Source organism: Gorilla gorilla, chromosome 12 (genome assembly GCF_029281585.2).
Source record: "Gorilla gorilla gorilla isolate KB3781 chromosome 12, NHGRI_mGorGor1-v2.1_pri, whole genome shotgun sequence".
In the NCBI taxonomy this organism is placed as follows: Eukaryota; Metazoa; Chordata; class Mammalia; order Primates; family Hominidae; genus Gorilla; species Gorilla gorilla.
The window spans coordinates 75,300,564-75,444,742 of NC_073236.2; the positions used below are offsets into that span (position 1 = coordinate 75,300,564).

At 43.6% G+C, this 144,179-nt stretch overlaps 2 protein-coding genes and 3 long non-coding RNA genes across 7 annotated transcripts; 4 read left to right on the plus strand and 1 right to left on the minus strand.

The window, feature by feature from the left end:
• Window positions 1-8,030: 8,030 nt before the first annotated feature.
• LGALSL (galectin like) lies at window positions 8,031-15,391 on the minus strand. The gene is made up of 5 exons (XM_004029319.5): window positions 14,893-15,391; window positions 14,059-14,130; window positions 13,801-13,889; window positions 13,016-13,193; window positions 8,031-11,196 (listed from the first exon to the last, which is right to left on the minus strand). The coding sequence occupies exons 1-5, from the start codon at window positions 14,926-14,928 to the stop codon at window positions 11,053-11,055; spliced, it is 519 nt and encodes a 172-aa protein (XP_004029368.1). The 5' UTR covers window positions 14,929-15,391; the 3' UTR covers window positions 8,031-11,052.
• Window positions 15,392-23,973: 8,582 nt separating this feature from the next.
• On the plus strand, window positions 23,974-79,024 carry LOC129531622 (uncharacterized). Of its 3 annotated transcripts, none has more exons than XR_008676913.2 (5): window positions 23,974-24,071; window positions 49,144-49,216; window positions 71,159-71,257; window positions 73,872-74,741; window positions 75,533-79,024. It is a non-coding gene; the product is annotated as an uncharacterized lncRNA (long non-coding RNA). The 3 variants fall into 3 exon arrangements; XR_008676912.2 differs by lacking the exon at window positions 75,533-79,024 and adding an exon at window positions 75,066-75,390; XR_008676911.2 differs by lacking the exon at window positions 75,533-79,024 and having other exon boundaries at window positions 73,872-75,112.
• Window positions 79,025-121,305: 42,281 nt separating this feature from the next.
• On the plus strand, window positions 121,306-121,790 carry LOC101141087 (large ribosomal subunit protein uL23-like). Its single transcript, XM_055378020.2, has one exon. The coding sequence runs from the start codon at window positions 121,311-121,313 to the stop codon at window positions 121,782-121,784; it is 474 nt and encodes a 157-aa protein (XP_055233995.2). The 5' UTR covers window positions 121,306-121,310; the 3' UTR covers window positions 121,785-121,790.
• Window positions 121,791-127,373: 5,583 nt separating this feature from the next.
• On the plus strand, window positions 127,374-133,635 carry LOC109025689 (uncharacterized). Its single transcript, XR_002004614.3, has 3 exons — window positions 127,374-127,548; window positions 130,724-131,024; window positions 131,174-133,635. It is a non-coding gene; the product is annotated as an uncharacterized lncRNA (long non-coding RNA).
• A 2,654-nt stretch (window positions 133,636-136,289) lies between these two features.
• On the plus strand, window positions 136,290-138,597 carry LOC134756711 (uncharacterized). The gene is made up of 3 exons (XR_010129803.1): window positions 136,290-136,436; window positions 136,850-137,044; window positions 138,411-138,597. It is a non-coding gene; the product is annotated as an uncharacterized lncRNA (long non-coding RNA).
• The last annotated feature ends 5,582 nt before the right edge of the window (window positions 138,598-144,179 follow it).

The following is a 144,179-nucleotide window of genomic DNA, read 5'->3' on the forward strand; positions in this document are numbered from 1 at the left end:
AGAGGGTGGGGGGTGTAATACTAGGGAAACATAATAGCCATGAACAGCATTTCTCTGGCTCCACTGTCATTTACCTTCTAGGAATTCTACAACCACTCAAATAATTCTGAGAATCTGCAAGAATTAGCCATCTGTGTAGCTGGTCTCCAAGATGTCTCCCAACAGTTTCACTTCCTGGTATATTCATACCTTGTGTAGTTCCTGCTCACATTGGATAGGGCTAACCTATGTAAGAAATGGGATATTGTGGAAGGGTGGCCTCTGAGGCTAGGGCATCAAAGACATTGCAGCTTCTACCTTGTTCACTCTTGTATCAGTCCCTAAAGGGAACACAGCTGCCACGTTGTGACTACACTCAAGCAGTTCTGTGGAGAATTTCGTGCAGCTAACAGCTATGTGAATGAGCCACGTTGAAAAGTGAATCCGCTAGCCCCAATTAAGGCTTCAAGTGACTGCAGCTCTGGCTGATAGCTTAACTGTATATAACCTGAGAGACCCTGAGTTAGAACTACCTAGCTAAGCTGTTCCCAGTTTCCTGACAGAAACTCTGTGAGATCTAAACTGTTTGTTATCATTTTAAACCTCTAAATTTTGGAATAATTTTTTGCGCAGTGATATATAATGAATACCTCATCTTGGCTACCATTCATTCATTCAACAAACATTTATTTTTTTTTTTTGTAGGTGGTGGAAGGGACTGTGTTTTGCTATATTGCCCAGGCTGGTCTTGAACTCCTGGCCTCAAGTGATCCTCCCATTTCCACCTCCCAAAGTGTTGGGATTACAGGCATGAGCCACCGTGTCTGGCTTATTTGTTATGTATTATGTGTTAAACATCATGCTAGGTGCTCAGGATGCAGTAGAATAAGACTAGTATGGTACCTGCCCTGGTGGAAATTATTATCTAATGGGAGAGATGGATATTAAGCAAGCATACAGAGAAGACAACATTGAGAGGAAAGGGGAACTCTTTAGGATAAAAGTGGGGAAGTTGAAGAGGAGACATTAAACCTGAGTTCTGAGACTAGAAAGCACCAGGAGGTGCCTGGCCTTTTTCCTTCTCACCTGTCTTGGTGTTTTCACTTTTTGCTGCCTTGAGTTCCTCTGGACTTGGGGCCGGGTGTTAAAGAAACTAACAAATGAAATGATAGAGAAATCCTACTTTTCTTAGGGGCAAATCTCCCCTGTGGTGGAAAATGGCCCATGCAGGATGAATGCTTTAAAAAGCCCCCAGGAGAGCGTGTAGTGGCCAAACAGCTCTGCATAAGGAAAGGAGCCAGGGGATATTTAGAAGCTGCCTAAAAGAGGGTCCTGAGACGGAATAGAAGCTAACAGGGATTTTTATGCCCTAGTTTTTTGGGTGGTATGTGATAAAATGCACTTCTTCCCACAAAATAGTAAAATTCCTTGCTCCCTAATGCTTTCTGGAGTAGATTTGCTTCTTGAGGATTCAGCAAAGCGCCACATCCTTCTTCTGGGTTGGCTTCAGGTGAACCCAAGGCTTGTTCATAGGAGACCAGCCACCTATGGTTTGGACATAAAAATGGAAATAAATGCTCCTGATCGTCACTAGAATTCCAAAATAGACAGCTATACTCCTGATGCTCGATGATGGCATCGCTGTCACTGCTGACAGCTGTACAGAGGTTGTTAAAAGCAGGCCTGAGTAGGTACTGCTGCAGCTGCCAACACCACTGCCCAGCACTATGCCGAGCATTTACACACTGCTTGGGAAATGCAGGCTGGCTGCAAGACTGAATGAGGAAAGCTGCCCATCTGCCACTACCTTCCCCTTTTGTGCTCCAGGGAGTGGGGTTCATGAGGAAGCAGGGGGTTTATGGCCACATCCTTGTTCTAGCACTCAAGTGTGACTCCACTGAGCGGGGCCTGGGACCACAGAGTTGCCGCTTCCTTCTCAACTTGCTTGTCTTCCTGCATCGAACTGCCTGAGCACTTCCCTTAGGATGACTTCTTTACCAGGAGCACCTGTGTGTTGTATACAACTAGGCCTCCACTAGCCTTTAGAAAGCACCTAGCGTTTCCTGAACTTGAGGGCGAACGTGACTTGGGTTTAAATAAGGAACTTCTGCAGCCCCTGGTGTTCTCTGAGTGTCCAGACCAAACATAAGCCCAGCAGCTCCTGATGTTCCACACCCACACTTCCAGTACAGTAGACGCTAGCCCCGTGTGGCCACTTATAGTTAAACTGATTAAAATGACATACAATGGAAAATTCAGTTCCTTAGTCACTCTAATGCTCAATTAAATATGGCTAGTAGCCATTGTACTGGACAGTGGAGATTATAGTACAATTCCAACACCACAGAAAGTTTTAGTGGATAATGCTGTGTCTAGAGCCAGAGCTCATAGAATGAATTCTGCTATCAAGGAGCTGGCTACCATGATTAAACAAGAAAACCGTCCACTCAGGATAAACAGTGGAAGCCCGTCTCACCCACGGGCTAGAAACAAAAGTCAACAGATCTTTGTTTCTTTGGCTGAGGAAAGATTTGGCTTGTGGTTAGTGGCTGTGCATAAGAAATACTGACGGTATCTTTGTACACTGGCGTAACACTGCAGGGAGCTAGAAGGCTTAACTATGAGAGACCCAGGAAGCAGAACCAACTGAAGGCACATTTGAATCACATCCCCATTCTTAGGCTCCTTTTTCTTTCAATGGGATGACAGATGGAATTGTCCCTGTGGTATTTATTTATTGATTTATTTGAAACAGAGTCTTGCTCTGTCACCCAGGCTGGAGTACAGGAATGCTGTCAGCTCACTGCAGCCTCAAACTCCTGGGCTCAATCAATTCTCCTGTCTCAGCTTCCCAAGTAGCTGGGATTACAGGCACGTGCCACCACATCTAGATAATTTAATTTTTTTTTTTTTTTTTAAAGACAGGGTCCTGCTATGTTGGCCAGGCTGGTCTCCAATTCCTGGCCTCAAGTGATCCTCCTGCCTTGGGCCCCCAAAGCTCTGGGATTACAGCATGAGCCATGGCACCCATGTATAGTGTTTAAACAGTTTTTTGCTTTGTTCTATATTTTGGTGATAAATGCATGGAGCTGAAGTTTGAGTACATTCAATGCACGTATGCTGTGATTCCTTGTAGACAGTCCACAAAGCAGGCCTTTCTTTGCTCCAGGCTTCGTTTAAGGAAGGGTCTGCTCTCTACCACAGACCCATGTGTTTTGTAATTAAAGAACATAAATTTCCTCCTTGAACTCTTTTCTTGGGAGGCTAGAATTTCAACGACATCACTGAGCATTAGGAAACACAACCCTGGCCCCATAGATCAAACCCGAAATTAGTATATACTGATGAGTTTTGTGCCTGTAAACATGCAAAGGGGATTTAGGTCCTTAGAAACATGGCTAAAGTCCTTTAGACCAGGGGTCTCCAACCCCCAGCCATGGACTGGTACTAGTTGGTGGCCTGATAGGAACCAGGCCACACAGTAGGAGGTGAATGGTGAACGAATGAGCGAAGCTTCATCTGTATTTACAGCTGCTCCCCATTGCTTGCATTACCGCCTGAGATACCTCCAGTCAGACCAGCAGTGGCAATAGATTCTCATAGGTGCGTGGACCCTATTGTGAACTGCTCATGTGAGGGATCTAGGTTGTATGCTCCATATGAGAATCTAATGTCTGGTGATCTTTCACTGTCTCCCATCACCCCCAGATGGGACTGTCTGGTTGCAGGAAAACAAGTGCAGGGCTCCCACTGATTCTACATTATGTTGAGTTGTATAATTATTTCATAATATATTACAATGTAATAATAATAGAAATAAAGTGCACAATAAATGTGATGTGCTTGAATCATCCCAAAACAATCCCCCCTCCTCCCTGTCTGTGGAAAAATTGCCTTCCACAAAATCAGTCTCTGGTGCCAAAAAGGTTGGAGACCGTTGCTTTAGACCCTCCCCACCTACCCCCATCACCCAAGACATGGCAAGCTCTGTCCTCCCCAACCTTCTGTAGCTTGCTATGTTCTGCCTTCTCAGGCTGACTCTAATTATCTACCGACATTCATGTTTACATGTATTTTGTATGTACACATCTTGTCTTTCCAGCTAAATCATAAATTCTTTAAGAGTAAATGGTAGGTGTCTTTTCCCTGTTTGGTACCCCACAGTGTCTAATATGCCTTCAGATACAGTGCTTCTTTCACATCTAGCTGCATTGGCACCAGTTATGAGTAATTCTCTCATAGGAGAGAGAAACGATGGCTATGAATTAACCAGACCAGATATGTTTTTAAAGCACAACCTATATAAAAAGGCCAGTATTTGCCCTTTCAAGTTAGGAGGTTGAATTTTTTAAAAATTATATACTTAATTCTGAAGGATTGAAGGGGACTCTCAAGTCAAGGATTTACATCATTTACAAAACCAAAAAGAAAGTTAGTTGCCTTAAAACAAACCAACCTGTGAGGTAACCTCTGTGTCGACTTTAATCAGAGACTTATGAGAGCAGATCTATTTCCAACCTCTTCTAATAAAAGACTGTGGTCTTGTGCTCCATAGTGTGTATGATTTTTTAAATCTGAGGATTTAAAAAATGTGTGATACATGGTTAATTAGAATCGTAGAGTAACAGACCACACTACTCCATGAAGATTCTCATTTAAATAAATGTTTTCAGCAGTTTCTCATCATTTGGGGCATCTCTTCCTTATTCACTTTTTATTATAACACTAAACACCATTTTACGCTGGGCTAAAGGTCGCTGTTATTGCATTAGGAGAAATCTGTGCTCTCTAATATTGGAACAGCTGCAATAATTTAGGGTAAAAAAATCCCTAAGTATATTTTACAAATGCTATTCTAAATATTGCCTAATACACTGCTAATTTTGGCTAGATTTTAAATAAAATGATAATTCAGTGAAATTATATGTAAGGCACATTCTGGTGAATTAGAGCATAGTCTTAAGGATTAGCAGTTTTTACAGTTTCTTTATAAAACTGTGGAGGATTATTATAGAAATTGGTGTCATGATTATTTTAAACTCTGGCTTTATTAGCTGTAAGAAATGCTTTACTCCTGCATGACCTGCTGTCACCTCTGGCTCTCCAAGCTCACCATAACAAGTGGCATTGCAGTCCTTATTTCCCACAGGAGGTCAGTTTAGGCTGGAGGTTTAAAGCACCAACCTGAGCACACATCACAAATCCAGGAGGCATGGGTGCCCCCTTCCCAACTCCTCATTGTCACCAGAGACTCACCACTTTGCTTCCTCCTGTTCCCATCCCAACTGTCTAGGTAAGCTTTGATAATTTGCATCTGTCTTTTTAGAATTAATAATAGAATACTGACAGAAAGGGATGTGTTGGGGTTATTAGCAAACATTTGTTATTGTTCTGACTCATGAAAGCTTGGAAGGCCCCCAAAACCCCACATCATCCCCAAGGCCTGTGGTTGGCTTGCAGCTTCCCAGGGCCTATTATTTAGGGACTGTCTGTGTTGTCCTATCAAACAATGATGCCTCCTCACCCTGTGTTTGCTCATCCAGTCACCATCTTTCCCTGGGAGATGGAAGGGCGTATCAAAGCAAGAGAGTCAGTGGCTATTTCTTCCTCTGCTCTCTAGGTTGGGTATTGTTTCTGTACCTTAGATACACCCATTTTAATTAATTATGAAGTCTATGCTTTGCAAGGCAGGTCTCTGCCTTATGCAGAATTTTTTTTTTTTTTTTTTTTTTAGTGAAAAATCATTGTGAAATTAACCTGGTGATTTGGAAGCAAGTGGCTCGAGGCAACCATGCAGCATTATGTACACACTCAGTTGCATTTTCCCGTGAAAGGAAGCCTTTAAATTCATTTCTACAGTGCCATGAAAGCTCACTTGGGCCACTGCTACTTGCCCTTTGCCTCTTTACAAGCTGTAAGCCACCATGTGGATTTGCATCAGAGAAAACTGAGTTCCACCTTGACAATTCTTCAGTGACTAACTAATTGAAATGCTTACCAAGAAGGAAGACAGGCCTCCCCCAGAACTTTAACCTTTCTAGGAGCAATTGCTATTTAAAATAGGTGTCAGAGTGTCACCTAGGTCCCAAACCAACCCAAAGAAGGAGGATTTTTACAAGACTCATTTGAAAGGCAAACTTTCTTTTACACGGTGTTTTATTTTTGAGGTAGAGGCAGAAGTGAGCAAATGAAATGATAGAGAAATCCTAGAGAAGAGAAAGTGAAGTCGGGGACAATGACACATAGTTGTAATGTTGTAATGATAGTTGCAGGATCTTGGCACAGAAGGATGTGCCTGTGTTGAAATGCAGTTTTCACAGAATGATATCCATAGATTGGAATCTAGAGGGCTGTACAACCCAACAGTTAGGAGTTCCCAAAGGCAGGTTACTTAATCTAAGATTCAAGAGACCCAGGACCACCCAGGGTGCTTCTTGTTTGTTTTTTTGTTTTTGTTTTGTTTTTGTTTTTGTTTTGAGACAGAGTCTTGCTCTGTCACTGCAGGCTGGAGTGCAGTGGCATGATCATGGCCCACTGCACCTCAACTTTTCTAGCTCCATCGATTTTCCCTGATCAGCCTCTTGAGTAGCTGGGACTGTAGGCATGTGTTGCCACACCTTTTTTTTTTAATTGAGATGGGGTCCCCCTAAGTTGCTAAGGCTGGTCTCAAATTCCTGGTCTCACATGATCCTCTGGCCTTGGCCTCCCAAAGTACTGGGATTACAGGCATGAGCCACCACACCTGGCCCAGGGTGGTTTTGAAAATACAAACCTCTGGGCCCTACTCCAGACCTGGTGAAACAGAAATCTCCTGGGGGCTGGGGGAACGGGGGAGCTATCTGCCTGTTAATCACACTGAAGTTTAAAGCCACCAGAGACCTTTGTCTTTTATACTCCAAGTGACACAGCTCAATAAATACCTGTTGAATGAATGAAGGCCTTAAGGAATCGTGGCACTCAAAGCTCCAATTATGGATGTATTTTTCAGGCCATCTAATCCAAAATGCTGTCATAAGTAAAATGTCACATCCCCTAAGGGGCATTCCTAGCCAGGCTAGCGAGCAAGGGAAGCTCTCCTATCTTCTGTCCAACAGCCTCAGCAATTTGTCCCTACCTTAACAGGCCTCGTCTGCCAGTACTTAACTGCAAAAGCTGTGACAGAGGAAGCAGCAAACCAGCCTCACAATGCTGCACCCTAAAAAAAATGGGATCAATAAAATTAAGGTATAAATAGGGCCCTAGATCTAGCATGTGAGTAAATCTGTCACCCAGCAATGATTGAAGTTGGGCAAACTTCTATAAGCCATGCAGTTTTATCTGTAGGCTGAATAGCCAAGAGATTAAATTTCTTCCCTAATCATTCAAACCACAGGAAAGAGAAGGCAAGAGAAATGCAATCTTGTTTTTGTATCTACATTGTGCTAAGATTATATTTGCTGATTAAAAACCCACTGCATCCTTCAACATCCGAATGGATTAACTGTAGTATATCTATACAATGGAATGCAATAAAAACTATTGATATGCACATGAATGACTCTCAAATGCAATATGCAAATTGAGAAGCCAGCTCTAAAAGATTACATGTTATACGATTGTTTTTATGACATTCAGAAAAATGCAAAACTATGGGGAGGGAGAATGGATCTGTGGACGCCTAATTAGGGTTAGGATTGGGGGACAAATTTATCTGCAAAGGAGTAGCACAAAGGAATTTTTTGAGATGATGAAATGATCCCGTATTCTGATTAAGATGGTAGTTACATGACTATATGTATATGTTAAAACTCAGAACTTTATACCAAAAGAGTGAATTTGCTGTATGAAAATTATATTTTAAAAGAACCCACTGCATTTACCATTCACAATGTAAGTGATTCGGTCTCTGAAGGCCCCAAGAGACTTTTCTTCTGTTTATCAGTGTGGGGAGTGCAGGAAAAAGTTATCTTGAGGCACAAGTGTGAAAGTGAGGAATCACTGCTATGCCACGTGGTCTATGCTAAGTACTCTATACCTGGCGCTAAATGTAGCATGTTATAAACTGGAAACTGTTTTGTAGAAAATTCCTTTATTATAGTGCAAATTACTTTCAGCAGTGACATAATGTAACAACACATTTAGCAACACTTTACACCACGCAGTAAATAAGAAAGTGTTTCTTTGAAAATACGCCATCATAGGAACATTATTTCTACATTAATGCCAGAAAATGCCAAGGCCGTTTATCTCAAGGCAAACAGGGCTCCCTCCTTCCTTTTGGGTATTTTCTTTTTAACACAAATGAAATGACTTGCCATTTTAACAAATCCTCAATTCTAAAAGTGATCTCTCAGGGGGCTTTGAACTAAGGTCGGCAAGATTTGAAATGGGGCTTCAAAATTTTAAATAATAATTTTAAAATACTTCTGGAATAGCCCAAAAAGTAGAAGTCACTTCTATTAAGTTTTAAGTAGATATACACACTCACTCCAATTTTACTGTAGAAATGGACAGATTGTCTAAAGCCTGCTTTCTATTCCCCCAGAGCCTGATTGTTATTTACACTCCTTGGTTTTAGTTATTGCAGAACTAGGGCTCTGGTCAGAAATAACACCTTACGTACCCAAATACTTTCCTGTGGAAGCTTTAAATTGCACTTTCCATCCTGAAATTCTCACCTTAGACCTTACAGGCCCAGGAGAGGGTGTGAATATTGTTTCCAGTTTACAGCTAAAGCCCCTTACTAATTTGGGCTATACTTGAATCAAATCATCACATCATTTAGATTAATCCCAATAGGCTTATCCAAGAGGTTCCCACTAACCTCACAGAGAAACAAACAGTTAACATTGTATTTTCACACTAAGCTGCCTAAGGGCTTGGCTGCTAATGAGTTAGCTGATAGGTAGACAGAATAAGCGTGTCAATTCCAATCAGTTACATGCCCTGCTCCTCTAGTTTCTGCTGAATTATGCAGTGGGTGGGAATGGTTGGCTACTCAAAAGAGTCTTCCTATGGGGCTCTTCCACCATAAGTTGGATCAAAACTCCACAAATGTATTTCAAGGTGCCCTTTAAGTCTCTCTACAAACACATCTCAAAATTTAGGGACTTTTAAGTGACAAGCCATGCCAAGTTAATCACAGGTTTGAAAATACCTGGAACCACAGAACAGCCCCCACGGAACAGGCTGAATATGGTTAAATAAGTTGGCTGGTACATAAAGCTTTTCAATGTACAGCCAGTCTTGTTGGATACAGTGTCTTCTTATATAATACAATGGAACTGTGCTAAACAGTTTCAAAGTTGAGAAGAATCCAAATGTATCACCTATAAAAAATTCATAATTTTAGTTTATTTTAGACTTTGGTACTGAAACACTGTCTACATTCTCGACACTTGAAAATGACATGGTCACTTCAGTGCCTCTGCATGTTGTGTAAAAAAAAAAAAAAACAAAAAACTCAAAAAAGCAAAGCAGGACAAGGATGTGTCATTACAAGACACAGTATGCTGTACAAACAAAACCTAAATTATATATAAATACACCCCCACCCCAGAACCCTGTCTTCCCTCACTACCTGATCAAAGCAATGCCAAGGGTCCCTCCCTCCAGGGCCAATGTAGCTTTTAAAGTCCAGAACCCAGGACTTTAAGCATCCCTTGCCTTGCGGTGACGTTTACAGTACTGCAACCTCCTGTTGGAGTCACCCAGTTTGATCAGTTCCGTAAGTGCAGGGAAACGCCTACAGCTTAATTGGAAGCATTCACTCTACTGGCTGGATTCAAAGACCTGGAGTCCTGGGAGTTAACCTTTCAGATAAACTAACTGGATCATTTCCTAATCTGGATCCTATCTAATCCTACTATCTCCTCAGAGCCAACACAGTAGGAAGCATCTTCTACTCTGAAGCTTCCAAAGGCATTACTTAGGGATATTGGTGAGGGTCACATAAGAAAAGTTATACAATGAGCTAACAGCTTAAGTTGATATAAATTACTTCCAAGTAAGTTATTCCGGGCCGTTTGCTTCTGCTTTACACTGCATTCCACAGTCATTTTCATATTATTCTTTTAACAGTTTATACTACAGTCACTTTAAAAATTGTCTAAGCAATCACCTCTTTGTGTTTTTGATTAATAACAACTTAATGAGCTATTATATAAATCAAGAGAGAAATAATTAGTCTTAAGGAAGCCAATAATGTGCTAATTCCCAGTAAGGAGAAAAAGCAATGTAAATAGAATTTTACATAACCAACAATAACTTGGAAAGCAGTTTTATCAAAATGGTTTTGCAAAGGTTTCCCAAAAGCACTTACAGCAGTTTATATCAAGAGATCCTAAGTTTAGGGGTATGGAGAATCTCAATTCTTTAAAGCAGAAATTCACCTGTTTCATAATTGTAATATGTAATTTTCTCCCCTTGGACCTAAGATATTTATACATTCAAAAGTTTACAACTTGCTGTTCTTGAGACATTGTTCATTCTCTAATACATACATTGAGTATAAATAAATAACTACAAGAAAGCTTCAACAATCTGAATTAACATTATGCTGTGCAAAACAAAAGAAAAACAAAAACAAAAACAAAAACCACAAAAAAAAGTCAAACCTTGAACAACCTACATTCTATGTAAATACCCTGACTAAAATATTGGTTGTGCTACACAATTCCACTTTAGTGCAGAAATGCATTGATTTTACTGTACCGTTGTTGTTGGCTTTTTAAGTGTCTTTAGCACTTCTGTTTCTAAGCATTGCCTTGCTTTGAAAAGATGAATAATTTGCTACCAAATCACAAATCATCACAAATCCATTTTAGTTTGGTCTGAATAAAATCCAGCATAAATGTATTATTTTATTCTGGGTATAATGGCTCGGTGTCTTTGTCCCAACAGCTTTCTTCTTAAGGGCAAACCACAGTTGAAGTTGTCATTTTGGGTTTAAACTGCACGAAAGAAGAGACAGTGAAACTTGCCATTTGTTTTTGTTTTCTTTTTAAGTCTCCAGATCTTGCTAGGACACTTCTTCCAGACCAACAGTCAGAGAGTTGTGGCATGTGATCCTATTTGAAATAGAGGTGGTTTAAATCAGCCAAGCTTGGTGATCTGGAGGTCTCCATTTATCTTTATGGTGTCAATTGCAGATAACGTTTGAATGCGATGGTAAAAATCAAAAAGTTGGTGTCCATCCACAAACACTCGGAAACGTGGGTGCTCACAAAGAATTTCCACCTGGAAGAAACAAAATAATAACCCACAATTTCAATGAACGCTACTGGGGAAAACAAACAATACTTCATTTTAGAGAAAGAAAGGCAGTATCTTCAGTGGTTCACAAACATCAGAATGCATTGAGACCTGCAGAGGGCTTGTTAGAACACAGATTGTTGGGCTCTACCTCCAAAATTTCTGATTCCTGTGTAGAATGTAAGTGTAAAAGCTTTTTCCTCAAGTAATTTACCATAAAGTTTAATTACTGGTAGTGTGCTACGATGGATTTATTAAAAGCATTGGTATTCACCATGTAAGGAGGCTCCATATGTGATACTAGTCACATTTATTTTATATTACTAAATTTTATCACCAAGAAGGGCCTATTTCACTTCAGTTTTGCTGTTGGGAGCATTATATTCCTCCTGGCAGTCAGAAGCTGTGGTTACTCACATTCATGAGCTATGCATTAAGGTTCATCACTAAGAAACTATCCTAGCCAAGAGGAGCCCAAGGGGACATCACCATTCTAGAGAAGGGGGTGAGGAGAGATAATGGGTCAAGGGTGCCTTCCAGAGACTATAACTAGAAGTGCAACTATCTCAATTCTACCACCGATGCAAAAATCATGGATTCTTATTTTCCCCAGAATGTAAGAAGAGAAGTGAAAGAATTACTTCTTCATGAGGCACTTGAAAATTTCTAGATGAAGGGTAACCAGTTAAGTGTAGTTGTGTTTTATTGGGCTCATATGTAACATGGAGCTTTTAACTGAGTTGTCATTATTGTGATGTAATGTTAAGGTGTAATGACAATTCATCACTAGGTCTGACCCCTTTTTAACACCATTACTACTTGCATTTCCCTTTATTATTTCTTTTGACAGAGCCTTGCTCTGTCACCCAGGCTGGAGTGCAGTGATGCAACCATAGCTCACTGCAGCCTTGAATTCCTGGGCTCAAGCAATCCTCCCGTCTCAGCCTCCCAAGTAGCTAGGACTACAGGTATGTGACACCATGGCAGGCTAATTTTTTTTTTTTTTTTTAAAGGCAGGGTTTTTGCTGTGTTTCCTAGGCTGGTCTTGAACTCCTTTGCTCAAGCAATCCTCTTGCCTCAGCCTCCCAAAGTGGTGGGATTACAGGCACAAGCCACTGTGCCACTACCTGCATCTCTTATTTGGCATTGCCTTTCACAGAGGAAGGGGCTGCTAATGCTGCTTGATTGGATGAAAAGTTTGGATTGTGCTTCCTGCCCAGAAGATAGCGGGGAGCAAATCTTTATTCATCCAGCCCCAAGGGAAGGAATTTGTCAGCCACACAGCCTGTAACCATGAAATAGACTGAGGCTAATTAATCCAGAGGGGGAAACAAGGACACGAACATGGCCTCATTAGCAAAGGGAACAAGAGAAAATGAAATGATCATCATCATATTCTTTAAAATGTCATACAAATAAAAGAGCTACTTATTAGCTCTCAACCTTATTAATATTAATATTTAATAAGTGGGTACTTAGTATTGATTAATCAATCAGATATTTGGGGGTAGGTATCTACTATATGTTGGGTACTACATAGAAAAGTTACTTATTCTTAACAATTTGGACATGTAAATATGGGTCTATTTAAATGTATGAGCTGAATAGAACTAAGAAGTTACTACGGCAAGTGTTAATTTACATCAGCAAACAGAGCTCTTTTGATCTTTTTTTTCACCATTGGGTGACAAATTTCCTGGACATGCAGAAATTCTGGCTGCTTCAAGTGTTCTTGGCACACACTAGGTAAGTCGAACATTATCAGCCTGCCAGTGGCTGGAGCCGAGGCACTCGAGGTACTCACCCTGAATGGCTGGTCTGGAATGAATGGAAAGTAAGGGATTGCTGACTGTTCTTCACCCCTCTCCCCAGATATACAAGAATTTCTGAGTAGCTGCCGATCTGTGAACACAGCTTTGAGTTCGATTGCCACATCGGCAGGAGGGTCTTCTGAGTCCCCACAGGTCAAGCTGATGGCAAAGCTGAAAAGAAAATCATCCCACTGATTAAGGGTTGGATATAAAAACATTTCAAAATGACCCAAGTGCTTATATTTCTTCTTCCTCCTCTGGGTTTGTCCGTTTTTAAGAGGCCACTACTCTTCAAGAGAGGTTAGATTATGGAGAAGTAAGTCAAACCAGTTTATTTTGTTACCTAAAGCAAGCTCTGGTGAAAACTTTGGTGTTGAAAATGACTAAAATTAGAGAATTCCACTTCGGAATTCTCAAAAATAGCCACAGAAATTGACCAGGGGAAATAATGTTAAGTTGGGTTCTTATTCATCTTGATAGTTCTTGCTCCTGGCACCATGTTTCAAAACCATTAAAAAAAAAAAAAATCCTCTGGCCTCCCTAAGGGTCAAAGAGAAAATGTGGGCCTATATTTATAATCTCTGATATAAATAGCTGTCTGGAGAAATGATGGCTCGGATTCATACACATTCTTTTCATGGGAACATGGTACTTTCTTGGCACTGGCAACTAGCAACACTGTCCACAAGGAGAGGAAGAGGAGTGCTAAACCACAACAGAAGTGGGCAGGGCTCAGCCACGGCCTGATAGTTCTGTCCTGACAAAGACTCTGCCTTACCTCTCTGGGTTGAGGTCTACGATGCCCATCACTAACACCTTCTTGCCTGGTCTCATGCCACCTTTAATGTGCCCACAAAATGGAACTATCTGAAAAGGGTGGGAGAAGAAAAATGAATTTTACAGCCTGTTAGGGAAAAGCCAAGACCTCAGACCCTGAAGGCCTGACCCACTGGAAAATGCAATAAACGAATAAAATTTTAAAAAGCAATGAGAAAGGAGGAAGGTACAGGCAGAGACACAGAGCAAAATCATTTACCAGTCGTGGGAAGTACACGTCCGCTTGAACTGGAGAGCTCAAAGAGTTGTTTAAATGGCCATCATCTAGTTTCTAAAAATAGAAGTACACAGATTGGCTTTCCATGGGCTCTTTTTTGGGGGGCTGGAGGAAGAACCCACACAGATGTGGTGGAATCCAGCAGCCTTCCACATGCACACAGTGTCTGCAGATGATGCCTCTTCACCGTCTCTTAGATAATCTCATAACCCCCGAACAAAACCCATCCTTTCCACCCGGTAGTTAAGCCTCTGAAGATCCGCAGACCCTTCAGATCCAGATCAAAATCAAGGTCGAGGTCCACCGAAGAGCCAGAGCCCCACGCCGGAGGAGGGCAGGCCCCTCTCCAACCGCAAACGCTTCTGGAAGCGCGGTGGGCCAGGCCTGTCCTTCGGGACGTGACTGAAGTGCAGCGGCCGTGCTCAACTTCTCTCGGGAGCCCCGGGCGCCGACCCATTTCGAAGGGGGAATCCCCGGGACGTCGGGGGCGGTGGCGGGGCGCGCGCCCCGGACACACTCACCCACGCGCACACCTGGCTGGCGGTTGCACGGCACAGAGGGGGCTGTCGGGCGCCCCTACCCGCCATCCTCCCCAAACTCCCTCCCCAGCCTAGAGCCCCGCAGCCCGGGAGCCTCTCCAGCCCCTAACACCGGCCGCGCGCAGCGGGCGGCTGCTAACAGGTACCGGGCGCCTTCCCACGCGCCGGGCGCCGGCCGGGCCTGCGGCTTCTCAGCACCCCAGCACTGCTGGAGCAGGCGGCGGCGGAGTGCGGGACGGCGGGGAGGGGCGCCTCGCGCGCGCCCTGCCACACTCACCACCACGGCATCGCTGTCGGCCACTGATCCCGCCATCTTCTTGCCCGGCGCGGCGGGGTACGTGGGACGCAGCGAGCGGGCGGGGATCCCGGGGCTGTCCTGCGCGGGGCGGGGGCGGGGGCGCGGGTCCGAGCTGGCGCGGGCGCGCGCACACACGAGGGGGCGCGCGCGCGCGCGCCCGGGGCCCGGCGTCGACCTGGCAGGCAGAGCCTGGGAGGAGGGGAGGGGAGGGAGGCAGCGCGGGCCGGGAGGGCGAAGGTGCTTGCCGCGGCCCAGAACGGCCCCGGACCCGGACCGACGCTGCTACTTGCTGCCGCTGCCGCTGCCCGACCAAGAAAGGTGGCGAGGGCCGTGCCGCGTCCGCCCTGGGCAGCATTTAAAGGCCTCCGGGGCCCGGCTCGGGAACCGGGAACAGGGCGGGGACCCGGCGGGGCTGCCGCGGCTTGCTCAGCGGGCCCTGCCCCTCGGCCATTGGACGGTGGCGGAGGCCGGGGCGGGAGGGACGGGCCTGTCCGGGTCCGGGAGGGCGGGGGCCCTGTCGGCGCTCACCGGCCAGAGGGTGGGCAGGGCCGGGGCTGGAGAAGTGAGGGCCCGAGCCGGTCAGGTGACAGGTGCTCGTGCCACCCGCGCCCCTCCCTCCAGCCTCCTTCCTCCTGCCACGTCCTGGGCGCTGGTGGGGCGATGGGAGGCGAGGTCGAGGGAAGATTGGGTGCTGGGGGTGGTATTCCAGAGTGGGAGACTCGGCAGGATTTCTTTCAGAGAATTCCAACAAAATCGGGGGAAGGATTCATTCTGCTCTCTAGGGCAGAAAGAGAATGGAAGGTCTGAAGGCTTGCAGAAATAAATGTGACCTGAAAGAACGAAGCAGAGAGGACTCAAGGTAGGGACCTTTCTATCCCAGGAGGCTAGATACAGAAAGGTCTCTCTTCCCTGTGGAAGGACAGGTAGGTCTAGGGGTCCCTGGACTCTCTCGAGCAGGAGTCAAAGCCTTACCAAATCAAAGTGGGCGCAGTCACTGTCCTCAGAGAGCCTCCATTGAGCCCTGTTTTTAACAAGTCACTTGCCCAGTCTGGGGTAGTCAGCTTCTCGCTGAAAATCTCCTCATACCCTTTGTGGAGTACTTCCCAGGGGATACACACCTCTTTTATTCAAGCCAGAAATTCCTTTATGGCATTTCCACACTAGGACGATTATGTAACTTCTCAGATAAAGCTGTATCAACATATCCTCTATTAGGTGACATCCTTGGCTGAAACATTCCATTGCATGAATCACCGGGGCGTTCTATGCTAATAAGCAGGGAGCATGTGTGACCTACTGCAGTCCCAGAGGGCCCCTCAGAGGCTCCTTTTTTTTTTTTTTAATTGAGACGGAGTCTCCCTCTGTGGCCCAGGTTGGAGTGCAGTGGCGCGATCGCAGCTCACTGCAACCTTCGCCGCCCGGGGAGGCTTCTTTCTAGTCACTGCAATTGGCTGTGTGGCCTAGAACATCAATGTGGCTTTTGTGTCTTAGTTTTCCCTTTATGGACCAGAGCTAATGATGGTAATCTCAGTTGAGCAGGGAGAATTACCTGCACACGCCTGTAAGCCTCACTCATATCCTCTGGAAGTGGTTCTTGAACTAGATAGAGGCTGAAGTGCAGTACGCTTGTGGCTGCAGCACACTTTGTTTACCAGTCTTAGCTCAAAATCACACTTTATTACTTTAAAATGTTAGGCACTTATAGGAAATGATTGATATTTGAAAGCATACTTTAGTATGTATCAATTTCTGAGAGTCTGGTATAGAGAAGAAGCATTAAAGTGCAGTAGTTCTTTGTCATTAACTGAGTGACACAATAAGGGTGACACAATATGTGATGGTGGTTAAAGAGCCGGTGTCTCGGGTTCAAATCCTGGCTCTACTATTCACTAGCTGTGTGATCTTGGAAAAATTACTAAACTTCTCTGTGCCTTAGTTTCTTCGTCTGTGACTCAGAGATGACAATGATGATAATAATGCCTATCTCAGGTTATTGGGAAGATTAAATACTTTCCTTAAAACAGTATTGGGGACATAGTAAGCACTTATTATACCAAAATACTGAGTGCCTGCTGTATACCAGGCACTGGGGATCCAGCAGGCGACTTTTTTGCTGAGCTTACATTCTAGTGGGCAAAGGAAATCAATAAACAAAATATGTTGGGTGACAAAAGTGTTAGGAAAAAGTAATAAGGCCAGGTGCGGTGGCTCATGCCTATAATCCCAGCAATATAGGAGGCTGAGGCAAGAGGATCACTTGAGGCCAAGAGTTTGAGACAGGCCTGGGCAACATAGAGAGACTCTGTCTCTACAAAAATAAAAAAAAATTAGCTGGGTGTGGTGGTGTGCACCTGTAGTCCCAGCTACTTGGAAGGCTGAGGTGGGAGGATCACTTGAAGCCAGGAGGTCAAGGCTGCAGTGAGCTATGATCTCACCACTGTACTGCAGCCTGGGTGACAGAGTGAGAACCTGTCTCAATAATAATAAAAATAATTAAAAAGCCAGTAGAGAGAGAGATAGGAGGTAGGGTGATGCTATTTATACAGGATGGTCAGGGAAGCCACCTCTGGTAAAGTGACATTTGAGAAGACCCCTGAAGGAGGGGGGTGAGTCATGTGGACATCTGGAGGAAGAGTTTGCTGGCAGAGGGAACTGCAAGGGCAAAGTCCCCAAGTACTGGGGCTGGGGGCAGTGACTGAGGAGATGTGTAGCTAGAAATGGATAGCCCTTCTACACTGTGGTTGAGGATTGGCTTTTACATGGGGAAATAGGAAGATATTAAAAGTTTCTGAGCAAAGGAGGGACATAGTTTGCCTTCTATTGTAGATTCATCCACATGCTGCTGTATGGAGTGGCCTTTGGAGAGAGGGTGGATGGTAGGAGGGAGGATAAAAATGGGACCTAGGAGACTCCTATAGCATTCCAAACAAGACGTGATGGTGGCCTTGACATGGTGGAAGTGGTGAAGATGTGAGAAGCCCTGGGCCCTTGATAAGTCCCAGCTGTTATCCTGCAGCTTGGAGAGTTCATATGGTCTTCTGAGCCTCAGTTTCCTCACTTGCAGAATTAAGGGGCTGAGCTCATTCATCATTCCCTCTTAGCTCTTAGAAAGCTCTGGTTCATGAAAAGCTGTGTAAATACTATCTAAATTGAAATGGGTTTGAGAGTAGGTGCTGCTGAATGAAAATAATCTTGGGTTGAATCTTTTGATAAGTGCTTTTGTAGGGTGAAGAATAACCCTTTGATTTGTTTTGTAAGTGGAGTTTAAGATATTTGGATTGCTGGAGATGAGTTTCTTACATTTTAGGAATGTAAAGAATAGGAAGGTACTAAACGTGCTCAGAATATTTTATCATGGAAAATTGCCTTTTATTCCAAAAGTGCTTGATTCCTTCTCAGTCTATAGAATGGTTTATTTTGAATATGAAGAGCAGAGAGAAAGCCTGAATGAGTTTTTTTGCTGTAACTAAAAGTTGAGCAGGGTCAAACTGTCTCTTATGGGGAAAAGCCATTAGCAAACTAATGAATTATAGAGCTTAAAAAATTCTTTTTTGAGTTGTATAGCAAAGAATAGGCAAAATTTGCTCCATGCTTTGATTATAGGTATTTGTGTGTAAAAACATTAACCAAATTGGGACCCATTTATGAAATGCAGTAGTGAAATTTCAAGATGAACCATGTTACCACTGGAAACTACTAAAAACGTTAAAGAAGTGGGGAAGGCAGTCAAACAGATTATTAGCTTTGAAAAAAAGTACAAACAGGTCTTTGAAGATGGGCTTTGCTAAATGATTTTTCCAGAAGAAAATAGTAGATTACTTCCTTTTTACCTTAACATTTTATATGTTTTGTTCAAATGTATGCACATAGAATTTCTAATATTGGGAGGAAGAATAAATATTGATGACAATTCAGCAACTATTTTATCAGTATTGCTACATGCCGTGGTACTATGGAGATAGGTGAAAATGCATGAGTGTCATCCTCAGGAAACTTACCGTCTACTCTGGGACATAATGGCAGGATGTATTAGTGGGTAAGATAATAAAGGCCTCAGACCCAGAGCCTGAGCACTGATGTGGGGAGATTCACTCCCATTTGGAGGATTAAGGCCACTTTCTGAAGGAGGTGGCATATCCCTAAGCATATGCATAGCAGCAACTGCTGCAGAACTACAAAAACAAGTCTTCGAAGACCACATTGCAGCTCTGTTTGTGGCCTGAATCTAACCCCACTCTTCTCTCTGGTGTGGCAACCAGCTGAACTGAACCCCTGCTCCCAGAGGCTGCCTTTCGTCCGTGCCTTGGTCCAGAGAGGCACGTGCCTCCATCCCTTCCACCATGCCTGCCATCTGAGGCCTCCTATGGGCCATGATCCCAAGGCCCAACTTGAACTTACAGACCACTCATTTTCTATCGGTGTGTATATACACATTTTCTAAAGCAGGGTTTCTCCTCACACTAGTGACATTTTAGGCTAGGAAACCCTTTTTTGTGGGGGGCTGTCTGATGTGTTAGAAGATGTTGAGCACTAGATGCAAATAGCACTTCCCCCTCCTAGTGTGACAACCAAAAATGTCTTTAGATATTGACAAATGCCCCTCTTGGAAGGGAGGGCACAAATTGTCCCCAGTTGAGGCTCAGGATACACTACCCCAAAATGTAACTGTAGGAGACTAGAATATGGCACCCCAAAATATACTTCTTTGGCATATTTTGAGCTGATTATTCTAAGAAACTGCAGCTGGAAAAGCTGTCCTTTTGTAAAAGAAATGTATATCTATAAAGGAAATCTAATACAGTATCTGCATCATGAAGAGGGCTGCTCCAGACAACTTTTATTATCTGGGTGACTTTATCTACATAACAAGATGACCTTTATTCACCATACGTTCGTACTTTCACCCTCCCACAACTTATGTTGCCACCATCCCCTTGAAGCCCTAAGCCCTATTCCTTTCCATAGCTCAGGATACTATATGAGCTCCAACCATCTGACCCTTTGGAGTCTCATAATGTGTGGGACTCCCGTGTGTATGTATGTAATTAAAATGTTTTCCTCCTGTTAACCTGTCTTATGTCAAATTAATTCATAGTCCAGCCAAGGAACCTACAAGGGTAGAGGGAAGCCAGTTTTCACCCTGTAGCAACCAATGATCTAGAAGGTTCCTTAAGATTCCTATTATCCATATTTATGTATATGATATGAAATTTTTTCCAATCAAATCTAGATTTGATACATGCACATCAGAAACACCTTCCTTTTTATTTGGCAAGTCATTGCTTCCTGATTACCTAGGAGCACTTTGCAAATGATTCCACAAAGAACCTCTAAACTGAAGGATGACCCATGAGGGACCCTGTGGGTGTAGCTGCCAGATCAAAATGTCTTTGTAATATTGAGAGATTTGTGTGCATTGTGCATTCTGTTCCATAATATTGCCATGTTTATTTTGATGTAGCCATAATGTGCTCCCCACGCCTATACCTATAGTACAGCATCCCAAATGTTTATCTTGTTTACCCTGCAGCTTTGACTCCCTCCTCACCCCAGCTCTCAAAGGATAGTGGTAGCCCACTTTGAGGAATAAGACACTGCACAGTGTTACAGGTCCATTCAAGCTTTCAGTTCTGCATAATTGCTTTTTCAGGCCAGTCCGCTCATGATCAATATTCATGTAGGCAGCAAAATACACAAACTCAGCATCCTTTTGTTTACCTACTTAGGTAGGAGGGCAAACATTTATCAGGCTGTATTTCTATATTTCACAATGTGATTATAGTTCTTAATTATTTTAGGAACTATGGTCATGGTTATCAAATAATTATTTTAGACACACACAAATGTGTGTTGTACCAAAGTAATTAGGGGACAGCCATAAAACTTGGCAGTCAATGCCAGTTCCAACATTTCACTTATTTTTGGTTTATTTATGAGGAGACTAGAATGAGCCTTCTGCTTGTGTTTTAATTACTTAGTGCAGAAAGGATTGATTTCAGAAAACCTCCAGCTTAAGAAGAGAATAATGAACGCATTCCCAGGAGGAGCTCAAGGCTTCAAAGGTATGCTCTGCTTCAAGCCCCGGGGAATGTCACCGTGGACCCTTTACGTGTCTGAGAAGTCCTCCCTAGAACAGAAAGCCTGGCCAATGGAGAAGTGGAATGCGCGCTGTCCAGGGAAACAGAACCCTTGCTTCCAGCATTTGGAACTGACAGTGTGAATGAGATATTTTAACACTCTTTCCAGTGGAGCTTTTTGTGTATAAAGAGTCAACCATGTGCTTCTGAGCCTTCTCTCCAGCCTCACCTTTGGCAATTCCAACAGGCGGGTCTGTGGTCAGCCAATCTTTTACCCATCAGGAATGTGACAGGCCTGTGTGGCGGTGCTCCAGGCCTAATTATGCTCTCTCATTATGCTTGTCATTTCTGTTTTCATTTGCTCGTTTATAGTTCTCCTCTTTACCGCCTCTGTGATTTTATTTTCTTGTTGTCAAGTGGCATAAAGGGCTTCTTAGTTTTGTAGTTTCATGGAAACTTGCCTGGCTTGACTGGGTGGAAGAAGACCAAGATTTGGATTTAGCAGTCATTTGGAAATCCTGACTAATGGGGAGGAAAACCCAGGAGGCATGTTGCCAGGTGGTCATTTGATTTTTGGAGGAAGCATATTTGGATGACACAGATTTCTGGATTTTTTCAAAGGTGAACTACACAGAGTATGGGTTAACAGCACAGCTTCTGAGCAAACCACCAACCAGAAGAGACCTGGGAATTTAAACCTGGCATCCAAATTTGATTACCCAAGGTGACTGAGAGAAAGCATACTTCATTTATTTATTCACGAACAATTTATTGAGCTATGCTCTGTTTTAGTTGCCATTATGATAATTTTTAGTTTCTTTAAAAGAGCAAAAATGACCACATGCATTACTTGCACTTAAAATACTTGCCCTCCTCTTAGATACATATTTCCTAAGGATATCTCTGCTAGCCTCATATCATAGATTCCTCCCCTGCACACTGCCTCTTCCATGTGACAGTATTCAGAGTGGATGTAAGAGCTCCCTTGCCAACATGGCAACAGAGCCCAGAAAATCAAAATGAAATGCTTTCAATTCAGGGGCTCGTTGCATCCCACCTCCATTTAGGTAATATGATTTCCATCTAAATCCAGTTTTTCTGGTACATGTTGATTTCAGGCCTGAATTGTTCAAATGATTATCCCATAGAGAAAGATTAAGAGTTGAAGAAAATGTTTTAAACCGAAGAAGAAATTCACATTGACAGTCTACATTGATTCAACTCATCACATTTCATTCATTCACATTATTGGCCTTTGTTGGTTCAGTGCTTCTCTGAAACCTGATAATTAGTTCAAACTATAAATTCCGGAGGCTTTGGGCTGGCACGACTTTTTAAAAGATTGCCGTGTGTGTGTGTGTGTGTGTGTGTGTGTGTGTGTGTGTGTGAAGGTGGGGTAAAGTGGAGAGGGGAAATTTCAGCTTTTTAAATTTTAATTTTAATTGTTATGTATTATTTGCACATTTTTATGGGGGTGCATGTGATATTTTGTTACATGCATAGAATGTGTAATGATCAAGTCAAGGTCTTTAGGGTATCCATCACCTCGAGTGTTTATCATTTCTGTGTGTTGGGAACATCTCAAGTTCTCTTTTTTCGCTATTTTGAAATATAGAATACGTTATTGCTAACTATAGTCACCCAACTCTACTATTGAACATTAGAACTTATTCCTTCTATCTAACTGTATGTTCGTACCTGTTAACCAATCCCTCTTCATCCCCTGCCTCCCTCACACCCTTCTCAGCCTCTGGTAACAATCCTTCTACTTTCTACCTCCATGAAATCAACTCTTTTAGCTCCCACATATGAGTGAAAATATGTGATATTTGTCTTTCTGTGCCTGTCTTATTTCACTTAACATAACGATCTCCAGTTCCATTTATGTTGCTGGAAATGATATGATTCAACTGTTTTTTGTGGCCAAGTAGTATTTCATTGTGTTTATATACCACATTTTCTTTATCCATTCATCCATCAATGGACACTTAGGTTGCTTCATGTCTTTGCTATTGTGAATAGTGCAGCAATAAGCATAGGCGTGCAGGTATCTCTTTGATATACTGATTTCCTTTCCTTTGGATAAATACCTAGAAGTGGGATTACTGGATTTTATGGTAGTTCTATTTGCAGAGTTTTTTTTTTTTTTTTTGAGAACTCTCCATACTGTTTTCCATAATGTCTGTACTAACTTACATTCCCACCAACAGTGTATAAGAATTCCCTTTTCTCCAAAACCTTGCCAGCATTTGTCATTTTTTTCTTTTTAATAATAGCTATTCTAACTGGGGTAAGATGATACCTCCTTGTGGTTTTGATTTGCATTTTCCTGATGATGAGTGATGTTGAACATTTTTTCATATACCTGTTGGCCATTCATATGTCTTCTTTTGAGAAATGTCTATTCATGTCCTTTGCCCACTTTTTAATGGGATTTGTATTTTTTGTTTGTTTATTTTGTTCTGTTTTGTTTTGTTTTTGCTGAGGTTTCAGCTTTTCCTAAAAGCCAATCCTCATTTTAATTACCAGGAATAAACAAAAGTAACTTGGGGAGAGAACACAAAGCAGCTGTCTGGGCTTGGTTTTGATCCCATCAGTGTAATACCAGGGAAAACTCCATCGTGAGGAAGAGAAGAACCTCATATCTTTTTTCTTTTTTTGAGATGACTCAGGCAGAGATACAAATATTAAATTTCTACCCTGTGGTGCTTTCTCACTTTCTCTGCTAACAGGTGTTCTCATTGACAGTGAGGTGGAATCTTCCCACATGCAACAGATCCCAGCCAGTTCTGCCCACCTAGTGCATCTATCACTTAATAATACAAAATGGCTTGTTTCCATAGTAACCCGCTCTTCTCACCTGAACAGGTTGGCCCTTGTCATTCCTGGCCCTTCAGACACCTCCCCACTCCTTCCAGTAGATCTGGGCTTCCTCCATCCTCCTGAGCAGGTTCTTCCTCTATAGCCTGTCTTTTGTAGGCTAGATTTACTGAGTAGATCCTCACCCAGCCTGAAAGAGAAAATTAAGATCCAATAAACACATACCATTTCTATATGATCCTTCTTTGGAAGCAGGAGTAGGTAAGTTCCTGTCTTTCAGGAGGCCACTGTGCCTCCTTTTCTCTTTTAGTTATTGTTGACTGACTGGTGCTATAGCGAGGACGGACAGAAAAATGAGTGTCATCTCATTTCAAGCCAAGGTGATATAGCTAACAATTATTCTGGATAAGGGTTGGCACTAGATGATTTATATAGATTATCCAATGCCAGGTGATATATTAATAGAAACGAGAAGGAATAAGCTTAAGAGAAAAGAGGATGGGCAGAATTGCTGATTATGAGCAGGATGTGTGTTTTTTCAGGTCTAACAATGATTTTAGTCCACAATGTTGTTTATTCTCAATGTTCTAATAGAAGATCATAAAACAGCCACAGGCTCACCCCAAAGCCATTAGTAATTATTACACAATGCTAAAATAGAGCATCACCCAGGAATCAGAGAGTATCTACACCTTATAGTAAGTAAATTGTAATTCAGTTTCCTTCTGCAATATTGAGCTTGTGTTTGGTCAATGTGGTCTTTTTTTCTTTTTCTTTTGAGACAGAGTCTTGCTCTGTTACCCAGGCTAGAATGCAGTGCACAATCTTGGCTCACTGCAACCTCCATTTCCCTGGCTCAAACGATTCTCCTTCCTCAGCCTCTGGGATTGGGCTGGGACTACAGTCATGTGCCACCACGCCTGGTTAATTTTTGTATTTTTTTAGTAAAGATGGAGTTTCACCATGTTGACCAGGCTGGTCTCGAACTCCTGACCTCAAGTGATCTGCCTGCCTTGGCCTTCCAGAGTGCTGGGATTATAGGCATGAGCCACTGCGCCCAGGCGGCATGGTCTTTTAAAAACATAAATTGTGTAATGTCAACCCTCCTTAAAATCACTTGTTGGATTCTCTTGGTATTTAGAATGAAATCCTAATTCCTTTTCCATGACCTTCAAGGCCCTGTAGGAGCTGGACCTGCCTCTCCAACTTTACCTGGGGGCCATGCTCTCTCCTGCTCCCCACTCTTGAGTGAAAACTGGCCTCCCTGGTGTTCTTCCAGCAGCCAAGCGTGCTCATGCTTTAGGGCCTTTGCATTTGCTGTTCCCCCTACCTGGAATGTGCTTCCCCAGACACCTGTCAGGTTCTTCATCCTTAAATCCTTAGCTCAGATGTCACCTCCTGGGAGAAGCCTTCCCTAATGCAGCCCTAACCAGGGCCTTTTACTGCATCCTCATCTGCACAGTATTTATCTCCATCTCAAGTTGTCTTGTTTATTACCTGGTGTGGCCTTTCCACCCCAGAAGGTAAGATCCCTGAGCACAGAATCTTGTCTTTTTCATGACTGTGAGAATTAGGCATGAAGATTTGTTGTTTGAATGAATGAGTGAATAGATGAGTTGATGAATAATGCATGGCCACAGATCTGCAGATGATATATAACCTCATAGCTGTTGAGGACTCCAGGGTCCCAAGGCTGGAGTTCACTTACTGACCTCCTGTTTCACGGTCTCAGAACAATTCCCCTTAGGTGTCCTTCCCACCATCGAGAAGGCTCAAGTCTAGACAGCATATAGATTTTATGTAAGTTCATGTTAAATATTAGCCAAAATTGTTGAACCTAAATTTAAAATGTCAGAAAATACCCTTGTAAGCAATAAAAAATGGAATTTGTAAGGTCAAGCACAGAAAAGATAATAGTGAAAAAAATCCTAAAGCACAAGCATAGCAATATAATGTCTATATTAGTGGTATTATTGTTTCCTCATCTTGATTAGGTCAACTCTCAGGCTCTTTAGAGTAGCCTAATATCCCTAATGCTGAACATTAACTCTGACATCTTCTGTAAGAGGGATGAGCAATGAAAGTGCTACCTTTTCCAGATTACTTACTTAATTTTACTTAACAAGCACTGTGTAGTGTTCACTATGTGCTAGGTACTTTTCTAAGTACTTGACAAATACCGCCACAGATTGGGTTCTCTGGAAGCAGTAGTTGAAACAGTGTTCAGGGTGTGAGATGCTTATTAGGGATTAACACCTTTGAAGGGAACGGAGAGAAAGCAGGAAGAAGTCGAACTGCAACGTAGGCTCAGCAAAACCTCAGCCAATCTGGCAGAGTGTCCTGCATCAGGCCCCCACCTCACTCAGTCACCAAATGTGCCCCGCACCCCCGCCCCCAGCAAGGAAGAGCACAGCTTGAGGCAAGGCGGCTCTTCTGCACCTGAGCCAAACTGGAGTTGCTGAGAGCTGGGGGGAGGGTGTCTGCTGACCATAGTCGCTGCAGTTGAGCAGTGAGTTCTTCCTTGAAGTGGAGTGTGGGGATTGCATCTCTGTATCTGCTCAAATGTTAATTTATTTGACCCTTGTAACAACCCTATGAGGTAGGTCCTTTTATTACTCCCATTTTACAGATGAAAAAACTGAGGTACAGAGAAATTAGGTAACTTCCCAAACTAGGTCAGATAGCAGAGCTGGGATTTAACCCAGGCAGTGTGGCTCTAGAATCAGAGCTGTTAACTACTCAGCTATGCTGTCTTATTACTTCGTAAAGAAGGTTAAGGGTAGCCTAATAATAATAATGACAGCAATATTGGCACTACACTTTGACGTTGTAAAGTGCACTCACATCAGTGCTTCAGTTTTTTATTTAGTTCTTTGTAAGGTGGTGTGTGCGTGTGTGTGTGTTTGCCTGATCTGGTGCATGTATTAAGAATGACACCAAAAGGTGATAATTTGGGGTTGTCTATGGCACTTAAATATTAAATCCTGCCTGCAAAAATCTAGGAATCAGAACTAGAGGCTGAGGTGCAATGACTGGGCTTGAATTCCAGGACCAGACCATATGTGCTGGGGTTCTTATGATGACCTGGGAAGAGGAAAGGTCCTCTTTAGTGTTTAGGACAAGAGAGTGAATAGGTGGAAGAAAGGTTGTAAAATGTAGGGTGGGGCTGGCCACCTCTGAGCTCTGCCAGGCAAGTGAAGTGTTAGTAGAGAAAAGGACCTGAGGGAAAATTAGGAAGCACCATGAGAAAGAGGGTGAAGAAGGGAGAGGAAGGCGTTCTGCAGGCATGAGCAGTGTGGGCTGTGGGCGCTCTTCAGTAGGGTCTGTAAGACAATGCAACACTGTGCATGACCAAGAGGGCGGGAGAGGGCTCAGTGTGGGTATATGGCTGTTCCTCAGAATGGCAATGTGTGGACTCAGACTGAAGTGGGGGGACAGAGGAAATCTAGAGGCAGTAGAACATTTCCCGTCACCTTTGTGGAATTATAGCTACACATACTCTTTTTTTTTTTTTTTTTGAGACAGAGTCTTGCTCTGTTGCCCAGGCTGGAGTGCAGTGGCACGATCTCAGCTTACTGCAACCTCCACCTCCCAGGTTCAAGCGATTCTCCTGCCTCAGCCTCCCAAGTAGCTGGGATTACAGGCACGCGCCACCACGCCTGGCTAATTTTTTGTATTTTTAGTAGGGACGGGTTTCGCCATGTTGGTCAGGCTGGCCTCGAACTCCTGACTTCAGGTGATCCACCCGCCTTAGCCTCCCAAAGTGCTGGGATTACAGGCATGAGCCACCGTGCCCAGCCTAGCTACACATAATCTTTTAAAGATATTTATTTATTTATTTATTTTTGAGACAGTGTCTTGCTGTATTCCCAGGCTGGAGCACAGTAGTTTGATTTTGGCTCAATGCAGCCTTGACCTCCTGGGTTCAAGCGATCCTCCCATCTCAGCCTCCTGAGTAGCTGGGACTACATGCATGGGCCACCACACATGTTACTTTTAAAATTTTCTTTATTTTTTGTAGAGATGTGGTCTCACTGTGTTGCCCAGGCTGGTCTTCAACTCCTGGACTCAAGCAATCCTCCTGCCTTGGCCTCTCAAAGTGCTAGGATTACAAGTGTAAGCCACTGCACCCGGGCTTTCAAAGATATTTTAAAATAGTTTCCTACATTGTGAAATTATACTTCTTGTTCTGAAGACTGGGCTTAGGCAAGGAAGAAATCCAAGGATGGCAAATTTTATTTTGGATGATGCAGAATACACATTTCCCCCTAACTTACAATTCTATTTTTGTCTAGAAGAGTTCATGTAATAAAAGTTATTATCCTTAAGACTTTTAGCTCCAGTGGGATTAACTGGCTTCAAATTCTTTTTCCAGAGTTGGTGAAGTGTCCTCTCTGAGCCCAATAGAAGAATTCTGTTTTAATCCCTTGTTACTTTTATTTGTATATCAAGCATAGTCCAAAAGGCTGGAACAAAATCTTGGTAGTAAGCACTCTGCAAAAATAGGCAGCCGGGATAAAATTCAGCAACGTGACATATAAACTTCCCAACAGACCAAATGTGTCCTCTGAGCCAGGGGGATTAAAGGATTCTACTTGGGATCTGAATGAAGGTTATTCTTGTTACTGAGCTGATTATGTCACCATCGTTGACCCTTATGTTAACAGGTTCTTTCCCTTGTGACATATTCTATTCCATTCTCTTGTGGATATTTTAACATGATTTATTCATTTGCCCATTTTCGTAACACATAAAGCCATTTTAGAAACTTGCCCTATAGCCCACAGCATAACAATACTATAAATAATTCACAAAGGAAAGCAAGTACAGAGGTGTTTAAAAAGTAATGTACAGCAACTACAAGAGAACTCATGAGGCCAACAACAGATCTTGCTTAGAGTAGATACCCAAGCTCATTTATTACACTAAGCCAAATTAAGAGAATGTGAAGAGACATAGTGTATCCGGAGCATAACATATTTCTAGTACCATCCTCTGGAAAATGAGCATGGTTTCAGAGGAACACAGCTTTTCCTGGAGTAAACCGTTTGTGTTTGGGGAGGGAGTAAATAACTTATTTCTGAAATCTAGCATTTTATTGAAGAATGTTTTCTCAAACCTGACAAACCTTATGAAGGCAGAGGCAGGAATAAGTGTGGAGGGTCATTGTCTAGCTGTGGGGATGGCAGCAATGGTGGAGTGAGAGGAGTCTTGGAATCCTGCACATTCCCCACTGACCCCTTGGTGATTCTGAACTGCCTTCCTGTAGTCACTTCTCAGCTGGGCACAGTTCGTGGAACCCAGTGAAAATAAGCCATATTCCAGGGAGAACAAAAAAGGTGGAGCATATGGTAGTTCTATTGCTAGTTTTTTGAGAAACCTCCAGACCGTTCTCCATAGTGGTTGCACTAATTTACATTCTTACCAACACTGTATAAGTTCCCTTCTCTCTGCATCCTCATCAGCATTTGTTATTTCTTTGCCTTTTTTGATAATAGCCATTCCAACTGGCATGAGATGATATCTCATTGTGGTTTTGATTTGCATTTCCCTGATCAAAATGTCACTCTATATTCCATAAATATCTACAATTATTACGTGTCAATAAAAGATAAAAGGAAAAAAGCCTATTTCTGGACTTTGAAATGCTTATATTTAATCCTCAGACACTGCATTTGGGAGCCACCTCTGCTTCCAGAACACTTGTCTCTTCCAAGAGCTGGATTCAGTATCAAAAGGTGAGCTCTTTCATAGAATGCTATACTCAACAAAGAGTCAGGACACATTCTTATAAAAATCAAAGCATTTGACCACTAAGAGGTGAAATTGCTGGAACATAGGGTATACACATCTAATAGTTTTATACTGCTAGGTTTTTGTCCAGTGGGGCTGGACCAACTAAATTCATTTTCTACTCCCATGTGTGATGCATTTCCACTCACCTGTACCAACCTTGGTACACATTCATTTTCCCTTTCTAAAAAACAAAGACAAAAACACAATAGCCAGCTCACTAAAATTCAGCCTCTAAAATATATCCGGTCATAGAGAGATCTAAAATGAATTTGATGGGCATCAATATGAACCTTCACCCTCTGCTTCTACCCTGAAATGCAGGCCACACACATACTCTTCAGCCTGATGTTGTTCTAGAATTAAGTGTGCACTTCTTTCATGAGATGACATTCAAGCCACACAAAGACAGCAAGGTCAATGAGGGCTAGAAGGGAAAGTAAGCGTGGCTCATAAAACCAAGAGGTACTTAAGATTTAACAAGATTAACAAGTGCTATTGAAAAGAGCTACCTGGCCTGAGTCACAGGCAGGGAGAAAGATGCCAGCTCAATTCTCCTGGCCTCACTAAAATCTTGCATGAAATTGCAATAAAGCTTTTTGGAAAGTGACGATGTCTTTAATGATTATTTCTCTTGAACCTTTGCAGAAAGAATGAGGTGTTCGTTTTCACTGGCCCATTTATTTGCTGTTAACATTTCTTTCGTCTGCCTTGTTTGAGAAGGTTATGTCTGAAGCTCGCCCAGCTTCTTAAGTTCAAGTCATTTAGTACACAGTAAACTCACAGTGGACTCTTTTGCAACAATTCCCCCTGAAAAATTATAGTTTCAGTGGGATTCAGCAACAGCGAGCTAAGGGAGACAATCCTTCTACTTTTCAGGGAGTGTGCAAATGCATGAATGAGTGAAACTCACTAAATTATAGACAAAACTTGTCATTCAGATGTCTCCCAATCTTTTTGCTCTGGGCAAAAGCAGTTTTTCCAGATCAGTATATTCAGATTTTATGAGAATTGAGATTTTCAGAATACACTGTGCTTTATATTTTATATGCCGAAAGTTGGCTTTAAATGCTCAATAACTAGATGATCTCAGGAATGTTGAGTAATCCCTGTATAAGCAATTTGCTTAGTGCTATATATAGAAGCAACTCTGGAAGCTATACTAGTTACATATATGCATTTCAATACAGGTGGGTAGACAGAGCACAGATGTTCGTATAGATGCCTGATCTTTTTGGATATGTCCATATGGAAGATACAAGTGCTCTGCCTGTCAGGGTAGGTAGCTTGGTGCTTTCATTCTGGTGATACTTCCAGCTGACTCCTTCATATTAATTCTCCCCTTCTTCCTTGCAAACAGGACCAATTTTGGGGTGGGTGGCAGTTTGTCCCCTAAAAGGCTCTATTCTCTAAACTTCCTTGCTGTTCAGGGTAGTAATGTAATGTCATTCTGGCCAATGAGATTTACATCTCATTGGTCTAATTTATGGGGATCTCAGAAAAGCCATTTTTTCCCTCATAAAAAGTAGGCATTTGCCTTTTCCTCTTTATTCTTCCTCTTTCTTTCTTACTGGAACACAACAGACATAAGGAGGGCAAACAGAAAGGTAAGAGGGGTCTGATCCTTGGATGGCCAATCCTGGAGAGCCGACATCCAGATTTCTTATTCAAGGGAATAAACCACTTGTTTCAGCCACCATAGTCAGGTTTCTGTTTTGTGCAGCAGAAACCATGATACACGTAACCTAACTTGGAGCAGGATGCTTACCTAAGGAGCCCTTGTTCTAAACAAGAGTGGTTCAATTGCCCCAAGAAGTAACTGCACTTGGGGTTTGAAGGAGACCGATTTTCAAACATCCAGTTGGTTTGGTTAACCAAAAGAAAACAAAAAAGCTCTGAAATTCCTCTCTTAATCATTGAGTTGCTTTAATGGTAACTATGATCCAAAAGCAAGAAGATATTTGTCTGTCGGTCTCAGATTTAGTGGAAGAAAGCTTGATGGAGTCTGTCTGTATACTCCTGGCCATATTTATTTCTTGTTTTGGAGACAGGGTCTTGCTCTGACACCCAGGCTGGAGTGCAGTGGTGCAATCACAGCTCACTGCAACCTCAACCTCCCAGGCTCAAGCAATCCTCCCCTCCCATCTCAGCCTCCCAAGTAGCTGGGATTACAGGCACATACCACCACACCTGGCTAATTTTTAAATTTTTTTTGTAGAGACAGCATCTCGCTATGTTGCCCAGGCTGGCCTTGAACTCGTGGGCTCAAGTGATCCTCCCACCTCGGCCTCCCAAATTGGTGGGATTATAGGCATGAGCCATGGCGCCCAGTCCATATGTATTCCTTAGGTTCTCTCTTCCTCTCCTCCCCCCAGCAATCCAATCTTGTAAGTTTCTTTAGTAAACAAATAAGAGCATCAAAAACAAAAATCAGTTTCTTACCCTGTAACACCAAATAATCAAGCTTACTTAGTGTGCACACATCTGTGAATGTGCAGTGAATATGTGGGCACATTATTGATACCATTCTTTAGCATAGAGGGAGAACCTAGACTGTTTTTTTCAGTTAAGGCTCTAGTCTAAATCATGTAAACATACATTTTAGTTGGTAAATAGAAATGGGCCTGTGAATTGAGAGGAAAAGTATCCAGAGTGGTGGATTTCCGTTTGACTTTCGCCATAATGCTTTGTCCACCTCAACTGAGAGTGAACAGTAAGTATTGGTAGAACAGCAAATAGCTTCATCTGAGTAGGGTGTTTGGGACTCATGCACATGACAAGATTGGAAAGGCAGATTGGGTATAGGGTACCTTGGGGCCAGGTTTAGGAGTTTGGAATTTATCTTATAGGCTACCCTTTCCTGGAAGCTTCCTCAGAACCTCAGGGCAATGAGATGTTTCACAAGAGAACGTTCCAGGGTCAGGTAAGTTTGAGAACTACACATGCTATATCCCTCCCTCTTGAAAATTCACACCATATAATTGCATAATAAAAACTGAGGAGTTCTGTATTAAAAAAAACTGGTTAAACTTAATGCAGGACTCCTCCCTGGATTATACCTGTTAGGAGGTATACACTTCAGAAGGTGCTTTAGGGGGAGCCAGTGGAGGTCTGTGAAAAGAGTTATGTAAGCATATGTTTTCTAAAGGTTTATCTGAAAACAATGTACAATCTAGATTAAAATTTGGAAAGGAGGGTTTTTTGAAAAAAAGAACTAGCGGCAAGGAACCATAGGTCAGGGTCTCCTCAACCTGGCTTTATATCAGAATCACTTGGAGATTTAAAAAAATTCCCTGACTTCATAGTACTTTTAAAGGTTCTGATTCAGTAGGTGCGAGTTGGGCCTGGGAGTAGGTGTGTGTGCATGCATGTGCACGTGTGTGTGTGTGTGCATATGTGTGTGATTGCAAGGCAAAAGCTAATGTGGGGTTATTTATGAGTCCAAACTAATTTCTGAGGATTATGATAGTCCAGTTGAAAGTTAATGAGCCTGAACTTGGATTGAGGCAGTGGGAATGACAAAGATGAGAAGGATGCATAGACAAAGTGAAGCAAGAATCTGTTAAATACATGCCTTGGCAAGTGACAGAATGTGAGGATAGAAAAGAACAGGGAGAAATTCAAAGAGGTTTTTGCCTGGGTTACTGGGGAGAATGATCATATCACTAAGGGATGTTGAAGGTTAGGAGGCAAGGCAGCATTGTGAGGGAAGTGGGCGCTTGGTCTTGGACATGTTTAGATTGAAATGCAAACATATAAGAACCCCTACCAAGTGGTTGAAAATACAGATTTTAAATACAGGAGAATGAAGGGGTCTAGATCCACAGAGAAATCATAGTTATAGCTGAACTTTCTGAGGGATGAGGTAGAAAGAGGGAAAAGCCAAGAATTGAGACATGGGGATGCCTGCATTCCGGCAGTCAGGATCTTGAGATTCAGTGGGGATGGTCAGAGGAACAGAACAGTCAAGAATTTTCCTCCCCTGTTATGACAATCGGGGAGGAAAGCCTCCGGAAGGGTGCACTGATTTAGGGTCCAGTCCTTTCAGCCAGATCTTACAGCAGACAGCTATGTGCTGCAGGCTTTGGGTTTGACTCTGTGCTCTACTTCTTATTTCCACTGTGTTCTTGAGCAAGTTTGTTTAATTCTCAGAGCCTCAGTTTCCTCATGTCTAAAATGAGGATTACACTGCCTCATGCAGTAGCCTTCTAACATACGTAAATGCTGTATGATGGTGTATAATATGGTACATACATGGTAGTGATTATTGTCTTAGTGAAGTGTCCTTTAACCCCCATTTAAAAATTAGCTGTACAGACAAAATAAGTGAAAAGAGATAATAATCAACCATAATCCTATCATCTTAAAAAAATCAACTGTGTCCAGGTACAGTGGCTCACACTTGTAATCCCAACACTTCAGGAGGCTGAGGCTGGAGTTTGAGCCCAGGAGTTTGAGACCACTTGGGCAATATAGGGAGACTCCATCTCTACAAAAACAAAAAAAAATTATCCAGGTGTGGAGAGGATGAGACAGCTATTTGGGAGGCTGAGGTAGGAGGATTGTTTGAGCCCAGGAGATTGAGGCTGCAGTGAGCTGAGATTGTGCCACAGCAACCCAGCTTGGGCAATAGAATAAGACCCTGTCTCAAAAAAAAAATTATCTTTATTTTACATGTTTGATTTTCGTTTTTGACCACATGCATATATCATTTTACATAGATATAGCATCACTACAATTTTGTAGTATGCTTTTCAGTTTAGCATTACATAATAAGAATGTTCTCTTATTGTTACTTTACTTTCTTATTTTATTTGCTCAGCAATTTTTCAGTAAGTGGATATTTGAGTTGCTTCCAGTGTTGTTTTCTGTTTTATTTTAAATAATGATTAAATTAACTTAAACACTAATATAGCCCTTTAATTTTATTTACCTATTTTCTCCTAAGCCATTTAATTTTATTTATTTATCTATTTCTTCCCAAGCCATTTGACTTTTTAAAATTACTTTATTTTGGATGAACTATTCAGCAGCGGAATTATTGGATCAAAAGTATAGTGAATGATTTTCAAAATATATTGCTGAATGGCTTTTCAAAGGTTATACCAATTAACATAGTTTTCAAGGATTATACCTCTTGAAGTAAGAATATACTTCAAGTATATGTACCAGCTTTACCATCTCCTCACCAACTAGTAATGTCATTTTTTATGTTTTTGCCAGTATAATGGGAACTGACTGGCAATGTACTAAGTTCATTGTTGCTTAATTTGTGTTGTTTTTTAAAATAACAGTTTAGGCTAAATATTGAATATTTGTTTTACTGATTGCATCTCAGAGTATTATTGATATTAGTACAAAGGTTAACTTGTTGATGAAACATTTGTTTACTTTGAAAAATGAAAGACTTATGGGAGTTGCCCTTGGAGAGTTGAAAGAAAATGGAAGAATTGGATAGGATATTCTGTCAGTTAAGATGTTAGTCTTGAACATGGTGAGGCGTGTTCAACAAAGGGAGCGTTTACAAAGGTGTGGTCATGTTAAGGAAAACTAACAAGGGATGGTGCAGTATTCCAGGGTTGGCAACAATGGTATCACTTCTAGGCCTGAATAGGTCATAGGAGGACGCAAGGTAATGGACTCAGACAGATAGTTGTATGAAAGGGCTGACAGACAGGAGCTGTGGCCTTTGAATGGGAGACAGTTAATGCATGATGACCTAGTAGAGAAGGAAGGAAATGAGTATCCTGGCCTTGATGATTTCCACTCACCCTCTTGTGTCTTGGCATGGCATCCAATTAATTGAGCCCAACTGCCAGAAGGCAGTTAATGCAATCCACAAAGGTCAGCCACCTGAAGCCCTAAGTGGAATGAAAAAGAAAGGTAAGTGGATCTGGAAAAAAACATGGAAAATATTCAGTGCAAATATTCTGGCATTAAGATACTTTAGAGTGGCTGATGATATGAGATTTTACAAATAGATGCAAGATTGTTAATCAGAGGTCTCACTTCATTCAGCTTTTGAATGTTATTGAAAACTATTGAATTTAAATAGCTTAACTTTCAAATAGAAACAAAACAGTAGGTAATGCCATTATTTGATCCCATTCAGGTATGTGGATAGTAGAATTTATTCCTTGCTTGAAGGAAGTTTTACTACGCCAGAATCTCAGAAGCAAATAAGAAAGTAGCATTTCAAATCTCAGAAGTCAGTAAGAAAGCAAAAGAAGAAGCAAATGGGAGCAGTCAAGGAATGTTAAGAAGGGACGAGATGGCCGGGCGAGGTGGCTCACACCTGTAATCCCAGCACTTTCGGAGGCCAAGGCAGGCGGATCACGAGGTCAAGAGATCAAGACCATCCTGGCCAACATGGTGAACCCTGTCTCTACTAAAAATACAAAAATTAGCCGGGCATGGTGGCACACACCTGTAGTCCCAGCTACTCAAGAGGCTGAGGCAGGAGAATCGCTTGAACCTGGCAGGCAGAGGTTGCAGTGAGCCGAGATCATGCCACTGCACTCCAGCCTGATAACAGAGTGAAACTCCGTCTCAAAAAAAAATTAAAAAAAAGGTGGTCATATTTCATCACTCTAGTTGAATTACTTTTCTCATCTCTCTGTAACTCTCCAGTCTTTGGATATATATATACAAATATTTGTATGTAGTTATAATCACAGCTCACAGCATTTTGATGGTGTAGTTAATACCTTGGGCTTTGGAGACTAAGATGCCTGGGCCTGAATTCCAACTTCATGACTCACTAACTTTGTGACCTTGATTAAACACTTCTATCCCCACCTGGCAGTAATGAGGTACCTCTCCCCATCTTTGCTGGGATGGTATCAGAGGGGGCCTAGTGAATGGTAAGGACTTTCACCATCACTCAGCAGCAATGGGCCATCTCCACCACTGTGTCTAATGGCCATGTGAGGAGCTAGAATTCCCACCCTGCCCAGCAGCAATAAAGATACCCTCCATGCTCAACTATTTGTTAGCTAAGTGGGGAACCAGGACTTCTACCCCCACCTAGGAAGAATAAGGCAGCATTCCTCTCTTTCACCTACCAGAACTGTATCAGAAAAAGTCAGTAGAACCAAGTTTAGATAAGATCCAGTCTCATAATATGAACATATCCAGGACCACTTATCATACCAAGAACCAGAAAGCTCTCAAACTGAATGAAAAAGGCAATTCATAGAACCCAACAATGAGATGACAGTGATGTTAGAATTATCTGACAAATTTTAAGCAGCCATGATAAAAGCAGCAATAGCAATCATGCACACACTTGAAACAAATGAAAAAATCGAAAACCTCAGCAAAGAAACAGAAAGTCACAGGAAAGAAATAGAAGAAATAGAAGCATACAAAGAAGAACTAAATGAACTGAATAATACAGAATGAAAACAAGAAACTTAGTGAAAAGCAGAATGAAGGAGACAGCAGAATGGAGGAGACAGAAGAAATAATCAGTGAAGTAGAAGAAAGAATAACAGAAATTACTGTTTGAAAAACTGAGAGAAAAATATGCTGGAAGAAAAAGAAACAGTCTCAGAGGCCCGTGGGACTAAAACAAGAGCTTTAACATTTGTGTCATCAGAGCTCCGGAAGGAGATAAGACGAGGACAGAGCTAAAAATGTACTTGAAAAAATAATGGCTGAAAACTTTCTGAATTTGGCAAGAGATATAATCCTACAGATTCAAGAAGCTGAGTGAACCCCAAACAGAATATATCTGAAGAAATTCACACCAACTCACAATTATAATTAAGCTTCTGAAAACTAAAGACAATGAAAAAATCTTGAAGGCCGAGAAAATGGACATGTTACCTAGAGGAGAAAGCAGTTAAAATGACAGCAGATTTCTGGTCAGGAATCAGGGGAACCAGAAGGAAGTGGTACAACATTTTTCAAGTGCTGAAAGAAAAGAACCGTCCACCCAGCATCTTGCAAAACTACCTTTCAGGAGTGAAATGAAAATCAAGATATTCTCAGATGAATGAAAATTAAGAGAATTTGTCACCAGCAAACCTACCATAAAAAAATGGCTAAAGAAAGTTTTTTAAATAGAGAGGAAACAACAAAAGAAGGAAACTTGTAATATCAGGAAGGAAGGAAGGAAGGAAGAACACTATAAACAAACATATGGGTAAATATAATAGGCTTTCCTTCTCATCTTGAGTTTTCCAAATTACATTCTATGGTTGAAGCAAAAATAATAACACGGTATAATATAGTTCTAAAATGTATGAATATTTAAGATGATCATATTGTAAATGTGGGAGAGTAAAGAAATCTAAACCAAGCATGGTGGCTCACACCTGTAATCCCAGCACTTTGGGAGGCCAAGGTGGGCGGATCATTTGAGGTCAGGAGTTTGAGACCAGCCTGGCCAACATGGTGAAACCCCGTCTCTACTAATAATACAAAAATTAGCCGGGTGTGGTAGCATATGCCTGTAATCCCAGCTACTTGGGAGGCTGAGGCAGGAGAATCGCTTGAACCTGGGAGGCGGAGGTTGCAGTGAGCCAAGATCGTGCCATTTTACTCCAGCCTGGGTGACAAGAGCAAAACTCCATCTCAAAAGAGAAAAAAAAAAAAGAAATCTAGAGGAAGGTAAAGTTTTTATCCTTTATTTGAACTATTAAAATTATGATACTAGTAGACTATAATAAGTTATATGTATATGATGTAACACTTAGAGCAACCACCATAAAAGCTATATAAAGAGATATACTAAAAATACTATAGATAAATCAAAATAGAATTCTAAAGAATATTCAAGTAAGCCAAAAGAAGGGAGGGGAAAAAACAGAGAGATGAAAAACAGAGAGAAAAAATAAAATGGCAGACATAAACCCTAAAACATCCATAATTACATTAAATGTAAGTTTTCTAAATACACTAATTAAAAGGCAGAGATTGCCAGAGTGAATTAAAAACATGACCCAACTATATGCTGTCTAGAAGAAACTTACTTCGAATAAAATGATATAGGGTGAACCTGAAAGGATGGAAAAAAAAATCACATAAATATTAAATAAAGAAAAGAAGGATTAACTATATTAATATCAAATACAGTACTCTTCAGAAGAAAGAAAATTACCAGAGACAGGGAATATTGATAATAACAAAAGAGTCAATCCACCAAGAAGACATAGCATCCTAAATGTGTATGCAACAAACAACAGAGCTGAAAAATATGTGAAACAAAAACTGATAGAACTGAACAGAGAAATAGACAATTCCACAATTATAGTTGGAGACTTCAATATCTTTATTTCAACAATTGATACAACTACCAGAGAGTAAATCAGCAAGGATGTAAAAGAACTCAACAAGGCTGGGCACGGTGGCTTATGCTGTAATCCCAGCACTTTGGGAGGCTGAGGCAGGTGGATCACGAGGTCAGGAGTTCGAGACCAGCTTGGCCAACATGGTGAAACCGTTTCCACTAAAAATACAAAAAATTAGCTGGGTGTGGTAGTGCATGCCTGTAGTCCCAGCTACTCAGAAGGCTGAGGCAGGAGGATCACTTAAACCCAGGAGGCAGAGGTTGCAGTGAGCCAAGATTGTGCCATTGCGCTTCAGCCTGGTGACAGAGTGAGACTCAGTCTCAAAAAAAAAAAAAAAAAAAAATCAACAATACAATCAACTAACAGAATTTAGTCAACATTTGAAGAACACTTCACCCAAACGCAGCTGAAAATTCATTCCTTTCAAGTGCATGTGGATCATATGCCAATATAGATCATATCCTGGGCCATAAAACAAACCTCAACAATTTAAAATAATTAAATCATACAGTGTGTTGTCTGAACACAATGGAATAACATTAAAAATAAATAACAGAAAGGAAAACTTTCTGTTATTTTGGAAATAACATTTCTGTTAAACTTGGAGATGAAAGAGCCCTTCTAAAGAATCCATGGGTCAAAGAGGAAGTCTCAAGGGGAAACAAGAATACATTGAACTACATGAAGATGAAAATACAACATGTCAAAATTTGTGGGACATAGCTAGAGAAATGCTGAGAGGGAAACTTAATGCATACATTAGAAAGAGGAAAAGTCTCAGATACATAATCTAAGCTCCCATGACCAAACTTAAAAAAAGAGGAGCAGAATAAACCCAAAACAAGACAAAGAAATGAACTAGTAAAGATAAGAGCAGAAATCAATAAAAACAAAAACAGAAAGGCAATAGAGAAAATCAATGAAACAAAAAGCTGTTTCTTTAAAAGAATCAATAAGATTGACAAGCCTCTATCAAGACTTACAAAGAAAAAAGAGAGAAGGCACATATTATCAATATCAGGAATAAAATGGCATATCTCTGAAGACCTCAGGGAAGACCCTGAAGGCATCAAAAGGATAATAAGGGAATACCATGAACAACTCTACATATATAAATTTGACAACTGAAGTGAAACGGACTGACACTTTGAAAAAAAAATATAACTCACTCAGTATGAAATAGATCATTTAAATAGCCCTATAACTTTAAGGACATTAAATTAGAAATGTTTAAAACTCTCCCCAAAGAAATCTCCAGTCCCAAATGTTTTCATCACAGAATTCCACCAGATGTTTAAAGAAGAATTAATACAAATTCTGTACAATCTCTCCCAGAATATGCAAAAGGAGGAAATATATCTCCATTAATTTTATGAAGTTACTCTTACCTTATACCCAAACAAGACAAAACAGTGAAAAAAAATAAAACTACAGAACAATGTCTCCTATGATAGATACAAAAATCCCTTAAAAACTGGCAAATAGAATTCAGCAACATAAAAATGATTATACATCATGACCAGATGGGGATTATTCCAGGGATGTAAGCCTGGTTCAATATCCAAAAATCAGTTTAATATATCATATTAACAGACAGAAATAAAAAATCACATGATTATATCAATTGCTGCAGAAACAGTATTTGAGAGTATTTAACATCTTTTAATGGTTAAGAAAACCCCAAAAATATAAATAAAGGGGAACTTTTTCAACATGATAAAGAACATCTACCAAAATAATTCTATTGCAATTATATTTAATGGTGAGAGACTGGATGCTTTCTTCCTAAGACTGGGAATAAGATAAGGATGTCCACACTCAATATTCTTATTCAACATAGTAGTGGAAGTTCTATTCAATTAATAATGCAAGAAATAAAAGGTATATGGATCAGTAAAAGAGAAATAAAAATATTTCTATATGCAGATAATGTGATTGACTATGCAGAAAATTTCAAGGAATCTACAAAAAAAAATCCTAGAAGTAATAAGTTCAACAAGGTCATAGGATGGAAGATACAAAATAACATGCATTATATTTCTATATACTAGAGATGAACACGTGTACACTGAAATTAAAAATAAAATGCCATTTATAATTGCTCAACAAAAGAGAAATATTTAGGTATAAATCTAATATGACACATACAGGACTTTATGGTGAAAACTATACAACATTGATGAAAGACATCAAAGATCTAAATAAAGACATCCAAGGGCCATATCATGTTCATGGATTGGAGGACAACATAGTGAAAATGTCGGTTATCCCTAAACTGATGTACAGGGTTAACTCAATTTCTATTAAAATCACAGAAGAATTTTGTAGGTATAGATAAGAGTATTCTAAATTTTATATAAGAAAGCAAAGGAAGTAGAATAGATTAACAATTTTGAAAAAGGACGCCAGGCGCCGTGGCTCACGCCTGTAATCCCAGCACTTTGGGAGGCTGAGGCGGGCAGATCACCAGGTCAGGAGATCGAGACCATCCTGGCTAACATGGTGAAACCCCGTCTCTACTAAAAAATACAAAAAATTAGCCGGGCGTGGTGGCACGCGCCTGTAGTCCCAGCTACTCAGGAGGCTGAGGCAGGAGAATGGCGTGAATCCAGGAGGCGGAGCTTGCAGTGAGCGGAGATGGCGCTACTGCACTCCAGCCTGAGCGACAGAGTGAGACTCCGTCTCAAAAAAAAAAAAAAAAAATTTTTTTTGAAAAAGGAAAATTAAGTAGTAGAAATTGGTCTACTGGATTTCAAGATGTATTATATAATGATAATAATTAAGAGAACTCAAAAATAAACTTACACAAATATGCCCAACTGATTTTTGACAAGATGCAAAAGCAGTTCAGTGATGGTACATAGATTTCAATAAATAGTGCTGTAGCAATTGGACATCTGTAAGCAAACAAAACAAAACAAAAACCTCAAACTAAGTTGTACGTATTATACAAAAATTAACTAAAAATTGGGTTATAGACCTAAATATAAAATTATGAAACTTTTAGAAAGAAACAAGAAAAAATCTTCAGGACCTGGGGTTAGGCAGAGAGTTCTTAGTCTTGACAACAAAAGCTTATCCATAAAAGTAAAAATTAATAAATTGGATTTCATCAAAATTAAAAATTTTTGCTGGGCATGGTGGCTCACCCATATAATCCCAACACTTTGGGAGGCTGAGGCCAGCAGATCACTTGAGCTCTGGAGTTTGAGACCAGCCTGGGCAACATGGTAAAACTCTGTCTCTACATAAAGACAAAAAATTATCTGGGAGTGGTGGTGCACGCCGGTAGTTCCAGATACTCTGGAGGCTGAGTGAACTAAGGTCCTGCCACTGCACTCCAGCCTGGGTGACAGAGTGAGACCCTGTCTCAAAAAATATATATACAATAATAATAATAATATAAAAATTTTTGTTCTGCAAAAGGCCCTGTTAAGAGGACAAAAAGACAAATTATGGAGTGGGAGAAAAAATATTTGCAAACCACATATCTGACAAAGACTAGTATCTAGAATATATAAAGAACTCTTGAAACTCAATAGTAAAACCCCCAAAAATCCAATTATAAAATGAGTACAGGACATAAAGGGACATTTCACCAAAGAAGACATACAAATGGAAAATAAGACCTGAAAAGATGTTCAACACCGTTAGCCACTAGAGAAATGCAAATTAAAAGTCACAACAGGATATTACTACACACCTATCAGAACAGCTAAAATTAAAAATAGTATCATCATCACCAAATGCTGTGAGGAGAAATGCAGCGAAACTGGATCCCACTGGTGGGAATGTCAAGTGATACAGTCATTCTGCAAAAATGTTTGGCAATTTCTGATAAAATGAAACATGCAACTGCCATACAACCCAGCAGTTCTACTCCTGGGCATTTATTATCCCAGAGAAATCAAGACTTATGTTCCCACAAAAACCTGCATATGAATATTTATAGCAGCTGTGTTTTATGTAAATGCAACTTCAAGTCTCAAGCCTCTTTTTAATCCAATTGAAACCTTCTATATAGAGATTCTGGAGCCATCACTTCCACCTTTGTGAACTGAAAGAAAAAAAAAAATATGAACATAAAATCAAGTACTTGATTTGAAGACTGATAGTAAGGCCTCCAGGGAAAAGGGGAAAGTTACACACTATATACACTATGTAAACAAGGAATTACCGTGCTGCTTTTGTAATAATTAATCTGAACCTAGGCATTACTGGGCATAATTCAGATTCCTGCAAAAATAAAGTGTTTTAAAGTTTAGTGGATATTTATTGAACATCCACTATGTGCAAGCTATGAAATTTCCACATGAAATTAACCTCTGTACCTAACAGTTATCTACATTTTGCAGATGATAAAAATGAAGTTCAGAGAGGTTTAGATTCTACTCTGTGTCAGGCACTGTGGTGTTTATCATGATCAGATTTCATTCTCACAGTTGGCCCTGGTCAAGTTTCCTACCTCCTGGTTTCTCAAGTTACTGGTCATCGTTGAGAAGAGCATACAGGGGTACTCTGAGATTGGACCCCAAAATTAGGGCAATGAATCTCTGAAGAGCTCTACATTAAAATGTGCAAAGAAAGGACATCTTGAAATATTAATCTTTGTGCTGTTCTTTTCTTCCCTTGCATTCTGGTTCCTTCCTTCAGTGAGCTTCTTTTAGTAGGAATACAAAGAGAAAAAAATGTAAATATGGAGCTGTTTTAAAAACTTCCAAACCAGGTGTCTTAGTCTGTTTTGCGTTGCTGTAAAATAATACCTGGGCTGGGTGCGGTGGCTCACGCCTGTAATCCCAGCACTTTGGGAGGCCAAGGCGGGCAGATCATGAGGTCAGGAGATCAAGACCATCCCGGCTAATGCAGTGAAACCCTGTCTCTACTAAAAATACAAAAAATTAGCCGGATGTGGTGGCAGGCGCCTGTAGTCCCAGCTACTCAGGAGGCTGAGGCAGGAGAGTGGCGTGAACCTGGGAGGTGGAGGTTGCAGTGAGCTGAGATCACGCCACTGCACTCCAGCCTGGGCGACAGAGCAAGACTCCATCTCAAAAAATAATAATCATAATCGTAATCATAATCATAATAATACCTGAGGGTGGGTAATTTATAAAGAAAAGTTTATTTGGCTCACAGTTCTGCAGGCTGTACAAGAAGCATGACATCAGTGTCTGCTTCTGGTGAGTACCTCAGGAAGCTTTCATTCATGGCAGAAGGCAAAGAGGAACTGGCATGTTGCATGGTGAGAGAAAGGGAGCAATAGGGAGAGTGGAGGGCAGTGCCAGGCTCTTTTAAGCAATCAGATCTTGTAGGAACTCATAGAGCAAGAACTCCCTCATTACCACGAAGAGGGTACCAAGCCATTCAGAAGGGATTTGCCCCCCAGAACCCAAACCTCCCTCTATGCCCCACCTCCAACATTGGGGATCAACATCACATAAGATTTGGGGGGGACAAATATCCAAACTATATCACCAGGTTCTTGCAAATCAGAAGACAGGGCTTTAAGGGCCATGGGGCACAGAGTTTATGCCATTCAAAGAAAGGAAAGTAATGAGAGAGGGATGCCATCTTGCCTGTCCTCTGTACTCCAGGGAGCATACTCAGGAGTCTCCTGTACTGGAGGGGAGGGAGCTAGGGGGAGCTTCCTATGAGGAGACCCCACCATCTGGCACCAGCTGAGTGAGAACACCATTTGCTGCCAGGCATAGGAGCCACGAGGCAGTCCTTCTCTCTCCATCAACCACAGCAGACACCGTCCCATGCCCAGTGACTACTGAGCTCCAGTCACACCACACTGTACAGACTCCTCAACCCCCAGCAAGAGCCTAGGGCACGTTTAATCCCCTCTACAGCAAAGAGGTCCTTGGCCCCCAGAGGGGCAGGGATGGTGAAGGGAAGAGCCAGCAGAGGAACTTGGGTGGGGCTGGACTGTGGGGAAACCCTTCCTGGTTACAGTGGGCAGAGTGCATCTCTGTAGATGATGATTAACTGACTTGAAGCAGCCTGAGGCCCTGGAAGATGAAGATGAGGGGAAATGAGTTATTTTCTCTCACTGGGCTCCAGGATGCCAAAGCTCTCTCAATTGAGTAGGCAGGTTCATGCCCTGTCCAACCAAGCTCAGGGGGGACTAGTAAGGGGAGAATGTCTGTCACCTGGAGAAGCCAGTTACAACATGGCAAGTGACTAGCATGACTCCTGGGCAGCAGCCTTGTATGGCAAGATCTGTGGGTTTGCATTCCTGAGGAGTCCCAAGGAGCCTGTGGAGAAGATCCTGGGAAAAGCCAGCCTCCTGGAGTCTGTGGTGCAAGGACTGTGTCTTTTGGGCACCAAAAGGAAGGTTGACCTCTGAGTGTGGGAAAGTGAGGGACATCTGGCTGACAAGAGAACTTGATTGTGTCCATTTTCTCACCTTGCTCTGATCTGAATGCAACAATTTTTTTCATGTTATTTTTCTAGAGTTAAGTTAAAACAGTAGTTGCACAGGTGAGGAAGGAAGTGTGTGTGTGTGTGTGTGTGTGTGTGTGTGTGTATAACCAGTGCTGAAGTATTAATTCACATGTATATTTCTAAAACTAGTAGAGGCACAGTGGGGCCTCCCTAGGACCAAGATCTGAGAAAATAACTCCAGTACAGGAATGAGAACACATGCTCCCACTTTCAGCTAAACCCCCACTTCTTTGCCTTTAAAATGGAGAGCTTGGATCGAATGATTGAAAAACATTATAATCCTAGGATGTGTAGTTTTCCTTAGATCCTCACAAGTGTTTAAGTCAAACCATTCCTAATACTAGGTTTCTCTTCCTTAAGGTCAGTTGGCTATATATGCATGTGCAGTGTGTATCTGTTGTACCCATAGTATATATGACATACATGTAATGTACTGTGCAGTGTGTGAATGTGTTGTGTGTATACTATGTGTCTGCATGGTGTGTCATACACTATTTGTTCTTGCTGTCCCAAGCAACCCCTCATATTGCCCAATCAATGCTAGATTTCTGGATCCTTCAGAAATCCTCTCTCTCATACCCAGGCAAATAAGCAAGAACACATATGTGAAGACTTTTGCACTCCAGTGACTCTTGAGCTGCAGCCAAATAGCTGGAATTACATGCTTTGTAGAGAACCAGGGACGTGGCATGGCAATGGGAAATTCAGCATGTATTTGAAAGCCAGATTCCTTTTTCCAGAACCTGAAAGAGCAAGAGAGGTAGAGGCTAGCCTGTCTGTTGCTGGCAGCCAGGGGTGTGTGTGTGTGTGTCTAGTGGGCAGCGTTTATTAAAATCTCTGTTGTCTCTAACATGCCCCCATTCACATGCATATTTGCATTTCAGACTGCAATTTTCAAGCCAGCATTTCTTTACTCTGCATCTCTTCCTCTGATTCTGTTGCTCTTCATTCGTCTCCTCAGCCCCTTTGCTTTCTCATTTTCCTTGGAATAGTGAGTCAAGCTCCTTCTGAACAGTAGTTTAGGGTTCTTAATCCACTGCATGGACGAGGCCCCCAGACTAAAGCAGGGGAGAATAGAATGCTGTACAGTTGCTGGAATGCTGGGCCTCAAAGTCTTTTGACTACTTTCACCTTCCTGGTTATGGGAGGAGGGCTTCCCCTTGATTCTGGGGAAATACAGAGATGCCAGTGTCCAGCTTGCCATTCCACATCTGTTCCAGTCATGTTCTGTCCAAGTCCAAACTAAGTAGTTTAAAGTGATAATCATTTATTTGTTCATGAATCTGCAATTTGGTCAGGGCTAAAAGGGATAGCTCATCCCTTCTTCCACGTGGAACTTACTGGGGTGGCTTAAAGGCTGGAGTGGCTTGAAGGTGACTCAATAGCTGGTGCTGGAGTCATCTGAAGTTCATTCACTCACACATCTGGTGTTTGATGCTGGCTGTTGGCTGGGACCTTAATGGGGACTGTCAGCTGGAGCACCTACATGTGGCTTTTCTATGTTCTGGACTGGTGTTCTCACAGCAGGGTGGCAGGGTTCCAAGAGTGAGTGTTTCAAGAGACAAAATGGAAGTGCATATTATTTTTATGACTTAGTCTCAGAAGTCATTTAGTGTCACTTCTGCTTTTCTATTGGCCAAGGCAGTTACAAAGTTCTGTCCAAGTCTAAGAGGGGGTAACACAGACCCACCACTCAATGCGAGGAGGGTTCAGTGTCACATAGGAGGAACAGCATGTATTGTGTGTGTCTCTGTGTGTGTAGTGTGCAATGCACTATCTTGTACCAATGTAGTATACATGTATGGAGTATGGTGAACACACACTACATTGAAAATTCAGTCTGCCACATCTCTTTCCATATTCACTGTTCCTTTCTCTACCTCTTATAGTCCTGCTGGTTTAAATTTATTGACAGAGATGGGATTCGCAGTAAGGACTGTCATCCCATGGGTGCCAAAGTTTACACTTGGCTTGAATCACGTGGTAGGCAGGATGGCCCCAAGATTCCTACCTGGTATAGACACCCTGTGTAATCCCCTCCTCTTGAATGTCAGGGACCTGTGAGTATGATGGAATTTTACTGGAGTGATTAGGTTACATGATCTGGCACAGGTGGGGGAATTTTGCTGATGTAATTAATGTCTCTCCTGTTACTTTGGGTCAAACAAAAGGGAGATTACCCTGGGCAGGCTTGACATAATCAGGCAAGTCCTTTAAAGGAGGGTTCAGGCCTTCCCCAAAGAGAAGATTCTCCTGCTGACTTTGAGGGAGTGAGCTGCTGTGTAGTAAGAGGGCCCCACAGCTAAGATATGAGGGTAGCCTCAAGTTGCTGAGAGCAACCCCTGGCCAACAGCCAGCAAGAAATTAAGGAGCACCATCCTACAACTGTAAGGAAATAAATTCTGTCAACAACCTGAATGGACTTGGAGAACTCCAGGTGAGAATACACCTGGCTGACGTCTAGATTTCAACTGTGTGAAACCCTGAGCAGAGAACCCAGCTACTCCGTGTCTAGGTTCCTGACCCCCAGAAACTATGAGATAATGAATGTGTGTGTTTTGAGCTACCAAGTTTGTGGTAATGTGTTACATAGCAAAAGAAAACTACCATAAGTCAAAACCATGAGCTCCATTGGCAAGCAAGCTTTATTGGATGGGTAATTGGAGAAACACATGGCAGATCCAGTAGCAAGACTACACACATGCTGAAGGACCCAGCTCAAATGTCACCCCACTGCCATCTTCATGGATTCCCTTCTGCTAGAAGTAATCTCTTGCATCTGAAATCCTATAGCTTTGTTTGTCCCTGTTTTGTGATACTTCTCGTATTCTACTTATATTTATCAGCGTTCACGTCTTGTCTGATTGTAAGGTCCTCCCAGTGGAAACAGTGTCCCATTTATTTTTGTGGTGCCAAGGTACTTTGCATAATTCTCTGCATATCAACAAAGATGTATTGATAATTTATTAAATGTTTTTTTTGAATGACAGGACTTCAACTTTTATTTATTGAGGAAGTTTGAGAACACATTTTGCTATGATGATAATCAAGAGATGGTCATCACTATTGTTTTAAAGGTGTTAGTTGAAAATATCAAAACCAGCCAAACATTCTGTCCTCATTTGCAGTCAGTGAGAATGTTTCTGTCATTTGAGATTCTGAAATTAAGCCTACAAATGTTCATCCAATAGATTCTGGTTCCCAGGCACTGAAACTCTCTGCCAAGGGAGAATCACAGATCTGTCTGAGTAATCTTTATTTTTATCCTGAAAATGGAGAAAAGAATTTCCTACACCAATAGGGACAAGCTGCTATTTAGCTATTACCTCTAGAATTAGGGACACTGTGCTAATGGGAGGTAGGAATAAAATTTCTTCTTGGAGCACTAAATACAAGTCTATTTAGAGAAATGAGTAGCCTTTAGCTCCTCTTTTGAATTCCATTTTGAGACATTGAACATAGAGGAAGCAGAAAGGTCAGAGAACAGAAAATAGCCATGCTTTTAGGATGGCAAATCTTTTGTATCAAAAGAATCCTGGTTGCTTTGGGCCTCGGAGGCAAGCCCTTGGGAGGGCTCTTTCAGAGGCCCCTGGCACCTTGCCTTAGGGAACCCCATGTGGAGTTGTGCCTGAGGAACTGCACCCCACAGGAAACTGTTTTTGGCAAGTTTGAGTATTAATAACAAGAAGCATTACCATTAACAATCATCCTTGTAGCTCTTCTAAAACTATAACTGTAGTGCCACGAAGGATTCTTTTTGGCCAATTATTAGTCATGTCTGTGTTTATGTGCTTTAGGGGAGTGCAAGCTGATTACTCTGGGCTCAAGAACACCTTTTGAGGACTTGTGGATCTGGGCCTCATAAAAACAGTGAGTAGAAACACTGCATTTATATATCTCCTAGGAATTTGCAAAGAGTTTCATATACATCATCTCACTGTACATGGGGGTAGGCAAAAGCCATCCTCTTCTAACTTAGGCTAATGTGGGTAGTGAAGTTCAGGGTCCATGATTGTTAAGGCCTCAAATGGCATCTACTTTGTTAGGAAATTTAGAGTGAGTGTCCTCTTCTGGTTGCCAGATCTCACAAGGCTCCAGACATCTGGAGCCGACAGATCAGGTCACTACTAGTTAGCATCAAGATGGTGTTAAAGCCCTGAGTCAAAATTAATCACAGCAGCTATTCTGTAGTTCACCCTATGGTTATCCCCAGGGTCATTAATGAAACTGGATGTGACACGTCCAGATTTTACATTTCATGTAGAGAACCAGTAAGCATTTATCAAATCTACCAGGAATTATTTCCCAATAATCCTGGCATGGAATCTGTGGTCTATTTGTTGTTTAGGCTCTACACAGTCCTTGGAATTCACTGGGTAGTTATCCTTATAAATAGCTTGCAAGCACAATGTCTTAGGGAAAAAACCTGCAGTGTGATGTACATTTGAAAGTAGGTGGCACAGAAGGAAGCTAGGAAGAGAGCTGGTGTATACCACTCTCTCCTCTGTTGTAAGGGAGGTGGGGGTGGGTGGAACGAAGAGGAGGGGGAATATTTGGGATCTAAGGAATGAGAAGGTTAGGATAAGTGGGCTAAGTTCATCCACTTCTTGCCTTCGCTTCACTGGAAGAGGTTTTTAAAAACTCAGATTTCGACCCAGTTCTAATGGATCACAGTGTCTAGGGGTGGGGCCCAGAGATCTGCATTTCAAGCATCCAAGTAACTTCGGTGCATCTGAGGGATCACTGCTTTGGGCCCCTAGAGACCCAAGGCACCCATGTCTCAGGGAATCCCACACTGAATTGTGCCTGAGGACCTGAGGACCTGCACGCTGGAGGAATCTGTTTTTAGCAAGCTTGATTATTAATAATGAAGCTTGAAAACCACTTATATAACTAATGACAGACTGCAAGCAACAGTGTAGAGATCCCTGGACTAAGAGTTAGGGTCCTGTGTTCAAGTTCTGCCACAAGCTTCCTGCGTGACTTTGTACAAGTCACTTTGCCTCTCTGGCTCTTAGTTTTCTCATCCGTAAAATTGGGGCAGGGTGAACAAAATAAGTGCAAACATTCCATCCTGCACTCACACTCTGGTTGGAAGACTATCTCTGACACAAATGCCTGGAGCCATGCAGGGACCCTGTGGCGATCCCTGTGCAGATGCTGGGAGGATGGGCGAGGGGACCCAGAGAAATGCATGAGGAAGAGTGTCAGGCGAGTGGCCTCATCATCAAGGTGGCTCTTGATTTTGTGGGGCCTGAAGTTCATGTAATTTGTGGGGCCCTCTTTAATAAAAATAATGCAAAACTACCATCAAAAATTAAATGTAAGGTCGGGTACAGTGACTTATGTCTGTAATGCCAGCACTTTGGGAGGTTGAGGTAGGCAGATCACTTGAGGCCAGGAGTTCGAGACCAGCCTGGACAACATGGTGAAACCTCTTCTCTACTAAAAATACAAAAATTAGCCGGGTTTCCTGGCATGCACCTGTAGTCCCAGCTGCTTGGGAGGCTGAGGCATGAGAATCTCTTGAACCTGGGAGGTGGAGGTTGCAGTGAGCTGAGATCATACCACTACACTCCAGCCTGGGTGACAGAGCAAGACTCCGTCTCCCCCACCCCCAAAAATTTAAATACAAAACTGGATGTTTGTTTACAATAATGCAAGAAATAACAATAAACTACATACTTGATGAAAAGTGTCATAAATACATAATCCAGAAAAATAACAGTATTCTAATGAATTTGTTGCCCAAAACACCTTGATAATACTTTTTCCCTGTAGTTTTGGGCAGCATGCACTTTTTCTCTTCATGTGACAACAATTTTGTAATTATCATTTTCTTTGGAGAGAATAGAATGATAACTCAGTCTTTGCTCTAATGTGTCTGAAATTTGTTTTTCTAAGCTATTGATAGTTATTAAGAGTTGTTTCAGCTTCAGAACTCATTATTGGTAATATCCTGTACATTTTAAGGATTGTCATCAAATCTAGGAAAACCTTAATCAAGCTTCTTTTGTATCTGAGTTGTAAGAGTTGGAAGAATTTTTCCATATACTAGCTTTCGGCTTTGTCCATTTTAATCCTTGTTTTTTCTCCATTACCTGCATAGTTCTAGTGTTGGCTGCCACAGGCCACATTCATACACAACACCAGTGTGCCTCCATGTCAGGACACTGGTGAGCTGGCAGAGTGGGTTGTCAGAGCCATTTCTATAGCAGGATGGCTAGCCATTACCGACCTGTACATGGAAGTGATGCTAACACCCCCATAACCCGACACCAGATGTATCCCTGACTCCACTTCTCCTTAACCAGATCCCTGAGATGCCCACGATCACTCCAGGACTGCCTGACCTGAGGGGAAGCATGATGGAAGGGGAAGGAAAGTGGAAAGAAGGGGTGGTCTTTAACCTATTGCTGTAACATGAATATATTTTTTCTATATATATATTTTATATGTCAATTTTCATATAATTTGTATTGCAGGAGGAATGAATATTGTGTGTATTATATATATATATATATATATATATATTGCTATGGATTGAATTGTGTCCCCCCACCCTAGCCCCCCAGTTTGGTGGTATTTGGAGATGGGACCTTTGGGAGGTAATCAGTGTTAGATGAGGTCAAGAGCGTGGTGCTCTCACAGTGGGGTTAGTAGCTTTATCAGAAAAGGATGAGAGATGCTCTCTCTCCACTATGTGAGGACACAGTGATAAGGTGGCCATCTGCAAGCCAGGAAAAGAGGCCTTACCGGAAACTGAATCTGCCCGACCTTTCATCTTGGACTTCTCAGCCTCCAGAACTGTGAGAAATAAGTCTGTTGTTTGACCCACTCAGTCTACGGTACTTTTTTATGGCAGCCCAAGCTGACTAAGACATTATATATACTATTAATAGATCTATATTGTCATGTGAACCCATTGCTAGGGCCCTTGCAGGGCCATAGAGGAGCCAGGGCAAGGAGGACCCAGGTTCTTAAGCTTCATTGGCATCACAGTAACCTGCCTGTTTCTGACGCTGGGACAGAGACTGGGGTTGACTATGGGGATCACAGGGCAGAGATCCTTTCCCTGAGGCTGCTGTGTGGTTTGAGACACTTGGGCAGACACCTCTAGGGTGAAGTACTGTGACCATGGCAGCAGCCTGGGGTGTGGGGTTAACTTGTATTTCTTCCCTCTCCTCTCATCCCTCATTTAGAATTCAGGAAGGTTAGGGCCACACCTGTCCAGGTAACTGAGCTGAAATCTCATTAGTTATTCTCACCATCCCCAACCCCCATGGCCCCCTATGAAAGGGTAAGGTTTTAACTGTTCAGAGGAAGGGGAAGGGAAATCCTAAAACAAATGTCATGAAAAGAGGCTGAGAAACGGCAACACTTCCTTGGTACCTGCTTAAAGAGAGCACAAGGCAAAGCTGGACTGTCAGCAGAGGGTCCCGTAGGGAGTATGCCTGACTAGGTTGTGTTAGGAGCAGAGGCAGCAGGAAGCTCCAGCAAAGACATGAGAAGGAACCCTGCTGGGGCTTGGGAGCGGGAGATTGGGCAGTGAAGGGTCCTGAATGGGTGATTGACTTCAAGAGACCAGGAGATAACTGGAGACCTTTCAGAATCCCCAAACATGTGAATACTCAAGAACATGCAGACTCAAGGTCAGTGGAAAACAATAAAGCCCCCTTGTTGATATAGCAGCTGCAGTTGGCCAGGTTCACTTACCAGCTAAGTGACATTCTGGAGCACCAAGCTTCCAAAGGGAAATGTTTACAAGTCAGCCTCCTTCAAAAGGACATCCATGTCATGAGCATTCTGAGTCATGAAGGACTAGTTCATGATGGTTAAATTAGCAAATACCATGAGCCTACCTAAAAAAAAAAAACAACAGTTTTGTGACCACCAGAAGCTGGAAGAGGGGGTGTGGCCCTGCCGACACCTTGACTTCAGACTTCTGGCCTTCAGAACTGTGAGAGAACACATTTGTGTTGTTTTAAATCACCAGAGTTGTGGTAATTTGTTACAGCAGACCTAGGAAACCCACACAGACACCTAATAACTGCACAACACTTGGCTCGCCAGGAACAATACAGCCAGGTTACTTCCCACGTTATGGAGTCATAATAACACCAACCCTGAGGACTGATATAGCCAAATATAATCATATTAAGAGGATGGGAGACGGGAAGCAAGAAGAACATATGTATGCATTAAGAGAAGTAAATCCTTCCCCCTAAGGGAAGTAGATGGAAAAAAAATAAAAAATAAAATACAATCCCCAGTTTTGCAATTGCAACAGAATCATGCAACATGTCCTCTGTATTCATTTCCTATCAAGGTGTTACAAAGACCACATAGGTAGTGGCTTACCACTCGCCCAAGCTGGAGTGCAGTAGCGCGAACATGGCTCACTGCAGCCTCAACCTCCTGGGCTCAAGCAATCCTCCCGCCTCAGGCTCCTTAGTAGCTGGGACTACAGTAACATGCCACCATGCCTGGCTAATTTTTGTGTTTTTTGTATATACAGGGTTTCACCATGTTTCTCAGGCTGGTCTCCTGGACTCAGCAATCCCCCTGCCTCGGCCTCCCAAAGTGCTGGGATTACAGGCATGAGCCACTGCACCCAGCTCCAACACACATTCCTTATCTCACATTTTCTATGGGTCAAGAGTCAGTGCACAGTTTAGCTAAATTCTCTGCTCAGGATCTTTTAAGGCAGCAATCAAGGTGGTGGCTGGGCTGTGTTCTGTTGACTTGCTTGGGGAAGAACCTGCTTCCAAGCTTGTTCAGGTTGTCGGCAGAATTCACCTCCTTGTGGTTGTATGACTCGGGTCCCGGTTTCTTGCTGACTAGGCCAAAGGCCACCTTCAACTCTTAAAGGACAGCTGTAGTTCCTGGCCACATGGCTCTCTCACAGGCTCTCTCTCAACATGACAGCTTACTGCATGTCAGTAAGGGAGATTCTTTCTCTCTAGTTTACAGAGCCTTATATAAAGTAGCATAATCACGCTCCCATCACTTGTGACATGTAACATCGCTTAATCAAGGAAGTGACATCCCATCACCTTTGCCATATTTTATTTGTTAGAAACAAGTCACAGGCTCTGCCTGTAATCAAAGGGACTGGATGATATAAGGGTGTGTTTCGTCGGCAGTCACTGTAGGATGTGTCTGCCACATTCTACTGTGTGACTTCTTCCTTTTCATTGTTGTGCAATATTCCTCTGCACGTGACTAAACCACAGTTCATCTGTTCTACTCCTGATAGATATTTGGGGTGTTTTTAGTGTTTAGTTATTAAGAATAATGCTATTTTAAGTAGTCTTGTACATGTCTCTAAATGAATATATGCATTCATGTCTCTGGAGTATATAATTAGGCATGCCCAGTTTTTTTTTTCTTTCTGTAATTTAATTCATTCAATACTTATTTACAATAAACTCTCCTTGCTGTAATTTAAAAAGTCACAACTGGGGATGGGGCTGGAGGGTAAAAGAAGGGTTGACTTTTGATGCAACAATTGTGATTTACATCCTCCTGCCCCACTCCCTGCCGCTAAGGTGGTGCTGATTGGATCTCTATTCTGTGAAAGCTTTGCTGATGATTTCTCTCCCTTCCACCTTTTCTTCTGGCAACGAATTAAACATAAACTAGTGCCCGCCCATCCTAAACTTAAGAGAGTGCATCATGATTGCTAGCCTGTTTTTAGGGGATATAGGTTTCCAGCTCTCAGGGACAGCCTTTTCTGTGTTTTTCTCAGCGCCTGGCTTTAGTCTGCACATGTCTGAGAGCCTTGGCCACCAGAGGACCCCTACAGATGCACAGTGAGACCTCGAAAGTGCTGGAGCCTAAGTTTGTAACTTCAGAAGGACTGCCAGAGTCAGGCTCCAGCCCCAGAGGATGCTTTTCCCTTCAGTGCAAGGGAAATGAAAAGATTCAGTCATACTTAGAAGGGAAAGGCAGGTGATGAAGGAAACTAATCCACAAAAACATAAACCTTCCAGCCTTTCTTTGGAGTCTGAGGTATCTTCCTTCCTCTGACCAGAAACTGAGAAGGTCTCACAAGGAGTTCTTAAATACAGGTGAACCCCATTTTAGGGCCAGCCAGAGCTAAAAATCATGTAGTATGTGATCTGAACTCAAAATGATTGAATTATTCTACACAGCTGCTTTTGCATGGAAGTGTTTGTTGTTGGCATGACTGCACATCTAATCACCCAGCTAGAAATTTCAAGTCCTCTTCAATTAATGTTGCCTCATCTCTCACACCCAATCAAAATAATTATAAATTCTGTCTGTGCAATCTCATAATCATGTATTAAACTATCTCTTCTTCTTTGCCTCCGTGACTGTGCCCTCAAGTCTTGCATCATTGCTTCCTGGATTCGTAATAATGGTCATCACTTATTAATATTCATTGTATGTCAGGAGCTCTGGTAGGCACTTTATATATATTATACCATTTAATTTAAGAACATTCCTGAGAGGTACTTACTCATGTCTCCAATCTACCTATGAGGACAAAGAGGCTTAGGGAGTTTAGACTTTGCCAAGTTACACAGCTTATAGATGGCAGAAGTGGGATGCCAACCTGGATATGTTGATGCCAAAGTCTGTGACACTCTAATATGGCACTCTAATGGTGGCCAGTTGATCCTGCCCTAGACAATTACAGAGGTGTCCTGTGTTCTACTGATGAGATTAGGTGAAGAACTAGAAGTGATTTCAACAGGAAACTGATCCTGCTGCTCTTCAACTATTACCAGAAAGAAAGGCCCAAGAACAACTTTTCTAAAAACACAGTAGTCATTTTGGCAGAAGTCTTTGGAATTTAATTAACATGTATCCAACAATACTATGCAACAGGTTGACTCTCAGTTCCTTGTGGGTACATTTTTCACATAATTTATTCTGGCATGACCATTCCTTCATTCAGCTAGTATTTACAGAGCACCTATAGTATTCTAGGCACTCTTCTGGATGCCAGTGATATTGCTGTGAAAAGATGACAAAGTCCCTGTCTTCATGAAGCCTACATTCTAGAAGGAGAAATAGAAAACAGATAACCAGGCAAAGAGATGAATGGCTGTGTATATGCAATGAGTGCTATGTAGGGCATGTATAGGCTGTTACCATAAAGAACGGCAGGGGTGGGGGATACTTAACCTGAGACACGAAGATTGAGAAAGAGACAGCGATGCTATGTGCAGCAGGAGGGAACTTTCAGGCAAACAAATCATGTGTTCAAAGCCTCTGAGCAGTAAAAAGGCTTGGGCTGGTCCAGGTGCTGAAAGAAGTTGAGTGTGATAACAGTGTGGTGACTGATGGGGAGAGGAATGTGAGATGACATTGACAAGGTAGACTGAAGCAAGATGCTATAGGGCAAGACTTCAGGTTTTATTCTAAGTGCAATAGGAAGGCGCTAAAGGGTTCAAGACAGAAGAGTGCCAAGATAGGATTTGTGTTTTTAAAAATTTGCTCTTGATTCTGTAAGGAGATGGAATGTATGAGATGTCAGTGGGGAGATCAGTTACAAGGCTTTCACATCCCCTTTACACTTGTAGTGGTTCAAGTGTAATGGGTCTTAAAATTTATATGTTGAAGTTCTAACCCCCAGTACCTCAGAATGTGACTGTATTTGGAGATATAGGGCCTTTAAAAAGGTAAGTGAGGATATCAGGGTTGGCCCTAATGCAGTATGACTGGTCTCCCTGTAAGAAGAGAATATTAGGATGCAGAGAGATGCTCAGAGATGAAGAGATATAGGTGGACCTGAGATATACTTCTGAGGAAGAAGTGACAGATGAATTAAACATGAAGAGTAGGGAAGAAGATGAAATCAAGGGTGACCCCCAGGTATCTCTGGCTTATGCTACTGGGTGGATGGTAGTATCAGTTACTGAAAAGAGGAGGCTGGAGAGGAGCATATTTGGGAAAAGAAATCAAAAGCTCTTGACCTGTTAAACTGGGGATGCCCATTAGGCATGTGAGTGGAGATATGGAGTAGGCAGATGGTGGAAACAAGGCTGAACATTGGGGAAATGTAAGGGCTGGAGTTAGAGAGTTGACAGCTGTGCCATGTCATGGTATTGGAAGCCAAGTGAGTGAATGAGCTTATTGAGGAGAAGGGACAGAGAAAAGAGCTGAACATCTTGGAGAAACCCATGTTGAAATCTCTGGCAGAGGAGGAAGAGTCGGGCAAGGAGACTGAGAAGGTGTGACCAGTGAGGTAGGAGAAAACCAGGAGTCTATGGTGTCAGTCAAAATAGAAGCAGGCTTAAAGAACAGGGAAATGGTCAGCTGTGCCAAATGCTGCTGAACAGTTGAGTGGGATGAGGATAGGAGAATATCCCATGGACTCGCCAAGGTGGAGGCCATGCTATTCTTGACAAGAGCACCAGAGTGGTGGTTGCTGAGGCTAAAATGAAGTAAATTAGGAATGAATGAGAAGTGACTAAGTGGAGACAAAATGTGTAAGGATCTCTTACTAGACATTTGATTTTGGAGAGGAGCAGAGGTGTGAGGAAACAGCTGGAGAGGTTGAGGAGCCAGGACGACAGAGAGTAAGGAATAGATTGTGTTGCAGGAGAGGGAGGAGAGACCTGAAGGAGTGAAGATCTCCTTCGGGGGAAAGGGGTGAGATCCTTGGAAAGGATCCCTTGGAAAGACTGGGCTTTGCCTGGAGAGGGGACACCTTCTCTGCTATATTAGCACGAAGGAAGGAGATGCTGGTGGGCTTAGGCTTCATCTGATGCCTTCCATTTTCTCAAGGAAACAGGAGGCCATGTCATCAGCTGAGAGGGGGAGAGAGAAGGGAGTTGTTGAGAAAAGAGAAGAAGGCAGGAAACAGCCGGTTCATAAAGTGGTATGTTGGTCCAGGTCCTTTAAGAAGCAAATGTCAAGATGGAAATAAGCATGCAAAGATTTTATTAGTGGAACCACCTGTGTGAACAAGTGAGGAGGGAGTCAGAAGAGGCTGGTACAGCTGTCCAACAGTGATGCAAGTCTGACCCTGAGTGAAGGAGAAAAGAAAGGAAGGTTGGATGGAAGCATCCTAGATTGCCATGAAATCTGGGGAAGGTTTGGCAGGATTAATGCAGAGCCAGAGTTCACTGTCAGAGGAGTGCCCTGTTTCCCCTGAATGAGCTTGACTTGTTATCCCTGTTGAGCTCAGCCATTGGCTGCAAGCAGCCTGTGGGAAGGTGGCCTTAGAGTCAACACAGTGATGGCTTTCACAGTACAGTGGCTGGGGACTTTGGTTAATTACACATACACTGCAAGATACATTCTCACAGCCACCACAGTGAGGAAAGTGAGCTTACTTAGAATAGACATAGTCATGCTACCAGGCAGTGTTGGGCACCCATTTGAAGTTTGCAATTATAATTTTAAAGTGAAAGCCATCTTTCCTTGGAAACTGTGATGCTCAAATTTAAACACTTTGTGAATGCATGATTGAGATTTCAGACTGAATTCCCAGTCTGAACGAATTTCAGGCCAACATCAATGTGATCAATATTCTATGGAGTGAAGATTTGAGACCTTGACTTCTCATATGTTTATTTTCTGGATTGGACCCAGAAATATTCTCTAAGTTTGTTCCTTCTATAGTGCTGCCCCAGTCTGCCTTTGGACAGTGACAGAATCCTTTTGTTCACATGGGAGTCATGGTCAAGTCCTTAATTCTCATAACCTGTGCCTCTCAGCACATGTAGCTTCTGAAAAGTCAATTTTTATAAATACGATTTTTCTGATACCAAAAGTAATATATGTAAAAAATATGAAAACTACACTGTTGGTGACCTGCCCACATTCCTTAACCCACCTGGAAGTCATCTGCAGTTGTGGATGGTTCTGTTATATTTGGACGGCTTCCTTTCTCAAGCACCTTTGTCCCCTTCTTGAGGACATTCTCTGGCTATAGGAGCTTTCCTGGCTTGCACATAGGGTGGTTGAAAGTGCCGGGAGTGCTGGGGAGTTAACATTTCCAGAAGTGATCCTTAACAATGGAGGATGAGAATGGCTGGATAAATATCTTGACCAGCTATCTTGACCCTTGATGGGACTGTTCTGAGATGTGTTTCATAGAGTGTCTCAGAGTTTCCCTTGAGGGATTTAGCTCCAATTGCCAACAGTGGTAACCCATTCATCAGCACATCCCATATTGATCTTCTTTTCTTTCTTCTACTCCTTCACCCCACTTCTAGTGCCTCCTGCAATTATCTCCCAAGCAGCTGCACCCAAATTCTCCTTTCAGGAGTGAGAAGAACCCAAAACTAGCATAAGCACAAAGCAGTCAAATTATACCACCTAGAAATAGACAGTTAACAGTTTATATTCTTTTATTCTTTCTATTCTTTATCTCTCTCTCTCTCTCTCTGTGTGTGTGTGTGTGTGTGTATTCTCCATGTTTAAATCCTTCTTTTTTCCCTGTTTAATGCTGTAGATCCTATTTTGTTACTGATTTTTAAAGCTGTAATATTACAGACAATTATCAGGTCATAAAAATTATGATACAGAAAATAATTGTTAATGACTAGTATTCGTTTGGATGTGTGTAAAATTGATTTTGAAGATTACTGATCTGCCTTTAATCAGTAATAGAAAGTTACTCTACTCTAGCTGAGTTCTTTCCAAATAATGTGTCTTCCAACCATGTGTGACCCAACTTTTAGCAAACATTTATGGAGGATTGCCTGCCAGACATGCAGTCTACCCTTAGATAGCGTAGATCTTATTTCCCAGGCCAAATCAGGTGAGTCTACTACTGGGTTGATGTATTTGGCCTCTCTCCCTTTGCCACCTCTTAGTCCTAAGTTGAGGTTTGGAATATCACCTCCAGGAACCCTATGGAATAGCTGTGGAGAACTTAGCATTGTATAGATTGCTGAGAATCTATGAGACTTCCCTTGTGTGAGAATTTGGAGGAAAAATTCACTCAAGCCCCAGAACAAGGAAAAAGAAAGCTCTCACTGAGGAACTGGCTTTCTTTTGTCTTTTGTTCATTGTCATTTTTGTAACTTTTACATTCTCATTTTTGCTTTGCTTCATAAGAAGCTCAGAGCCTAATTCATATTCTATTTTTGGTAATTATATAAGATCAGTGTAAATCACTGGATACTAACTTTCCTTCTATATTAATCTTTTTACTACACCTTCTTAATTTTCTCCTTAAACTTGGTTTCTCTTCAAATAAAAAAAAATCTTACATTGGGTAGTGTGTTAGTCTGTTCTCATGCTGCTAATAAAGACATACCTGAGACTGGGTAATTTATAAAGGAAAGAGGTTTAATTGACTCACAGTTCCACATGGCTGGGGAAGCCTCACAAACACGGTGTAAGGCAAATGATGAGCAAAGGCACGTCTTACATGGCAGCAGGCAAGAGAGCTTGTGCAGGGGAACTCTCATTTATAAAACCACCAGATCTCATGAGACATATTCACTACCACGAGAAGAGTATGGGGGAAATAGCCCCCGTGATTCAATTGTCTCCACCTGGCCCTACCCTTGACATGTGGGGATTATTACAACTCAAGGTGAGATTTGAGTGGGGATACAGCCAAACCATATCAGGTAGACTTTTAAAGTCACCTCAAAAAACATAATGATATGCAGTATGTTTATGGCTTCCTCTTCCCCACCATTCCTTTTCCCCCTCCTGTGGGATATCAGGGACTTCTGCTTGTTTTGTGGGGAGGAGGAAAAGGGTTGTCAGGGACTTCTGCTTGTTTTGTGGGGAGGAGGACAAGGGTTGTCCTAAACTATTGACACAGGCAGTTTGGATGGGACTTAGCAGTCTCAGGACCCAGTGGGCCTCCCTCTGCAATGTGACTACCACTAGTGCTCAGCCAGCTATTGATGGGCAGATTTATCCCATAGAGATGCGAACAGCATCTGCTCAGATATCAGATCTGCTGTGGGAAAGATGAGAAATGGGCTGCATATGTGGGCATCATTTTTGCACAGTTCCCTGGTACTCAACACCCAGAGAGCTGGCAGCCTCTCATGCAGACCCCTCCTCCCTATGGCCAGGCCTCCATCTGCACCATCCCCACCCCCATGGTGGAGGAGAAGGAGTGACCCCTGTGGCAGGGAGAAGGTGAAAGTCACCTGCCCATCCCTCTCCCGATGTTCTCTTCTGAGTCCTCTTTATTTCCCTAGACCTTTGCCTGTTGGTTCTCAAAAGCATCATTTGGAAGTAAGAGGTAAACCCAACTGAATATTAACTATCGTTTTTATTTTTTGATTTATACAAATTTATGGGGCACGTGTGAAACTTTGTTACATGTATTTAATGTGTAGTGATCAAGTCAGAGAATTTATTGCGTCCATCATCTGAGTACAATACATTTTTGTCAAATATAATCACCCTACTCTGTTATCATGCATTTAATTTATTCCTTCTGTCTTATTACATATTTGTACCCTTTAACCCACTTTTCTTCATGGCCAAATAGTATTTCATTGTGTATATATGATACATTTCCTTTATCCATTCATCTGTTGATGGACACTTGGGTTGATTCTATATCATTGCTATTGTGAATAGCGCTGCAGTAAACGTGGGAGTGCAGGTATTCCTTTGATATATTGATTTCTTTTCCTTTGGGTAGATACCCAGTAATGGGATTGCTGGATTGAATGGTAGTTCTATTTTTAGTTTTTTGAGAAGTCTCCATACTGTTTCTTATAGTGGCTGTACTAGTTTACATTGCCACCATAGTGTATAAGAGTTCTCTTTTCTCTGCATCCTTGCCAAGATCTGTTATTTGCTGTCTTTTTAATGATAGCCATTCTGACTATGGTAAGATGATATCTCATTGTGGTTTTGATTTGCATTTTTCTGATGATTAGTGATAGTGAGCATTTTTTCATATACCTGTTGGTCATTCGTATGTCTCCTTTTGAGAAATGTCTATTCACGTTCTTTGTCTACTTTTTAATGGGATTGTTTTTTCTTTTTCCTCTTGAGTTGTTTTAGTTCCTTGCATATTCTAGATATTAGTTCCCTGTCAGATGAATGGCTTGCAAATATTTTCTCTCATCTACAGATTGTCTCTTCAGTATGTTAATTATTTCTTTTGCTGTGCAGAAGCCTTTTAGTTTAATTAAGTCCCATTTGTCTATTTTTGTTTTTGTTTTTGTTGCCTGTGTTCTCTTTATATTTCTGCTAAGAGAATCATAATTCTCCTGGGCAATGTATAGGCCTCTGACTCCCCTGACTGTACAGGGGAGAAGTGATAGAGGAAGAAAAGCACAATAACTGATCTAGGTTTGTATGGGTGAAATATACGCATATATGTGTACTTAAAGTATATATAGAGAGACTATTTAGATGTTTGAATTTCTCTTACAGCTATCTATATGTGTATATGTGTGTTTGTAGCTCCCAGATCTGATTATATCATGCCCAGCCTTAAAAGCCTTCCATAGTTCCTTCTTGCTTACTATAGGATAAAGTCCAAACTTTCCTTGGCATGGCCTCCATGCCCTCTGTCCTCTCCACCCTCCAGCACCAAGCTTCCCTCCAATCAGCCACCTCCCTACCCCCACCCTCAGGCTCCCATCATGAGCACCACTCCCTGGCCTTCCCATGAACCCTGCCCTTTCCCAGCTCTCAGCTCTACAGAGGCTGCTCACTCTGACTGCACGCCTCCCCCACTTCCTCTCCATAGTTGCCTGCCTTGGAAAGTTCTATTCATTCATCTCAAATGAACGTTCACTGTCCCTTCTGAGCTAAGCTATGCCTTCTTGAAATGGCAGTGCCTAGCACAGTGCAGCCAACCAAAAAACGCCAAGTGAATTCTCAAGGACCCAAGGCTGTGTCAGGAGTGCCCTCCTTCCCGGCTGCCCGCAGAGCTCCTGGCTCACTATCCCTCCACAAGAGCTCAGCCCAGGTGTGTGCTGTTCATGGCATGCCTGCCTCTCTCCTGACAGCCCTCAAGGCACCACTCGTGTCTCTCTCCTCCAGAAGGGCATTTTCAGCACCCTGTGCAGGGCCTGACACATGGTTGCTACCCAGTGTGTGTTTGAATGAATTATAGATCGCTAGCATGGGACAGATAAACTGGAAGCAGAGAAACTGAAAGCAAAATGTTGGAGGTATTGCCCAAGGAGCAATAATCAGGACCAGTGACAAAGCCTCCCCCACACGTGAGGACTAGTTCACTGAGGAAAATGGAATTTTTTTGCAATGACTTGAACATCACCACAGCTCTTGAGGAAGGCCAAGGTTGTTTGTTTTTGGGTCCTCCCCCGTTGCTGTGGATGATGTATGGTTATGATGGTGCAGCTAAGACAGTGGCAGCAGGCATGGAGGCCAGCCTGAGGGAAACCTCCAGAATGCCCTGCCTCCCAAACCTGAGCAGAGCCCACCTGCTTCCCCTCTACACATCTGTTGCAGCGGGAAATCCAAAGCCATGTTTCTGATTTGCCACTTCTGTTAGCCATTAGACTCTTGGCTGGTTTCCGGTCTTCCTGATTGCCAGATCTGGCTTCGGGCCTGGTGACCCTGCACATCCCTTTAAGATTGCAACAGGGTCAACGGCTATTGTCATTGACTACTCTCTTTATTATCATATTTCCAAGGACTTCCTATTCCTTCTTCCCTTGTATGAAATTTCTAACATCCATTGGTACAAAACCCAGGAGGGCAGGTATTTTGGCCTGTTTTATCTACTGCCATAGCCCAATGGCTGTGATGAACAATAGCAGGTACAGTGGATGCCTTTGACGCAGGGCAGGCAAGCTCCAAAGTGGAGCTTAGCCCACTGGGTTCTTGGCTTTGCCCAGGGAAGAATTCAAGGGCAAGCTGGAGATAGAAGAAAACAGCTTTATTATTATTATCATTATTTTACTATTATTATTATTATTTGAGATGGAGTCTCGCTCTGTTGCCCAGGCTGGAGTGCAGTGGTGCAATCTCAGCTCACTGCAACCTCCGCCTCCCGGGTTCAAGAGGTGTTACAGTTCCATGACTGCTCCTGTAGAGCAGGGCTACTGTGTAGGGAGAGAGTAGCAGTTCAGGGCCATTCTGCTGTCATATTTACACGCACTTTAATTGCATGCAGATAAAGGAACAGTTTATGCAGCAATTTCTAGGGAAGGGATAGTAACTTTTGGGTCATTGGGTCATTGCCATGGAAAAGGGTGGTAACGCCCACATGTTGCTATGGCAATGGTGAATTGACCCGGCACACTAGTGGGCATGTCTGATTGAAAGCGGCTTTCTCTGGGGCCCTGTTTTAGCTAGTCCTCAATCTGGTCCCATGTCCAAGTGTCCAAGCCATGCCTCTGGAGTTGAGTGCCACCTGCTACCTCACCTTGTTGAATAGAAAATGAATGAGTGATAGTATGAATGAATGGCTCTTTTACCTGTTAAAATAGCCATCTATTACAACTAAATGAATGAAGGGCATCTATTACAACTAAATGAATGAAGGGCATAGACATTCCTTTGGTTGTTTTTCCAACTAGAAATCTCTCCCTGTGTTCTGTGATGGCCTAAGTCTGGCCCTGCTCAAGTGAGGGACTTCCTCGATAGGCTGGTCTCATTCTTGTGCCCTCCAGGACAGCAGGGCAGAGGGAGAGGGAAATGGAAGGGGCTGAGGGACAACGTGGCTCTTCTGGGAGCCTCTTTACCCTGTGAAATTTCCTCTGGCAGCTTTCCCCCTTGGCCCGCAGCCTGTGCCGGCCCCTGCCCCCAACTCATTGGCTTTGGTTACAGGGACAGGCCCAGAGTCAAGAACAATAAAGGGAGGAGGGGCCTGCTTCACAGGGTCAGGGGTCAGGGAGGGGGTTTGAAGGGTGAGGAGATTGGCTCTGTGTAGCATCCGGTTTCAAACAACTCTGTTTAGAAATAGAAGAGAAGCCCTCCGGAAAATGGAAGGGCTCTGGCAGGCCTCCCAGCTGGCCAAGGAACAGCAAGTTCCTGCCAATATGTGACGGAAGTGGGGGATTTGTGGGGAGGGAGGAGGGAAGAGGGCACTGGAGGGAGTAGACACAACCTAGCAACATTTTCCCTGCTAAAAACCTTGCTCTGAAGTAAACATGGAGGGTTCTTATTCTTCCTGGCTGTGTGCACTCGGGCCAGCCTACTTCCTGTGGGCGCAATTATTCCCAGGGGTGTGTGTTTTCGTTTTTAAAGACAGAGAATTATAAGCTATTCATGGTCACTGCCTGAGAATTCTTTGGAATAATGAGATAGAAAAATCATCTCTACCGTTCATGTTTCTGAGGAAGAACAAGCCTTCTAGACTCTCTCCTAGGATGGGGCTGGGAAACTCACTTTTTCTCCTGCTAAGCTCCTTCTCAGTCCATTAGAGCCAGAGGGCCAATAGGGGCCTCTTCGTGCTTTGTAGGCTAGAGGGTGTAAAGAACCTAGATGTGCAGGAAATCTGCTCTGGCTGATCAGGCAGGTGAACTCGGGGAGGGAGAGCTCTAAGGGAGGACCAAATGAGACAGTGGAGATGGCGGCTCGGCTTCAGCTCACCCCTGCTGGAGCATTCTTAGTGATCACAAAACCCACACTACTGCCTCACTGATACCATAATGTGCAACCATGCCTTTTACTTTACAAATTTCAGGCACTGGCCTTTGGAGATAACAAGGTTGTGAAGTGTCCCACTTCGGGAAGGAATGCTAACAATTGAGTTACCGCCTTGTTGCCACTGACCAGAGCATCAGGTGGTCCATTACTCAAGATAACCGTGGCAACCAAATATGCTGACCCTCATCCCCTACCCTCAGGTGCTTTGCCCAGCCCACTCTGTATACCTCATGCCCCATGTTAATTCCTGCGCTTTGCCTAATAAAAAAGCAGGGCTCTTTTGGGGGAGTAAGTCAGGGAATTCTCTCTCTGTCTCCGTCTCTGTCTCTCTCTCTCTCTCTCGCTGCCTCTTTTATGTCCAGGCATAAGCTCCAGTGAAGCCTTGTTTGGAAAAACTCTTTGGGCCTTGTGTGAATTTCTATTGCATTGAGAGCCCAAGAATCATGGTTGGTAATGCGAGGGGCCTTATTGAGGGGGGGCAAGTCATTACACATTTTCCAAATGAGACCGAAGTGGATACACAGACTAACAATAACTGCAATGACTCATTCTCCTTTCCAGAACCTCAACTCACAGCTGTCCCCAGTGGCTTTGTGGCATTTCACAACTGTTTTGACTTTATAACCTCTCTCACCTTGGCCCCCCCTCCAGAGCCAAAGGAACCCCCACATCTCAGGAAGTAGGTTATGAATCTGGGATACCCTGGAAGCCCAGATGCAAAACCCATATTAGGGAGGAGGAAATGGGGAAAATGAATGTTTTTTAAAGCCACCTTCTACACAAGCCTCCCCAAGAAGGGTGGATCGTCTTTGCTGCTGTAGGAACTCTTATTCATTGCTGGTGGAGGATCCAAAGAGATAATGTTAAAGTATTGATTTGAGCTGAAAGAGTGAATTATGCTAATAATTAGATTATTCATCCTTTTACAAATCTAACACTATCCAATTATTTTAACAAAGATGAAGGAGAAACTAATGAGTGTTCCGTAATATCAGTATTGGACAACGTAGCTTTAGAGCTTTATGGTCACAGAAAAGGAAAAAAAAAATGAATTTGGATACATTTTAAGAGAAATGATAAGGCGATTAATAAAAGACTTTGATCATAAATGTATATTATATCAGGATAAAGTTATTTAGGGAAAGAGGAGTGGAAATACAAACTCAAGGAGAAAAAAGGAATAATGTAAAATTTCTGACTGTTAAAGAAGAGCTTGTTCGTGATTTTTTTTTAAAAAAATGGAACATATTAAATTGCTAAAACATTCCAATTCTATTTTGATACATTTAAATAGTGGCTTATAGTTATTCCAAAATGTTTAACTGTTAAAATGTTAAAAGATTTCAAATTTACAGTAAAATGTAACATTTTTCAGCTATTTAAACTCAAAATGAGATTTAAAATACCAACACAAAAATTTTAAGGCATCCCTTCAGAGTAGAGGAGGAAAAAAAAACTGTCAAAGGGGATATATAATGTTCCATTATTTTAGGGGACATGCAATGCAAGCAAAATACTTGAAGACTCCTGAGCTGGACAGCATTTGTGTTCTTTTCAACTCTTTGGATTTTGTGGATGGGGTCTAAGAGGTTACTCTGGTGAGTGGGCACTGCAAAGAGCAGGACACCTATCTCCAAATGTAAAGGTTCACTTACAACCAAGTCTCCAAACAAAACAAAGTAGAAACAAGCCAACAAATAAAACCCACCATCTCCTTCCCTTATACACACACACACACACACACACACACACACACACACACACACACACACAGAGCAGATCCCCCAAGCCCCCCAGTAGTTGTTCCAGTATAGGCCGTTCATCAACCTGTGAAAACATGAGCTTCGTTAGCAACATGGGATCGTCTGATCCCTGGGAAATCTCTGGAGCTGGGAGTGGCCTCAAAGAGGATCATTAAAGATCAAAAACCCCACTTGAAGTTGTTTGTTCTGCTGCAGTGTAAATCCTCTTGGCTGAGCAGCCCTTGACAGAGTCTGCTGCCTGCACAGAAGTCTTAGACGGGTGTTTGGTTTGTTTTCTGTGGAAATCAAGGCAAAGGTCTGAGTTCTACATCTGAATGCAGACCCAGGACAGTGTACACGGGATGGCAAAGTGACTCAAACTGAAAGAACCCAGTGGAAGCAGAAACTAGGAGCCAGAGGTGAGAACATAAGCCTCCCCACCCCCAAATGGAGAATATGGAGACATCCTGGGGACAGTGGCCTTTCCAGGCACGTAGAGGGTTCATGAGCTTGCATTTTGTCATGCATGAGGAGCCCAGCTTGCTTATATTCAGCCCTGCGTGGATTCCTCATGCTGTTGTCCTACTCCAGGTGTCAGGAATAGCTCAGCCCTTCCCAGAGGCAGCAAGAGGGCAAGAAGGACAGAGGAGACTGAGCTGGCAGGTCTCTAAATGACCTCAAGTCACCACAGCCACTGGTGCTGAAGGAAATGGGAAAATAGTCTCGTGACCCAGCGAGTGCTTCCCATGCAGGTGAGCGCTGACAGTGGGAGACAGGGGTGTGTCATCCTGGCAAGAGAGCAGAGGGGAGAGGAGAGGACTCCTCATGCTGTGGGAACTGGAATCCTGGCTTGGCCGCCCTGAGTCAGCCTTCAATAGCCAGGGCCAGACCTCCCCTTCCTAGCAGGGCCCTGCCCAGATCAGGTGGCCGGGAGGGGCTGTTGCTCAGCCCTAATCCTGGGACCAGCCCCAGGAAGTGGTAGCAGGACCCAGGTGGCCTTGGACCATTTCAAAGACTGGCATCAGATGTTTATCAGCTAGTATTTGTACAAGGCCCAGGCTGAGGATGAATAAGAGACTGTGAAAAATGTCAGGAAAGCAAAAACAGCTTTCTGTAAATAGGGCTCAGACCCTGGGCAGGGTGCTATGTCTCCCCTTGGGGCCTTGGTGAACCGCAAACATTAATCCAGAGTGAGAGAAAGAAACAGACACCACCTTGTAGGAAGATGGAGGACTGACTCCAGGAAACTCCAAGAGACGGGATGCAAAGAGAGGCAGGGTCTGTGTTTTACTTTTTCTTTGAATGTTCTGCAGTCTGTCATCTCTGGAGGCCTCAGAACCTGGTGTCACATTACAGGGTGAATGCCAGGGACAAGCTAAAGAGAGGTAAGAACCCACAGCAGTGTTAATGGCCACTGTGGGAGAATTCTGGAGATCTTACACTATAAGGGACAGGGAAACATTCATACATTTAATAAACATTAAATCTCTCATAAAAACCTATAAAACCAATCATTTTCAACTTGTATTTTAATGTAACTCACATGACCTTTACCTACATGACTCACCCCTATGCACATTGCGAGATTTTGCCACAACTGTCAAATTTGTTTGCAATTCCCAGCTCCCAAACCCTAACTTCACCTCTTCCTCTCTAGCTTAGGAGGAAAGAAAGAATGCATGTAAGTAAGAGCATTGTTATTATAGGGTGACCTTGAATTGCTCTAATTCATTAAAACGGTGAATTCTTTGCAAAATTGAGAGATGAAGTGAGGCTGCATCTCTTTTATGTGTTCTGTGAGTTTGGCTCTAGCCTCATCTCCCCTCTGGCAAGAATGGCTTTCTCTCTTTCCCAGGGTCATTTCCCTGTGATGAGCCCAAGAAGTCCAGGTTACCAGGATGCTTATGAGAAAGCCAAAGGTCAGTCCTTGTCTCCTGGGCTACTGGAACCACCTCAGATGCATGCCTGGAGGCTGTGGGGCTCCTCAGCCCCTGCCATGCCCAGGGGGTCCCAGACCGCTGCCAGAGGCAGAGGGACTGGGGCCTGGACAGCCAGGAAAGTCCTTCCACACACTGTAGCTGCAGTTGAAATTCCACAGCCCCATTTGAGCCCCAGAGCTTGTCCTGGTCACTCTCACCTCCTCTACACTCCTGATGCTGGGACTTCCTTTGCTGCTGATCATGGAGTTTGTGGCTAGCTCTGGTCACAGCTAGCAGCCATGGTATATATCCTACTGACAATTGTCCTTTCAGCACAAGACATGACAATCCCTGCCTTCTTTCAATGCTATGCTCAGCTAAGGAGCTGCCACTCAAATGGAATGGCAGAGCCACTTACCCAGGGCATGATCTGCCTATGAGAGCATGTGGGGACTGATCTCATGCCTACCCCTCACAGACTGAGGACCACAGTCTCCTTCTTCCCCTACCTTCCATACCCCAAGCCCACACCCAGTTCCTAACCCAGAATGGGTGACATGTCTTTCAAGGAGGTAAGCTCCTCTGAGTTACCTTAGAAACAAAGTCCTTGGAAGCCACCTTGCAGACAAAGGGTTGTGACTTAATTTTTGAGAACTGCTGAACTTGAAGCTGGGCCCTCAGCAGAAATGTCTTCTCTGTCTCAAACCATGCCCATTTCTGAAACTACCCCGTATCTCTTTCACAGGGGACCCTGCTGCACCGGTAGCCATTCTCCCACATCAGCTGTGAATATCAGCTGTGGGTTGTGTTAGGGTTCTATTAGCTGCTGCAACAGATTGAATCCCAATTTCAATGACTTAACACATTGGAAGTCTATTTATCACTCAAATAAGATTCCAATGTCAGATTCCTAGTCAGTGAGGGTCTTTTGTCATGTGGTGATTGAGGGGCACAGGCTATTTCCCTTGTGTGGTTCTTTCATCCTATGGCCTAAAAGTTCTCCACCTCCAACTGGCAGATATGGAGAAGTCACAGCTCCTTCTCCTCCTCGACTTCCTCCTCCTCCTCCTCTTCCTCCTCCTCTTGCTCCTCCTCTTCTTTCTTCTTCAACTATTGTAAGATATACATAGCATAAAATGTCCCATTTTAACCATTTTAAGTGTACGGTTCAGTGGCATTAAGTACATTGACATTGTTTTGCAACTATCACCACCATCCATCTCCAGAACTCTTTCATCTTTCCAAATTGAAACTCAGTACTCATTAAACAACATGAAATCCCCATTTCCCTCCTTCCCTTAGCTCCTGGAAGCCACCACTTTACTCTCTGTTTCTATGAATTTGACTGTCCTAGGTACCTCATATAAGTGGAATTATATAATATTTGTCCTTTTGTGACTGGCTTATTTCATTTAGTGTAATGTCTTCAAGGTTTATCCATGTTGTAGAAGGTGTCAGAATTTCCTTCCATTGCAGTATACATCATACTTTGTTTAGTTATTCATCCATGATGGACACCCAAGTTGCTTCTGTCTTTTGGCAAGTCACACCCTCTTCTTAACCATCTTGACCTGCAAGTGACACCTGTCTCTTCTGATCACATTCCACAGGAGAAGGCATGACATAGCTCCACCTACATGCAAGGGGAGCCAGGAAGTACAATCCCTGGCTGGGCTGCCACGTCTCAGAAACCATTAAGCCTATGGAAGGTGAGGCACAATTTGTTGGTGGACAACTAGCTGTTCCTACCACCCCTTCGCCTTTGCACTTCCTGCAACAGCTACTCACAGTGGCCCAGAAAAAAAAAATGTCTTTCTTTTTCTAGTTTCAGTTCCCAACAGGACAAATATTTTCAGACCTAAATACTTTCAATAAATAGTTATAGCTCTGTAATCCCAGCACTTTGGGAGGCTGAGGCGGGTGGATCACCTGAGGTTAGGAGTTCGAGACCAGCCTGGCCAAAATGGCAAAACCCCTTCTCTACTAAAAAAATAAAAATAAAAATAAAAAAAATTAGCCAGGCATGTTGGTGCATGCTTGTAATCCCAGCTACTTGGGAGGCTGAGGCAGGAGAATCGCTTGAACCCAGGAAGTGGAGGTTGTGGTGAGCCGAGACTGTGCCATTGCATTCCAGCCTGGGCGACAGAGTGAGACTCCATCTCAAAAAAAAAAAAAAAAAAAAGAAAAAAAAGAAAGAAAGAAGAAAAAGAAAAAGAAAAATGTATAGCTAACATTTTTGTAGACGTTCGCAATTTCCAACGTCCTTTTCATATTGAATGGTGGTACAACTTCTGATTCTGTCTCTGTCACTTTCTCACTGGATGATATTTGTAGAGCCCATAGCTCTACAGTGAATTCAATAAAGAGTAGTTATTAATCTTCACAGGAACATGAGGTATGTAGTAGTTCCCCATTTGTATAGATGCGGATATTGTACCTCAGAGAAATTAAGCAATTTGCTCTAAGTTACCTAGCTCAAAATTGTGAACCCACCTCTCTGTCTCCACCTCTCTTGTGGGGAACCATCATCAGAGGTTTAAAAAGTAACCTTGATGTCCCTCAGAAAAACCTTTGAGCTCCCAAACCTCACTCTGCCTTTGGTGAATGACCTTTTGCACCAGAGCTGGTGGACCCAAGCTGTGACCCATTAGACAATTTGGTAAGGGAGGGAGAAGAGGTTCGGTCACTTAGGAGCCTGTCTTTTGTACTTGACCCCAGGGAGCTGCCCAGGACCCCCTTGAAGAATATCTTCCACTGTTGCAGCCACTTCCTGACAACATTCATGCACCCCCTTCCATGTTCTAGGGCCCAGGGATATACAGGAATATGAAGTAATCACTCCTCTCCAAAGAGTGTATCATCCAACCAGTGAGACACATATGAGCAAATAGCTCTCGTGATGAGTGATATAGAGACACATTCAAGTGCTATGGGAATTTGCATGAGGGGCAATTAATTTTGCCTGACATGTGGCAAGCTACAGCAAGAAGGTGACAACTGAGCTGGGTGTAGATGGTGAGGAGAGGATTGAGGGAGGGCTACTTCAGGTAGAAGGAACAACAAAGTCTCAACGGTGTCAAAGTGCATGGGGTGTTTGAGGAGGAAGAGGAGGTATAGTGAGGGCAAAGCATGGATGGAGATGGGGTGGGGAAGAGACTGAAGAAGAGGAGGGGTGGGTGGGGCAAGGGTGAAGGGCCAGGATTCTGCAGATGAGGCAAGGAGATTATTAACTGGGGGCTAATGGGATTAGAGCCATCTTTTACAAAGCTTCCTCTGGCTAGGGCGAACAATGGGAAGCAAACTAATTCACCCATTTTATTCTAGCCCCTTCATTCTCAGAGGGCAGGACCACCCTAGCCATCTTGAGGCCACTCCTGATGCCACATAACCAGCTTACTCTAGGCAAAGGCCTGAAGAGAGACCACCTGAGGACATTCGTTCTCCCACAATAACACTCTCCTTTAGTCTGGAGATTATGAAGGACTCCTGATAGACTTTCTCTCCTCTTTTTGGCTTGTAAACTAGGCCAAGCCCCCGAGTTGGGTATCTGGAAGGCAGGGTCTCTATTTGATACCTGCCAAGACAGAATTGAAGTGTGGGGATGCCAGGACCACTGTGGTGTCTCCCCGATCCTATGGACTGAGTGTGCGGGAAGAGACGTGGGGAGACAGGGAAAGAAGGCAGGGGAAGTGATAGCAGAGTGGCGTCAGAACCCAGTCCAGCCCCCCATGACAGGAAATCACTGGCACCCCACTCACCTGCTGGCTTCCCACTTCCCATTGACCTGACAGCAGAATGGACACCCAGACAGGTTTTTCTAAGTAATTTACAAATAGACCCGGAAAACAAAGGAATTCTCTGCATGTAATAAGAAATCAAAACCTGAAGAGAACAGTTGCCCTGCCCAAGAAGCCAAAGGTAGCAGTGCCCCTTCTCTCATGCTGTGGGCCAGACACACTCCATCTGGGGAAGCCCTTGGGAGTTCTGGTCCTTCCCGTGTGGACATGAGCAGGCCTGAGTTTAAAGCCCAGCCCTCACCTGTGTGACTTTGGGTGACATTAATCTCTCTAAGCTTTAGCTCCATTATCTGAAAAATGCCACACAGGCTGTTATGATTAAATAATAGCACTTAAACGTGGACATCCTATCCTTGACCCTAGGGACCATGGGGACGTACAGTATTGCAGTGTGCATGCTTCCAAGGGCAGGGACCCTGGGCCTTGTGTGCCGCATTCACCAGGCTTTGCCTGCCCTGAGCTCAGGGATGTGAAAAGGAGCTTATCTCAAACCACTGAAAGTTCTTTCTTCTTACTTTTCCTCCAGGTCTCTGGATTTGATGGCAAATGGCAGCAGAAATGTGGAAAAGATCAAAGTGATATCAAGGTTTATCTCTGAGTTTGGCACGGCTGAACTCAAACATCATTTGCCATGGACCCACAGTGTCTTCAGTAGCTGAGTGTGGTGTCATTCCCCTATGATATGTGCACTCAATTGCTGGCCAGTTTTTGTTTTTTGTTTTTGAGAGAGTCTCGCTTTGTCTCCTAGGCTGGAGTGCAGTGGCACGATCTCGGCTCACTGCAACCTCCGCCTCCCGGGTTCAAGTGATTTTCCTGCCTCAGCCTCCCGAGTAGCTGAGATTACAGGCATGTGCCAGCAGGCCCGGCTAATTTTTTTTGTAATTTTAGTAGAGACGGGGTTTCGCCATGTTGGCCAGGCTGGTCTCGAGCTCCTGGCCTCAAGTGACCAACCTGCCTCCACCTCCCAAAGTGCTGGGATTACAGGTGTGAGCCACTGTACCTGGCCCCAGAGTTTTAGAAATTGGATCATTTTAAATGTTGGAGGGGAGTTCATTGTTTAGGATGGCTGTGTGGCAAATCTTTTTTTAAAGTAAGTAATTCTCCTGTATTATAAGTCACCTCCTGATCTCTACATTTAAGGTTTGCTGTCCTGGATGTGTTCACCTATGAATGTAAGTGTGCTGAGATACACAGTGCAAGGCTGAAGTCAGAGTACACCACTGATGAACCCCTGGGAACTGGTAACCCAGCCAGGGAACGAACATCTTTTATGAATCAGTTTATCCACCAAACACTTGCAGAGAGCCTATCCCATGCCACCCCTGAGGGCACAGTGATGGAGAAGATATGCTTCCTGCCTCCAAGAATCCCATAGTCTAGTGGCAGAGACAAGCAGGTACATAGCTGCCTATAGTACAGCATCACAGGTGCCATAACATTGTGTAAACTGGGAATAATTCTATTCTCTGGATATAGAACATCTAACCAAGATATTGAGTATCTGGCTTCCCCTTCCCCACACTGGCCTTCACTGGGATCCATGTCTAATATTATGAAAGTCACACAATATCATTATAAACTAATCATAAATGGCACTGTCAGTTTGCTACAAAAACTTATTCAGAAAATATTCAGATTCTCCCATCAACATATGCCACTATGTTGGCAAAAGCTCTGATTTAAAATACTTATTTCATTTTCCTCTCCGATTTTGTTCTAGTCTTCAAAATGATTTCATACAACAAAGCACTGAGTTCCTTAGTTCCTCTGACCCCTGCCAGATCTGAAACTGTGATGTTCAAAAGTCAGGGCAGAGTCCATCTTATGATTGAGTTTCATAAGAGTCTAAGCCACTGATCAACATACTGTGGCAGAGTAAGCTTTCTGGGTTCCAGAATTTATTGTGAGTGGGCTGAGGGAGTTGAGAAATGGCATGGGAGGCCTAAAGATAAAATAACTTTTGAATGAAAATTATAGGAAAGTGGATTTGAAATCAAAACAAAGGAAGGTTGATCATAGTTGGAATCATTTAAGATTGGTGGGGGTAGTGGGCTTCCGGTTCTTAACCCAGGCCAGGCAGAGGTGTGACAACAGTCAGGGGTTTCTAAACAGGGTGGGAGGTTAGATTAGATGAGCCTTCAACCCTTTGTGTTGAACTAAAATCCTAGCTCTGCTTTCAACTCCTAGACTCTGCTTCATCATTGCTAAGTTGGAAAGAGCAAGCAATTGAGAGTCCCTGCTGGCCACAGCTGGGGTGCCCGAGACCACAGCACTGAGCCTCAAAGGCAAGTGAGCATAGTGTTGGGAGCTGGGCTTCTGGATCCATCAACTCCATCTGATGACTCGGAAGTTCCTTCAGTTCCCAACACTGGAGTCCAGCAAGGCTGGTTTGTCTTGTTTTAATTATTATTTAGATGACTGTTTGGCTCATACCTGAGCAAGGTTCGAATCAAGTCAGACCTGTTAATTGAATCAAAGTTATATAATCACATTTGGGCACTTAAATGTAAACCAATTATGTTGGAAGCCAAGTATCTTGTACTCAGGAGGGAGTTCTAATAAGTGCTGGGAATGTATGCTAATGCACAAAGCCTAACCCCCAGAGTGGAGGGTGGAGCACTCCAGGGCACTCCTGTTTCGGTGACATTGTTTTAATAGCTAGTGCTCTGGGTGCAGTCTGGGAAGATACTGGAAACATCTCAAGCAAGTATGACATCCATTTTACCCAAGCCCATGGAACCCATTATGTTTGGAACATGTCTGTCTGTGGCATTTGGCTTGGCTTATAAATGCACTATCAGAATCTGTAGGAGGCCTTCGCAACAAGACGTGTCTTGGCCTTTCTGGTTATCAGCATTCCCTCCACCTCTCTCTTAACAAACATATGCCATAAGTCCTGATCAGGCATTTAGTTTTTTCACTTGGACCTTTTCCTAGTTCCTAGTCTCAACCCCAATGCCTCCTAATCTTGTACTTCTTCAAATACTGGCCCCTCTCTACTATGAGAGAGAGAGGAAAGTAGGGAGGAGAAGGAGGAAAAGTTATTGAGTTGATATGAGGGTAGTCAACCTAAAGCAACAATCAGGAGTAAGGTACTGGACTTGAGTTTGAAGTGTTTGTCACTAAACTCTCTCAAACTCTTCCAGGCTAACTAGCCTCAGAGGGCTTCTAGCCCATAGTCTCCTTGTATTTTCTGCCCTCCTCACTTGGAGTGGGAGGGAACCAGATGTCCAGTCTTTGTCCAGTGTTAAGAACTGGCCTGGCAGGCTTTGTTGAGACCATCCAGACTTGAAAGCTTCACAACCAGATGCCATCACAGGCACTTTCTGCTCTTAGCCTTTGTCTGTGTCTCCTACATGAACTCATCAGACTGCCTCTGAAGAGGGACATTCTAGGGACAGTTTCATCTTCATCACCATCCTGGATAGGGAACCCTTCCAGACTCAGAGTTGCAAAAGTCAGGGAGGGGCTGCTCACTGGAGGTGGAGTCCTTTGGCCAGGTTTCACTGTAAACACATGGCTAAAATGTGCTGCACATGGACAGGCATGCTAGTGTGCCCTGGATATATGCTAGTGTGCCCCGGATATATGCTAGTGTGCCCCGTATAGCTTCTGGCTAAAGGACACACCTCAGCAAGGCCAAATGAGGCATCAGGATGAATTCTTCAAATAGACTTCATTAGACCCACAGAAGACTGACCTTTGCCTGACTTTGGATTACCCCTTTCTTGCCAGGAATTATGTTCAATGACTATATCTGGAACTAGAGGTCTTGATAGCCACACTTTGCTTGGTGTGGCTTCTCAGTCTTTTAAGGACATGGCTATCAAGGGCTCATGTTTATTCCAGGTCAGCCCTTTACCCCTTTCCTCCAGGGGCATCTATGGCAACAAAAGACCATGACATCTGGCAGGGCTGGCAGGACTATTTAGTTTAGGCAGGAATGTGGGTGTTAGCATGTCAGAGTACATCTGAGAAAACATTCCAAACCAACCTTTCCACACTGGGAACTCAACCCTCAGGAATCACCAAAGATAAGGGCAACAGTCTTATCTCTCAGAGGGAAGTTCAGGGTAAAGGCCACTCCCGCTGTGGACCAGAGCTCAGGGAAGAAGAAAGCTCAGGCTGGCTCTGCCTGTCCACTTGATGAACTTCCACAAATGCCACTCTGGCAACTGAGGCATATGAAGTGGGGAAGAAAATACCAGCCCTGCCCTGGAGCTCTGGGCACACCCCTAAAGATGCCAGCAGATCTGAACTGTGGCCTATGTGTGTTTGGGAATTGAGAAATAAGGAGATAGAGGGACAGCAGGCAGGAAAAACTACAATTAGTCTCAACTCGCACAGATTTGGGAGTATGCAGATCTGAATTGTGGCCTCCGTGTGTTTGGCTGAAGGATAATGATCTCAGGCCCAGATTTTTTTTTTTTTTGTATCACTCGCTCAGGGGGTTCTGACCAGGAGCTTCTTTCAGATGACACAGATCCCGAGGAGCCACTTGCCTTCTACCCATGACACTTCTAAGAGTGACTCTTGCCATGTGACCATAGAGATAAGTGAAGCTTTTCTCCAATGACATCATTAAGAAGTCTAAACTTCCCCAAAGGGAGAGGCTGTGACTAGGAACACAAATGTCTCAGTGTATCACACTCATGCTCCCAGATCTGTGGGCAGAAAAAGAAATCATAGAATGGTGCATATCCTAAAAATAAAAAGGAAATTGCTTTTCAAGTTATGAAATCTGGCCCTTCTCGTTGTGAGTTTAAAGTACATGTTACTGCTTCAGTTTCTAAAACAGGAGGTGGCCAGATTCAGAGTTTAAAATGTCTAAGTGGTTATTTGAAAACAGATATTTAGAGGCAACTGAGAGAAGAATACTGGGGCCATGGGTCTGCAGTCACTTTCCCAGCAGTGCTCTGAGGCCTTGGGTCTCATAAAAGGTAATCATAGTTACTCCTTTTAAAGAAAGCTGAGTCTAATTGTAGCTTTTCCTGCCTGTTGTCCCTCTATCTCCTTATTTCCCAATTCTATCTATCTTTCAAAACCCAGCTCAAATCCCACCTCCTTCCATAAGTCTTCCATTGTTTAATACAGTTGGAATTTACCTCTCCCTCCTCTAACTCCCATGGCATTTTATTTACACCTCTCTGATGGCCACTTTCTACTTTCTATAAGGTAAGTTATATACTTGTTTTATATCAATAAATTTCAAAATATTGAAATCTTACAGAGTATGTTCTCTAACCACAATGAAATTAGATCATATATTAAACTACCTAGATAATCCTACATATTTAGAAATTAAATAGCACATTTATAAATAACCATGGATCAAAGGAGACATTTTAGGGGAATTAGAAAATATTCAGATTGAGGGAAAATGAAAATTCAATATTATATTTCAAAATTTGTGGGGTGCAGGTAGAGCAGTGCTTAGGGGGAAATTAATAGCTCTAATGTGTTAGTATTAGAAAAAGAACGAAGGTTTAAAATTAGTTATCCAAATTTCCATTTTTAAATGTAGAACAAAAAGAAAAGTAAACCCAAAGAAAGAAGGAAATCATAAGTATAAAAGCAGAAGTCAGTATATTAGAAAACAAGCTGCAGGGATTTTTAACTCAGTCAAAAATTGGTTCTTTGAAAAGATTCATAAAATTAGTAAGCCTCTAACAAGATTGATCAATTAAAAAGAGAGAAAATACACCTTACTAATATAGGGATGAAAGAGAGGATATCATTACCAATCTTACAGGTTATATGATAATTCGGAAATGCTATGAACAACTTTATGGCAATGAAGTTGATAATTTATGTGAAATGAACAAATTCCTTGAAAAACACAACTTATCAAAATCAAAACAGGAAGAAATAGATAATCCAAATAACCCATATTTCATAAAGAAGTTGAATTAACTATAAAAAATATTCCACAAAGAAAACTCCAAGGCTCTATGATTTCACTTGTAAATTCTATCAAAAATTTAAGGGAAAAAATACAAATCTTGCATAAACTCTTTCAAAAAGAGAGAAGAAGGGAAACTTTCATTTTATAAAGTCAGCATAACTTTCATACTAAGACCTGACAAAGACGTTTGAAGAAATGAAAATTACAGACAAATATACTTGTGAACATAGACACAAGAATCCTTAACAAAATATTAGCAAATATAATTCAGAAATACACAAAAATGATAATACATCATGACCAAGTAAGGTTTACCTCAGGAATGTAAAGTTGGTTTAACATTTGAAAATCTATCAATGTAATTCACAATATTAATGGAATAAAGGAGAAAAACTGTATAATAATCTCAGTAGAAACAAAAAAGCATATGATAAAATTTGACACCTATTTATGGTTAAAAACTCTTAAAACTTAGGAATAGAAGGGAATTTCCTCAATTTAATAAAGTACTTCCGGTGGGCATGGTGGCTCAGGCCTGTAATCCCAGCACTTTGGGAGGCCGAGGTGGGCAGATCACCTGAGGTCAGGAGTTTGAGACCAGCCTGGCCAACATGGTGAGACCCTGTCTCTACTAAAAATACAAAAATTAGCTGGGCATGGTGGCGCATGCCTGTAATGCCAGCTACTCAGGATGCTGGGGCAAGAGAATCGCTTGAACCCAGGAGGCGGGGGTTGCAAAGAGTCGAGATCGTGCCACTGCACTTCAGCCTGGGCAACAGAGTGAGACTCCATCTCAAAATAAATAAATAAATAAATAAATAAATAAATAAATAAATAAATAAAGTACATCTATGAAAAAACCTACAGCTAACATATAAAATGGTGAAATATTGAATATTTTTCTCCTAAAATCAGAATAAAAGGAAGGGTTGTTCACTTCTAAGTGGACTTAGTTCACTTCTAAGTGGAAGTTTGACTTCCATTCAAACTTGTAACTAGAGGTCTTAGCCAGAGCAATAAAACAAAAGGAAAAAGAATTAAAGAGTGGAAATAAAGTAATACATTGTCTTTATTTGAAGATGACAAGATTGTATAGATAATCCTAATGATAGAGGGCTAATATACAAAATAAATTACATTTCTATATAATAGCAACAAATAATTGGAAAATAAGATTCAAAAACAGTAATTAATAAAAGATGTATAATACTTTTGCATTGAAAACTACAAAAGATTTTTGTTTTGTTTTGATTACGGATGGGGCCTCGCCTTGTCACCCAGGCTGGAGTGCAGTGGCACAGTCATAGCTCGCTACAGCCTCGAATTCCTGGACTCAAGTGATCCTCACACTTCAGCCTTCTGAGTAGCTGGGGCTACAGGCATGCACTACCATGTCCAGGGAATTTTTAAAAAAATTTTATAGAGATGATGTCATGCTATATTGCTCAGGCTGGTCTTGAACTCCTGGGTTCCAGTGATTCTCCCATCTCAGCCTGCTTAAGTGCTGGGATTACAGGTATGAGCCATTGCACCCACCCCAACAAAAGATTTTTGAGAGAAATTTAAGAAGACAGGCAAAATGGAAAGATACATGCCATGGATTGAAAGATTCAATACGGTTATATGTCAAGTTTACTTAAAGTGACCTAAAGATTCAATATCATTTCAACTACAATCCTAACAGATTTTTGTAGAAATTGACAGGTTGATCTTACAATTTAAATGGCAATACAAGGGGCTTAGAATACCCAAAACAATCTAGTTGGGGGAAAACCTCAAAGCTCACACTAAGTGAGCTTTCTAAGTATCTGATGCTGATACTTATTATGGAGCTACTATGATCATGGTAAGGAGTTATTTAGGTCAGGGTAGACAAATAGATCAATTGAACAAAACAAAGAGTCCAGAAATGGACCCATACATATACGGTTTATTGATTTTTGACAGAGGCATCAAGGATTTCGTATGGGGAAAGAAAATTATTTTTGACAAATGATTCTGGAATAATTGGATAAATTAAACAAGATAAAATGAATTTCAATCACTGTTCATACCACATAAAGATGTAATTCATGGTGGAACAAAGACCTATGTGTAAAAGCTAAAATTCTAAAGTTTCAAGAGAAAACATAAAAAATATCTTCCTGAAGTAAGGCAAAATTTTCTTAGGTAGAAAATTTTTATAAAATAAATAGTCATGAGAGAAAAAAAGAGAAATTAGATTTCATCAAAATTAAAATCTGCTCATTAAAAGAAACCATTAAGAAAATAAGTAGGCAAGTTACAGAGTAGGAAAAATATTCACAGTGCATGTAAGTGACAAATGACTTGTATGCAGAATATATTAAAAACTCACAATAACAAAAAGACAAACAGCCAAATTTTTAAGAGATAGGCAAAAGATTTGAGGAGACAATTCATGGAAGAAGACATATGAACAGCAAATAAGCACATGAAAATGTGCTCAATATTATTAGTCATCGGGAAAATACATATTAAAATCACAATGTGATATCCTTTTAATCCTACTCAAGGGGCAACATTGAAAGCCCCAAATGTTGGTGAGTATGTCAAACAACCGAATCTCTCTTACATTGCTGGTTGTGAAAATGGTACAACCAACTCAGAAAACCATTTGATGAATTCTTATGCAGTTAAGCAAAGACCTACCCTATGACCCAATAATTTCACTTGTGGAGTATTTACCTAAGAGAAATGAAAATATGTATCAAAAAAGAATTGTGTAAAGATGTTCATAGAAGCTTTATTCGTAATAGCCCCCAAACTGGAAATAAGGTAAATGCCTATCAACAGGATGGATAAACAATTGTGGTATTGTACATTCATACCATAAAATACTACTTAGCAATCTTTCTTTCCACATATATACACATTTATGTTTATTTTATTCATAAATCTATATATATGGAAAACTGTGAGTTCACATTGATGTCTACAATTCCAATCCAACCACCACAAGGTTCATTTTTTCTCTTTCCTGTTTGTAACTCCCTTTCCTGACAGTGGCATCCACTACCCTTAATGTATTTACTTTGTAAGCCAAAAAGTGTCTGAGGCAGGTCTCAATCAATTTAGAGGTTTATTTTGCCAAGGTTAAGGACATGCCCTGAAAACAGAAACATAAATCCACAGGAACAACCTGTGATCCTGCCTTTTTCCAAAGGTGATTTTGAGGGCTTCAAATACGTAAAGGGGAAAAGCGGTTGGTGGGGCAAGAGAGAGGGTATGGTCACATTACTGAGTCTATATGTTGCAGGAGAAAAGGAGCAGGTAGAGGAGCAGTCAATTCTGTATTCACCTTGCGCTCAGTAAAGCTACACTTTACATAAGGTAAGGTGAAGATAAAGCAGCTACCTGTGGAGATATTTAACCTTTTATCTGTAGCTGTCTGCTTAGGAACAAAAGGAAAGGCGGTTTCTTGCATGACTCAGCTTTAAGCCTAAGTTTTTCCTTTTGGCAGAGTGAATTGGGGTCTGGAGATTTCCTTTCACAGCTTAGTTGATCCATCCTCGTGTGTAACTGATCTTCTGTCTCTGCTACTATCCTCTTTCCCATCTGGATGTCCTCCTCACCATATGCAGGCTCTGACACTGGGCATGGGGCTGTCCTTCCATGCAGACACCCTCCTTACCCCACTGGGGCTTGGAGACACTGTTCCTAGCCACTGAGAGCCCCTCACTGTGGACACCTACCTCACCCCACTCACTGATGGTCTCAGGGCCAAATGGATCAGAAAGGAAAGAGAAGGCATCAGAAAAAGAACAAAAGGAAGGGATGAATTTAACTTTGTTATTATTATTATTTTTTACTTTAAGTTTATTCTTTTTCTTCTAAACCATGTTGCGGGAGGGACCTCAACTTTTTGTGAGATGGAGTCTTGCTCTGTTGCCCAGGCTGGAGTGCAGTGGCGTGATCTTGGCTTACTGCCACCTCTACCTCCCAGGTTCAAGCGATTCTCCTACTTCAGCCTCTGGAGTAGCTGGGACTACAGGTATGCACCACCACGCCTGGCTAATTTTTTTGTATTTTTAGTAGAGATGGGGTTTTGTATTTTTAGTAGAGACAGGGTTTCACCATGTTGGTCAGGCTGGCCTTGATACTCCTAACCTCAGGTGATCCACCCTCCTTGGCCTCCCAAAGTGCTGGGATTACAGGCGTGAGCCACCACACTTGGCCAGGGCCTCAACTTTTACAACCAAGTGGGAGAATGAAAACAAAGAATTGTCTTAGACAAAAAGGCAATTCTCTCTCTAAAAGAAATTCTCTCATTCTCCTAAAGGCATTTATTCAAGCAGCTGCAATTTTAAAAATAACAATTTTTTTTTCTTCTTTTCACTGCCAGTAATCTCAACCATGTCTTTCTTTGTGCCAAATGACAGGCACAGGCATTATCTGCTGTAGCTCCTCTGCACTAGGTTGTACTCATTTTACCAATGAGAGGTTTTGAGTCTTAAAAGGATGAATGGAGTAGTTGGGACTTGAGATACCTTTTTTATTTGCCTCTAAAACTTTCCCACAGTCGGGCATGGTGGCTCATGCCTGTAATCCCAGCACTTTGGGAGGCCGAGGAGGGTGGATCATCTGAGGTCGGGAGTGCAAGACCAGCCTGGCCAACATGGTGAAACCCTGTCCCTACTAAAATAATAATAAAAAAAAAATTAGCCAGGCATGGTGGCGGGCACCTGTAATCCCAGCTATTTGGGAGGCTGAGGTGGGAGAATTGCTTGAACCCAGGAGTCCGAGGTTGCAATGAGCCGAGATCGTGCCATTGCACTCCAGCCTGGGGGACAAGAGTGACACTCCATCTCAAAAAAACAAAACAAAACAAAACAAAAAAACAAAACAACTTTACCACCATACTTAATGTCTTTTCCATACTCATACTGTTATACTAAGAGACCAACATACAAAACTAATTCTAACATGGTTGAGAAGATTCATTCAGCTAGCCTGGGGAACCCAGATGAGATTCAGGAGAGAGAAGTTCTAGTGCAGACTTCCTGGAGAAAGAAAAATCTGGTCAGTCTCCATCCTACCGGGCCCCGGAGGCAGGGGAGAGAATTCACACAGACCCGAGGTGTGTAAGGCTCTTTTTGTAAAATAACAGGTTTCCAGACACACTTTCCCCGCAATTCCTCAAGATTAGCATTAGAGTTAATTAACTTATTTCAATTTATTAGAGATGTGATAGTTAATTTTAAAAATCTAGTGAATTATTAGTCTCCCATCAGGCATGGGGGAAGTGGGAGGTAATGGAAGTGAGTATGGAAAAGTTTCAATATCAAGGTTATTTAATGGGAGACATAAAATGCATAAAAGCCTCTTTATTAAATTTTCTTTAACTTTTCAATGTTAGAGACATATTTTGTTATAGTGGTTACTATTGTAGCATCTGCTAACATCAAATCTTGGCTGCCGGGAACAGTGGTTCATGCCTGAAATCCCAGCACTTTGGGAGGCCGAGGTGGGCAGATCACTTGAGTCCAGGAGTTCAAGACCAGCCTGACTAACATGGCGAAACCCCGTCTCTACTAAAAATACAAAAAAAAAAAAAGTAGCCAGGCATGGTGGTGCACACCTGTAATTCCAGGTACTCTGGAGGCCGAGGCAGGAGAATCGCTTGAACCCAGGAGTCGGAAGTTGCAGTGAACCGAGATTGCGCCACTGCACTCCAGCCTGGGCAACAGAGTGAGACCCTGTTTCAAAAGAATAAAAATAGAATAAATATCAGAGGTACCTTGAACCTTGCTTTTTTTGGCAATTTCCTGTAAGTCTATAATTATTTCAAAATAAAAAGTAAAAAATAAAAAATGTAAAACAACAAAGTTCGAGAACACTGTAACAAGTGTTTATCAAAGAATGCTGGTGCTTGAACTTGGTAAGATATTGTTAAGATAAACTCTTTCTATTAAAAATTTAGAAACCACTTAAATATGGGTTTGAAAATGTCTGCATCCCAAGTAATACTTGTACATCTATAAAATATTATCATTTTCCTGAAACATAATCTTTTTATTGCTCAAATTTAATCCTACTTTTAAATGCCTTTTTTTCTCAAAAAAGTTCTACATTTGTAAGCCAAAACCTGAAAATTTTATCTTTTTTTTCTTATTAAAAAACAAAATATGAGCCATAAGAGGGGACGGGGGCGGGAGCTCTGGATACAGGTTGTTTGTGACTTCTGAGGCAGAGGCTCCACGCAGCATCCTCTGTATTGCCCTCCAAAGTGGCCCCTGCAGCAAGTCTGCTGGGGAATCACTGTCATCTGGTGTCAGTGGACCTGAGGTTCCTGGGCATGGTGTGGGGTAGGAGGGGGAAGTGTCAGGAGATTAGAGATGAGAACAGGCCCTGTATTTGTGGCCAAGGGGTTGGCCTTCACACTCCAAGAAAAAGAAAGTCACTAAGGCTTTCAGTAGGGAAAAATAAGATCAAATCTCTGTGTTTAGGAAGGTACAGTGTGTCATCTAATATAAGGTACCTGATTGTTAAGACCCACCGTTATTATATGTAGCCTCTAAGAAAGAAAAAGCAGTCAAGGTGAGGGGGATGGGAGGGAGTGTAGGACACCAAAGAGCTACACTCTCAATGGAAGGGTCAACAAGGAATGAACCCGCCTGGCTGCCAGGCCAGCAGGGAAACCTGAATGCCTCACAGCTGGCACTAGGCGGAGGTAAGAAAATAATCTCCTCTTAGAATGTGGACCACGGGCTGGTCCTCATGCTGGTCTGAGGTCTGAATTCACACCTTCAAGGTAGACCAAGAAATGTCAAGCTGAAAAGGTAAGTGGGTCTCAGGTTGTGATGGTGGAAGCAAATGCAACAGCAGTTATCAGAAATGGGAAATTTTGCCTTGAACTGAATTGAGGAAATGCAGTCATGTGTAGCAACTGGGAGAAAGCAACAGGAAGCAGGGCCTCCTCCTGTCCACACGCTGATGGCACCACGGCTGTACCCTGTGTGAGATATGACTGCTGGCTGGACCTCTCCATTTCTCCAGCACCGCACTGCATAGAAAGTCCCTTTCCCCAGGTCTGCCCCTCTGCCTAGGAGTTCTTTGGGCACCCAAAGCGGAAATCTGGGGGTTGTTCTTGATGCTTCCGTCTCCCTCATTCAGGGCAGGTCCCCTAGATTGCCAGCTCCTCAGTCAGCCAGGGCTTCTCAGGGCAAGCACCAGCCACCCTTTGTAGGCCCAGGAATCTGAACTTGTCCATATCCCGAAATGGCCAGACCTCAGAGTCTGACTGCAGGCCAAACAGCGTGAATGAGAATAGGACTTGACTGACTGATGCCAAGGGCACTGGGGTGCACATTTTTTCTTGCTGGGGCTTGTGCTCCCCTACCACCTCTAAGGGGGGCAGATAGTTCTGCAAAGGATATCTGGGGGCTCTAAAGTCAGCACCAAGTAGAGGAAGGTGGTCAGTAGTTAACAAAGAGGAAATGCATGGCTCATCCAGAGGTCTGGCCTTCTATTTATCCTCTCATTTAATCTTTAAATAGCCCTAGCATGTAGAGAGCATTATCGCCACCATTGTATAGCTGAGGAAAGTGGTGCTTAGAGAGAGTGAGTCACTTGCCCATTGCCCAAGATCACACAGGTAGAAGCTGGGATTTGCACCCGGGCCGTCGGTCTCCTAAGCAGCATCCTTTACCACCATACTCAACTGCTGAGGCTTACAAAAGGAGAAGGGTGCTTCAAACACCGTAGGGAATTCAGTAAGATTAGGTCTTCCATGACCACCATAGGAACTGTTTGTGAAGGGAGGGGCATGGTGGTCAGAGACCAGATTACAGTGGGCTAAGGAATGATTGGGTATCAGGAAGTAGAGGCACCACTGTAGGCCTCTTTCATGATATATGGCAATTAAAAGGGGTTGGTGACTGGATTTTTTTTTTAGGCTATGAGGGACTTGGATGGGCTGATTGGTTGAAGAGCAGGAGCCAGGGCAGAGATAAAATAACCAGGCCTAGGAGTCTCCAAGAGAGCAGGCAACAGGATCAGGGTAGAGTCCTGGTTGAGATGAGGAACACATCCTCTTAGTCTGAATGGAAGAACCCAAGATTGTTTGGAGATACTGGTAAGTTTATAGGAGCAGGCAGTGGAAGGGGTTATGCCGCATGGCCCCTGTTGTCTTGGTGCAGTGGGTAATGAGGCCATTAGCAGAGACTGGGGGAGATGGGGACTTGAGGACAAAGGGCGCTTTGGTATGGCCACTATGGAGAGTGAGAAAGAAGGGGACGAGGAAAGGGGTCATTGAGTGGTACCTGGACCCCACATTCCCCAGGAATGTATTTCCAACTAATTTCACAAAGCAGCCCCTGCCCCCAGCATGCCTGTCTACTCCTGGCCTATCTCGTCCTGAGAGACACAGTCCCCGTTGCACCTGTGGAAGTAGCTTAGGGACATGCTTGGCTTGTGTCATGGGATTAATGGAAAGCAGGGCTTTTTCCCCCTTTCTCCTGGAGGGGTGATGAGAAAAGAATATAGCCTCTAGATTCAGAAGGTCTGGGCTTGAATCCTCATTCCACTATGTACCAACTGTGTGACTTTGTGGAAGTGACTTAACCTCTGTGCTTCAGCTTCCTCATCTATACAACAGAGGTAATAATGGTACCTGTCTTGTAAGTTGTTTAACCATGAGAGTCAAATGAGTTTATGTATATGCAGCATTTTAGAACTCTGCCGGACACATAAGTGCGTAAAAATGTTAGCTATTATTATGGATCTTATCTGATATCATCCTAATTGGCTTTGTAAGAGGCAGAGAAAAGTCTGGCTAAATCTATCGTGGACTAATAATTCATGGGAAGGTGCTACAGTCACTTTTTTTTTTTTTAACCAGCCAGTGTAGATTTTTATCAAGCAAGAGGACTGTCAATTGTCTGCCAGAAATAAAGAAAGAAAGCCTTAAACTCACTTCTAAGGACTGATTCTGTTGCCTTGGTAACCCTTAAGATTCTCATAACCCTTAAGATTCTCATAGCTGCTCTTCAAGGCGCCAGGAAATTAGTTCTCAGAAACATAAGAGCAATTGACACTTCTCCCGGTTCCTTCAGCCAGGGCTTGCCTGGAAATCTTACTGTCTTGCAAGTTCACATCTTGTATTACCAGGATTCTTCCAGGGACAACTGACAGAAAACCAACAAAAATTGCTTCAGCAAAATTCATTTTAACACACACAGCTGAACAGTCAAAGTCAGGCACACATACCTTTTCACACACACACCTGAACAGTCAAAGGGTGGATTTGTTGGGTTTTCAGGCACAGCTTGATCCAGCAGCTCATGTGCTGTCATCAGCCCTCACTCTCTCCTCAGCCTTGGCTCCTTTGTTTTTCCTGTGACTTTTCTTCAGGCAGGCTCTTTTTACAGGGTGACCTCCATAGCCACATGCTAACAGTCTCCCCATTTCTTTCTGCTACAGAAAGATCTTTTCCTGGCCATTCTAACAAATATTCTAGGATTAACTGAATTTTACTGATTTGGGCCATAAGTCCATCTTTGAACCAGGTGCTATGCGTAGGGAGTCCAAATGCACTAATTGGCCAGGGCAGGGTTAGGTTCCCATCCTGTAGGGAAAGAAACTAACAAGTATGCTCCATACATGTGACTGTCCCCAAGAACACCCTCTTCATGGTCATTGCACCCGGCAGCCCTCCCTAGCACTAAAAGTGGGCTTCCCCAATGGAAACGATAGATCTGCAGATAAAGCTCTCCCTCATGAGCCATCATCACCCGAGCCTCATCCCCCTGAACCCTGAGAGGGAACACAAATTTCTTATCCCCTTGCTGCTAGATATAACGATATGGGGTCTCCCACAATTATCTCTCCCGCTGGAACACAAGCATATATGAAACAGACACTGTCAGTGTCCCAGCAATATTCCCTGGGCCTGACCACTGTGTGAACACCAGCCAGGCGTCCAACTGCACAAGGGCTTTCTCTGGCAGCTGGAGCCTGCACTGTCTGAGTGCCCAATGGGCAGAAGTTTCAGAGAATTAACAACACTCCCCAGTCCCCGGAGCAGCCATCCACCAGTGATTGGTGGTGGTTGTGTAGAAGCAGCTCTCAGGTGAGATAACTCTGGGGTTACTGTCTTGTATTGACTCCCAGAGTTCTGCAGTGGGATTAAGCCCCAGTTCCCCTCGGTGGTAACTGGCTCAAGAATGTCCCTTTCACTGACAGCTTTCTCTTCCCCACTTCTATGGTGGTGTTGCCTGGGATCAGCTCCCAAAGAAACTTCACTCAAATTTCTATCTCAGGGTCATGACTCCTCTAGGTATAATTAGCCCCATTTTAAAGATGAGAAAATTGAGATTTTGTGAGGTTAAGTGACTTTCCTAACAATTGCAATTCCCCTTCTTTCTGGGGGAACCCAAGCTAAGAGAGAGTCCACCTCCTCACGTGTGTGTGCATGTGCCCACACATGTGCTCACCTTTCTTAAAAATATTTTTTGTTTTGTATGTCCAACACCTTTCTTTCCCACTGGGAAAATGCCTCCTTCTTTTGGGGTGCCACTCTTTCTTCGCTAAGAATCATGAGGTCCACATGGAAGCTGTCCCTTACACCATTCTACTATCCTGGCCTCAGTGATTGGTATAGGAGATGAGTAGATAACCCAAGAAGGGACAATCAGAGTCTTTCCCAAGAATTTTGAACTGTAACTAAGAGGAAAAAGGCAGAGCCTGTTGAAACTCATTTGCCAGGCAGTAACTCACTAACTATAACAGTGATGCTTGTGATTCTAGACTCCTTTTTGAGTTTGGTGGATCTCCTCTAATGATGGGATGGACACAGGGCAGCTAAGGATTCTCTTGTCTGTGTAAGCCACTGCCCTGTGAGTGGACTCGTCATCCACAGGTCACATTGCCAGAGGCCAGAGGTCACCATGCTGGTTGCACACCACTGCCATGCTTATCCCAGGGCACGGCCCATGCCAGGCCCCAGGTAGACACTTCATGTCTGGAATGCATAAATGTGGATGATGACATGTTTGAGATGAACAAGCACCTCATGTACTTGAGAAGCATCTTCACTTTGGGGGAACTTTTCCCTGCAGACCCGGGGTGTAAGAGTAGCCAGACCAGTGCCCTCAGGACTGGACTTTTCTCCTGGTTCTCATACCAGAGAAAACTAATTGTTGGGTGTGAATGAATTGCCTTGGGGGTTGTGACTGGGTACAGCCATCTTAGAAAGCAAAGCGGTCATATGAATAAAAAGTCATAAGGATGGATTCCCACTCTGGAAAGTTCATCGAAATAAAAAATACATACACATAAAGGAGCTCATCCCAATGACATAAATGCAAAGAGAATTTTTTGGGGGAAGAAATTCCTTGACATGATGTGTAAGAATAGACTCTGGGCTTTCCTAAGCTCCTAAGTGTTGGAAAAATTGCCTACATGAGAAAAAGAAAAAATGTGCCTGGACACTAGAGAGGAGATGGCAGAGAATGGGGTAGGGCTGGAGTGATCAGGGCAAGGCAGGCATCCTGTGTTAGTATCTTTTCCTGTGACACCCCAAATTTTCACTTTGGAAAGAGACTTTCCAACTGAAATATAACATATAATAAGCTGCACAAATCAGGGATGAACTGTGTGATGCATTTTCACAAGTAAATACACCCAATAACCACCCCCCAGATCAAGACACAGGACATTATTTGAACCCCAGAAGCTGCCGTGATGTCCCCTCCCAGTCATCTCCCTCAGGAGGTAACCACTATTCTTTTTTATTTTTTTTTAAGACATAGTCTCACACTGTCACCCAGCCTGGGGTACAGTGGCACGATCTCGGCTTACTACAACCTCCGCCTCCCAGGTTCAAGCAGTTCTCCTCCCTCAGCCTCCCGAGTAGCTGAGATTACAGGCGCCTGCCACCACGCCCAGCTAATTTTTTGCATTTTCAGTAGAGATGGGGTTTCACCATGTTGCCCAGGCTGGTCTCAAACTCCTGACCTCGTGATTCACCTGCCTCAGCCTCCCAAAGTGCTGGGATTACAGATGTGAGCCACTACACCCAGCCCGTAACCACTATTCTAACATACATCACCATAGATTAGTTTTTCCTGTTTTGAAATTTTATATCAAGAGATCACAGAATATGTATTATTTTGTGTCTCATGTCTTTCATCCAACATTTTTGCTGGGAGCTGCATGTATGTTTTGTGTATGGTGGTAGTTTGTTCTTTTTTATTGCTGTATAATATTCCATCAAATGACTCTACTGTATTTATGTATTCAGGCCTTTAAGTTACCTCTTTACTGGTTTAATGTGGATAGACAAGAAGTACCTTATGAGCACAGAGTGCGAAGGAAGAGAGAAGCCTTGAATGCGGAGAATGGGGAGTTTTGGGGAAACTTTATCACTCTTTAAAGAGAAAGGTTGTTTATGCTCTGTGGCAGGCATGCTGCTAGGTGTTTGACCCTCTTTACTTAATCCTTATAACAACTCCTCTAGGTATAGTTAGCCCCACTTTAAAGATGAGAAAATTGAGATTTTGTGAGAGTAAGGGACTTTCCTAACAATTGCAATAGATATGTAGAAATGTGGAGAATTATAATTAGAAGTCAAAAAGTTGAACGTATTTGTAGATAAGTTTGATAAGTGTGGGTATGAAGATATATATAGAAAACTTTTTTTAAAGTTCTATTAAGGATTCATGAAATTTTAGAGGCTTAAAAATTTCTTTACCACTGGCCAGGTAGAGTGGTTCATGCTTATAAACCTAGCACTTTGGGAGGCTGAGACAAAAGGATCCCTTGAGCAGAGGAGTTTGAGACCAGCCTGAGCAACAAAGCAAGACCTCTCTCTACGAAGAAGAAAAAAACTTTACTATTACATTGATTTTTCAATTAAAAAATGATTTGAAAAACACTTTGACTCCTTCATTGCACCTCCCAAACCTTCACGTTCCAACCTTTTGACTCAGCTTTGGCCTCCTTCACCTCTCTCCTTTTCTCTTTCCCAGCCTTCAGATCAGATTAGATAGCCTATCTAGTTTCTGCTGTGATCTTATAGTCTCCAAGAAGACACCCACCCTGTTTTGTGAGGTGAGGCCTTTTGTTGGGGTGTCAGCTCTTTGCTGAGGAAGCTCTGCTCTGGTTTGATAATTTTCTGTTTTATGCTCATAAAAACTACAGGAGCATTTATGAGTCTACATAAATATAAACATCACCATTTGGTTGTCATGGAGATGGGCCTCTCCCCACTTCCACCCTGTGAGTCTGGTTTGTACAGCTCGGCGGTGCAGGAGTCTTCAGAAAGCCCAGCCTCGCATAGAATTAGGCCCTCGACATGTTGAAGCTGAAGACAGAGCTTCTGAGGTGGGGGCAGTTGGCTGTGTTGCTATCCAGATTGACTTTGCCCACTGTGTCATTATAGATATGGATTCAGTTGCTGTAATTAAGGACCAAAATAATAGAGGTATAAGCCAAGCAGATTTTGATTTTTCTCTCCCCTAAGCAGTCAAAAACTGATAAAAGGGGTTTCACCATGTTGGGGACCCAGATCCTCCTGTTTTTTTGATTTGCTAAATTTTAAGAATTGCTTTCATCTGCTTTGTCCAGAATGACTCACCACCATATGCATCTCCCAGCTTTGACAGATGGAGAAAAAGGGTATAGAGAGCATGCCCCTCCCTTTAATATCCTACCAGGTATTGCACCCATCAGCTTGGCATTGGACATGCGGCTGCATTGCAGGAACGTGACCACAGAGAGCAGTAGTTAAGCATGTGGACTCCAAGGCTAGACCACCTGGGTTGGAATCCTGATTCTATCCCTTACTAGCCAGTTAACCTTGAGCAAATTACTCATCTACTCTGTGCCTTAGTTTTATTATCTATAAAATAAGGATGATGATGATAATACTAGTGCTCTTCTCTCAGCTTTATTATGAGGCTTACATGAGCTATTATGTGGAAAGTGCTAAGAATAGTGTTTTTGTGCAATAAATAGGTGCTTAAGATAAACATTAATATAATTATTATTGAAGCTTTGCTGTACTATGAGGTGGTGGTGGTGATGGTGGTGGTGGTGGCATGGGGAGGTGGTGGTCGTAGTGACAGTGGTGGTGGGAGTGGTGGTAATGGTGGTGCCATGTTTGTGCTGGTGATGGTGGTGATGGTGGTGGTGGTGGTAGTGGTATGGTGGTGATGGTGATGGTGGTGGAGTGTGACTACTATAAAAATTCATGAAGACCAGATCAGAGCACACTGAGAAATCCTATATCCTTGATGTACACCCGTGCACTCCAGAGTTAGCTCATTTGGGGCACCAGGACATCCTGGAGATGCCTCCCCGCCATGAGTCCCACGTTGACTACAGCAAGTCCCAGCACAGAGTTAAGCCAGAGCTGATGGTGTCAACTCCCAGGCAATATGACCTCAAGCTGGGCCAAATAAAATCAATTCTGGGTCATGGAAGATATCACTCATCCATTTTTGAGTGAGAGGCCAAAGACCCGTAGACCAGGACAATAGTCACATGTCTCCACCCAAGTCACAAACACAGATGAACAGGACCTGGGATTCTGCCAAACTCTAGGGACTACCTGCCATCCTGGGAGGAATGTTCTCTGTGTCAGAAATGGAAAGGAGAGACAGTTGGAATGAAGCACTTTAATCCTGTATCAGAGTAACAAGCAAATCAGTCTGAAAAGCCTCCTGCCTCCAGAAATTCAGATGGATGAAGTATTACAATTCAGTTGACCTTGCATAATTGTCTCATTTTATACTGTATTTCTGTGTCCCATGTATCCCCAGGCCCTCATGGGCACCCTCCTTCAAATGCTGACTCAGATTTCTGGCAGAGCTCCAGGGTACCCTGGCAGACACCTATCACATGCTGGCTCACGTCCCTGGGCCCGCATTTTGCTCTGCTGGAACCAGCTGTGTCCCGGTGTAGTCTGGCAGCCCCTTGCCTCAGCTGCTTCTTCATCTGTCACTTTCTATCCCAGGACTTCCTACCTCCACCAACTGTGAAACCAGGGAGAGCTCACTCAGCCTTGCTGGAACAGGCACACACCCAGAAGTCTGAGAGAGTTAACCCCCCGGGGCAACTGCTGACCAATGGGGTATGGGAGAGGGTGGATGAATTCTCCCCTCTCCTGAGTCTCAGGTGGACAATGCTAAGGTGCATTCTACATGGCTTCTCAGAAGCTCCCAGTGGGATTCAGCTGCCACGGTTGTGACCAGCTCCATCAAGTGCCCTCAGATTGGCTTCTCTCTTTTCTCCTTTCGTTATCCAAGTTCCTCTGGCTCTTTGAATTCAGTTCCCAAAATAAACTCATTGCATTAAAGTCTTTGTCTCAGGCTTTGCTTGTTGGAGGAACCCTAGGTAGGACAGGTATGCAGGAGGGTCCTGGGGAGAAGATGGGGTACAACGTGACATAAGTTCCTCCTGCTCCCCCAACTCTGCTTTCTGCAGCATGCTGGCCTGAGAAGGTCTCTGAGTGGGGTGCCAGAAAAGAAGAATAGAGCGATTGCTCCCTAATTCATGGCTATTAACAATCTCAGTTCTGAGGAATCTCAAATTTATACGCTTAGCCCGCACCTCCCCTGAGCTCCAAACTCATATATCCAAGTTCGGTTGGTTGAAGTAGGGCTCACATCTCCACCTGGATGTCTAATAGGCAGCTCACAATGACATGGCCAAGACAGACTCTCACGCCCCCTGCCTTTTCTGCCTGTCTCCAGTGCTGTGCCTCCCTCAGTCTTCCCATTCCTAGTCAATAATAGCACCATTGTTTGCCCGTTTGCTCAAGCCAGAAACCTAGGGGTCATCCTAGAGTCTTCTCTTCTCTTGCCCCTCCACATCCTATCTGTCAGCAACACTTTTGGACTCTGCTTTCTGAATATCACATTTCATTGATTCTAAGACACACTTTTCCCCTCATATGATAAAGTCTATGAATTCAGAACACATCTGACGACTGATGGTGTGCCATTGTTTAATTAATGGTGTTTTCCTTCTTAGTGAAATTTGACCACCTCGCCATCTCCTCCATGAGCGTTCTGGTCCAAGCCAGCATCTCTTCCCCGCACTATGGCAGAGGCATTCTCACTAATCCCCCAGCTTCCACTTCTGTTCCACTTTAGTCAACTCAGCACGCAGCAGCCAGAGAGCTCCTTTCAAATTAGAAATCACTTCACCCCGCTCTCTTGTTCAAAAGGTTCAATAACTTCCCACCATACTCAGAATAAATTTCAATCTCTTTCCTGCAGCATATGAGGCCTAACATGATCTAGCTCCTCATCTCCTACTACTGTCACCCCCCACTCCTTACTTGCCAGGCTTCAGCCACATTCCAGAACTTCTTCCTAATTTTCAGAAAGGGTCAAGAACATTCCAGCCACAGGGCCTTTGCGTGGTTGCTTCTTCTGACTAGAAGTCCCTTCTTTGGCTCACCTCCTTCTTTTGATTCATGTCTTCGTTCAAATATCCTCAGAGAGAGGCCTTCCCTGCCCACCCTCATTAAAACAATAATCACCTTACCATCATTTATTTTCTTTACAGCACTTATCTGAAATCACGTATGTTTTTTCTGTTGTTGTTTTTTTGTTTTTGAGACAGTCTTGCTGTGAGTGCAGTGGCACAATCTCAGCCCACTGCAACTTCTGCCTGCTGGGTTCAAGTGATTCTCCTGCCTCAGCCTCCTGAGTAGCTGGGATTACAGGTGCCTGCCACCACGCCTGGCTAATTTTTTATATTTTTAATAGAGACAGGGTCTCACCAAATCATGTGATTTTTGTTGTTGTTCAGTTGCTTGTCTTTTGTCTCCCTCACTACAGTGAAGATTCCATGAGAGCAGCAACCTTGTTTCTGTCCCCCTAGCACCTGACATACATTAAGTGCTCAATATATACTTGTTCAATAAATGAAAGAATGAATGGAAGTTCAAAGGGTGAGAAGCCTGGATAATATCATCCCCAGAGGCAGCTACACACCTGTTTGCCCACTCTTTCTGCAGGAAGAAGGAGCTATTGTATCAACAGCCCAACTGTACCAACTGCTGGGTGGGGGTACAGAAGAGACGTGGGTTGTTTTAATTTAGCTCCAAGGTCAGGCTTTATTACTTATTTATTTATTCATACCCCACCTCATTCCACAAAGGATTAAAAGCGGCATACAGGAAATATACAGTGCACGAAGTGAAATATAAATACAGAATAAAATTAGGACAAAGAAAATGACCAATGAGAATAGATTGTCCAGACTACACGGTCTTATATACTGGAGATGTTTGGGTAGCAAATGTATTTCTGAGTTTATTGGTCAAAAAGTAGAAGCTATAAAACTTCCTATGAAACTAGATGAGGACTCAACAAGGAAAGTGAGACTGGCTGTGGATGGTGGAGAATGTAAGTGAGTCACTGTGGGTCTCTTTGGAGAGCTGGGTTGGTGGACCCAGTCTTACATTTCCTCTTGGTCCAGTATTTTGGGTATAGAGAAGAACAAAGAGCTGGAATAGAAAACTCACTTTGAAAATCCAATTCTGTGATATCCACACTTCCTGTTTCATCCAACTCTCCTAGCTGGGCCTCAGCAAACTCAGGTGATGGACCTGCCTTGAGAAGTGCAACCTTGTCTCCCCTCCCTCACCTTCTTGCTATGAGAGATATGTCACCCACATTCCGCTTTCTAGGTGAATGATAAGTTGGAGACACTCCAGACAGTTTTGTTTAGTCCTTTGTATTTACATGTCTGACCTAAACTTCAGCTGAAGCAGAGGTTCCCATCTCAGCCTTCAGTTGGTTCATTGTTTTAGAATGTGGCAGACAGTTGGAGTCCAATTCATTTTGGGAACTTTGTTAATTACAGAAGGGCTATTGTTCCGGGAGTGGTGTTACTCATCAAAGTGAGCCGAAGTGGCATATCTGGACAGGTCTACTTGGCAGCCAATCATCAGGCAGCTGTGGCTGCACCTTGTTTACTGGTTTATGACTTACCTTTTGGCCTCTCCTTCAACATGGATGCTGCACTGAAGGATGGACAAGAAAGGGAATCCCAGACACTTGAAAAGCTAAACAATTTTTTTCATTAATGTGAGTTACAGCAGTTTAAACTCTATGTTAGCAGCTAAACCTATTTCACAGAGATCCCAACATGTAAGAAAAACAAATGGAAAACAAATAGAAGTTTCTGTTTTACACATGACCCCTCTGCTTTGGAACTTGGTGACGGACTCCCACCATGATCCCAAGGCACTTTGAACACAGCTTAAAACCAAAGGCAATAGGCCGGGTGCAGTGGCTCACATATGTAATCCTAGCACTTTGGGAGGCCAAGGCAAGCTGAACACTTGAGGAGTTTGATACCAGCCTGACCATCATGGTGAAACCCGCCCTACCACAAATATAAAACAGCTGGGCATGGTTGGCACATGCCTGTAATTCCAGCTACTCGGAGGCTGAGGCAGGAGAATCACTTGAACCCGGGGGGTGGGGGTTGCAGTGAGCTGAGATTGCGCCACTGCACTCCAGCCTGGGTGACAGGGTGAGATTCTGTCTCAAAAAAAAAAAAAAAAAAAAATCATAGGCAATGGAAACAACCCAAGGTCTAGTGACAGGAAAACGGATTAACTGTTCAGCCATACAGTAGAATGTAAAAAGAATAAACTCAGCTATAAAAAAAATAATTTTTATAACATGGATGAATCTCAAAAACATATTCAGTGAAAGAAACCAACCAAAAAGAGTAAATAATGTATGATTTCATTTGTACGAAGTTCTAGAACCTGCAAAACTAATTCACTGTCATAGAAATCAGAACAGTGGTTGCCCATGGGGATGGGTTTAACTGGAGAACTTCCTGGGTTAATGGAAATAGTCTGTGTCTTGACTGGGATGGTGGTTACCCAGCTGTATGTATCTGTTAAAACTCATACCTTTGTAATCCATGCATGTTACCTGATGTAAAGTTTACTTTCAAAATTAAAAAACTAGAATGAAAAATTATGGATTTCAGAAGTAAATCACAATGTGCTGTTTAATTAAAAGAAGGTTTGAAACATCTCTTATGCAAATACTTGTATAAATAGGTATGAATATCAAAGCAAGTAAGTTTTTTAAAAAATCACCTATCTTTTAGGCCTCATCACCCCAAGTGTGAAATGAGATCAAACTTGCAATCCCCACATCAAGGGGGATTGCTGGACCTCAGTCCCTTATCTCCCAATCACTTGGACCTACTCTGAAGTATCATCCAATAATTTCTGAAAGTTCTTTAAAAGACACCACTACGTGCCCATAAACCATTCTGTGACCATCAGCTACTCTTTCCAGCTACTTCTGGCTTCTCCCCTTACCTTCCAAACCATCAGAGGAAGGAGGGACACTGCACCCCAGAGCCACTGAAGATACCTTCTGCAAACCCTCCACACTGCCTCTTTCCAGAGGTACTCAGTAGGAGGCAGAGGCAGGGAGCGAGAGCTTTCCTACCACCCTTTGATCCAGGCAAGTGGGTCTGTCCCACACACGACCCCTCTGCTTTGGAATGCCCTTCTCAAAATTTGAGGTGTTTCCTGGGACTTGTGTCCAGGACTTGCTCCCAGGAAGAAGGCTTGGTAGGTGGATTGCTCTCATTAGCTTGTGCAGTATTGTGCTCAGGGATCACGAGAGCTTGGGCCATGGGAAAGGTGACAACATGCTGATCTGAAGTAATTCTCACTTATGGCAAGGACAAGTTCAGGCCTTTGGGGTACCCACAGCCCACCGCAGACTTGTGCTGGAGCTGTGCATGTGTCAGCCACACCCTGACGCTCACCCACGGGTGTACCTACTGCAGTGCCACTTCCAGCACACAGCACGGTGGGGCAGTGGGGATGACGGTTTGCTTGGCAGTGGGCATCTTGTATCCTATGTGCACCCCACCATCACTGGCACACAAGGTGGTCACCCCACCCTCCCACAGGCCCCAGGCCACATGTTAGACCCTCCCCAGGGGTGGTCTTGTCTACTTCCTGGGGGGACTTAGAGGTTGTTGCTCCTCAATGCCAACTGGCCTTTACTATCAATGATGTCTTGGTGTCTCAGGTCGGTCTTAAGCCTTTTGGGACAAGGAACTGACTTTACATGAATGGGTTGGATCTTCTGGCTCTGTCCCCGCTGTGCACCCCCCTCCTCCCACTTATCCTCCCTGCTGGTGGCAGTGTTTGCAAAGCTGGGGTGGGTAAACACTGAAAGACATCACGTTGTTGGAATACAATGATTACTGGATTCATGAGTTTAGGAGAAGACAAGATGGGAAGAGAATGTTTTTGCTATACAGTTCCTATCAGTAAATTTAAAGTGAGCAGAAAACAAATTACCGTTCACATTTTCCTGCATATTCTAAGTAAGAATCTCATTTGTGGTCATCATCAATGAAGCCCAGAACAACCTTTCAGAGTGATTGGCAGCCAGGTGGCAGGATGTATGATATCGTCATGAGTTATGATATCACCAGTATTAAATAAACTATAAGGGAACTGCAGAGGTAAGAATTTCTACATTGTTAAATTACAAATGGGCCGGGTGCAGTGGCTCACATCTGTAATCCCAGCACTTTGGGAGGTTGAAGTGGGCAGATCACCTGAGGTCAGGAGTTCAAGACCAGCCTGGCCAACATGATAAGACCCTGTCTCTACTGAAAATACAAAAATTAGCCAGGTGTGATGGCACATGTAATCCCAGCTACTCGAGGGGCTGAGGCAGGAGAATGGTTTGAACCCGGGAGGTGGTTGCAGTGAGCTGAGATTGTGCCTCTGCACTCCAGCCTGGGCGACAGAGTGAGACTCCCTCTCAAAAAAAAAAAAAAAAAAAAAAAAAAAAAAAAATTACAAGTGGGTTCCAAAGAGCCATAGGACTGTGAGTCACATCACCATCGCTACCTTTTCAGTACATTCCAAAGAATCTTCAGGTGCACTGATTAAACAACAAACACATACAGACATATCTCTTTTCTATCCTTTATTCTGAATTTTTATTTGTAAATGGTTCTATCTAACACAGACCCATGCATTTTGCAGTACATTTGGTTAATGTACGAATGGTTAATATAGGCAGGGACCCTATAGAAATATCACCTGGGGCTCCACATGTCCTAGGAGCAACACTGGCATCTTCTCCTACCTAATTCCCTTGGATCCAGAAACAGCTGCCCACAGTCTAGTCCCTAAGTCTCTCATAGTCCCATTTCCATCAACTCCTGCAAGTGCTTTTCAGCACAAAAAAAAAAAACACCCCATTGTGGTGGCCATTTTCCCCAAACAGAGAAGTATTCTTCCCCAAAGGTGAATGGAAGTATCCATCTCCAGCAGCTGAAGAACTCCTGGTATCTTTAAGTAATGGTCATTTTCCAGGTTCTTAGCCTCACCACACGACCACCCTGCCTCCTTTCCTGTCATTCTAATTCAAATCTGTTAAGATCCGACCTCAGCCTAGCCATCCTGTGTGTGATGTTTATATACCGACAAGCTGTGAAGTCAGAAACTCTTGTTTCAAAAACTGAACACAATCTTGTAAAATATGCAACCTCAGGCAAACTACTTAACTGAAGCTTCCATTTCCTTTTATGTACTATAAGGCCAATTCCCTATCTTCTCTACAGCAACAGCAATTTAAATTGCTCCTCTGCAGGTGATGTTTGCCTATTTGGATCATGAAAAGGACACTCTTCCCAAAGGTGGTTTATATTTCCTGGGCCCCTCTGAGTCAGATCCTGGACCAGGGGCTGGGCTGCAGGAGCAGAGATGCAGCTACAAGGGCTGGGGAAGAACTAACTCAGACTGATCTTTTTGGCTCAAGCCTCTAGAGACAGAAGCAGAAAAATCACTGCCAATTTAGAAGGCTCAAAACAAAACTCATGAAACATTCAAACAACTGCTAGTGAAGGCCCAGTGAACAGAAAACACTTGTGGGGAGACAGACTTTTACACCAATTTAAAGGTTCTCCAGCTGGGGATCCAGGTATCTGATATTCTCTCTGTGACAGGACAGAAGACAGAATAATCATATCTATTGTAATAGCTGTCACTAGTTCAGCACTTGAAGATTTTCAAAGCACTCAACAACACTTAGTCCTACAATTGCATGAGTCAAGCAGATAGTGTATTATCTTCGTCTCTAAGGACAACTCAAGCCTGGGGTCAAAATGCCACTCTTTCTGCTCTAACCCTCTGCCCAGCATAAAGTTCCTGTTGCATTCATCAGTGAGGAGGTAGCGCTCTTTCCTCAGTTATGCACAAGTTCAAGTGAATGAGTAGATAAAACGCCCCTGAAGCTATGTGCAGGAAAGAAGAAGCCCGGCAGGATGTGACTAAAGAAATAAATTAGTGCTTTGACTTCTTCAGAAGAAAGATGCTCCCTTTTACCAAGAAGGTATTGAAAACAAAGTTATGCAGGAGCAAAACCAGCCCACTTCTTCGTGGGCCTGGCTTCTGACTGGGTCACAGAAAAGTCAGTGAATCTGTGTTTTGGAAGTCACACTAGAGCTTCTTCACTCTAGTCCCCCATGCCATGGAGGATGTCCCTGATATGTGATGGTCTAGCCACTGCTGGCCACTTCCAGGCAAGGGTCTCTCACTCCCTCACAAAGCAGCCATGTGAAGAAGGGCCAGCCTAAGACCAGGGGCCCCTCTTTATACCTCCCACCTGTAGTCTTAACTTTTGTCTTCTATATCAGTACAGAGAAATAAATTCCCTTTCCATGTGACAGATCTATCAGGTGACTGCTACATCCTCCTAAGTTGTTTCTGTTTCAGTCCAAACAACTTCAGTTCCTTCCACCAAGCCATATAGGACATGACCTGTACACCCCTTAGCATCCCAATTGTGTTCCTCTGAACATGTTTTGGTTGGTGTCCATCTACGGCGGACACTGTTCATTGGCTAACTCAGCAGACATTTGCAATTCTTTTGCTTTGGCTACTCCAAATGTAAAGCATGAAAAACAAAACACTGCCTTTCTCAATCTTCCCTATAACTAGGGGTGGCCATGTGACCCAGTTCTAGCCAATCATACATAAACAGAGACCTAGTGAAGGGCTTATAAGGAAGTTTTTGCCTTTTTAATTGTAGTGATAGATGCTACTAGCGTAGTCCCTTCATCTTTTCTTGCCCCCTTCAAAGGGGATCTGATGCCTGGAACTGGGGTAGCCATCTTATCACCATGAGGGAGAGGCCAAAAACATTTCAGAGACTCAGGCAATGAAACTGTTGAAATGAGAATTGCCACCACCAGCTGCCTTCTTCCAGACTTTCAGTGTGATGAGAAGATCAAACCTGCATTTATTTAAGACATTGTAAATCAAGTATCCTGTTATTTACAGCTGAGATCAATTAAATCTGATACAGCTTAAAATGTTGCATTTAGAACTGAGCATGATTGTCCAGATTTGGCAGGACTATTGTGATATGTGTTTGAGCTATTGTTTACCTTGTGCCACCCTAAGACCAACATTTTGGCAGCTTCACATGGTTGACTTCCATCCTTATAAGTCACAACAACAGTTTAAAAATTACCATTTATTGGGGTCTTATTATTTGCCACATATTATTCATTTATTTAACAAATATTTATTAATGCCAAATCCTCTGCTGAGAATACAGTAGTAGTAAATAAAATAGACACGTTTCTGCCCTCAGAGTCTCATGTGATTATTTTTAATCTGAATAATATTTCAAGCTATATAATATCATTGCCATTTTTATATTATTTGGATATTGAGTATGTATCCACATAAAGCCTCTAACTTCTTTACACTTAAACTTCTGTGGAAATAGATGTCTCAATTCTGAATTTAACTGTAGGTACAGGGTTTCATTTAATTAATTAAATGATTTTAAAACTTTGTGAAACAATCTTAAATGTACAGAATGTTTGTAAGAGCAGCATTGTTTTACCCTGAAACAAACGAGCGCGTTTGCCACATAATGCCCCATGACCCCTGAATACTTTATTGTGTATTTCCTACAAATAAGAATATTCTTTGACATAACCACAAACCACCATTGAAATCTATTCATTAAGATTGATATATCACTACAGATATGGTTTGACTCTGTGTGCCCACCCAAATCTCATCTGAATTGTAATCCCCACATGTCAAGGGAGGGACCTGGTGGGAGGTGATTGGATTATGGGGGCAGTTTCCCACATATTGTTCTCATGATAGTGAGGGAGTTCTCATGAGATCCGATGGTGTGAAAGTGTTGCACTTCCCTCCTCTCTCTCACCTGTTCCCTGCTCTGCCATTGTGAAGATGTGCTTGCTTACCCTTCGCCTTCCACCATGATTGTAAGTTTCCTGAGGCCTCCCAGTCATGCTTCCTGTTAAGCCTGCAGAACTGTTGTTCAACTAAACCTCTTTTCTTCATAAATTACCCAGTATCAGGTAGTTCTTTATAGCAGTGTAAGAACAGACTAATACAACTACCATTCTAATTCTTAGACAAATTCAAGTTGTGCAATAGTCTCAAATATGTTAAAGTAAAAGGATTGAGGCCAGGATCACACATCACACTTAACAGGCAATTCTCCTTAGTCTTCTTCGGTTAGTCTGAAACAGTTCTTCCAACTTTTCCTTGATTTTCAGAACCTTGATGGTTTTGGAAATCGCAAGCCACCCATTTTGTAGAATTTGTAGTCTCACCTTTCCACACAAATAGTCACATCGCAACAATCCTCCTGTGCTCTTGGCGTTGATTTTACCAGGTGCCACGTGATTTCTATTTGCCCCATGACTGGTGATGTTTACTTTGGTCACTTGATTATGGTGGTGTCTGCCAGTTTCTCCACTGTAAATTATTATTTTCCCTTTTGTAATTAAGTATTTTGTGGGGAAATACATTGAGATTATGGAAATACCCTGTTTTTCATTGAACATTCAATTTATTCATATTCATTTTTTATCAGTATGGGCTCAAAGATTCCTGTCGTAGTAAATAGACTAGAATCCATTATTATCACTATTTTGATGCTCAAATTGTCCTGAACACAGCCAGTGGGAGCTCCTTAAAGCTGGCTGCTGTGTCCTTTTGACATGTTCCTGTCGTTCTTTGAGTACTACGTGGCTCACAGCCACAAGGTATTCCAAGCTCATGTATCTCCGCTCCAGCCCTAGAACTGGCTATTTTTCCAAGGTGCCTGATTCCTCTTAGTGGAACGTGATATTTCCAAACCACGGTCTGGGTCTATCTGAGCCCTGCCTCCTATCCTACTAAGCTGTGCTCAGACCCCCAGTATGATACTGGAACAGGCTGAGCCCTGGCTATGAGCTTGGCAGAGTCCCCACATCAGGGTACACCTGAAAGTGAGCAGGTCTGGCCCCTCCTGTGCTACAGGTGAAGCCTGGGGATGTGGGGTGGGCCCCATCCGTAGAACCAAACTGGCTCTAAATTGTCTACCGAGCCCCAAGCCCTCAGAAGGACCCACAGGAGGTCTGCCCAGCCAAGGGCTTCAGAGTTAAGCTCGAGGAGCTCCAACAACACAAGGCAAACTCTTAATTGCTGCTTCCTGCAAACAACTGAGGAGGGAAGTTGCAAAGAGAAAACCCAGGGGTAAAGGAGCAGGGAGAATCTGTCTGAGATATGCAGTGACAGCCTCCACCACATTAGACTGAAGCCAGTGCAGGCCATTTGCCCCAGGAGGCACTTTCTGCAAACTTTGCTTAAGCTCCCCTCTGTGCTGAGGAATGCCCCCAGCTGGGATGCTTAGTTCCAGCTCACAGCCTGGCAGAAGAAGATGCAATGCTACAAGCGAAGAGAAATATTTCATAGAAAAGCAAGGGGGCATTGGAGCCAGGCCTGATGATGAGCTCCACCTGCCATTTCCCGAGGCTGCAGCCAGGGCAGGGTGGGGCTAGAGGGGATTTTTTCAGGTTAGTCCTTGCTCACCTCCTGTGCCTCTATCTCCTCGAGAGCAAGCTTCATGAGAGATGGTCTTGCTGGACACTATAGGAGGAAAAGAAGGAAGACAGGAAGATCAGGAAGGAAGACCAGGCTGAAGGGACGGGCAAACCAGCCTTGACAGCTCTGCCCAGTATGACTGGGGTGGCTGTCCATCCGAGAATAAGAACTCAAAAGGCACATGGATGTTATTTCTCAATGGCAGTGACAGTCTGTGGGTCTCTGATCCTATCAGACTGTCCTCAGACAGAGGAGGAGGAGGTGAAAGGGGAAAAATACTGCCTTGTAAGAATGGGCAAAGACAAAAGTACTTCTAGGCAGGAGGTGAGAGAAGCAAGGTTGGCAGGGCAGAGGCTATCCTATAGTGAGCCTTGCATGCCTTAGGAAAAGGTGCCCATTCTGGGTACGGAGCCCAACGATCAAGGGGTGCTTCTGTGCAAACTTTAAACGGATGCAGTCCCATACCAGAATACACAGTGTGGCAAGTGTGCTGTAGCTGAATTTCAGCCTCCACTCATCCCCTCAGCAGGGCATATTTGTGCAGGGTACAGCCAACACCACTGTCCATGGTAGCCTTGAGGGTTGACTGAATTTTTACTGAGGGAATATAAATTTGTTGCTTTCCCAAGTGGAAAAAAATATACCCTAAGAACTCTATATTCCCTGCTGAAGATTTTCTCAGCCTACTTTGAGGCCTAAGCTTGGCTGTGGGGAGAAGTACCAGTGGAAGTTCTGACAGTGGGAGGAGGAATTGTATGTTTCCCATACAAGGACTGTCCCGTACTGACAGGAGGAAGCACATTCCTGGTTCATGATGGGTGAACACCCATGAATGGAGAATGGACGCCAGCAAAGACCATGCCTGGCATCACACAGGGAGGGAGAATTGCCACAGCTTTGGGAATGAGGAAGAAGGCAGGAGATGGCATCCCTGCAGGGCCAACGAAGAGACTCCCTCTTCCCAAAGGTAGAACAGCTGTTTCCCTGGGAGGAGGCTGTGGAGGGAGGCACCTGCATTCCCCAGGCAGCAGGTCACTCTTTCTGTGCAGGTGTGGAGGAGAGAGTGGAGACGACTCAAGCAGGGGAGTGGCTCGTTGCTGTTAGGCAGGTCTCAAGGCCCTGGGGTGCTTCACTTTTCTTCTCGCAGCCCCACCACTTTTTCTGTGACCTGAGCTTGTGCTTAGCTCTGTCAGGCTGCCAGTCAGTTCTTACTCAACCAGGAAAATCCATGAACCCCAGAGTCTGGCTGTACAACACCTGCCTAATCAGCAGGACTGGACTGAGGTCAATGCACAGAAGAGAAAATACAAGTGTGTGTGTGTGTGTGTGTGTGTGTGCATGTGTGTGTCGAAACACGTATATGTATAGGGAGTGAATGGAATGTCCATGGAGAAAGAGACCTATGTTTTGTGGGTATTCTCCTGAAATCATCCTTACTTTAGCTCTGGGGGGCACAGCTCTTGGATGAGGTAACCCTGTGGAAATCACGACCTACTCTCACCTGAGTCTGCTGTGGTTTAAAGGAGCAGGAGTAACTGAAGGAAGAAAGGGCTCATATTCAGTGGCTGTCCTAGTTATGGGGTGAGGGCTCTTCAGGGGGACTAGAGGGGTCAGACTGTCAGTGAGGGGGCTGCAAGGCTGTGGCCTCAGGTCTAGCTCCATTGAGGGACAGAAGGCCCAAGAGGACCTGCTCCTCATCGCTCAGACTGTTCCTTCCCCCAAACGTCCTCCCTCCCCTTTTACCTACCCTTAGGAGCCAGCGCATTCCCCCTCCTCTGTTCCTCCTTCCTCACTAATTCTAGCCTCTCCTGTGCTTGTGATGCAGGAATGAGCAAGGGCTGAGGGCTGCAGTCCTGTCTCTGGGAGTGAGGACCACTGCTCACCCTTTCATGCTGACTGCCATCCAAGGCGCTGAGCGTAGTAGGCTTTCCCCTGGGGGCAGTGAGAGCCAGCTGTTTCCCTGCCCTATGGAATCGCTTCCTCTTCCTTCAGGGGTTCTTTGATCCAGTGAAGGCCCCCACAGTCTCAGGCTGGCATGGTGCCTAATCAGTTCAAGTCAATTCAGTCTCTTTGAAGATGTCCGTGGAACTTCAACACGCCCACTACATTAAGTCTGCTTCCAGGAGCTGACCCTGAGATAAGGGTTTGTGCACATGCGGTTATGAAGGCTGTGCTCCCACGAAAATCGCAAGGGAATGTGGAGAGTGGAACAGAAAAGGAAAGCAAGGGGGCTACCTCAGGTGAAGTCAGCAGCAGCCCGGCCCCTGAGCAGCTCTGGAGTAGAAATGACACCTTAGAGTTTGTTCCACCTTGAGGCAAGGGAGCTGAGTGTCATATGGTTATCAATCATTGGCCGCAGGTGGCCTTGAGGGTTTATACATTCCCAGCCTGTCTGCTCCTGAAGGGTGAAAGTGGCTCTGTTAGCTTGAGGACAGGACTGTTAGGGAGCCACAGGAGCAGGTTGTTCCCAGAAAAGCTCCCACAGCTGGCGGGGGTGGGCTGTGGGGAGGGATTTGAGTGGATCTGGCCGGGGCACTGACAGAGTATGTGGAGGCGAAGGGCAGCAACAGCATCTCCCTTGGAAATCAGCCGGCATGGGCTGGGGCTGGCAGCAGATGACAAAGGGCTCTGAAACTGTGGCAGGGAGGAGCTGTCAGAGTGGGGAGATTGGGTACAGTTTTGAGATCATTATGGGCATCCCCTATAAGACTTCTCAATATCAAGCTTTAAGTGGAACCAACAGATTTGCATGGCAAAGTTCAAGGTGTTGTTTTCCAGAATCATCACATTTCTCCTTCCCACTCTGTTCCTTCGCCTTCCTCTTATCATCAGGCTTTTTCATTCTACGGAATTCCTGTGTCACCTGCTGTTTGGACCACTCTCTGGCTGCTCACACTGCCTTGACGTCCTCACAGGGTTAGTTCCTGATGGTTGTTATGCGCGCAGCTGTGGAGATGAACTTGGATTTGATGCTCAGCTCAACCACTTACTGTGTATCTTGAGCAAGTTACTTAACTCTGGTAAGCCTCACTTTGCTCTGTAAAATATCATAATAGGAGGACCTACTTCACATGTAGTGTGAGAATTAAAATAGATAATTCACGTTAAGTTCATAGCAAGGTATCCAGCATGGTTTGCGCTCAATAAATGTCAGCTATTGTTTCCAAATAATTGTCGTTATTCTTGTGTGCAGATAAGGTTTCCACACATATCTTGGTTCTGTCTGAGGGCAGGCACCAGATACGATACCATATGCACTTAAGTACGTGTCCATATGTGCATGGGGTTTACACATAGAAAAATCTGGGCAAGGAGAGAAGCCCATAGGTTCAGGACCCCTCAATCAGCAAAGCCTAGGATATCCGCATTCCTCATGCTGGAGCTACCGCCCTGATATCAGAGCACAACATACACAGAGACAAGTGCCCCCTGGTGCCATCCTGCCTTTTTACTATGCCAGCACCAACAGCCTGATGAGGGAGGCTCCCCTGCCTGAGGGAGAAATGTTCTCCAGGAGGAAATACAAGGCTTGGCAGGAGAAGGCAGTGGAAAGGAGGCTGGAGATCAGGCCATCAGGGAGGGCAGGGAGCAAAGCTCCCACGTGTTCTGCTTTGCCTGGGACAGCTGTGAGCCGAGTCCCAGGCTAGTCAGAGAACAAGCAGGTTCGACTCTGCATTTCCAGGCCAGCCCACGCTGACTCGGACGTTACTCAGTCCTGGGCGGGGTCACTCTAGCTCTCTCTGAGTCTGCCTTATTAGAGCCTTAGCAGTCCCCAGACTGGCTTCCCGGTTTAAAGCCCATGCTTGTCACTCTTTCCACTGCCACAGAGAATGGGGCTGAGTGTGCACGGCACTGGCTACCCGCTCCATGGGCTGCTGCCTCTGCCAAAGGGAAGATAAGGCTTCCCTTCATCCACAGCTGCTGCCAGTGAGGCACACACAGGTAGGGGTGGCGCCCAGCCTCAGAGAGTGCTTTCAGAGTGCCAGGGAGAAGAAGGAGGCAACGCCGCATGCATCTTGCTGCAAATAAACAGAATCCACCCTGGAGAAAGGGATGAAACAGGGGGTTGTATGAGTAGTCCAAGGTGGGCAGGAAGTGGGCGTGTTGGTAGCAGGCAGCTGAGCTCTCTGAGGGCATTCTGGCCATTTTGCATAAGCATCACAAAACCTAGGAAACGTATGGTCAGTCAACCAGGAAAAGCCGAGAGAAAATGAGACACAGCTGCTTGTCAGATGTTACACACGTGCTCAGTGTGAGAAGCCCTGCCAGTGACACACACACTCATATATGCACACACACACTCAGGCACATGCACTTGTATATGGCACCAATGTCCATGTTGGAAGATGAAGGATGGCCACTAATAATACTCCCCTTTACCTTCCAAGTTTTCAGAAAACCAAATAATTTGTAGTCTTGTTCTACATGCACAGGCTGGTCTAACCTAGACAACCCCATTCCAGGTCTTTGTGGCAGAATGATGTTAGAACTCACCCTCTCAAGGCCTTCTAGGAACAGCAGGAAGTTAAAACTGTGGGGAAGACAGTGGGAGGTAGATGAGTCAAACCTTTTGTGGTCATGGACAACTTTAAGAATCTGATTAAAATTGAGGGGTTCTCTCTCTTTAGAGAAGTGTGCATAGAGTGTATTTGTACAATACTGACATGTGACTCCAGGGGGTCATGGATCTCCCTCCCCAAGAGCCATGTATGAGTCCCTGGTTAAAACACCCCATTGTGAAGGATTCCAAATAGGAACTGAGCTAAACAAAGGCAAAGCACCAATGATGCTGGCATCTCCAGCCACCACCCCCAGAGTCCCCATCTAAGGGATGTCATCCTGAGACTCAGAGAGTGACAGATGACAATGTCAAACCAGTGACACATCTCAAAGAGAAACCATCCATAACGCTTTCTCAGAACCACCCATTAGGTTCCAGATCTTCCAATGTTCAGAGTACCACATTCCTAGGCCAGTAGGAGAGCAGGTGTGGAATGGCTGGATGAAACACCTTGAGGTGACAGTCCCCCCACCATCACAAATAGGAAACCAGCCTATTGTGGGGAGTTTCCCTGCCTTGTTGGAGGAGGCAGCAGCAGAACAATGGGAGTGTGGAGAAGAATCCCACACGGAGTGCCCTGTATGGGAAACTTGGAGACAAGCTCAGAATGAACTGTGATGCAGAGTGCACACTGACATGCCACTGCAGGTGCAGTCTCAGAAGGTGAACTCAAGGGCACGGGGACTGGGGCAACTGTCTACTTCACCTTGCTTCATGTTCATCCATTCACTGAGCTATCATTTATTGAGCTCCTGTGACGTACTAGACACTGGAGAAACAGACGCAATGACACGGCCCCAGTCCTCAAAGAACTCACAGTCTATCAGGGCAAACACAGCCCTACACTGCACATGATGAGGCAGTGCCATCTGATGAGTGCAAGCCCAAGCTTCTCTCTGAAGCTGAAATTATACTGCTGGAAATCAGCATGTGTTGAAGAAAAAAACCTTGTGCAGTTTGTGCCAGCATAGTCCAGAGTAGGACTCTCAATCTTGGCTGTGTATTAGAATCACCTGGGAGGTTTTGTTAACCTATCAATAACCAGACCATGCCCCAGATGAAGTAAATCAGAGTTTCTGGGTAAGGTCTCAGTCATCAGCATTTTTTAAAGCCCTCCAGGTGATTCCAACATGTAGCACAATTGAGAACCTCTGGCCAGAGCTTCACATTCTCCTCTTGTGTGTACTATTATCCCAGTGTTCCCTGAATGGAAGCATTCATGATTGAGGAGTTTAGGACCTTAGGGAACAGCCAGGATGGGGTTGGACTCGTGAGTAAATTGACTTAAGCAAAAAGAGCTTTCAAACACTGTTTTATGTTCATGTAACTCAGTGACCAGCCCACTCCTGACATCTTCAATTTCTCCAGGCTTGATTGATGCCATGAACACAGAGAGGGATCATGGTTTGTCTTGCTTACATCTAAGGCCCAGAATCAACTCTTCTGGATTGAATGACAGTTAATCATCTCTTTCCTTCAGGCGGAACTTTCTTTCCACCGCTACCTGAAAGGGTATAACCTGGTCCCATAGTCCCAGCAGAACAGTCATCATAATTTAGGGAGCATTTCCCAGCATTCCAGGAAATATGTAGGATGTGGACTTTTGTTGGTGTTGAGGTGCAGAGGGCAGTGATTCAAAATATCACAGAACCAGTAGGAAAAGGCAGTTCAGTAGGAATTCGCTCAGGGAAAATGACACAAAGCTGCCTGTCAGGATACTGTACACATAGAACTCCAGGTGCCACACACACACACACACACACACACACACACAGATTTTATCAGCAGGCAGCATCATCCAGAACAAAGGCAGCAAGAATAAATTCCTTTAATTCCCAAATGCTCAGAAATGCCTATCGGCCCTTGGTTTGAATGGGTTAAACTTGGAGATTCATGAGACATTGAATTGAGAGAAGCCACATAGAGTTGTATGAGCCAGTCTTGCGCTGGAGAGGTCTGGGTTGGTGAGTGACATTTGGGAGTCAACAGCATAAAGAGGGTGTTTCAATCCCCAGACAAGGATGAGGTGCCTCAGGTAGAAGAGACTAAGGAGGACAGAGGCTGGAACCAAATCCTGGGCTGCTTGGGCTATTAAAAGCTGGGTAGAGGAGACTGGGCAGACATGGTGGTGAAGGAGAAGGGACAGCTAGAGAGGGGCTGGCCCAGGAGGCAAGCAGGGGTCCAGGAGGAGGGAATGGGCAGGGAGAAAAGACTAGGACAAAAACATGACCACTGGATTTGGCAACAGGGCAGTCACTCAGGCTTGAACAGGGCTATTTCAGTGGTGTGGTGAAGGCAGAGGCTACAGCAGTGAACAGGGGACTCATTCTAGAAATGTTGAGTGTGGTGGGAGCAGAGGAGTGCAGCTGCAGCTGGGGGACATGTGAAAAGGGGAATTTTTAGTGTGTATTTTTATGCAGATGGGAATAATTCTGAGGCCAGGGAGAGGGAACAAGGCAGTAGAAAGGAGAAAAAGGGGGTATCCCAAGGAGTTAAGTCCCTGGGAAGATGGGAAATCTTTCCAGAGGAGGGAGGATCTGGCTTTGATGAAACAGGTATTTAGTTACAGTTCATGTGCTGAAGGACAGAAGTAAAGGTTATTCTACTTAGCTGGGAGGGAGAATACTTCTTGTTCTTTTTCCCCAGGTGGTTTGTGCTTGGGGGGTACTGGAGAAGTCTCCAACAGCAAGATTCCTGGCAGTGGAACATAGGCAATTTATACTCCCCTGCCCTGAGCTAATCAGAATTTCAAAAGGCATATTTAGACGTACTGTATCATATCTGAGACAGTTATGGGTGAAGTGTGGGTGGTTTACCACTATCTAGGTCACATGTATTAAAATATAGAAATCTGAGCTCTCTTTAATCCATAAGATGAAAGTAAATATTACCAGACAGCAACGAGAGTACAAAGGAACGTTCTGTCTGTGTGGCCTCAAAAACAGAGTTTTAGAAAAAGTACAGCAAGAGTCCCAAACAGCATGAAGAAAACCAAAATAACACTCCTCTACTCTGTTTCTAACTCATGAAGTAGTGATCTAGTCTTTATCCCACGAACAGAAGGAAGAGCCAGTCACCCTCAAGAAAGCAAGTGACTATGACTTGTGAAAACTCTTACAAAGAGTGTTGCATGGACATAGTTACTGGATTATATTTCTGGAAATGAACTACTCGTGGCAAAATCAGTCTTCCAGAGAAAAATTTACTCAGATTTTTATAACCTTGTATTTCTTCTCAAAAATTGAGGAGGAGATATCCAATGAAACAGGAAAAAATATGCAGAGAAGGACATTGCTTTAGTTGATTCTTGAGTGCCCATAAGTGAAGTAGGGGCTAATACGCATTGATCAAATGAAAGAGGGGAGAGACTTCCAGGAGCATGAGGAAAATGAGGAAAGCATTCGGCGTCTTGCCCTTCTGGAAAGTGCTTGGCATCTTGCCTTTCTAGTGCCCTCAGTACTGAGTCCAACCTGCACCACACATTTCCTCCATGTGAATTTCCTTCAACATCTACACATTTGATCACAGGCTCTCTTTCCAAAGCTCTTGAGACATTTCCTGTTCTCTGAACTTTGGCTCCCACCCTTTCCCTCTCCTCCTTAAATTCTCCCCCTTAGTCCCCATGACAATCATCACTTTCCTGAACACATTAATTAATGCTACTTGAACCGAACAGAAAAATGTATCCACTCTAGGCTAGGTAAGCAATGACATGCTGCTCTAGGGTGGGACCACGAGCTCTGTTTGGTTTGTCTTTGCCCGATCATTTCCTCATCCTCCTAAGTTCAAATCAGACAGATGGCCCAGAAAGTGCAATGGGCAAGTGGTCCGCTTCCCTTGGCCATTATCTCCAGGATGTGCTGTGGCACCGGGAAGTTCACACACCATGAGAGATTTCAGTGACATTTCCAGGGCCCTGTGGAGGGTGGGAATAAGTGGAGAAGTCTGGAAAGTGCCCTTGGCTGAGGCCAGAAGGAGTTGGGAGCTTGCCTGCAAGCCCGAGAAGGTGACTCACTGGGAAACAACCTTATAGATGAGTGATGAGTAGGGATGTGGCCAGGAGCGGCGTGAGGAAAAGATGCCTTTGACATATTCTAAAGCTAAGGTGGCAGGGTGGTTCAGCATTTCTCCCCAGCTTGCCTTGTGCTCTCTCCCAGTCCAGCTTCTGCTCCCGCTCCAGCTCCGGGCCCTGTGGGACCAGCCCTCAGAAGGGAGCTCCTCCCTCCCACTCTCCCGCTGATCTCCTCAACCATAACCAAGGGAGTGAAGGAAATCAACTGCTATCTTGTTGTACGTGGTGACCACAAAAACAAAGAGTTGTGCTTGTGGTTTGGAATGTCATCTCAGTTGTGAGGATGCGTGTAATCCTGAGTATGCAGAAGTTTGCTTGCGGTTGAAGGTGGGACAGATTACAGACTTCGTCATGTGTTTCTAGGAAACACTGATACCCTTTCCTTGGGGATTATTATTAGACCAAAGATGTCACAGGGGGGAAACCTCAACCACACTGATGGCCTCAGATCCATGCCCTGTTAGCTTGGCTCTGGGGTATCCAACTGCACCCACACTGGACACTATGCCAGTCTGCAAGATAGGGGGGCTGCCTCTGCCTGTGCACGCTGTGGTACCCAAGTATGACCACACTGCTCAGTGCTCAGTACCAGCTAGTCTCTTCCAGAAAGAGGTGGATGGGTCCAATCTAACTTATAAAACCTATTTCAATACTATTTTTAAAGAAGTTCCATTACCAAGAAACTACTAAAAGTTATTACCTATTTGCAGGGTGGTGGGCATAAAGCTGGGAGAAAGGGTTCTCAATATTTACTTTCGTAATATTTGTTTATTAAGATTTTAATTTTAGTTTTTTGGGTACTGAGTGTTTATATTTATGAGGTACATTAGATGTTTTGATACAGATGTGCAATGCATAATACTCACATCATGTAAAATGGGGTATCCATCCCCTCAAGCATTTATCCTTTGTGTTACAAACAATCCAATTATACTCTTTCACTTATTTTAAGATGTACAGTTAAATTATTATTGACTATCATCACCCTGTTGTGCTATCAAATAGTAGGTCTAATTCATTCTTTCTATTTTTTTTGTACCCGATCACTATCTCCACCTTTTCCTTATTATTACCAGTGAGTTTTGTACGTTCAGATGATTTCTTATTAGTCATTAATGTCATTTTCTTTCTGACTGAAGTACTCTCTTTAGCATTTCTCTTTTTTTTTTTTTTTTTTAAGACGGAGTCTTGCTCTGTCGCCCAGGCTGGAGTGCAGTGGCGAGATCTCGGCTCACTGCAAACTCCGCCTCCCGGGTTCACGCCATTCTCCTGCCTCAGCCTCCCGAGTAGCTGGGACTACAGGTGCCCACCACCACGCTCGGCTAATTTTTTGTATTTTTAGTAGAGACGGGGTTTCACTGTGGTCTTGATCTCCTGACCTCGTGATCTGCCCGCCTCGGCCTCCCAAAGTGCTGGGATTACAGGTGTGAACCACTGCACTCGGCCTCTCTTTAGCATTTCTTATAGGACAGGTCTGGTGTTGATGGAATCCCTTAGCTTTTGTTTGTCTGAGAAAGTCTTTATTTCTCCTTTATATTTGAAGGATATTTTCACTGGATATACTATTCTAGGGTAAAAGTTATTTCCCTTCAGCACTTTAAATACCTCATGCCACTCTCTCCTCAGTAAGGTTTCCACTGAAAAGTCTGATGTCAGATGTATTGCAGCTCCATTTTATGTTATTTGTTTATATTTTTTTCTTGCTGCTTTTAGGATTCTTTCTTTATCCTTGACCTTTGGGAGTTCAATTATTAAAAATGTCTTGAGGTAGTCTTCTTTGGATTAAATCTGCTTGATGTTCTATAACCTTCTTGTACTTAGATATTGGTATCTTTCTGTAGGTTTGGGAGTTTCTCTGTTATTATCCCTTTGAATAAATTTTCTACCCCCATCTCTTTCTCTACCTCTTCTTTGAGGCAAATAACTCTTACGGTTGCCCCCTTTGAGGCTATTTGCCAGATCCTACAGGTGTGCTTTATTATTTTTTATTTTTATTTTTGTCTCCTCTGACTGTGTATTTTCAAATAGCCTGTCTTCAAGCTCACCAATTCTTTCTTCTACTTGATCAATTCTGCTATTAAAAGACTCTGAGGTAGTTTTCAGTATGCCAATTGCATTTTTCAGCTCCAGAACTTCTACTTGATTCTTTTTGATTACTTCAATTTCTTTGTGAAATGTATCTGATAGAATTCTGAATTCCTTCTCTGTGTTATCTTGAATTTTTTTGAGTTTTCTCAACACAGCTCTTTTGAATTCTCTGTCTGAAAGGTCACACATCTCTGTTTCTCCAGGATTGGTCTCTGGTGTCTTATTTAGTTCCTTTGGTGAGGTCTTGTTTTCCTAAATGGTGTTGATGCTTTTAGATATTCTTTAGTGTCTGGGCATTGAAGAGTTAGGTATTTATTGTAGTCTTCACTGTCCTGTAAGGGCTTGTTTGTATCCATCCTTCTCAGGAGGGCTTTCCAGATATTTGAAAGGACTTGGTTGTTGTGATCTAAGCTGTATCTGCTTTAGGGGGCACCCCAAGCCCAGCAATGCTGTGGTTCTTACAGACCCTTAGAGGTACTGCCTTGATAGTCTTGAACAAGATCTGGAAGAATTCTCTGGATTACCAGGAAGAGACTCTTATTCTTTTCCCTTACTTTCTACCAAACAAACAGAGTCTCTCTCTTTCTGTCCTGAGCCACCTGGAGCTGGAAGTGGAGTGACACAATCACCCCTGTGGCCACCACCACTTATTGCACTGAGTCAGACCTGAAGCCAACACACTACTGATTTCACCCAAGGCCTACTGTAACTACTTCCTGGTTATGGCCTATGTTTGCTAAAGGCCCTGGGACTCTACAATCAGCAGGTAGAAAAGCCAGCCAGCCCTGTGTCCTTCCCTTCAGGGTGGTGAGTTCTAGTGCCCAGGTATATTCAGAGGTGCTGTCCAGAAGCCAGGGACTAGAGTCAAAAACCTTAGGCATCTACCTGGTGTTCTATTGTACTGTGGCTGAGCTGGCACTCCAACCCCCAAAACACAGTCCTTCTCACTCTTCCCTCCCCTTTCCAAGGCAAAGGAGCCTCACCCCATGGCCACTACAGGCACATGGGGAGTACTTCCAGACTACCACCAATGTCTCCTTAAGGCCCAAGTGCTCTTCAGTCAGCTTGTGGTGAATGCTGCCTGGCTTGGGACTCACCCTTCAAGGCAGGGGCTTCTCTCAGGACCAGGGCAGGCCAAGAAATGCCATCCAAGAGCCAAGTTCTAGAATCGGAGACCCCAAGAGCCTGCTTGGTGCTCTACCCACCTGTGGCAGTGTTGATATCTAAGGTGCAAGGCAAAATCCCCTATACTTTTCTCTCTGCTTTTTTCAAGTGGAAGGAGTCTCACCCCGTAGCCACCACAGCTGGGAATGTGCTGAGTCTCACCTGAAGCCAACAAGTCTGAGTCTTGCCCAAGGCCTTCCCTGTAGTACCTGGGTATCGCTGCTGGCTTCTCAGGGCCCAAGGGCTCTTCAGTTAGCAGGTAATGAATCCTGCTAGAACTGGGTCCTTTGCTTTAAGGCAGTGGATTCCCTTCTGGCTCAGGGTGTGTCTAGAAATGTCATCCAGGAGCTAGGATCTGGAAAGGGGGCCTCATAACTCTGACTGGTGCCCTATCCTGCTGTGGCTGAGCTTGGTATGCCAAGATGCAAGACAAAGTCCTCTCCACTCTTTCCTTTCCTTTCCTTAAGCAGAGGGAAGGGGTCTCCTTTGGAGCTGCGAACTGTGCAGCCTGGGCTTAGGGGAGGGGTGACACAGACACTCCCTTAGCTGCCCCAGCTGGTGTCTCAATAGGTTGCATGCTCCCCCAGTCTGATTTCTCTGGTCCATGTTCAGCACTAGGACTCACCTAGGAATTGGAGTTCTTGTGGCCTAGACTGCCTTTCAAGTTTATGTAGGACCCCAGAGCACTTTAGTCCACAGTGGCAAGGCTTGAGATAACTCAAGTTCAGACCACTAGGATTGGCAATTCCCTTCTGGCTAGGGCTGATTTAAATGCTCCTCCCATGGGTGGATGTCAGGAAAGTTTGGTCCAGTTTTGTTTTCTGTTGTAATAAGGCAGCACTGAGTTCAGTGCCTGACAAATGCTGCAACCTCCCTCTCCCCAGCTCACAGAGACACTCTCCACACCAAGCCACTGCTGCCAGGTGATGGTGAAGGGGTGGCATCAGTGATCAAGACTGTTTTTCCTACCTCTTCAGTGCCTGTTTCAACAATGTGAAATTAAAACCACGTACTGTGAGTGCTCGCAGTTTTCTTGTGTAGATAGTGGCAAAATTGGTTTCCTTGTAGGGAGGAAAATCAGTGGAGTCTTCTATTCTGCCATCTTGCTCTGCCCTAAGTCCCTCAATGTTTACCTTTTTATATTATCTTGGATTTTAAACCATGTGAGCCTATCTATATCTATATCTGTGTTTAACTTTTAAAACTGTATTATCTCAGAAATTTTCTTCTAGCCAAGAAATTCTAAAAAAAGTTTAAGTTGCTTGGTGAACAGTACAGTATTCATAGTCATAGGTTCTGTGTCAGAAATGTTCTATGTGCCTTTGGCCTTTGACTCAAGGTATCCTCTCCCCGAACGCCAGGGACTCTCATTTGTCAGGCAGGAACAGGAGGATAATGTTGTCCCCAGTCTCCAGTAATCTCATGGCCTCTGAGGAAGGTATGAAATGGGTGAAATGGTTCCCTGCATCCCCATTCCTGAGGAGGACTCCAGAGAGGCAGAAGGAAGGAGAAATAAGAAAGAACCACCAGTACCTTTGAGGCAGACACACCGATTTCCCACTGGAGACCATCTGCTGGGGATTATTTACCACTAAAGACCTGCAGAACCATGTTGGAGCTCAAGGAAAAAAGCAACCTATGCACTCCCATACGCATTTTTTTCTGAGACACAGGGTCTCACTCTGTTGCCCAACCTGGAGTGTAGCGATGCGATCTCAGCTCACTGCAACCTCTACCTCCTGGGCTCAGCCTCTTGAGTAGCTGGGACTGCAGATGTACACCACCATGCCCAGCTAATTTTTTTATTTTTATTTTTTGTAAAGATGGGGTTTCACCATATTGCCCAGGCTGGTCTTGAGCTCCTGGGCTCATGCAATCCACCTGCTTTGGCCTCACAAAGTGCTAGGATTAGAGGCATGCACCACCATGCCTAGCTCTGTATGCATTTTTGTAGCAATTAATTTTTTCCAGAACATTAAAGTTGCTGAAAAATACTGAAAAATTGAAAAGTAGGTATACTATAACTCACGGAATTATTTTGGGCTTAAATATTTGTTTGATTTATATCAAAATTGAATTTATTATAATTTCAATTGGGCTTAAGTTTATGAAAAATTATTTAAGATTGTCATATGTCAAGAGAAATCATCAAACATGGCCATTCTCTCAACTGAAGTGGAGATAAGCAAAGAAGTAGATTTGGAAAACATGATGGATGAGTTTGCTTCCACTAAAGCCAAGGGGCACATTTTTCCTTTTGCCTCAGGCTCCAATATGGCTCAGCCCAGCCCTGGTCTTTATTTTAAATTTTGATATTTTGTTCATCAGATTTTTTTGCATTAATTTTGATTTTTAAAAAATATGGCATTAAAATATTATTTATCTCAATTACTGAGTTTTTGGTGTTCCGTTCATTTTGCACTGGTTTGCCACAGTGAACCACAGCCAATCCTTGCCCAGTGGATTGCTTCCTGGATCTCTGTTGTCAAACTTGTATCCTCATTCAAATCCTCCCTGGCAGTCCCCTTAATGCCCATGACTGAGGAGCTGTTTCCCTCAGAGACCTTGTCTCTGCATTACATCCTCATCATTCAAAGCTCTAATCCCTGGAACCCACTTCAGTAATTCTGCTTTGCACCTGTAAAGCTATTCAGAGAATCACCAGCAGTTGTCCTTCAGCCTTGGCTAGAGGGAGTACACAAATATAATTCTCTTAATCTCTTGCAAGGCCTTTAATCATTCTTAATGCACTCTGTCTGATTGGGCCTGCTAATGGAGACATGCCCTGACAAGGGGGGTCATAGGAAGAGAGAGTGACACTGAGAGTGACACCGACAATGCACAAACAACTTAGACCCAACTCCCCCAAGCCCCTTCTAGTCTGCCCCCATTCCCCCTGCAGAGGCCACTCTAACAGAAAGGGCACTAGAGTGGCTCCTTTCCATTTCCCCAGTTGACATCCTCCCCTGCCAACCAGATGTTTTACAGCTGGAAAGGGGCATGGGCAGTTGTTTCCTTTGTAAAGAGTTGTAGTATGAATACAATTTTCCACACGCTGACTCATGTGACTGTCACTCCATCCCTGGACTCCAGCACACAGTTCCAACTCCTTTGCTGACTTAGGGGTTGGGATGGAAAAGCTACTTTGATCCTCTAATTTAAGTTACTTCATGCCTCAGTTATTCACTCCTGCAGGCAGGGAATGGACTCTGAGTGCTCTCACAGTCCCTTCCAACCACAGGACTCTGCTGGGCTAGTATGAGAATCGTCTGGACAGAGCTGCAGTGTGACACACTGCTTCTGGGTGTGCAGAATCAAAGGAAAATGCTTATGGGCATTCCAGCTCACCTAACCACCTCTGTCATTTTAGTGTCATTCAACTTCATTAGGGCTATTTCTCTGAGCATTTCTTTCCATTAAATGTTTCTGCTTATTTTGCTCAGTCTGTCCATTTATTTAGCCTTTCTGTCACATTTTCCATCTTGACTAGGTTCCACTTACGCGAAGGCAGAGAAGCCTCATTCCTCCTGGTCCCTGCCACCATGGCCTAGTACGTGGAGTGTGACAGGTGAGAGTGTAGGCTCTGCAGCCAGGTGGACCTGGTTGAATCTTAGTGCCACTATTTGCTAGCTGGATGGGTAGCTGGGCAGATTACCTAAGCAGTCTGTTGGTCCCAGATTCCTCTTGTGTAAAATGGGATGCTGATATGTGGCTCAGAATATTGTGAGAATTACAGATCAGGTGCAGAGCTTGGTGTTAAGCATTGAGTAAAGAGTCAAAAAATATTAGCTGTGGAATGCATAAATGAACTTTTGCATGATAAAAAAATCACCATACAAGAAATACATGAGTGCATTCTTGTTCATGAATTCTAATAGTATAGAAGTATATGGAGGAAAAAATGAAAGAATCCTTTTATTGACTGCCCCTCTTCATCTTCCTCACTTCCTCAACATTAATAATAGTTCTTTATTTCTCTTATTTTGAAGAGAAAAGGTAATTATCTAATATGTGAATGTATTCTTACTGTAAATATCTAAGTGATCGGAAGCATACCACCCCCCAAACTGGAGAACATTCCCTTCAGCACCCCTTTCACTCTTAGTGCTGCCTCTGGAGGTAAGCACTCCAGAGAATCTAGGTAGAGACTTCTCATCTCCATCCTATTCATTTACACACACACACACACACACACACACATGCACACACACAATGTACACACACATATTTATACATCTTTTAAAAATATACCTTTAGCTTTTTCACAAGATGGCGCCAAAAGCGAAGAAGGAAGCTCCTGCCCCTCCTAAAGCTGAAGCCAAAGCGAATGCTTTAAAGGCCAAGAAGGCAGTGTCGAAAGGTGTCCACAGCCACACAAAAAACAAGATCCACATGTCACCCACCTTCCGGAGGCCCAAGACACTGCGACTCCGGAGGCAGCCCAAATATCCTCGGAAGAGCACCCCCAGGAGAAACAAGCTTGACCACTATGCTATCATCAAGTTTCCGCTGACCACTGAGTCCACCATGAAGAAGACAGAAGAAAACAACACTCTTGTGTTCATTGTGGATGTTAAAGCCACCACCAAGAACCAGATCAAACAGGCTGGGAAGAAGCTCTATGACATTGATGTGGCCAAAGTCAACACCCTGATTCGGCCTGATGGAGAGAAGAAGGCATATGTTCGACTGGCTCCTAATTACAATGCTTTAGATGTTGCCAACAAAATTGGGATCATCTAAACTGAGTCCAGCTGGCTAATTCCAAATATATGTATAACTTTTCACCATATATATATATATATATATATATATATACCTTTAAAAACATCTTTAATATTGCAGAATTAAACTGTATTTGCTATTCTGGAACTGCTTTTTCTCACTTAGCCATATAATTCAGACATATTTCCATGCCAGTACACATATATTCATCACAATTTTTAAATGGCAACATAATATTTTATAAGATATGTACAATAGTTCCCCCTGATCCATGGTTTCACTTTCCAGAGCTTTAGTTACCCATGGTCAACTGCGGTTTGGTTACCCATGGTCAACTGCAGTTAAATGGAAAATTCCAGAAAAACTCATAAGTTTTAAATTGTGCATCCTACTGAGTAGTGTCATCAAATTGTGTGCCATTCCACTCTGTCCAGCCTGTTATGTGGATCATCCTTTCGTCCAGCATATTCATGCTGTCTACACCATCTGTCCATTAGTCACTTAGTAGCCATCTCTGTTATTGGATAAAAGAAAAAAACATAGCATGTATAGAGTTCAGGACTATCCTCAGTTTCAGGCATCCACTGGGGGAGCTTGGAACATATTCCCCATGGATAAAGGGGTACACTCTAATTACTCCTACTGGTAGACATTTAGATTTTTCTCAGTTTTTCATGATTATATAAATAAATACCTTTAAGCTCTATAGGCTGAGGACCAAGCCACTCACGTTGGCAGCTGCCCCCATGCAGCCTGGAGGCAATCCCTCTCCTATACTGTAGAGAAGCCCTTTCTGGGTCTGAGCAAGGACTCTTGTGAGATTAGAGGTCACATAGATCCTTGCACCAGCGTGTCTAAAGCCATGCTCATGGCTGTCATCAAGGTCTAGTTCTTCAAAGGCCAGATGGAAGGGCTGGGACCCAGGTAATCTAAATCATTGACAGTCAGACAATAGAAAAAGGCAAGGTGTCTCCAGGAGATTGGCTTGCAGTTTACCTTGAAAGACTGCCCAAGAAATTGGAAGTGATATTTACAACTGTACTTCTCAGGTATTTGAAGATTGGAAATATGAACAAATGTAGATTTTAGGCATGAGTCATTGTCCAATGCACATATTTGAAAAAACACACAAAAAACCATGACTTGACTAAAACGCTGAATGACAGCAGGTGGTAGAGTTGTTGGATGATGCGTCTGCACATTGTAGGCCCTCCATGAAAGTCTCCTGAATGAATGAATGCATTTGTCTGATGTAGAGCCAACTACAGCTTAGCTCCACCTTGATTTTCCTTGCATGTTTACCTCATCACTCTACCAGAATCAGAGAAGTGATAAGGAAATGTCTCACATCCATTCTAGCCTGAGACTCTTCCTCTTCCAGAAAGCATGCCTGGGTCAGCATCACTAAAGGACACTGTCATTCCATGTGTTCCCAAGTTGGAATGAGTAGCCTCAATTGTGCTAATTTGAACATGGCTTCAATATCGCTTTGAGAATGTTTCTATATTCGTGTACCATCAAGCTTGTAGATGTCACTGAGACAAGGATTGTCTTATATCATTAAGTATGTACAGATTCACGTTATATGTTCAGTCCTACACTGTGTCTGTGACAGACACATATGCAGTCTGCCCAATAGAAACTCATCATCCTGTTAAGAAGAAACTTCATTCACATTTGAAATTACTAGTGAGTTAGGCAATGTACAATATATACTGTATCAATCAGGGTTCCAGTCAGGCAAACAGGAATCATGGCAGATGTTTTAAATAGAGTGTTTCATACAGGAAATTAGTTACAAAAGTGTTAAAAGGGCTGAAAGAACAAAAATGTAAGGTAACCAGAGAATAATAATGACAGGAAAATGGTCGTTGGGGAAGGTGGTGTTAGAGTCCAAGTGTACATGCTGTTGCTTTGTTTGAGGTGCTGTTACAACTGCTGACAGTGCTGGAACCACTGAAGAGGGACCACCCAGGCTAGAGCTGTGACCACTGAGCAGAGGCTGCTTTGGCTGAAGCTGGGGTCATCAGGGGGTTTCAGAAATTTTCAGAGGTGCCCCAAAGCAGGGATGGGGAGAGAGAACAGTGGCTTCTCTTCCTTTTCCATTTCTCTGCCAGAGCCTCTTACTGGAAGCCAGCTGGCAAGGGAACCTGGGAAATGTAGTTTTCAACCTCACAGCCCAGAGTCAGAGGCATGAATGTGGGGCTGACAGACAACAGGCTAATAAACAACCCAGATTTTAAATGTTGTGATACAGGTGATTGAACAAGACAATGTATAATAAGGGAGTGAGCTTAAAATACAGTTGGTATAAACAAAGTTTTAGAAGAGAGACTACAAGGTACACTGGAGACAGCAAGAAGCTTCCACAACTCTATCAGTGGGAATGTTCTGGATATGAGTGAAGAAACCAACCTCAAACATGCTATGGCTGCAAAAGAGGACTTTATTGGGTTGCATGATTGTGGAATACAGGGTATTCACTGGCTTCAGGGATGGTGGGATCCAGGTCTTGAATGATGTTGCTAGGTTCTGTCTCCTCAGTTTATTGGCTTTGCATGTCTCGACTTCACGCTTCAGACAGACGAGATGGTTATCCACAGACTCCCATCTTCCTAGCAGGTTGACCTCACTAGGAAAAGTCGTTTCATTACATCTGGCAGGTCCCATCCCTGACCCAATCTCAACTGCCAAGAGGAATGCCACTGTGCCTTACTCCACCAAATGGAATAGAGCAGGAAAAATCCCTCAGCAGGAACAGTGGGCAGCTGTTAACATGCAAAGGAAGATGGGCAAATGAGCTGAGCAAGAAAAAGGTATGGCCACCGTAGTCCTCCATATGCACCACAACAGGACATAGGCTGTGCCCTCTAGAAACCGCTATTTTGTCTCAAACCTGAAGAAGATTTAGGATCATTCTTTTTATTCTGTTTTAAAGGGGGTCTCACTCTGTCACCCAGGCTGGAGTGCAGTGGCATGATCTTGGCTTACTGCAAACTTTGCCTCCCGAGTTCAAGCAAATCTCCTGCCTCAGCCTCCTGAGTAGCTAGGACTACAGGTGCCTACCACCACACCTGGCTAATTTTTTTATTTTTTATTTTTTTAAGTAGAGGTGGGGGTTTCACCATGTTGGCCAGGCTGGTCTCAAACTCCTGACCTCAAATGATCCACCTCGGCCTCCCAAAGTGCTGGGATTACAGGCATGAGCCACCATGCCCAGCTGGATCATTTTTAAACCACAAATAAGCCAGTGTAAATTGATTTCCTCTGAGCTGTAATGCTCATGAAATATGAAGAGTCTTGGTCCAGGGCATCTCCCCATAGTACCTGGGGTGTTCTGAGCACACAGGGCACTCTCCACACATAAGGTGGTGCCAACAGCTGCCGGACACAGGAGAGGCAGCCCAGGCTACTGCAGTCACATGGTAATGTCACGTGCCATAAACACATAAGAAAGCCAGGGGATGCTCCCAGGAAGTTCCAGGGTATCAGCCAGAGTCCCAGAAGGAAGATGGCATTCCCAAAGGGTTTAGCTGAAGGGATTTTAATGAGGGGATGATTTATAGAGAGGTGGGCAGATTTCACAGAACCACAAAAGATGGCGAGATACCCAGGAACCTCACCATGCTGGGACTGTGTATTCATAGGTTTGTCATCAAATTTTTGCTAAAACTCAAGGTGCATATTATTGGGGTGCTATTTGGCATAGAAAACATTTGTCCAGGAAATTTTCTAATATCATGTCAAGTTAAACATAATTCATTGCAAATAAGAGGTACAAGGCATAGTATAATAGCAAGCTAGCACAAACAAAATTTGTGGACTTGCTAAAACATGGGAGAACAGCGTAGGCCAGAATAACAAAGTGATGAAGAGTTCAGGCTCTGGTGCTGGAGTCCCTGGGTTCAAATCCTTACTAGCTATGGGATCATAAGTGAATTTACTCATGTGTAAAATAGAGGTAATATTACTTATCCCATAAATTGTTATGAGGATTAAAGGATTAAATGCAATATTTGTAAGATGCTTAGAACTTTACTGGCACATAAATACTAGCATTATCTACAAAATTATACTACTCTTCCTCCGTTCACTCAATAAACATATAGTCAGGAGCCACATAACAATGTTTCAGTGAATGAGGAACCACATACACAATGGTGATTTCATAAGATTATAGTATCATATTTTTATGTACCTTTTCTATGTTTAGATGTGCTTAGATACACAAATACTACTGTTACAATTGCCCACAGTATTCAGTACAGTAACGTACTGTAGGTGTTTGTAGCCTAGGAACCATAGGCTAGACCAGATAGTCTAGGTGTGTAGCAGGCTACACCATTTAGGTTTGTGTAAGTATACTCTGATGCTCTCATTACGAAACTAACAATGCATTCTTTAGTAGGTATCCCCGTTGTTAAGTCACACATGACTGTGTATTAAATATTTACTATAGGCATCATGCTAGGCTCTGGGGAAAGTGGTAAGAAAAAAAAGACTACCTTTCCTGATGGACTGGGAAGAAAACATTAACTAATAATCACACACAGAAATAAAATCAAAACCGTGAGTGGTGGTGCTTGGAGCCATAAGAGCTGGTAATGACTATACAGGGGTAGGCCTTCTTGAGGAAGTGACATTTACCTATGACCTAGATGAGTTTACTAGGGAAAGTTCATTAGGTAAAGATGAGAGGGGGGAAAAATACCAGGCAGAGGAAGCACTATGTCCTCTGTGGCAGAAAGGATCATGGCAGGCATATTAGTCAGGACCCAGCCAGGAAAGCAAAACCCACTCTAGGTGATTTGATAGAGGGAATTTCACACGGGGAGTCAGAGGAGTTGAAAGAGCTCCCAGGGGAACCCTGAGAGTAGCAACTCCAGGAAGCTGGGACTACTGTATTTGTTTGCTAGGGCTGCAGTAACAAAGTGCCACAGACTGGGTGGCTTCATGCAGAAAGTTATTGTCTCAGAGTTCTGAAGGCTGGAAGTCCAAAATCAAGGTGTCAGAAGGGGCAGTTCCTTTTGAGGCCTATGAGGGAAGGATCTGTTCCAGGCCTCTTTCTTTGACTTGTAGATGACCATTTTCACCTATGTCTCTTCACATCGTCTTCCCTCTGTGTGTGTCTATCTCTGTCCAAACTTCCCCTTTTTATAAGGACAACATTCACATTGGATTAGGGTCCACCCTAATGACCTCACTTTAATTCGGCTACTCTGTAAAGACCATAACCCTAAATAAGGTCACACTCTAAAGTACTGGGGGTTAGAACTTCAACACATGAACTCGCAGGGGAGACACAATTCAACCCATAGCACCACCCTGGAAGCTGGAGAACAAGGAAAGAAACAGTTTCTGGAGCCTAAGACAAGACAAGCTGGAACAAAGAGGGCCTGCCAAGATGGGTAGCAGGGATCACACAGAGATGGCTGTGTAGTGGGAACTGCAGCCACAGAAGAGACTCCTGAGAAAGAGAAGCAGGAGGAGAAATACTCTGGCTTCTCCTTCCTTCACCTCCAGTATCTTTTGCCCTCCCTCACTCCCCATTGGCTGAACTTTACTGGAAGGCAGTTGGCTCTGGAGCCTGGAACAGCCCCCAGTGACACAGAGCAGATCGGGGGACCACGGGATGGGAAGGGTGGACATGGCTCTGACAGCAACAATGTAACACCCATGCAACGAGTCTGCAAGGCCGAATGGAGGCCAGCTGGCTGCAGGGGAGAGAGCAAGGGAGTCTGGCAGAAGGTGCACCTGGAGAAGGAAGTAGAGGCCAGGCCAGGTAGGAGTTTGGTCTGCATGCTAAGAGCCATAGAAATATCAAAAGGTTTTTAATAGAGCTGGGGGAGAGGCGGTGATGTGATCAGAGATGTGTTTTGAAAAGACCTATCTGGCTATGAAGTGGAGAGTGGGTTGAGGATAGTGGGGCAGATCAGTTAGAAGGCTATGCCTAAGAGAAAGCCTGTTTTACAAAAAGAGGGAGCTCCTGCTGCCCCTCTCTTTCCCTGGAGTTTTCATACCCTCCACGTGTACTAGACATGTGTATCTGCCAGTCAAAGCCACCCCTCCCCTGGTGCAGAGGCCCGCTCCAAGCTCTCATTGCCCAGTGTCCTTTTTCTAGATCCTCTCCTGGTTCACTTCCTTTCTCTCTGGGCAGTCCTTCCCATGCTGCAACACTGATTCTTCTTTTGTCACCCACCTGCTGCAAGGGGGGCCCTTGTCACCCATCTCACCCATCACTCTGGCTTAATGGTGCTGACTGAGTCCATGGCTTTGGTGGCCACCCATATGTTGCTGCTGCTTCTCAGATCTGTATTTCCAGACATGATTTCTCTCGTGAGAAAAATCAGCCTGCCAGATATCTCCACTGGAATGTCCAAAGGAATTGGAATCATGAGCTCAGCATGTCTAAAACTGAACACATTATCTTCCCCTCGCACGCGGACCCCTGTAACCTGCCCTTCATCCCGCGTTCCCTATCCTCCTTATGTCCCACCCCCACTCCTGTCTGAATATTTCACCAGAAACAGGAGTGGGGGGTGGGACGTAAGGAGGATGGGGGAAAGAACATCATCCTAAACTATTCCCTCTTACTCCCCCACATCCCATTGCTGTCCGAGTCCTGTTGGCTCTGTCCTAGATATCTGTCAAAATCCACTTTTCCTGCTACTTCCCTAGCCCAGGTCCTCATTTTTATGTGGGTTCATGCAGTGGTCTCCTAGCTGGCTTCCTGCCTCAAGCCTTGCCCTGGCCAGTCCACTTTTCCTACAATCAAAGTGACATCTACCAATGTAAATAGATCATGTCCTTTCTCTGCTTAAAATCCCTTCAGTGATTTCTTATCATCCTCAAGTAAAGTCTGATTACTATCTCTGCACAGTGCCCAGCCCACAATAAATGCTTGGTGATTAAATGAATAAATGACAAACCAATATAGAAAAATTGCTAAGTGTGGAAATGAAGAAAAGATGCCATTTTTTTTCCCCTGGAAGTCTTTCCAACTGTCCAAGACTCAATCTGGATCTATCCTTGGGTGTTTGTGTTGTACTTCTCACACTATATTAACCCATCTACTTACCTGTCTGTTTCCTACTGGAATGTTCCTTGGTTGCTACTATATCTCCTAGCACAGCGCCTGGAAGAAAGTAAATGCTCAAAAAATATTTGATGAATGAATGAATGATAATGAGAGCTCTGGGCTGGGGCTGACTATGAAATGCTTACTAGGAGCAGAGTGTGTCTGTCCTGGTTCCAAAGCACTGGGGGAACCAGGATGGGTAGAGAGGCTGAAGGCAAGCCCTTTAGGGGAAGGATAGCAGTGACAAAGGCTGAAAGATCAACAGCAATACATTTTTCTCAGGAGACTTCTTTGGGGCAGTGTTTTCTAAGCTGGGTTCCAGGGACCACTGGTCTTGCGAGATGCTCTATCTAGGGTTCTATGTCAAATCAGCATGTAGAAACATGCAGCCCACACCCCTTGTGTACATCAGCATCTCAAAGAGTCTGAGAAGTCCTGCAGTTGAAAAACCAACACTTTAACCCTTTTAACTCAGTATTTCCTGAACTTATTACATAAGTTTGAATATACAAAAATAAAGTTTTTCGCTTAATACTCAGCAACACCCCCTTCCACAAGATATACTGGAATAAATAGTGTTTGGTGGTCATGAGTATTTTGGGAAAAGGGCAGGAGAAGCTTGAATTTCCCCCAGTGTGCCTCGGGTGAGCACTGTGGTTATAGCCACTTGATGAGAACAGTCAGAGGAAGGCTGCTCTGGGCCATCAAGTGCAGACTGTATGGGGCAGGCGAAGGCTGGGAACAGAGACACCCCTGAAGGGGTTGTAGATTCAGGGGGAAAGGTGATGGATGGCCTGGACAAAGATTGTGGTGGAAACAAAATCAATGGGCACACCATTTTCCCTTCTTGGAAGAACCTCTGAAAGGAGAAGCCCTATTCACCCCGACTGCCTGGCTTAGGCCACACCCCTAGAAATGCAGCTACAACCAGGGCAAACCATCAACAGCATCTTCTCAGCATCCATGCCACCCCAAGTAGGCATCCGAGGACATGCAAAAGAGAAGCATGTGTTCTTTTGTGGTCAAAGTCTGTTTTCTGTCTTGGAGCAGGTATGCTCCTGATGGTGCTGCAAGCAGCAGGGGGTGAGGCTGCAAGCTGGGCTAAAAACAGCCCCACCCCCTCTAGCCACAATCAGCTGTGGGATAAAAGCCCCTAAAGACCAAGACTGTACTCATGTCTGACTCATCTCTGCTTCCAGCTCTCAGCTAAACCTGCCCAGAGGAGAGCATGGCAGACAGGAGGGTGCTTGCTCAGAAGCCTCTAGGTTAGAGGTAAACAGGACTAAGGTTAATAAAGAAATTCATAATGAGGGTATAGCAACTGTACCCCCACCCCATCACCAGATGATGACCTGGTCTGAGAGAGGAAACATGCAGGTGGGTCACATAACTCCATGTAAAGCAGGTAGCGCACCATGCCTGCATTTAAGGGCTCAGCAGGTGTTACTTATTACTATTATTTTCTCCTATGCAAGTAACTGAAAAAAAAATTACTTCATTTAAGATCTTTAGCAAATACTTTTGGTGTTAACTCTTTCAGGGACACTTCTTTTTTAAAAATTTATTTTTTAATATAAATGGGACAGGGTCTAGCTATGTTGCCTAGGCTGGTCTCGAACTCCTAGGCTCAAGGGGTCCTCCACCCTCAGCCTCCCAAAGTGCTGGGATTACAGGCACGAGCCACTGCATCTGGCCTGAGGGACACTGCTAACGCAGTACCTGGTGCTTTTCTGGCCCCTAAGCCCATGGGCTTAGGAAAAAATTAAGTCAGTGCCAAAGAGGACCCCAAACCCCACCATTGTTTCACAGACAGTGTTCAGTATGGCCTGTACCTCAGGGTAATCACTTCATTTTGCTCTTTTCTCTCCACTGCTCTCAGTGTGGAGGGAACTGGGAGGACCTGTCTGACCACAAACAACCCACCCAAGGAGGCCCTGCTGCTCCCAGAGGATGCTCCTGCCAGAGTTCTCCTAGTTCCTTGCAAGGAGCCCTGGAAAAACAATCCCACCCTGGGTCTACCATAGTCTCGGGGACTTTTAAACCAATGCCCAGCTAGAAAAAACATCCCAGGCAGTTCGAGGATAGAAGAGGAAATAATATTAAGAGCCTGCCATATGTTGAATGTTTACTATGTCTCAGTAGAATATAAATGCTTTAGGTTCTTACAGAAGCCCTCCAAGGTGGGTACTCTTATTATCCCCTTTTTACTAATGAAGAAACTGAGACTTAAGGAGGTTAAATACCTGGTAAGTAGATAGAGTAGGGATCTGACCTAAGCTGTCCAACTCCAGGGCTCATGCTCTTAACACTGTTTATCCTGCTTTCCCAGGAAATTACAGAGGCCCTTTGGTGCTCCCCAGCTCTCCTTGTTTTCCTGTTTCTAAGCATCTGAGTGCATCCTGATAGCTGTGGACAGCAGAGATTTGGAACAGGAGATTGAAGAAGTCTCACCTACTGCCATGCTTGGCACATAGTAGACACTCAACACACGCTAGACTCTCCCCACCTCCTGTTGCTTCTTGGCACCAGGCTTCACTCTGGACAAGAGTTAACATCTCATCCTTTACCCATGTCTTCTTTGACTGAACATCTGGCTATTAGTGGGAGATGGGTCAAAGAAGTATTCACTCATCCTTTCATCCAACAATACTGACAGAGCACCTGCCCTGTGCCAGGCTCAGCCAGAGTCTGGAGATAAAGACTTGAATGAGACCCCTGGTGACAGGTGAGAGACAAAGCAAAGGGCTCATTTCCATGGAGGATGATGGGGATTCACACCTGGGTTGGGCAAGGCACACAATGGAGCAGGGTGATATGGTTGGCTTCGTGTCCCCACCCAAATCTCGTCTTGAATTGTAGTTACCATAATCCCCATGTGTCATAGGAGGGACCTGGTGGGAGGTAATTGAATCATGGAAATGGTTTCCACCATGCTGTTCTTGTGATAGTGAGTGAGTTCTCATGAGATCTGATGGTTTTATAAGGGGCTTTTCCCCTCTTCACATTGGACTTCTCTCTCCTGCCGCCACGTGAAGAAGGCCATGTTTGCTTCCCCTTCTGCCGTGACTGTAAGTTTCCTGAGGCCTCCCCAGCCATGTGAAACTGTAAGTCAATTAAATCTCTTTTTTAAATAAATTACTCATTCTTGGGTATGTTCTTATAGCAGCATGAGAATGAACTAATACACAGGGTGACATGAGAAGGCTTCCTGGGAGACAGTGCCTGAGCTGATCTCTGATGAGAAAGTAAGAGGAGGACATTTCAGGCACAGGGAACAACATGTGCAAACACACAAGGCTGAAGTAAACAAACAGGAAGCTGTGAAAAAGGACAGTGATGAATGACTAGCCCAACAGGGTAATCTTGACCCCCAGGGTACCTTTGGCAACAACTGGAGACTTTTTGTTTGCTTTTCACAATTGTGTGTGTGTGTGCATGTATGCACGTGTGTGTGCAAGTGTCTGCTACTGGCATCTAATAGGTAGAGGTCAGGGATACTGCTGAACATCCTACAGTGCACAAGATAGCCCCCCACGACAAAGAATTATATCTGGCCCAAGATGTTGAGAAACCCTGGACTAGAACAACACACATAAAAACATATTATAGTACTTTGACAATTAAAACTTCATAGTACTAGCACATGAATAGATAGAGAGACCAATGGAACAGTTTAAGAATATAAATATATACAGGAATTTAGCATATGATAAAGGAAGCATTCCAAATTCAGTGAGAATTCAATAAGTGTTGTTGAGATTCCTGGGTAGCCATCTTGAAAAACATTGAGCTGGAGCTATACCTCACACCATATATCAGAATAAATTCCACATGGATTAAACATTTAAAGGTAAACAATAAAACCACACAAGTACCAAGAGAAAATGTGGGAGAAATCTTTTATAATCTTAGAGTGGGAAAGTCTTTCCTAATCCTGACTCACAAATCAGGAACTATAAAATAGGAAATTGATTAAGTCAACTAATAAAAGTTGAAAAAAACTTTTTAAGCTCTTGCATGTGAAACAAACAAAAATCAAACCTGTATATAAGCAAAGTCGAAAACAAATGCAAATCTGTAAAGGATACACAAAACTCAGCAGACAAAGGGCTAATTTCTTTAAATTATAAAGATACATAAACCTCTAAAGAAAAGACCAATGAAAATATGAGCAAAGCATGTGAAAAAGTGGCTTATAGAACAATAATGAAAATAAATACAAATGGCTGTTAAACATATGAAAAGATGTTCAACCTCTTCATGATAAGAAAAATGCAAATTAAAAGTACCGACATGCCTTGGTTTTTTTTTGTTCATTTCTCACATTTGCAAAAACCCAAATTTGAAAATACGCAGACATTTCCATATATTGCTGGTGGGTATGTCAACTAGTACAGCCCCTAGGAGGGCGATTTAGCAATATTTACCAAAATAGCAAATGCATATATCATCTAACCCAGCAATCTCACTTCTTAGAGCTTACTCCACAGATACATATATTTGCATGCATATGAAGTGCCATATATACAAGGTTATAAATTGCAGCAAACGATTAGAAACAATTTAAATGCTCATTAATAAGGAACTGGTTAAACAAGTTAGAGGTTGGCAAACTACCATCAGGGCCCAAATCTGGCCTTCTTCCTGTTACTGTAGGACTTTCAAGGGAAAAATCGTTTTAACATGTTTAAATGGTTGAAAAAAATCAAAAGAGAATTACATTTTGTGACACATGAACATTATATAAAATTCTAAAATCAGAGTCCATAAATAAAGTTTTACTGGAACACAGCCACGCTCCTTTGTTTACACATGGTCTCTGACTTCTTTTGCACCTTAAGAGAGAACTGAGCAGTTTCCCAAGAGACTCGCTGTCCCACAAATCCTAAAATATTTACTATTTGGCCCTTTATAGAAAATTTTGCTGGATTGGAGTATATCCATGCAGTTGAATACACGGCTACAAAAAAACAATTTAAAAAACTCTGTATGTATTGCTACAGAAAGGTTTCCAGGCTATATTACTAAATTTTAAACAAGCAGACAAGAAAAGTGTAAATTGCATGTTATCATTTGGATTAAAAGGCGGGATATATTTGTATTTTATTATAATATGCATAAAACTTATCTGGAAGCAAATACAAGAAATTAGTAAGCAGTGAGTGAGATTGGTGAACATGAAACAGAGGAAGAACAAAACTGTGTGTATGAAGTATATTAATAATTATTTTTAAAACTATACAGTGGGTAGGATTTACATACAATGAAATATTATTTAGCCTTAAAAGAGAAGGAAATTCTGACATGAGTGAACCTTGAGGATATCATGCTTAGCAATGTCAATCACAAAAGGACAAATATTTTATGATTCCACTTACAGGAGGCACCTAGAGTAGTGAAATAATAAAGACAGAAAGTAAAATGGTAGTTTTCAGGGGTTGGGGAGAAAAAGGAATGGAAAGTTAGTGGGTACAGAGCTTTAGTCGGGGAAAAAGTTCTGGAGATGGATGGTGGTGATAGTTGTACAACAATGTGAATGTACTTAATGCCACAGAACTGTATACTTAAAAATGACTAAAATGGCCAATTTTATGTTATTTATATTTTATCACAATATTAAAAATATCTAGGCCAGGAAAAAAATAAAAACACACAGTCGTAAATAAGAGCACAGATTCATGTCACTAAAAAGTTGTTCGGCCCGGCTTTGAGGGTGATGAGGCTGGAGGTGTCTGCATGGCCTGATGAGAAAGCACTTGTATTCTGGCCTAAGGAGTTTGCATTTTGCATGTCCTGAGGACAATAAGGAGCAACAGGATCCATTTTGTTAAAAAACAAAATTCTGGAAACAAGAAAAGAATGGACAGAAGAGGCTTGGGTGGGCAGGGAAAGAAGAGGGAGATCTAAACTCTGACTTTTTTTTTATCTTCCCCAAATTCCTACCTAAGGGGCCTGGGGAGTCACACCCTACAAACCATACAGTCTCATCAGAGGGTTTTTTGTTTGTTTGTTTTTGTTTTTTTGAGACAGAGTCTCGCTCTGTTGCCCAGGCAGGAGTGCAGTTCTGTGATCTTGGCTCACTGCAACCTCCACCTCCCAGGTTCCAGCGATTCTGTGCCTCAGCCTCCCAAGTAACTGGGATTACAGGTGTGTGCCACCACACCTGGCTAATTTTTGTATTTTTAGTAGAGACAGGGTTTCACCATGTTGGCCAGGCTGGTCTGGAACCCCTGACCTCAAGTGATCCACCCACCTCAGCCTCCCAAAGTGCTGAGATTACAGGCGTGAGCCACCGTGCACTGCGTAGAAGGATTTTTATTTAACCCCCCTATATAAGGTGGCCTGCTTTCCAACCTGGCTCTGGCATAACATCACATAACAAATAAGGAAGGAAATATAAATATTTAAACCCCAAATATATTTTCTTGCCATATCTTGAAATTGCCTGGCAAGGTTGTCTCTTGTGGGAAAAATCTATGGAGAATCTATAGAGATTCTATGGAGAATCCCCTTCCCCTCCCCTCCTTTTTCCTCTTTCTTTCCAGACCCAGGAGATATTCAACTAAGAGCCAGGTAACCTTTTAAGTGGGATAAGAAACATTTTACAACCTGCTCTCTCCGAAGTCTGCTGAAAGCTTCTTCTGAACAATAAAACTTGGTCACCACAATCCTTTATCTTAACCTAAACATTTCCTTTCTATTGGTCCCAGGTCTTTAGATAAACTCAACCAATTGTCAACCAGAAAACTTTAAAATCTACCTATAAGCTGGAAGCCCCCGCCTCTTCCCCACCTTCGAGTTGTCCCGCCTTTCTGGAGCAAACCAATGTATTTCTTAACTGTATTTGATTGAAGTCTCACGTCTCCCTAAAATGTATAAAACCAAGCTGTGCCCTGACCACCTCGGGCACATGTTCTCAGGCCCTCCTGAGGGCTGTGTCATGGGCCATGGTCACTCATATTTGGCTCAGAATAAATCTTTGCAAATATTTTACGGAGTTTGGCTCTTTCTGTCAACAATGAGTATTAGAGGGTACCTCTTGGAAGAGAACCTGGGTGCTGGGGAACACGGGTGGGAAGGAGACCTATTTTTTACTATAAATCCTTTTGTTGGATTTCTACATGTATGTTCATTTCCTATAAAAAAAATTGTGTTTATTTTTAAAAGAAAAGCTCTTCAAGCAAATATGAGGGAAGAGAAGTACTTTCCCAAAGTGTGGTGGAAGGGAAGGGGGAGAGTTTGTGATGGGGTGGGGGTGACGGGCCTGAACTTCATCCAAGCCTCTGAGGACCCGAGGAGCAGAAACTTGTGGGGATGTGAGCTAGAAGGTGAAGCCCACCGGTTCCTAGGTGACCTCTCTCTGACTTCATGGGCCATGGAACAGGCTGTCTTTGCGGTAATCTCAACAATGCTCAAGGCAGTCAGTGCCTGGCAACTTTGGACTTAAGAGTATCTGGTAGGTGCAAAACATCAGCCAGGCACTTGGTGCCCAAAGCCTTTGATTACACCCCAGCTGGACACCTAGAGCCTGGACGTCAGCTTGGGGAAAACCACTTCTTATGCAGAAAGTAAAGCCCAGCAAAGGCCACCAAGTATTCCTAACAGGAATACACCTAACAGGGCCTTTCCTCCCCCTCTTCCCAGCCCCACCAACTCCTTCCCTCCTCTTTGCCTTACAGGGAACCTCTGCACAGCCAAGCTAGGATATTGGGTTTCTGGACTCTTGCTAGAACTTCTTTGAGTCATTCATTTTCTTTTTATTTATATATACTGTGTTGCCTCAACTATATTGCACCATTTAGTCTCAGGTCTCTGGGAAAGAGAGGATCTCACAACAGAAACATTTTTCCAGAAAAACCCTGAGAGGGGGCTGGCCTCTTTGAGGGCTTAAATGTCTCTGCGACATCACAGAGGCATGCCAATTTCTGTCTTAGTCCATTCGGACTGCTCTAACAAAAATAGCACAGACTGGGTGGCGTAAACAGCAGGCACTCTTTTCTCACAGTTCTGGAGGCTAGAAGTCCAAGATCAAAGTGCCAGCATCAGGCCTTGGGAGGGCCTGCCTCCTGGTTCATAGATGGCCATCGTCTCCCTATGTCTTCACACGGTGGAAGGGGCAAGGAAGCCTTCCCCACACACCTGCCCTTCACTCTGCGGAGCCCAGCTTCCTACTGCAGTAAACTCTCATATGGCCAAGAAGGTAAAGGTCTGCTCAGGGCATTCACCTCCTTTCAGTGGTTCTCCACATTCAGCCCAGATAGACTCAGCCAACAGGAAACCCATTAACCAAAAGCTTGTGTTCTGTTTGGCCTCTTACACATCAAAGGGAACATAACAGTGAAAATTATAATAAGCAACAATGATCATCATCATTTCCAAGAGACAACATCAGTGCCAGCAGTTCCAATGAGACCCTGGGGTGTCAGTCACTGTATCTGCAAACAGAAAATGCAACTCACCTGCCTCTCCAGGCATCAAGAGTGCTCATAACGCTTAGAAAACTGTAAATAGCTTATAACTGCCAGTTGCTGCTATTGTTCATAAGTGCTTTGGGGTCACAGCAATAGGGAGCTCTCGAAATAATGAGAAGGTGTGCTCTCGGCAATGAAATTAAACAGGCATTTCAGGGCAACCTCGGCTCAGATCCCTGGAGAAAAAAAGAACCTACAGCTTACCTCCAGAGGGGCACTGAGGATCATGTTTCACCCTGAGAGGGGGCTGGCCCTGGAAGGAAATGACCTGAGGTCGCGGTGGGCCTCCATTCTGCGGGAGAGGGCAGGGAAGATGCTTGGCTGCTCTCACAAAGGAGCTTCTAGGATCTGCCTCTTTTTTTTCTCACCTCCTCCTAAGGGAAAAAGTTGTTTTCCTTCCTGCGCCTCAGGGCAGAGCAGAAGTTGAAATGGACTACTTGTTCCTAATATTATTTACAGTTCAGCAAAGGACTTGGGGTCTCCAGCCTCAGGTCTAGAAACTCCTTCCACAGCCACACCCTGAAAAGGACTAGGTTAGCAGCAAAGCTGGCGCTCCTGAGATAGTATGCGATCTTCTGGTGGCGCTTTAAGCTTGTGGTATAAACTGAGGTGGTCTCAGGTCTCTGGGAAAGAGAGGATCTCACAACAGAAACATTTTTCCAGAAAAGGGCGCAGCTTTGGAGTTGCCTTAATAACATGGGATCTAGCGCCACCTAGTGCCTGCTGCGGAGCTTGACATGGGTCTTGCTCTGATGAGGTGGTTTTGTTTTTTTTGGAAATTGGCTTTAACCAAGAGAGAGACCGAAATGGAGAAACACGTTTTCTGCACACAGGGCTGTCCTCATGCCCACGATGAGGGACTGAGAGTTTGGTGGGAGAAGCTGAAAAGCTACAATCTTAATGTGTCACGGACGGGGGTGTTGGGTGAGGGGATGGGGGAGTCTTTCTCTTGGAAGAAAGCTGGGGTGACTCACAAGTAATATTTAGAGTCTTAGTCCCAGAAGATTGGCTTAGATTTGTCTGCGTGAATATTTTTGCTCACACTAGAAAAAAAATACTGGTGCTATTTTATGACTTCTATGCTTTTCAAACTAGTTTCTCAGAGCTCTCCCAGAGCCAGCATAGGGGCTGCTTACAAAAAGCCCTTGGAAGCTGCTTCATTGTGGAGTCCATTCCTGCTCCTTGCTACTGCCTACAGGACAAGCAGCCCTCCTTTTTTGTCCTGCCACTGTCTGGCTGCCCCCTAACCCTCTACTAATTAAAGCCACCATTTGCTATTTGTTTAATGTGATTCATTTAAACCTCAGAACAGCCAAGGCAGTGGATATTGGTAATCTCAACTGATCTTTAGGGAGGTTACAGGACTTACTCAAGATCTTTCAGCTCATAAGCAGAAGTGGGATTTGAACCCAGAGTTATTGAGCTCCAAAAAATTTGTTCATTTCACTACAGTACTCCATCTGCACTGCTAGGGGTAGTGGCTATTGCAGAGGATGCTACAATGTCCAGGAGGTTCCAGGAGGTTCTTAAGGAGACGAAGAACCTCTGAACTAGAGGACTTCTAGCTTGGAGGACACTTCCTGCTCTGGGCCGGTCCCTGTGACTCCAAGGCCTGGCTCGATGCTTGGTGTAAACACCTCCCTCCTCACAGCATCTGCCCTCCCTCAACACAGACACTTCCTCAGCCTACACTTCTCCACCCTTGGAAACCACCCCAGAGGAATAATGAGAGCAAAGAGCAGGGCAGGGAGTTGGCAACTGTGTAGAATGCCAGGAGAATCGTGGATTTGTCTGACTTCTGGGCTTTGGCCTCATCTGGTGGAAAACTGTGAAAATTCCCTACTGGCTCCTCCCTTCCCTTCCCTCCAGGCCCCTCCACCATTCTCCACCAAATAGACACGCCTCCAGAAGAAGGTTAAGTAAGGCTACCCTCTGGATGCCTCTGAAACAAAATGGTTTGCTTAAATGTACAGATTCAGAAATAAAGTTTAAATGGGGCAGCAGGCTGCAGTGGGACCCACACCCTGACCTCCATAAATGGATAAATGTTCAGGCTGCTGGAAGACCATGGAGGTGGTTTGGGGGTATCCGAGGAGCACAGAATTAAGAGACTGGGACTTCAGTCCCCATTCTGTCACTCCTCAGCTCAGTAATTTTGGGCAAAGTCACTTAACCACTGTGAACATCAGTTTCTTCACTCAGAGAATGAGGACAATGATTCTCTTACCTGTAAGCTAACAGATGAACAAGCGCTCGGTAAAGCCCTGTAAGGGTGTGAGGTACCATACAATGAAGGAACTATGGGCATGCAGGATTTAGCTGAGAGTGACTTTACTCAGTTCATCCTTTCCCTACCTCTCCCTCTTCCCCAAAAGGAGTCTGTCTCCTATAAAAGGGGTCTTAATACAGACTCACACACACGCACACAGGGTCTTCAGTTCTTGTGGGCTTTTCATTTTTTTTTCAGAGTTAAATCATCTTGGAAAACAGCTTTTCCAATAAAGACCCAGTGGCCAGGACTGCTGGATGCACTTTCTTTAAAGGTGGCGGGAAACGCAGAAGCAGGAAGGTCCAGGACGGCATCCATCCTGTGCAAGGGGAAGGTCCTAAAAGGCTATTTCCTCTGCTACCAACTAAGAAAGATGGACGTTTGTAGCTGGGCACAGAGGCTAATCATCCGTAATAGTCTGGCAGTGCTAATGCATTCAGGGGAGAGCAATTAATGCCTGTTGGGGAACATCAGGACAGAGCTCGAGTCTGGCAGCCTCTGGCAAAACCAGTTTGAAAACCCCAGGCTCCATTTCTAGTTTAGGGTGTCTCCACCTGGCTTGGCAAACTCTGTGCCTCTGCAAGAGGGAAGAAATAGCTTCCTAAGTGAGGCTTGGGAGGAACAAAGGCCTCATTAGGATCAATCACTTATTCCAAGTACACATTTCCAAGAATCTCTATTGATGATCTCAGATACAAATGAAGTAGTAATTAAGGATGTAATGCAAATGATCTTCAGCTTAGTAACTCTCTGTAATTGAAATTTACTAAATTAAGTCTGAGATTTTTGAAACTAGGCCTTTAAAAAAAAATTCCCCAATTATAATTACCCCCTCTCCTCCCTCCTACCCACCCTTCAGTAATGTAATTATTTTAAAATAAGATCCGTGGTAGGGCTGATGATGCGCTGCCTACTGAAATGCTGGCCTCCTATCAGCAATCCCCAGGGAGTGAAGAGAACAGGGGCTTGCATCAGTCAGAAAGGCCACTGTCATGTTGCCGAATATAGGACAAGGAAACTGGACACAGAGCTTGTGATACCGACTGTGCTGGGCGGGAGAGATTTCTCAGCTCTCCCTTCTGTTTCTTTCCCCTCTGCCCACAGACCTGGGATAAGCTATGGGCCATTCAGAGAAAGAAGGGAATAGACTGGAGTAGGAGAGGAATTGGAATGTTTAGGGGGTGCTGAGAAGGCCCCTGACAGGAGAGACAGAGGGCTTGGGCAGATCAGAAACCTGGCTGTTTTCTCAGAGGCCGGAGTGCTAAATCTCCATCAGTAATAGCCCTGCGACTCGTCCAAATCCTGTCCTTTGCCACCTGATAGGACCATCCCTGGCCTTAGCTCATTTCTCCTGATATGCCCCAGCAGAGGGCAATGCCCGCTAAGCTCAGCCTGCCCAGAGCCCAAGAGGAGCCATGTGGCCAGAGAAGGGGCCCCAGCAGGTGCTCCAGCCTCCCCGTTCTTTTCCCCAGTTTGGTTTTTGTCCCAAAGTGGGACAAAGAAAGAGGATTGAACATTGTCCTGGGTATGTTTGATCTTCTAGAAGAGCATATTGGCCTATTTCATTTAATTCAGATGAAAAGACCAGCTTGTCTTTGAGATCACACTCTAATTTCATCAGAGCTGTCATGTGAGAACAGAAGAGAAGCTACCCACAGCCTTCCTCCTTCCCTTCCCCACTCCTCCCCTCGCTCACCCCCACCCTCCCGGCCCACGGCTTCCTGAAACTGTTAGATCAACACAGAAACACCTGAAGCCCATTGACCCTCACAAGGCAAAAGCCAAAGGCTGCCAGGGCCATCTTAAGATGCCGCACGAGAACAGCAGCTCCCTGGCAGGCAGCACAGACCTGAAAGAAAATGCGTTCTCCCACTGGCCCCCAGCCTTTCAAAACTGCGTGTGCGCACGCGCCTGCTTTCTGTCATCCATTCACATCACCACTGTTAGAAACTTCCATAAATGCTCAACTGAAGCGCTTCTGTCAGAGAAAAGCAGCAGAGTTGTTTCTGGAGAGCACACCAGGTGTATGTTCCATTCGCAAATCAGATGGAAAAGACAGACAATAGCAATCTTGTCTCTGAATAAGCCCTTGCTTAAAAGTTGCCCTGAGCTAATGTGGGCACGTTGACTGTTGGATCTTGGTGACCAGTGTAGGGCCTGGCACATGGTAGGTGCTTGGTAAATATTAGCTGAGTGAATAAATGAATGACTCACTCTTCTTCAAAAACTTTCAGGAGCTTCTCAATGGTATGGAAAAATGACATGATTCTAAAATCTGGTATTGGGGATCCTGCAATCAGATGCCTGCCTGCCTTGCCCGCCTGGTCCCATGTTGCCAGGCTGGAGTGCAGTGGCCCGATCTCGGCTCACTGCAACCTCTGCCTCCCGGGTTCAAGCGATTCCCCTGCCTCAGCCTCCTGAGTAGCTGGGACTACAGGCACATGCCACCACACTTGGCTAATTTTTTGTATTTTAGTAGAGATGGGGTTTCACCATGTTAGCCAGGATGGTCTCGATCTCCTGACCTTGTGATCCGCCCACCTCGGCTTCCCAAAGAGCTGGGATTACAGGCGTGAGCCACCACGCCTGGCCAAGACTCTGCCTTTCTAACAAGTTCCCAGATGATGCTGATGGTGCTGGCCCAGGACCACATCTTGCGCATATCACTCATCCCCCTCACCCTGCATCCCACCAGCTGGTCAAGGTCCTGCTCAGATGCTACCTTTTTTGTCAACAAAACTGGGCACACTAGCAAAAAATGCACCCCCCTACCCCCACCCACTCACCTCACTGCTACACCCCTCTGTGCCTGCCAAGACACTTTGTATCTGAGCTATTTGGCTGTGTCTCCCTGACCTCAGGGGCCTAAAGTTCTCATGCCTTTCCCCATACCCCACAGAATCTCATTTAGTGCAGCCGGGGACATGCTGCCAGCTGGGGCAGATTCCGTTCCATTCACTGGGACCTTAAAGAACTTCAGACTCCTTGATGCAGCACTCAGCCCTGGGGGTCCAAAGATGCGTGACGCCAGAGACTGCCCTTGAGATGAATATCTATTTTCTGGGTTATATTCACTGCTCACTGAGCCCACTCTGCTGTCCTTCCAGCTGCTGGCCTGGGGCATGACTGACCTGAGCAGACCACGGGATGTCCTCCCTGATCTAAACCAGTGGGAGGTTCCTCTCACTAATACACAGCTCCAGGTTCTCGGCTTGCCTTACTGTCTTTGAGACTCAGAAGGGAGGTGTTACTTTCGGTGGTAAGCCACAATATGTAACTCACAAAGGGCATGTAAGAGGCAGGTGAAAGATGTTTTGCAGCCTGTTTAAATGTCAGTGACTAAGACCCAGGGGTGCTCTGAGAACATTCTCACTTCTCAGTTGTGGGCACCTAAAAGGTTACTGTCCACCCAGTTCTCCTGCCACGTGGACTTACGACATCACGGCCTCACATCCTCATGGGACCAATGGCAAATTATGGAACCTCAACTCAGGCTGCTTAAGTAAAATGGGAACTCTTTGCTCACCTTTGTGGCTTGGCCCAAGGTGACTCAGAATTGAAAAAGAAGCTATAGGAATCTGGGATTTAGGAACCATGTCTGGTCTCACACATGCCAGGACTCTCTCTCTGTCTATCCCGTTCTCGTCTCTGCATGTCCTTGTATGTGGGCCTAACTCTCTCTTGCTGCATTCAGGAGAAAGGGTACCATGCCCACCGAGGCAGTGTGGAATGGAAGGGGGACTGTTCTCCAAAGAAGATAGGAGTGCTAGACAGACCCAAACCAGACATCCATTCCAAATGGTTAGCAAATGTTAAGTCTTTGTCACAAGTTAGGCACTCTGCTGTTTTACATATATGATCTCATTTGATCCCCAAGCTGACTCTATGAGTCAAGTGTGGCATTTGCTGGTCTGACAAATAAAAAGGCACGACACAAATCATACCTCAGTCCCTTCTACCAGCTCCAGTGTTGGCTTTGGGACAGCCAGAAGATGTGACCTGGATGAGAGAATGCATTTCCTTTGGAAATAAGCATATTGTCCTAGAAAGGGGGCCTAAAAGCCAATGCTTTAGCTCTGGTTGTCTCTGTATCCGTAGTTATGAGGCTAACACCATCAATGTCAAGTTGTTAATTTTGGATAATTTAGATCTCTCTATTAAACCATCATTTCTCTGTGAATCTACATTGAAGGAAGAGAAGTCTCATCAAGAAAATCAAAGGGGTTTCCTCCACTGTCTCATCCAGCCAAGACACATATCCTTTGGGATAGCATTTAAGAAGATAGATGATCCGATTAGATGAGGATAAGGCATGGGATTCTCCCTCCAGACGATCTGCCATCTGGAGATGTTTTCATGGATCCTAGGACCCTACCCAAAAAAAGGACTCCTCCTCTCCAGCTTTATTTCTGTGACCACTTCTTGCCTATATTTTCTCTAAGAGGAAATGAGAGTTGAGACTTGCTCACAACTTTACCATTAAGAGAAAATAAATCATAACAGAGCCTGGTCACCACCCGTCTTAGTGGTCCCCCGACCCACCAGGGGCGTGGCTCCTTGGCTGCTGAGATTCTCAAGGCTGAGAGCAGCCCCTC

Coding starts and splice junctions, on each gene's coding strand:
- LGALSL (XM_004029319.5), bottom strand. CDS start 14,928: ATGGCGGGATCAGTGGCCGACAGCGATGCCGTGGTG. Junction 14,131..14,892: donor CCGACAGCGATGCCGTGGTG/GTGAGTGTGGCA, acceptor TTCTATTTTTAG/AAACTAGATGATGGCCATTT. Junction 13,194..13,800: donor GTAGACCTCAACCCAGAGAG/GTAAGGCAGAGT, acceptor TTTTCTTTTCAG/CTTTGCCATCAGCTTGACCT.
- LOC101141087 (XM_055378020.2), top strand. CDS start 121,311: ATGGCGCCAAAAGCGAAGAAGGAAGCTCCTGCCCCTCCTAAAGCTGAA.